The following is a 120,043-nucleotide window of genomic DNA, read 5'->3' on the forward strand; positions in this document are numbered from 1 at the left end:
TAACTTGCTTTTCCATACCAGTTTTCCCTAGTAAGGGACTTTACTTTGGAATAAACAATTCCAACAATTGTTATGCACTTGTCTGCTCATTAGACCTTCTCGACAGGGGGACCAGACAGCAAGTGTGAAAAATTGAGGCAGTGGTGGGGGTAATAGGCACTTATTTAAACTAAGACCCAAATATCAGGGCTGTCCTGTAAAATCTGGACATCACCCTACTTCTTATGTACTCCAGCAGCTCTTGCACCTAGGGGGTGTGAGAAGTAGCAACTCCACTGAATTCTCCCTTCTGACAATGTGGAAAGTACAACCAGCAAAATTATTCATGATTTAGTGAGCAGCACTATAGTACAGAGTCAATCAGAGCAATAGATATTCTGGTGTTACAAACCCCCCCCTCTCTCTCTCTCTTTGTTGTAACGTGTGTTTGTATTTACTGTGACATTCAGACATTTTAAAAACAGGGTTATTAGTCAAATGAAACATAATGCAGGAAGTCCATAGGTACACAAGGCGAAAATACCCCCAGGACCAGGAAACCTGTGACCCTGGGCAGTTTTAAGGTAAAGCCTGTTTACAGGCAAGGTGTTTATTAAATCTCTGTGGGGCCTCACTTTCTGCACTCAGAGTATAGAGTGGGGGAAGGGACCCCTGACAAACCTGTAGTGCATTCTGGGTTGCTGGGATCCTCATCAGAAGCTTCCTGCCCCTCCTCACTCAGACAGTGCTGTGATTCCACACGGTTCCCTGGTCCTGACATGGGGTGCACCCAGGATTACATTCAGCTACTCATAGTACCAGCATGTCTGGGGGGCAGCCACAGACCATTTGCTTCCTGAGCCTATAAGATGATTGACAAAGCTTCTTTACCTTAGCCCTACACTGGTCTGGATCTCATTTATAACTCTCACCTCACAGGAAATGTGAAATCAGTTCATACTTTCCCATGTTCCTCCGTTTCCCATGTAGCTTGGAAAAAAATTATTCTTCAGCCCATGTACCCAGGAGCTCTATGAGTTCCACATGACTCCAAGTTGGAGCCCTTTTAGAGTGATAGCCACCCTGGAAAGAGAGATCTGCAGAAGCCATGAGGGTTGAGAAAGCAAAGAAAGCCAGCAGACTCACGGCAAGTGGGGAAAAAAAGCAGAATTTGCTGCACGGATTATCTCAGCAGTTTGGCAGACCAGAGAAGAACAGGGCAGAGCTTGCAGTGATAGCTACCTTTTAAAATTCCAAGAATAGCATGCTTGGCTGTGTGAACACTTGTTCCCCCCCGACACACACACACACACCCAGAAAAAGTGTTTTTCAAAAAAAAAAAAATCCCCAGTATAGACAAGTCCTAAAAGGAGCTCTGTGGCCTTGGTGGCTCAAGCTAATTATTCTTCATAGGAACCTCACCTGATTCTGGGGGTCCAGCACCATTTTTAGACTTTTAGCTTGAGCAGAGTTATCACATCTCTCTATTTATGCTGGGAAAAGTGCTCCCAGAAGACATGCAGATATTATCTCGTGCTGAATCTGTTTTATTTTGTATAAATCAATTAATATTCCTTAGGCCACAGACTTGTTCTTGGGGGTGTCCCTCTTCCAACTGAGCCAACATACCAGGCTATGTAGTAATTCTCATTCTTCCTTTCTAGACCAATGACTATTCAACAGAGAAAGAATGTATCACATAGTTCCAAAGGTTTACATTTTTTCTTGCTTCACCTGAAACAATTCACTGAAATCAAATCCATTTGCAAAACATTTCAGTCAACTTGAATCTCATTTTTCAGTGAAAAAAAAAGTTTCAGCTCAAAACTTTCATTCTGAACTCTAGCCACAAGTGAGTGACTGAAGGTATGCATACCCACCCCGCAAAAAAGCAAGAAGCATGTTTCAAGGAGTTACTGGTATCAAATGGGCATGAAAGTCCAGTCTCTCTGAAACCAATAGAATTGGTCCAAGATAGAAAACGAAAAATCAGAACAAATGGCCAATTTTCAACATAGAAAAATCTTATCAGTGGGGTTAATATGCTAGTGCTGTTTAGTGTTAGTATTGTTGAATATATTTATGAATTATTTGAAAAAGAGCATGAGAGTGGGGCTCCAGTTTGCAGATGACTCAGAATTACTTAGGTTGTTCAAACGGGCTAGAAAATAAGACTGAAAATACTATAATGCTATTTCATAAACAAAAGTTACATGCTTGTGTGGAATATAGCTTTGCTTTCCCTACCTCAAAAAATGGCAGAAATAGACAAATGACAAAAATGATGAGAGGTGCAGAAAAACTTAAGTACAGTAAACCCTTGAAATGCACGATTTCAAATTGCGCTTAACTCATGTTAACGTGAGCCAAGTGCAACTCAAAACCCTGCTCCCCAGAGCCCTGGCTCAACTCCCTGGCCCTGCACAGCCCCGGTTCAACCACTCCACCCTGCTCACCACCTGCATGCAGCTCTGGCTCAATCCCCCACTCCCCAGTTCAAACCTCCCGTCTGCTCACCACTCGAGCACCGCTCCAGCTCACCACCCCCCTTGCAGCTCCAGCTCAGCCCCTCCCCACCACCACCCTGGTTCAAACCCCCTGCATGGCCCCAGTTCAAACCACCCCAGCCCCAGTTCAAAGCCCCCACAGCCTGGCTCACCACCCCCATGCATGGCTCTAGCTCAAACCCACCGCCCCAGTTCAACCACTTCCCACCCACACCTCTGGCTCACCTCCAAACTGCTCCCCCTCTCCGCAGCCCTAACCCACCCCAGGCTTAAACCCTCTGCCCCCTCCCACAGCCACAGCCCACTGCCAGGCATAACCCTCCCCAACCCAGGACTGACCTTTCATAAGGAGCTCCTGCTGCTTCCCCAGCTACAGAACTTGTGTTCCGCTGGGGCAAAAAGGTGCCCCCTGACTTACATGAAATATGAGTTACGCAAAGGTGCATGGGAATGTAATCCTCATGTAAATCAAGACACCACTGTACCTGGAGAGACTGAAAATGTGAGGTCTGTTTGGGAGTGCTCCTGGATCCCTCGTTGACACCAAGCTCTCATGTAGCAAGGGCTAACCAGAATGGACTACATTTTAACCTCCTTTTCTCTCTGGGCAGGTCTACAACACAGGGCAAAGTTGACCCATTTTACAGAACTCTATCTACAGCATGATTTCCCAAACTGAGGGGTGTGAAGAAATTCCAGGGGGGGCATGAGGCAACCCAGCCACCCTGTCATTCCCCCACCCAAAGAAAAGGCTGGCCTTTGCTTCTGGCCCTTAGCCCCTGCCATTTTACGTGGGCGACCCAGCGCAGCCACTATGAAAAGCAGGCAACTTGCAAAGACCCAAATGGAGCTAGCTGCCTCTTGCAAAGGGGTGAGTACGGGTTGGGGAGGGGAGGGAGAAGAGGAGAAGGATGAGGTTAGATGGGGGCTGGGGGTGCCTGGCTTTCGGGGGGGTATGGCAGGCAGGCTTGCAGGGCTCGGCTGGGTGGCTTGCAGGGCTCGTGGGGCTTGGGCGGTTGACCCTGGCATTGCAGGGCTTGGGCAGCTCAGGCTGGTGGGTGGGTGGCTGGCCCCGGCAGTGTGGGACTCAGTCAGCTTGGACAGGTGGCTCTAGCAGCACAAGGCTCAGGAGGGTGGGCAGCTGGCACGGGCAGCTCTAGCGGCTGGCATGGGGCTCAGGCAGCTGGCCAGCTGGGGCTGCACCAGGCACCTGCAAGGGGCCAAGAAAAACTATTTTTACTTATTTTTAATTTCAAATAACATTTTTATATCAAGTTTTGTGTTTATTTTAAATTACAAATTGAATTTTTATTAAAAGGGGATTGGATGATGGTAAAGAATAGGTGAGGGGGGCATGAGGGTTTCTCAAAGTCAAAAAAGGGGGTGTGATGCCAAAAAGTTTGGGAACCACTGATCTACAGAGTACTATACCTGGAGCTGACATTGCCAGCAGGCCACTGTGTGTGAGCAGAGATGAGGGTCAACAGGAGAAATTCTCCCTTTGACTTCTGTTACACTTCTGGTTTTGGTGGAGTACTGGAGTCAATGAGGAAGCAGTTGGCAGTTGGTTTAATAAGTCTTCACTAAATCCACTAAATTTACTCTTGGGGGACTGAGCGCCACACCAAGTAGTCAAGAACTCTTCAGCCCCCAAGATGAAAGAAACACAGAGCTAAGCCTGGAGTTGCAGGACAGCACTACACAGACTACACAGGATGTACACACTTCAGGTACATTCTCGTTTGTGCAAGCATTGCTGGGGTGGCCAGAGGGGGAAAGTGCCACTGAGAGAGGTGCTAAGGAAAAGGTTGGGGAGCCAAGTGGTATCCCAGAAGTGCATTAACACTTCCTCCTGTTTCCATTGATCATGCTATGAGATATTTCTAAAGCATCTTCCAAGATACTTTTGAATCTTGTCCCTAAGATTCCATGGGAGTGCAAGGGTTTCCCTGTCACTGTGTAAGTTACTATGCCAATCCACTGCTGGGGCTGCCATGATGGGACCAGGGCTGTAAAGAGTGAGGCAGCATAAGTGGCTAATGTGAAGTCGCTGCTCCCTAGAAAAAGCTGTCTTTTTTTATTGTCAACTTTCAGCACAGAAATATCCCCCATAGATATGGCAGCCCATGGATGAGGGGAGTGGGGATTGGAATGTTAGTGGCTGCTCCATGCATCTGCAGAATTGCCCAGTGTTAACACCAGTCAAATCCCCCTTGTCACCTTTTACCCCCAACCTTACCCAACCCAAACACCTATTTCTCCTCAACACTCACAAAAGCAGGGCTAAATGCTCATCATCTTCCAGACTCGGAGTCTCTCACAGTATCACAGCAGAGAATGAATTGGAAAAAGGATTGTTTCATCGGACAGGGCTGATTGGAACGCAGGCACAATAAAATGTTGCGATACCTCAAGGGCTCCCCTAAAAGATAGGCATTGTTATAAGATACAGCAGGTGAACTTTTTTTTTTTTCTGCTTCTAACAGCTGCCTCTGTGGACAACCCAGCTAGCCCTGTGATTAATCTAAAGTGACAGAGGGAGAAGTCCCGAGGAGAAGTCTTCAGGGACATTATGAAAACCTGTAACCAGGAAATGGCAGAAGAACAGGCTCAGGTAATGCACTCCATTGCATGTAACACTGAGCATCACTGCCAAAGGCCACCCCACCTGCACAGCCACATAATCCTGCTGCCATAACCCCTCTATGCACACCAATGCAAAGCCCACCCTGCCATGATGTTGCTTCCCTACCCCTACTTCCCTTCCTGAACCACTCTACTTATGTGTGCTGAAATACAACCTCCTATATGTTAAACGTAAAGATCTGAGCATGTTCTTGGTTTTGATCTTAGGGATTTTTGACTAGCCTCTTCTATTCTTTTTTCAGTTTTTCTCAAGATCCCACTTTCTAAAGTTTAGTGTCCAGTGCTAATTTTGGGTCAGGTCCCTCTCTGACAAATGTTGAACTTCATTATATTGGGTCACTGTTACTTTGTAGCACATTATACATAATTATTTCTTTAGCCAACTCTTGTGTGATACTTAGCAGTAAATCAAGAACAATATCCCTCTTTGAGTGCTGTTCCAAGAAGCCATCATTTAAATTGATGAGAAATTGCCTTTGTAAACTTTGTTCCAAATTGGTACTTAGCCAGTTTATGTGTGGGTGAATGAAGTTACATATTACTATTCTTTTTATTAGACAATATTTGCCTCTCTGATCTTCCCTGACATTGGGTACTCAGTGTACCTTTTCTGATCAGGAGGCTAATAGTAAAATTCTTCTAAAATTTTTGGGCTTGTAAAACTTCTGATATAAATCCATTCAGAGTCCATCTACAACCCTCTCCCCTTAGAGTTTTTCTCCCACTAGATTCCATGGAATCCCTTTAACAGAGCACTACTCTCGGATCTCAGTGATCTAGTCTGGATAGTAGTACAATGCATGTACCCGCCCAACTGATTTTTTCCAGTCCGACTTGTTTCAGAAAAGCCTCTTATGTCAAAGTTTTAGTCCTTGCAGACGTTATATTTTGCCTGGTTTTGCTTTCAGTCTTCTTGCACTGGTTATCAATATCTACAATTTTAGGGGGTTTTTTTTGTTTTTTTTTTTTTGCATTCTGATCCTCTGATCCCTTTGCGTTGCTGGAGGCATAAAAGTAGTGAAATCTGACAAGTGGAGAGCCTATGCCACTGGCATAACTCCCATGCCATCTTCCTTCCTTGTCTTGGCTGCATTTGAGAGAGCCTGCCAGACAAAGCACAAAGGGGCAATGGAAGAGCACTGCTGTGGTCTAGCTATTCTCAGTCACACAACCTGTTCTGAACTGTACTGTGGGATGGGACAAGGCCAAGTAGCAAATCCAGGAACTGTAAAGGGTCCCCAGCTCTCCATGCTATGCCAAGCAGTTAGCCAAGATTCTGGCCCTTTATTTTTTACTGCAGCCTATTTTTATTGAACTACTTTTCCCTAATTCTGGTACCCTGTTACTCTTCAGGAATGTTGGTATTTGATCTCAATCTATCCCTCCTCCCATCCTGTTCAGTACTAGGTACAGAATCGTGCTATTTCACTAACATTTCTAGCTGACGTATTTGCTTGACTGCAGTGACCCTTGGCCATTCTTGGCTTTTTGCCAACAAATAGTTTAGCGAATTCTCCAAAACCTTCCCAATTTTCTGTAGTAGTGGTCTATGTATTTCCATTGTGGCTAAAACGGAACTCATCATCCCTTTGATAAAAGCCTCTCACTTCTCCAAAATGTCCTGCAGTGCTTAAAATACATTCTTTTCTTTACTCCCTGGCTTTGAAACCCTGAAGCTTACCCTTGTTAATTGGTTCTGTACATGGAATACAATACATTTCAGAGAAAGCTATCACAGAGGACTGGGACCTAAAAATTTTTTTTTAGTAATCTAAATTTAGATTTCATGACCAATTAAAATTAAACAACTGGCAGCCTGTATTAGATTACCAGATTCAGATGTTCTCTTTGATGGTTCTGATTAAAAAAAAACTCTAAAGCTTTAAAAATAATCCATTTGTGTATAGAGTAACACACAATGTATATTGTCCTTATGGCTTTATCCTCTTTTTGATAGCCTCTCTCTTACCACTTATGAGGAAAAAAACCTCAAGATTTTGAATACCAATTAATGGAATTTTTCTTTTGACTCTTACCATGGGAAAGCCTGCAGTGATTTCAGTAATTATTCGTTTGAAATAAAAAATACCGGTTGACACTTTGAGAATTTTAATGGCAATGCTGCAGTTATGACAGCAATGCAAGTCATTATAGCAAGGGTGGGGAATCTTTTTTGGGCTGGGGGCCACTGACCCATGCACAAATCAGCTGGGAGCCACAGAAGTCAGAAGCAAAACAAACAACAACAACAAAAACCCAACTCCCCTCAAAAATGCCATTTCATTGATGTGGTCCCTGACGGTATGTGGGCCAGGCCTATGGGGTCTGGGCAGGAGGGAAGCTGCAGGAGTGGGCTGTGGGTGGGGGATCTGGGTAGGAGGGAGTGTAGAAGGTTGGGGGGGTCAGGGCGGAGGGGGTGCAGGAGAGAGTTGTGGGGTCAGGGTAGGGGTGCAGGTCTGGGAGGGAGGGGCCAGGGTGGGGGTGAGGGGTTTGAGAAAGAGGGATCAGGAGCACAGTGGGGGTGAGGGATCTTGAAGGGTAGGGGCAGGAAAGGAGTGGGCATCTGTATGGGAGGGGGGCCCACGAGCTGTCTTGCAGCTGGGCAATGTGGGGTGCACTTACATTTGCAGTACCCCTGGACACATATGGCTCTGCACCCCCTCACTCTGGCTCCCAGCCTCTGGGCAGGCTGCTGCTGCTCCTCCCTGCTGGGAGAATAGCAGTGACTGCCAGTAGAGTCCGGAGCCACTTCCTTCTTCCCACCTCCCTTTCGCACCCTCCACCCTGCCACAGACTGGACACCATGGAGGGTAGACTTAAGCCTTGGGCTCCAGTTCTGGACAAGCCGTGATCTGGATCCGGTCTGTGGGATCCCCACCTCTGCACTATGAGGACCAACTGGAAAGATTCAGACAATTCCTTGGGAAGTAAAAGGAGTAATAATTCAAAACCCTAAAGCTGATGGACTGACATTAAAGGTGTCCCTGCAAATGAATTCCCTTATGCACACCTATTTTCACAAGAGAAAAAGGAAATGCGTTGTTTTTCCTTTTACAAATCAGACTTGCACAAGGTTTTCATCTTGTATTTTTCTGCCCCCTAGTGACCATCCAAATATATTTTAAGGGGAAAAAAATCTATAAACACTTTAAAGATGTCACATTATTTTCTGAGGCCATCTCAAGCCACTAACAGTAATACGCTGCAGACTTTATTATTGTCTATTTTATAGTTTGTGATTAATTAATGGTGACAAAATATGACAATTATTTTCTTTATTTGAGCTGATATACAATATACTGGGGAAAATTATGAACTATACAGATGACATCACATGAAACATACTAATAAACTGGATGTATTCTGTTGTGGTGAGAAGTCCCTACGAGGATGACTGAGGGAGATATTAAGGGACTGCTTCACCTTCAACTCTCAAGTTTTGTCTACAATCACAGGAAGATTGACGCAAGAGAGCTGAGGATGCTCAGCACCTTGCAGGAATGCTTAGCAGTCTGCAGAATCAATCTTCTAGTACCAAAGAATATTAACCTTGTTTTCCCCACTTCAGTTTAGGCCCTGAAGTCCACAGAGCCCTGTGAACCATAGATCATTTCCATGGTCTAGCTGGCACAGAGCTGTCCTGGAACATGTAGCCAGTTTGAGTGGTTTTTGTTTAGTGTAATGATGTGGGCTTGTTGAAATTATTTTATTTTAGCTCATCACAGTCATACGTATTTTAAAGCCCATGTCAATTTTCTAATCTATTTATAGTTTTTCATTAAGCTTTCAGAAACCCTTCCATCAAGAAAAGAAAAACAATGTAGTGTAATCTGTATGCTCCTGAAAAATATAGTTGTGCTTTTAAATGTCATCTTATTGCTTTGTGGGGGAGATATTTATCCCATTGAAGTCTCTATCTCTAGACTTCAGTGGGAGCTGCGGGGCACTTGGGACATTTAAAAATCAGGCAACGTAGGTGCCTAAATTAGCAGGGGTTCTTGACTAATAAATTAGCCCTGTAATTCAGACTCCAGCAGACTACTATTTGAGTCACCTTTGCAAAATGCTGTGAAATCCACATGCCTACAAAGATTGCCATGGAAGCTGGTGGACCACATCAAGGGTAGGCATATAATATGTAATGTAAAAATCAAGGTCATTCGACAAAAATGTCCCCAAGATAAAGGTCTTCAAAAAACAGACCTGATTTTAAAAATTAATTTCTTGATTATTCTGTCCACAAGTTCCAAGAGAATGGGGGACTGCAGAATGTGCATGTGAAAATCTGGCCTGAAGCTCCTCTTTAAATTTTAACAAAGGTCAGAATTTATTTTTATACAGCTCATTCTTCAAGAAAGCAAAGGCTCATGCCTGAAGAAGAGAACATGAGCAACTAACTGACAGTTGTTTAGGAAGAGCTCATTGAATGACAGACTGATGGGCTTAACTTCTCATAGAAGGCTTTTCACTTGGCACTAATGGCTAGGCTAAACAGAGGCAAGGCCAACAAAACCCTTCAGCAGGAGGGAAAGGATCTGCAGTCTAAGCAGCTAAAGCCATGTGCTCTGATGCATGAGCTAAAAGCCAGCTGGCTGTCACACAGGCAGAGTAGAGACTTCCCTTTCACCCATCAGTGGTCTCAGTTCCTCTGGGGTTACATAATGAAGGAACTAGTTTTGCCATACTCTAAACTCTCCAAGGATACTCCCAAGCACAGGAACAGCAAGAACCTTAGCAAGCAGTAAAGACAAGTCTAGATCGCCTGGTGCCCTAGGCCTTGTATACACTTGCTGGAAGATCTGTGCTATGGGGGATCAATGGCAGGGGTGCAGGTGGGGGAGAGTTGACTTAGGGAGTCCAGTACAGACAAGCTAGATCAACTGCTGATTGTGTTCTCATTGTAGCTGAGTCAACACGAGCATCTTCCTTTCAGAAGGGGCATGTTAATGAGTGAGTTCAAAATATGCTAATGAGACAATACCATGAATATGCAGCACCTTATTAACATAACGGCGGCCACAGTGATTCGAAAGTGCTGCTTTCAAATTGTGCACCACCCGTGGAGACGGGGGCCTTTCAAAAGGACCCCCAGTCTTTGAAAGCCCCTTCTTCCTATCTGGTGTTAGGAAGAAGGTGCTTTTGAAGACTGGGGGGTCCTTTCAAAAGGCCCCTGTCTCCATGGGCAGCACACAATTTGAAAGTGGCACTTTTGAATAGCTGAGGTGGCCACTATGCTAATGAGGCGCTGCATGAATTAGCATCTTTCCACCTCGGTCATTAACATGCCCCTTCCAAAAGGAAGGGGCTTGCATAGACACAGCTTGTCTGTCGTATTCCACTAGAACAAGAAGCATAAGGGGAGTCAATGGCTGAGTTTCTCGTGCCCACTCTCTTGCATCAGAGGCACCACAATAACTTTTATAGTGACTCCAGCTATGCTATTCATTAGTTGGAATTACATACCTTAGTTTGGCATTGCCCAATTAATCTAATTCTTGACCTCCCCCCCCCCGACCCCTCCACTCTCCGATTCGCTCACCTTGATCATTTTTTTCTGATTTGTCCTCCTTGATTACTGTTTTTGGTTCTCTGTGCCTTAAATATTGAGTCTGTTCTGGCATGGCTATGGTCTGAAGAAGTAGGTCTGTCCCACGAAAGCTCATCTAATTAGTTATTTTGCTAGTCTTTAAAGAGCTACTTGACTGCTTTTTCTTTCATGTACAGCATTCTATTATCCAGAACTTGCCAAAAGCCAACACTTTAACCATAAGTAAATTTTAGTTACATTTTCCATGAGAACAGTCTAGTGAGAGTAAATACAAATAACTACAGTAAATACTGTATAAGTTTACAGTATACAATACTAATGGTGTTGGTAAAGTACTCTGCATACACTTTTGTTTGTTTCTTAATCTCTTTCTTTTTAATGTTCTGCGTTAGGAGGTATACCTCGCTATTATCTAGTATATTTGATTATCCGGCAGCCTCCTGGTCCCGTGGCTGCCGTATACGAAAGTTTCCTGTAGTGTAATTACTCTTATACATATGGGATCTACCACCATCCACCTAAAAGTTATAAGCCTGGGCTGCCCCGAACTCCTCTAGCGTCTGCTTTCGCGGTCCGCGTACAGTCTCACTAGGACCTCTGGCAGCAAAGAGGAGGTGGTGTTTAGCCAGTAAAACGTAACTAGACCTCTCAATGCCACTTAACTCATCTGAGGACTTGAGCCCAACCGCTCCTGTAGCTCAGGCAGGGTGCGAGTAAGTCCCTACCAGCTACGTTACAGCGACCTACGCGCCATTCGGCAGCGCCGCCTCCGCGGCGGAGCTGCTCCCCCCCGCACAACAGGCGCGCACACGGCTGCTTCCGGGAGCTCCTGGCTGCCTCAGCAGCGGCAGCCCCTTCACGGCCGCCCGGCATCGCCGTGTCCTGGGCCACGTCACCGGTGCGGGGTCGACACGACACTACGGACTCTCATCGCCGCTGCCCACAGACGCCGTTGCACTAGCGCACGGCGACGGCAGAAGGCCCCACCGCCCCTCCTTCTGCCTATCGCGGCAGAGTCGTCGCGCGGTGCGCATGCGCTGTTGTCTCGTAGCGGTGGCTGTCCTTATTGCGCATGCTTTGTATCCCCGCGCACTCAGCCCCTCCTCTTCAGACGCACGACGTATGCGTAGCGTGCGTGGCTGCTGAGGTTGTGGGGAGAGACTCTGGCTTGCGGCTCCGCTGAGCCCGCTTCCTCCTTTAGGGACGTGTCTAGAGAGCCGCGGCCATGGCGGGAGGCGGCCTGTAACCCCGAAGTGCTGCTGCTGGGGAGGGAGGCGCTATGGCGGGGCGTCGGGGCACGGGCGGGGCTGTCCCATTGGTGGAGGCGCCGGGTTGCGGACCCGCGGCGGAGCCGGCCCGGGAGTTGTTCGAGGCCTGCAGGAACGGGGACGTGGAGCGGGTTAAGCGGCTGGTGCGGCCCGAGAACGTGAACAGCAGGGACACGGCGGGCAGGAAGTCCAGCCCCCTGCACTTCGCTGCAGGTACTGGGCTAACGTCTGCAATGGCGGGGACGTCTGGTGCCTCGGGACCTGACTGTGCCACGCATCCGGCCCCAGCGCCGCGGGGCCTGGTGGCTGCCCAGACCGCGAGCCCAAAACCCTGGCCCTCTCGGACGTCCGTGTGGCGGGGCTCCGCTCGCTGCCAGTGCCCGGGCTTGCGGCCTGTTGGTTCCGCCGAGCGTGTTTTTAGTGGAGAGACTGTGCTTGTGCTTCATTCGGGGCGCCGCCCCCCTCAGTTAGGCCCTCCCCAGCCTGGCAATCTGCCTTGCTGTGTGTCAACAAACAAAAAGCCATACCCCTTTGCTGGTGGTGAGAGTCTCAAGCGCTATATGAAGCTGGGGATGCCCAGTGGAAGTGAGGGCACTGCTTCTGACTAAGTGCTATGGTCCTGGATCAGGACTTTGGGCATCTGGGTTCGTGTCTTTGCTGTGTAGTCCAGCTTCCTCTGTGAAGTTTGACAAGTCCTTTCGGGAGTTGTGTTTGTTCCCGTTATATTTAAAGCTGGAGGACTAGCACCGTTTACTGAACAGAAATGTCAGGTATCAAAGGGGTAGCTGTGTTGGTCTGTAGCCACAAAAACGAGAAGTCCTGTGGCACCTTATAGACTAACAGATTCTTTGGAGTATAAGCTTTCATGCACAAAGACTTGCTTCATCAGATGCATGGCTGACAAAGAGGGTCTTTGCCAATGAAAGCTTAAGCTCAAAAAATCTGTTAGTCTATAAGGTGCCACAGGACTTCTCGTTGTTTTTGGAGAAATGTCAGGGGAGACTTTTGAGGAGAAACACCAAGGAGTCCTGTGGCACATTAAAGACTAACAGATTTGGGTATAATCATTTGTCATGCATCTGAAAAAGTGGAGTATGCCTAAATAAGTCTGTTAGCCTTTAAGGTGCTGTAGGACTCCTTGTTTTGCAGATACAGACTAACATAGCTACTCCTTAGACTTATCACTTTGAGTTAGGTATTTATCCATTCTAGACTGAGAGTTAAGGGAAGGATTAGCTTATGTTGAGTTTTAAAACTGCCCAGTTAATACTATAATGTCTGATAAAAGGGACCCCTCAGACAATGTAAGTTCCATGATTGATGAACTTTTTAGTTTGTGGTAACTTTTAAATAAGTGTATTTTTGGATTCAGTGGTTTTGGATGCCAAAATAACTATGACATCATGCAGTAGTGATTGCAGCTGGCCAGAAGATTGTGTTGTAGCTGTATGGTCACAGATGTAGCCAGAGCTGTCCACACGCATCTGACAAAGCAGGTCTTTGCCCACAAAAGCTTATACTCCAAAATATCTGTTAGTCTATATGGTGCCACGGGACTACTTCTTGTTTTTTGAATGTACAGACTAACTCAGCTACTTCTCTGATACTTGTCATATACTTCTGTAAATTCTTTTGGCTTGCATATTACAACTCATTTTTAGGGATAAATACTCACTTTGGAAATGGTACAAAATGTGGCAGTTCGTTTTTTGCCAAACATAGGTCATAATGGATACATAGTGCTGTTCCACTCTGTGTTTAGGTTCCACATTGAGTAGAGTCCTGCTGAGGACATCTCTTTTCATATTTAGAGGATTAGTCCTAATTACCTGAAAGCCTCTTGCAGGATATGTGTGCGCTACTGCGCCTGTGAAACAATTAAGAGTAAACCTTCGAAATGCCCGATTTTGAGTTGCACTCAAAATCCCTCCCCCCCATCCTCAAGCAAAAACTCATGAGAGACACTAAATTGCCATTAAAATACATGTAAAAGTCTGATTGGTTCCTATTGCTCCTAATTGGGGGAAGGAGTGGCAGCATGCAGCTTGAAAGGTTAGCAAACCTTGCGGGGGGGGGGGGGGGGCAGTGTTGTTGGAAAAGGTACAGTACCTGTGTGGGGAGTTGGCGGGGGGGTGGGGGGGGAGTTGCAGGCCAGGAATGTTGGGAGTGGGGATGGGCGAGGCTGCAGGTCTCTCCATGCCCCAGCCAGGGACCCCACGGCTGGCTGCGCTCCAGCCGCTAGGCTGGAGGTCTCCCTGCACCCTGGTCAGGGACCCTGTGGCTGACTTGTTTAAGCAGGGGAAGTTCACTCTTTTAGTGAACAGAGGTGTAGACTTATGTCTCTCATTTTAGCGAGTGCTTGTAAGTCAAGTACTCGTTAAATGAAGGATGATATGCGAGAATTATTTTTGTCTTAAATTGCACATCCAGTTTACAAAATACCAAAGACATACTGGAAGCCTTTTGAATGCCAAAGAAAGCAACATGAAAAGGTGTTGCTTATACAAGTTCCTCACGTGTTTCTGGTGAATGGAGTAATAGTTGCAGTGAGGGTGTCATCAGCTTCATCGTGATAATTCACCAACTAGTGTTTTGCTCATTTCAATGCACAATCGAGCATTGTACACCAACCAATAAGTTGCTGGCCAGCTTTAAAAATATAAGCAATGCATTGAGTCCACAAAGTATTATTTTGTCTGTGACCAATAACATGTATAATATGAAAACTGCTTGGGATTTGTTGATTTAATATTCACATCTTCTGTATCATATGTGCTGCACATCTGATGCAACTTTTCACTGTCAAAGTCGAAAATCAGTCAACTTTTTCCATTATAGATTATTATGGTTTGAAGAGACCTCAGGAGGTCATGTAATCCAGCCTCCTCAAATCAATACCATTCCCCGACTAAATCTTTCCAGCCAGGGCTTTGTCAACATGGCTTTAAAAACCCACATCCCTATGCAACCCATTCCACAGCTTCACCACCCTCATAATCAAATATTTTTTCCTAAAAGCAGCCTACATCTCCCCCACTGCAGCTTGCGATCATTGTTTCTTGTTCCGTCATCTGCCATCACTTGAGAATAGCCTAATAATAATCCTCTTTGGACTCCCCCCCCCCCCCCCCCACTCCCACTTTCAGGTAGCTGAAGGCTGCTATCAAATCCCTCCTCATTCTTCTCTCCTGCAGACAAAGTAACAGAAAGCCATGCTAGTCTATGTACTGTCAAAACAAAAAAGCAGTAAAGTAGCACTTTAAAGACTGACAAAATAATTTATTAGGTAAGCTTTTGTGGGACAGGCCCACTTCTTCAGACGAAAGCTCACTTAATAGATTGTTTTGTTAGTCTTAAAGTGCTACTTTACTGGGTTTTTTTGTCTTGCAGACACAATGAGTCCAGTTCTCTCAGCCTCTTCCCTCCTAATCATTTTCATTGCCCTCCTCTGGGCTTGCTCCAGTTTATCTACATTGTTTCTGTAGTGAAGGTTCCAAAACTAGATGCAGTCCTCCAGATGTGAGCTCATTAGGGCTGAGTAGAGGAAAATAATCACTTCTGTTGATATGCTGGCAATGCTTATACTCATGCAGCCCAGTATGCTGTTAGCATTATTGACAACAAGGGCATATACTGTTGACTCGTATCCAGTGTCCAATCCTCCGTAATCTGCAAGTCCTTTTCTGCAACTGTCTTTTGGCTAGTCAGTCCCCAGCTGGGGCAGTGCATGGGATTCTTTCATCCTAAGTGCTCAACTCTGCACTTGTGCTTGTTGAACCTCATTAGATTTCCTTAGGACCAATATTCCAGTTTGTCTTGGTCACTCTGGACCCTGTCCCTACGATCCATTATATCTACCTCTCCCTTCCATCTCAATGTCATCTGCAAACTTGCTGAGTATGTAATCCAGGTGTGAGCAAAATTTAGGCTCTACTTTTCATCTCTGAGGTCTCTCTTGCAGACATCTTTGTAGCGCAACCGGGGGCGTCCGGGAGGTCTTTTGCCAGAGGCTAGCTCACCCTACAGGATGTCTTTTGGAATCCTTCCATCATTCATCCTGTGGACGTGGCCACGCCAGCGGAGCCGACGCTGCCTGAGGAGGGTGTGCGTGGTTGGGATTCCAGCTTGCTTGAGGACGGCGGTGTTGGTCACTCTGTCCTTCCATGGTATTCCAAGGATGCGCCTGAGGCAGCACAAGTGGAAGACGTTCAGCCTCTTTTCCTGGCGGGCATACAGGGTCCAAGTCTCACTGCCATAAAGGAGGGTTCTGAGGATGCAGGCTCTGTAGACTTGCATTTTGGTGTGAGTGTACAGCTTGTTGTTGTTCCAAACTCTCTTGCTGAGTCTGGACAGAGTTGTGGCCGCTTTTCCGATCCTTCTGTTTAGCTCCAGTGTCCAACGACAGGGTGTCAGTGACGGTGGACCCGAGGTAAACGAACTTGTGGATGACCTCTAACATATAGTTGTCAATGCTGATTGATGGGGATTCAGCAACATCCTGACCGAAGTCTCTATATTAAAAAAAAAAAAAGTCCAAATTGTTTATGTATTCTTTCAAATTTGAAAATAGTCACTGAGCTGGTGAGATTAAATTCATTATAAGGGCTTGACACCGGAAGTGTGACTCAAGAAGGTAGGCAGAATTATGGTTGGGAATAATCACTTGATTTTTTTTCTGTGATATTTTGTATATTTTTTTTTTTCTTTTGAGCATTTGTAAGTGGACTGTAGTCAGCATTCTCACAAACAAGTTTCTTAATGTTCAGATACTCATTCTTGATATCAGACAATACAGAACTGTCATTTTTTATGTTTTGAATGGACTGAACTATATCTTACAGCAATAAAATAGATTGTTTTTCATGCAAAAAGAGTGTCAAGAATGTCTTCCTGCCTGTAACTTGGCCAGTCTCACAGGGGAAGTCTTTAACAGACCAGGGAGTTGAACCTAGGTTTCCTAAGCACTCTGTCTTTGATCCCTATGTTTGTCAAAGTGCCATGCACTAATGTTACTTGATACTTTCAATTTATGTTGATTGTTCTAGTTTTTTCAACCAAGACACCTGTAGTTGCATGTCACATTTGGGTATAATATCACTTATATAATATTACATGTAGTGATGTTATATTTTGATTTCAATAAAAATATTTCTGTAGCAGAGCACTTAGCCATGCTTTTATCTAGCAGATTCCCTCTTTAAATGTCTTGCTTTTTGATTTGATGTTAGCCTTTCTTTTCCCTGATTCTTTTCATTCCTAATGGTTTATACAGACTTTTTTGGTTTTGTTTTAGGTTTTGGTCGGAAGGATGTGGTTGAATATTTGCTTCAGAGTGGTGCCAACGTCCATGCACGAGATGATGGTGGTCTCATTCCTCTTCATAATGCCTGCTCTTTTGGTCATGCCGAGGTTGTCAATCTTCTTTTGCATCATGGTGCAGATCCTAATGCTCGGGATAATTGGAACTACACTCCTCTACATGAAGCTGCCATTAAGGGCAAGGTTGATGTCTGCATAGGTAACATTTTATCAGATTTCCTCCTTCCGCTGAGTTCACAGATTAAATCCTGTGAAGCACAATTGATTTTTTTTTATCAAGCTGTCCCCATCATTAAATTCTAGTTTGTAAGATGCATACTCACAGAAACAAAAATGAGATATAAAAATATCTGTTGACACATACAGAAAGAGTCCTATCATAGAACTTTAAGAGACCTTAAGAGGTCACTGAATCCAGTCCCCTACCCTCACCTATTAGCATCCCTGACGGAAATTTTTTTTAATCTGGCTTGTCCCAGACCCTTGAAAGGGCCCCTTAAGGATTGAACTCAAAACCCTGGGTCTACAAGGCTAGTGCTTTAACTACTAAACTATACTATAAATTACAGAAATTCAAAAATCCTCCTGCTACCTTTGTTTTTTATCCCCTGTGTAGAGAGCTGCATGGTGGGAGGAGGGAAAAGTTGTCATATTTCACAATAGTATCTTGACCACTGAGTGGTCTTTCTGCCAACACTGTTTTATGCATCTTTTGTCCTCAGCTGCAGCTCCTCAGAACACGTGATTGCAACAAAAATAGTTTTTAATGTTATGAATTAATTTTGGTCTTTTGTGTTCCCACCCTGTACTAAATTAGTCAGAGGCATCAGTCTTCACCAACAGATTAAATTGAATGTGTGTTTTAACTAGGCAGTTATGGGAGCTGTGGAGAATTTTAAACAATAAAGTGATAGAGAATTGAAATATGTGTTTGAGTCCTTCTCTCCTAATTGTCTTGTCCTATTTGCCAAAGATGATTTGGGTAAATTTACCTTGGCGTAAGAGCATGTTTGATATTTCAGGAATATTAGTTTTAACTATTAACTACTACACAGCCAGATTAGGTAGCCTTTACATATGCAAGGTTTAGACCAGAGAATCAAGACTCCCCAACTGCCAGCCTTCCAGGATTGTTCTGGAGTCTCCAAGATGTAAAGATAATCTTTAATGAAAGACTGTCATGTGATGAAACCTCCAGGAGTACATTCAACCAAAATTCACAACACTAGTTGTTTTAAATAAAAGATTTTCTATTTTATAGTACTTCTGCAGCATGGTGCTGAACCAGCCATTCGTAATACAGATGGAAGGACAGCTTTGGATTTAGCAGACACATCAGCAAAAGCAGTACTAACTGGTAGGTGGTGGTGGTTTATTATGTAGCTTATATGTTATAACTACCATTGCTCCTATTTCAAAAGTAATGATTTTCCTTAAATATTAATTTTATGTCCAGACCTCAAGTATAAATGACAGAACATATCAGAATTTCAGGACCACAAATGCTTTTTGTTTTAAAGACGAGAAATAGCTAGAGACTTTGTGCTCTCTAAATTCTGAAAGAAGACGATAAACAGAAAACTTTAGATCATAACAGCTTTTATTCATACATTACTATTTTTGATGGTTAAGTAAATAATTCTCATTTCACTTTCAGGTGAATATAAAAAGGATGAACTCTTAGAAAGTGCCAGGTATGTATTAATGTGGAAAACAACTTGTATGTGGAAATAGTTTCAGAATAACCCACTTTTTAAAAACATACAAATTAACCATCTGAGTACATATTAGGTCTTGGACAAACATTCTGTGGTGAAATTAAGAAACTAATTATGGAAAAAATCCCTTATGTGGAATATATGAAATAGTTAATATTAGCAAAAACAGACAAATATAAATCCATGTGAGAATTGTATAGAGCTTTGCAGCAGCAGCTACAAAGTAAGGCTCTGGTAAATTCACTATGAGTCACTGCGCTATGAGTCAGTTGCCGTATTATGGCTTCAGTAATGCCTGTTCTTTGAGTGCTTGCTCATGTCAAATCCATTCAAGGTATGCACATGCCCATGTGCACAGTTGTTGGAAAATTTGCTTTAGCAGCATTTGGAGGGACAGGTTTGGAGTCCCTTTTGGTGCTGCACTCATGCTTGGGTTTATGAGGTGCCTCTGGATCTATGCCCTCTCCATTTTTATGACCTGCGGTGGTTAGGTGGATCTCCTTTCCTTGCATAGCAAGGGCCTAGCAGTTTCATCTTTTTTGATTTCAGGCCTTAAAGCCTTGTAAGGACTGCAAATGTGGCTGTCATTAGTCTGCACCCCCCCACAGGAATAACATAGACTGGGTAGTCAGGATGGCAGATCAATCCATCTGGTCTGGTTTGGTGATGGGACTATGGGTCAGTATTGGAGGGAGTTGCCCCATCCCCATTGCTGACTCTAGTCTCTGATGCTTTGGACCTAGACTAGGAAGTGCACCTGGGTGAGCTCAGTACCCAGGGTCATTGATTGCAGGATGATCTGCCCCACTGTATCAATATGAGAAAGCTCAGAGAAGTTTGCCTGACCTGCAAGATGTAGTGCAGGTCCTGATGGAAATATGGCTATGATGGAGTTCATCAAGAAGAAAAGTGAAGCCAAGTTGTCAGCCCTTTGCCAAGAACTTGTCTGCCTTTGGGACTTTTGTGTGCAACATGCCATTCATCTGGTTGTCACTCACGTGCACTGGACCAAGCACGTATTAGCAGATGACCTTTTCATCTTGCCACAAATGATTGCCCCTGGCTGGAGCAACCACTACAGTCTTCTGGAATGAAGTGGACTGTTTGAATCCAGACAGAGCAGGAAAAGCCATGTATCCTGTTTGATCTGGGAACGAACAGCGGTTCGCTGTCAGATGCATTTTTCCTGTGATTGGAAGGCTCTGTTGTACAATTTCCATGTGTGCCATTGATTCACAAAGTCCTCGTGAAGATCAAACAGATCAGTTTGAAGGTTATCCTCATAGTGCTGATGAGGTCATGCAAGAACTGGTTGGGCACAGTGCTGGACTTTTGGTAGCCCCCTGGCTTCAGCTACTACTCTGGCTAGAGCTGCTGTCCCAGAACCACAGCAGCCCTCTTCACCCAAACTTGGTGATACTGCACTTAATAGCATTGTTACTGCATGTCTAAATGTGGAAAGCAGGAAGCTTTGTGTAGCAGAAAGCCACTTACCTGTCCACGTGGAGAAGGTTTATGCACTGGGCCTTAGAATTGTGTACCCAGTCCTTTTAGCAGGAGTTTCTTGATTATCTGCTGCATCTCAGACTTCAAGGTTTGTTCCTGTCATCAGTGAGGGTCCACCTGGCCACCATTTCAGCTTTCTGCCCTCTGTTCCGAGGCAGGTCAGCCTTTACTCACAACATAATGAACTGTTTTTTTTAAAGGTCTGGTGCACCAAGGATCCTGTCCTTAGGATTTGAATCTCATGCTGTCAATGCTCACGGGACATCTCTTCAAGTCTTTGGCTTTCTGCTCTTTCCTGCTTTTCTCCTGGAAGGTGTAGTTCCTGGGTGTGATAATGTCAGCCCACAGAATTTCTGAGATCTGCTATGTGTGTCTTCAACAAGAATAAGGTCTGGTTGCAGCCAATGATTCTGCCTAAGAGAGTTTCCTGGTTTCATAGAGGATAGGACATATATTTTCCCTTCTTCTTTCCAAAGCTCATACATCAGATGAGACATGCAGACTGAACTCCCCGTATGTCAGAAGGTTGCTGGCCTGCTATATAGGTAGAACAAAGGCATTCTGTAAATCAGTGCAGTTGTTTGTCACAGGGACAGACAAAAAAAAGCTCAACCAGCATCTGGTCAAATGATTTCAATCTGGATCACAGCCGCCTTCTGCTTTGCCTATGAGCTGGCAATGGTGCTTCCATTACAATGCATTATCAGAGGCCTTCCTGATGCAGGTACCAGTCAGGAAGTCTGTTGGGCTGCTACCTAGTTATATGTCCGCATAGTCACATCTTGTGCACTTACCCAGAAAGCATGGGACACCATGTCTTCTTGGGAGAGCAGTGTTGCACTCTGCCATGACCATGAACTCCATGCCTACCTCCATGGACTCTCCTTGGGAGTCCCCTAGAATGGAATCAACATGAGTAAGCACTTGAAGAAGGAAGTGCTTACCTACTTTTTCTTAACTTTTAATCTTTGAGATGTGTTCTTTGAAAACTGAGAGGTTATAGGGCCAGCAGCACCTGGTATACCAGTACTTGAGCATGGCTCTCAAGCATGTACACAACCTACCCTATGGGTACTGTTAAGGTAAAAATCTCTGACAACTGCTTATGTGGGCACACCCACACCTAGAATGGGGTGGACATGAGCAACACATCTTGAATAACAACAGTTATACAAAGATGGTAATCCTTTTTTTTGTTTTTGTTTTTAGTAGCGCATTTGGCTCTGCTTACACTAAAGGACCCTGATGAAAATAGTCAGTGTTAGACAAGAGGTGATGCACGATAGCTATTAGTTTGCAGTATGTTAATGTTCATACGGTGTAATTTGAAATTCTTTAGAACGGGGTATCCAACTTTTTTCCATTGGGGGCCATGTGGCAACTTTTTGTGTGTTCCAGGGGCCAAACACAAAATAGCCCCAAACCATTTTCAGCCTTAGACTCAATCCCCACCCCCGGCACCCCTCTAGCCCAGCTTCTCCATACGTCTGTCTCGATGCCCCCAGTCTCTCCAGTTCAGCCTGTCCATCTGTCCTGAGAACTCCTTGCTCCCCTTCCAGCTCAGCCAGTCCATTTGTCTATCCCGGCAAGTCCACACTGCCCCTCCGTCCCCACCAGTCCCTCTGTCCATCTGCCCCTCAACCCCCGCAGAACCCAGCCCAGCCCTGTCCATTTGTCTGTCCCAACGCCTTCCCACTGCCCCTCCAGACCAGCCAGTCTGTCCATCATCATCTGTCTCCATCTGGGTCCTGCTATCTTGAGGATGCCGCTCATCTTGGTGAGCGGGGCGCAGAACTCCTGTGGCATTGTCTTGGGGTAGGGTAGAACTTGCCTGCAGCAGCTCTGCGGTGATGCTAGCCTGACCATAGTAGGCAGGCTGCGCGATGCGGTTCAGCAGTGCTCCCAGCAGCTTGTTGCCCTGAGCAGGGCTTCTTTGCCACTATGTCAGCCGGTGAGTCAGCGAATAAGCATGTGCCTGGGCTATTCATTATGGGGGCTGTGCAGGGACAAACCCCCATGAGAGAGGGAGCCTGCATTCTCCACAGCGACCCCTGCTGCACTGTGCGGGAGCTGGAGAAGGGAATGACAGTGGTGGGAGCTGCAAATGTGGCTTGGAGCTGCCCAGCCGCCTTTTAAAAATGGCACCACTGCCAGCTCAGCAGGCTGAATAAAAGAGCTCTGTGGGCTGGATTCTGGCCCTCAGGCCATATGCTGGACACCCCTGCTTTAGAAGTTGTTTATAGTAAGTTTGGAACATTCAAAATAGCTGTTTTGTTGGTTCTGCTATTTGTGTAGCTCTGTAAATATTGAAAGCCACTAAAGTTATATTTATTTACAGTATCGGTTGGCCACAATGTCCTAAGTGTGTTTAAACTAGCTTTTTTTCCCCCTTAGGAGTGGCAATGAAGAAAAGCTGATGGCACTTCTTACACCATTGAATGTCAACTGTCATGCAAGTGATGGCAGAAAGGTATTTTTGCTCAAAGCCTCATTTAAAGACTATTCTCTCTACTGATAGTACAAATAATTTGAGGACACAACGTTATTCGTTGTAATCCTTTCACATTTCAGAACGTATGATTAGATGACAAATTTTGATTTATTGTAAATTTTCATTGTCTTTCCAGTCAACTCCGTTACACTTAGCAGCTGGATATAACAGGGTTAAGATTGTGCAGCTGTTACTGCAGCATGGAGCTGATGTTCATGCCAAAGATAAGGGGTGAGTTTGTCTTTCACTTGTGTTCAGAATGTATCAATAATACACTTTTACATGTAATAAAGATTTCTAATACTTAAAAAAACATTATTTGGACAGAATGCCAGAAAGTCAGAGTTGAGGCTGATGAAGGAGCCACCTCTAACTTCATAACTGAATGTCTGATTTTTTTGATCACAACCTTATGAGTAACCTGCAAAGCAATGAAATTAATACCGAATCACTTGTAAAACATACTCATTGTAAGAGATGAACTGCCAATCTGTGTATATCTAAGACTTTGAAAGGCTGTGAAATTCAGTACACGTGTGGTTGGTTCAATTTTCATTTACCTTAAAAAACCCTTTTTCACTTAAAAAAATTTCTCATTGTTGAATTCCCATGTTTTCTCATTTTTAAAAGGTTGTAATCAAAAGAATAAACACCTTGTTTTTTCCAAACAGTGAATTTGAATAATATGTTTCTGGTCATTCGCTCTTGCTATTTGAAACTAGTGCATTTCTATAAATTTCTAGGAAATATTTAATCTCTGGAAACATTTTTTAAAAAAATCTGGCTGATTTAGACAGAAGTTACAGAAAATAGAATAATATTAAGCCTTTATCCTTGAGGTACCAATACTGGGTGCATAGAACAGCTGTCTGATGAAGAGTTGCAAACCCCCTGTATATTGGAAAATTTTGTCAGTCCTCCCTTGCTACCCTTGCAATGAGATTGCTCCCTCCTGACCCTGAGCTTTTCTGGTGGCTAGAGAGGCATCTTCTGTAACTTAGTGAAGGAGACAAAGTATTAAACCACCTTAGTGTTTCCTCCCTGTGCAGTCAGTCTGTGCTGTGTTCTTAAATGTGCAGTACAGAATCTTGCTCAGTGACATTAACACTAAATAATCAAATGTCTTTAGAATTTTAAAGCAAATGTGAAACAAAAAATTTAGGGATAAAGGAAAAAATATTATCATCCATAAAATCTGTTAATACCATGCTTTCATCTTCTGTTTAATTACTTTTTAATTTCATAAAACTTCTGGAACTGAATCACTTATAACAAAAATACAATTTCCATTTGATTGTAAAATTCATTGTGCAGTGTTATTGTGAGTGTGTCTAACAGACATTTCAATAACTTTGGAGGTTATTTTCCTCATACCTCTATTTTCTCCATCCATTTTCAGTGAGATACTTGGGGTTATTAATTTTTAGAATTGGCAGAATGCTATGTGGGTTTTATTTGTAATTTACTGAGTTTACAGACTTCTAATCAAAGCATATATAATTGTGTTCTTTCCCTCCACCCTGGCTGCTTAGAGATTTGGTGCCACTTCACAATGCCTGTTCCTATGGTCACTATGAAGTAACAGAACTTCTAGTAAAGGTTGGTATTTAATTTAATTGTTTCTGTGTCTTGAGTGTTACTTACCTTTTTGTATGTAAAATCCTTTTTAAAACGCAGTCAGGATTGATTGGCCAATTTGATACATTCACACTAAATACATTCTCCTACACAAAGTTAGAAGTGTGCTCTACAGTGACAGAGCCTCCTGCCCTGTCCCTCTTCCACAGGGTAGCACCCTGTAGTGGCTCTCCCTCATGAGTAGCCCTACGTAGTTTAGTCACCTTGTTAGTAAGGTCCAGCCACCTAGTCTTCTCAAGTTGGCCTCGGCAGCTCAGTCATTCAGGCCTCAGCAGCCTAGTTACTCCCCTTTGTTACCTTACTCCCTGGGCCACATCCCTTGTAACACCACACACCTTCTGAGTCTCTACCTCAGGGCTTGCAGTCTGGCAGGAGTCAGACTAGAACCTTGACCAAGTTCCCCTTATCTTGCCTAGCACTGGTGCTTGCTCTCTCCAGGAGCTTGTCCTGGAGAGACCAGCACCCAAATCACCCAGCTCTGCTGGAGCAGCTCCTTATATGCAAGGCTGTCCCAGAGTAGCTGCTCTCTGGTTGGTTCCTTCCATGAGCTTTTCCTGCTGTACCCCTTCCTTTCCTTGCAGTAGTGGGGCTCTCACCCCACTGCACCTATAAGGGGGTTATAGAAATGCACTGCCTCTTTAAAATTTGAACCGTTCATATCAAGGTACAGTTGACTAGATAGATACATTTCACCTTTATGTTATAGAGGTGTCAGGATGTCTTGTAAAATCAGTGTAGTTCTAGGATTGTTAAGGTTTTAAAATATTGTAGAAATACCAATAGCTGTAGTGTGCTAGATGTATCCAGAGATTTAGCAAAATTTTTTTTTTTTTAAAAAAATAGAGAAATTACATGTAAATCTAGTTCCAGCACTGCACAAAGTAAGGCACCAATCCTGCAACTGTTCACATGCAGGCACAGCAGTGCATACCTGTGGAGTCCCTTGTGAAGCCAGTGGGGCTCTGATTGACCCAGCACTTTGTGTACAAAAATTTGCAGAATTGTTTCTTGAAAAGTGAGGTTCATCTGTCTCAGGTGTAAGTATTCTTAGTAAATGACATGACATTGTCTGTTCACTTGCAAAAATGTTTGTTGTGAGGTATATATCTTTATTGTTTATAATAGTCTCTGAGTCTGGAATATATTCCCTCAAAGCATGAGATTAGGTTTGTTACAGTGACTGTTACTCAGAATGAGATAAAGGGAAGAAAAAGGAAAAATACATGGGGAAAAAAAGTTAGCCCTAACTACTTGTGTATACGTATTCTGTATGTAGTCCAGATGGAAAATTTAAACAATTAGCAGTTTTTACGAATTTTATTGGACCTAGAAAATTTAATGATTTAGGCTGTGGCCACACTTGGCCAAAACTTCGAAATAGCCATGCAAGTGGCCATTTTGAAGATTACTAATGAGGCGCTGAATTGAATATTCAGCACCTCATTAGTATTAGGACACTTCCTGCTGCAGCGCTTTGAAAGCGCTGCTTTCCAACGTTCATGGCTTGGTGTGGTAACACGGGTCCTTTTCAAAAGGCCCCCACACCTGTCAAAATCCCCTTATTCCCCTCCGCTGAGAGGAATAAGGGGATTTTGAAAAGTGCAGGGTCCTTTCGAAAAGGACCCCCGTGTAGCTGCACCGAGCCACAGACATTCGAAAGTGATGCTTTTGAAGCGCCATAGCTGGTAGTGTCCTAATGCTAATGAGTTGCTGAATATTCAAAATGGCCCTTAGCACTACCACCCCCAGCTGAGGACTTACTTTCTGCTGCTTCCCCAGCTGCAGAGCATGTGTTCTGCTGGGGGAAAAGCTGGACCCCGACTTGCACAAAATTGGGGTTTACACGAGGGTGCGTGGAACGGAACCCTTGCGTACTCTGAGACCTTACTGTATATGAAATGACAGTAATGCAGAGCTGTAGGCTTGAAGTACAAAGAAACCAGAAGCATGCAGAATTAGATTATCATTCCAGGGCCACTTGACCGTACTGCATTCTGTGACAGAAGAGAAACTTTACTGTAAAGGATAGATGGGGCCTGTTCCTCAATTTTGAATGATTGTAGCCACCATTTGAAACAATTTCTTCTGTTTGCGCTGAATCTTGCTGGACACTGACTGAATTGCTTTTCTTCAGTTTCCATTTTTAAATTGCTACAGATAGCATTTATTGATGTCTCATCCTAAACCTTTTTTCCTAGGAAATAGTCTAACTACCAGAATTTTGAAGTGGTTTAACTGGATTATCTTACTCTTCTTGTGCACTGATAAATAGTAAACTGAAACATTTAAACTGCTTTCTGTAGTTTAAAAATACACATAAAAAGTGTACGTTATACAGTGTGCTTACGTTATAGCAAATCTTTCTTATCTTTAAGAATATAACTAAACCGCACATTTCTCGAATACACCATTTATTACGTCAGATGTATTGTTATACAGTAAACTCTTTCATATCTTGCAGCCCTGACTGGGAAGTTGCTGGATATTCAAATATTCTGGATAATAGAGCATTATACCTAGCAATGCTTAACACTAAACAAAAACAAGATTAGATATTAAACAAATGGAGTACTTTATTTACCAATAGTAGTATTGTATACTGTAAACTTATACTGTATTTGCTGTATTTATTTATATTTACCTATACTATATTTATGGAAAATGTAACTGAAATTTACTTATGGTTAAAATGCCAGTTATTTAAGAGTTCAAGATGATAGAATACTGGATATGAGAAGTTGAGTGTTGAGACTTAACATGGGTGCTTATATCTGGGCATACGCGTGTTTTGAGGACGAAACCATCACTTGGGGTAATACCAAATAGAGGTAATAATGCGTAACTCTGAGGTTCTACTGTAATATGTAAGAACACTAGAATTATGAACTCACTGGTTAACCACACATCTTATTTGGAACTGGAAGTACACACAGGCCTCTCCCTGCGCCACCACCCTCCCCCCCCCCCCCTCCCAAAAAAAAAAAAAAAAAGGGCAGGGGCAAATATCTGACAGTACTGCATTAAATGTAGACTACTTAGGGGGAAACCATAATGATTAATTCAGAGTAATGAAGATTTCAGAGTTACAAGTAACCTCCATTCTCAAGGTATTTGTAACTCTGGGATTCTGCTGTATATGCATGTAAAAAACCAACAGTTTTAAGTGTCTTGACTTCATGGGCAAGCAATATATTTTTTGTAGTGTTATAAAAATACATTGAAATGTCTCTAATTTAGACACATGCTGCAGTTCTGTGTAATAGAAGGGACAGGCATGACATCAGACTTAGGTATCAATGAATGACTAAAACAACATTTGCATGTTTAAGATGTTTACGATTAACCCTAACTTGGCACTTATGTGATTTTTAAATACAATATCTTTAATGTTTTCTCCCTTAAGTCAGTGATAACTATTTAAAACCTTAATTTAGCTTAGATGTTTTACCTCCAGATTTTTTATTATAGTTTAAAATTGCAGGAAAATGTAAAAATAGATGCAGTATTTTATTATCAAATTTATAGGAGAAGAATATGTAACTCTATGGCTGTGGCCACACTTGGCCAAAACTTCAAAATGGCCATGTTAATGGCCGAATTGGAAAGTACTAATTAGGTGCTGAATTGAATATTCAACGTCTCACTAGCGTTTGCATGCTGACAGCTGCGGCTCTTCAAAAGTGCGGCTTTTGAACGCGCTTAGCACAGCAACACGGGGGTCATTTTTGAAAGGCCCCCGCACATTTCGAAATCCCCTTATTTCTCTCATCTGAGGGGAATAAGGGGATTCTGAAATGTGCAGGGTCCTTTCAAAAAGGACCCCCGTGTAGCTGCACCAAGCCGCGTGCATTCGAGCAGCTAGCAGCATGTGAATGCTAATGAGACACTGAATATTCAATTCAGCGCCTCAGTATTCTTCAATTTGGCCAAGTGTGGCCACAGCCTACTAGATACAAAATACAAGTTATTTTTGTCCTGAGCATGTTTAATCACTGCTGCATTTCTAATACCAAACAACTACATTTTGAAGATTTGTGGATGAAAGAATCTACAATTCATTTTGAGATACATGGCATTTTAAAACTAGCTAAAAGTTCAGATTATTAAATAAGAATGTTCTTGCCTCTTTAGCAGATTTAATTTATTTATTTTTCCAGACAATTTGTGGCAAAGTAACCACTTCTCAGCGTTTTAGGGCAAATTGAGGGGTAGTGTTGCAATAAAGTATTTTTTTTTTTATATTTTATGTAATATAAATGTTAATTTTTTTAAAATTATGACTCTTGGGGCTTGTCTACACTTGCCTCCCCAAATTCGAAAGGGGCATGTTAATCAATGTGATGGGAGACTACTAGTGAAGTGCTGCATTGAATATGCAGCTCTTCATTAAGCTAATGCTCCGCCATGGCAACTTCGAAGTGCTGGCAAAATTTTGAGGAGTAAAGGCACTTTGAAGTAGCATGGGCACTTTGAAGTGCCCATGGCTACAGGCGTGCCAGCACTTTTAAGTTGCTGTGGGGTAGCATTAGCCTAATGAAGTGATGCATATTCAACACAGCACTTCATTAGTAAACTCCCATCAGGCTGATTAACGTGCCCCCTTCAAAGTTTGGGTCTACACTTGCCCCTGCCTTAGAGTAAATAGAAGTTACCTTGAAACAAATGAGTTTCCAAATATTTTCTTGTTTGCAGGCTGATTTTGATTGTGTTATAAAGTGTCAACAAACTGGATTTCCCTTTGGAAAATAACTCTTACTATGGTTAAGGAACTATTCAGTTATGTAGAGATTAATGATTGAAGGATGATGATATAGTTGTGGTCATAGTGAGAGGAAGGAAGATACAGTAGCTAGAGCTAGCCTACACCTTGGGAAACCTAGGCTTTGTTCCTTGCTCCAATGCTGACTTTCTTTATGACCTTGTGCAAGTCACTAAGGTTTTGGCTACACTCAAAAATACTACAGCAGCACGACTGCATTGCTGCAGTACTTCAGTGTAGATGCTATTTGTGGCAACTGGAGGGATTCTGTTGGCATGGGTAAGGCATCACAATAGCTGGAATTCTGTTGACCTAACAGATCCTCTGGGATTTAGGTCGTCTTACTCTGCAATTCGGGTGTGGATTTTTCAAACTTCTGAGTGTTGTCTTTAGGCTGACGTAATTTTCTAGTATAGACTAGGCCATTAGTCGTTTTGTACTTTACTTTCCCATAATAAAATGCCCGACATCTCGGATATATTTTAGGGATAAATTCATTAACCCGAGGCATTCTGATACTGTGTTAACAGGAACCGTATAAATATTAGATATTTCTGGAAAATATCTTGGAAGCTGCGTGCTTATATATAGTTATGTGTTTATTTTGCTGTCTCCTTTTGTTGCAATTAATTGCAATTTTTCTTTAATAGTCTGCTTTGTTTTTTGTAACTTTCCTAGCATGGAGCATGTGTGAATGCTATGGATCTGTGGCAGTTCACTCCTCTGCATGAAGCAGCTTCTAAGAACAGGGTGGAAGTATGTTCTCTCTTGTTAAGTTATGGTGCTGATCCAACACTCTTGAACTGTCACAATAAAAGCACCATTGATTTAGCCCCAACACCTCAGTTAAAAGAACGATTGGCATGTGAGTATAAAGTAAATGTGAAACTCTAGGGATAGGTGGCATTTCATAGCTCATCTCCAATTGATCTGTTTTTTGTGAGCATTTTTTTGTTTTTCAGTAATGTGCCCCTTAAATTGCATAAATGGTATCACATGAATGTCAGGTTTAGCAAGAAGTGTTTATATTTTGCGAACAGTTGTCTAATGCCTGTCTGAAGATTGTATTATCCTAAAACATGAAAGTCTCAAATATATACAGCTGACAGTCCATTTTGAACCTACATTTCAAAATTTATTGTAGTTACCATTCTGTAGTCTTGTGGCTGTAACGTCTTATACGGGTTTTTCTTTCTTGAAATCCCATTTTCTTCCTGCTGCTTCCCTGCTTCTCACTATATTTCCAAAAGATTAATCTCAGCCACACCATGGCGGGATTTCTCCTCAGTAAGGCAACCATATCTCTTTATACCAAATACGGGACAGGAGATATGGGGAGGAGGGGCAGCTCCTCCAAACTGCCCATGCTTCCCCAAGGCTCAGGGAAGTGACTCTCGACAGCAGCTGTACTTGCAGCTGCTGGCGGAAAATGTTGATGCCGGGGGGGGCCCAAATACAGGACAATGAGTCCCTTTTGAAAAATAAGGCGTCACCCTACTCTTCAGCATAATTTGAACAAAAGAAAAACAGCATAATTACTTAAAATTTTGAAGGCTTTTGTTCTAAAGATGAAAAGCCTATTGCTTTCTCTCAACTTCTGAAGTGTAGAATTGAGACGTGAGCTCTGTTCAGGATAGTTAGAGTTCTCCTACTCAGCATGTGCATGGACAAAGTAGTGTGGTAAAAACCATATTATCCAGAACTTGGATAACCAGCACATTCGTATTCACCAGCACTTGGGGCAGCTGACCCAGGGCCGGTTGCACCAGGACTAGCTGCTGCAGAACCTCCACTCCCTCACCCCCAGCTCCGGGCCAGCTGAATGGGGTTGGCTTCCTGGCCAGCCCAGCTTAGTGGGACCTGCTGCGCTGCCATGGTTGGTGGCAGCAACCCTTGAGTCAGCCAAGGGGGGCCAGCTTAACTAACCAGCAAATTAGGTTATCTATCAATCCCTGATCCCCAGAGGTGCCAGATAATCAAGCTTTTACTGTAATTTTCTGAAGTACAAAGAGTGTTGGCCTACATCCATATAATGAGCCTGTGTACGGTAAATTAAATTCTCTCATTCACTGAAAAGCATTTCCTATGTCAGAAGCAAACAATTCCCTTAATACTTTCCAGACATATAAAGAGTGTTTTTTTTCCTAGATGAATTCAAAGGTCACTCCCTGCTACAAGCAGCACGAGAATCAGATGTAGCTCGCATAAAAAAACATCTGTCTTTGGAAACAGTGAATTTCAAGCATCCGCAGACTCATGAAACAGCATTGGTAATATTTCATATGTTTTAATTATTTGTGGCATGGTGGCTACATGAAATATGTTGGGCAATGCTTTTTAAGATAGTTCTCAGAAACCAGAATTTGTCTGATTTTAGTAAAGACTGGAAAGTCAACTCTAGCGTATAATAAGTTATCAAGATAAGACATTTAAAGTGTTATAGTTTACTGCTATCATATCAATGAAAGGTTGTACCCAATTTTCTTTTTTCTAGGTTGTCTCTAAGACTGTCATCTGTCTCAGTCCACTGAATACTTGAGTTTCTAAGTTTTCTTCTACATATATATTAGTTTGCATTTTTTCAGGTTGAAGCACACATTCTGTCTAATCCTATTTCTGAGCTGTTCATATAGCTTTTATAGTTCTGTACTTGTAGATGTTTGCTTGACTTTGCAATGAAATTTCATATGCTTATTTCATTAGCAAATAGAATGAATAAAGATATGCCAATTGTTGCGCAGCTTTCTCTCTATCTGTATTTGTGGCGCAGCCATTTATCCTAATTTTTTTTGCTTAGAATCCAGCCAACTTTCAATCAAAACAGCTTTCATGTATCCCTTTGTCTAGTAATTTTAGTAATTGTTAAAAATCAAATTTTTGTCATTTGATCATTATAAACTCATGTTTGATTCCCACTCACTTGCTCTCGATTACTTTATTCCGATAGTTACTATATGTGAGGGAAATAGGCAGGAAATACCAAAGTAAGAAGAAAATGGTATTGTATAATATCCTTTTCAAGAACTGTAACTAGGTTATACCAGTCTCTAAGGTGATGCAGGACTTCATGTTCTTACTCTAATGATTCTAAAGTCAAATTAGTAAAATGAGTAAAATCCTGGCTCGATTGAAGTCAATGGCAAAACTCTCATTGACATTACTGGGACCAGGATTGCATTCAGTATGTACAACTTATTGATCCATTTCTGTGATTAAGATAGACTTAAAGATTCTCCAAGTCCTAGGTACGGTTATACCAAACTTTTGTCCTCCTCAATGTAGTGAGCTGAGCTAAGAATCTTCACCTATACACTAATATAAAAGTTTCATGTTTGGTTTTGTTTCAGTATCAATGTTGGTATCCTTATAGGTTATCAAACAGACATACAAACATAGCTCTTTGCTAGTTATAGACCATACACCCCCAGCTCTAGTTGTTGATTTTAATTTTCTATTCTGGAATTGTTAAGATGAAAATTGAGCACCTTGTGATTAGGGCTGTTAACCTATCACTGCGTAATCAGTAAGCCTCATCCATTTACTGGTTACACTTGACCAGTGGAGGCTTTAGCAGCCCCACGTCTACCACGCTGAAGGGGCTGGTCCAGCCCTGCAGGGCCTGCTGCAATTGAGGGGCGTGCCGGTGCAGCTGGAGAAGCCCTTGTTCATGGTAGCCTTGGGCATGCCGCAGTCAGGGGCTCTTCAGCTAAATGGGCCCACATACTTAGACATTGCTTTGCACAGCATTGCAACCACCTAAATCTCATTTTCAAAGGACATTGTCATGTAGGAGCCAGAATTGCTTTGGCAGTCAATGGGATGTAGGTGTCTAAATTATTTAGGTGTTGAAACTCTGGGCACAGAAACACCTGAGTACCTTTAAAATTCTGGTAAGAATTCTTCATTTTAAAGCACTTTCGAGATCTGTTTCAACTAAGTGCTCATACACCTTTCGTGTTTTGTGTACCATTTCTAGGATTTTTGCCTCTAGCTATTAATATATTAATCACTAATCCCCCAGCAGTAGGTTTAAAAGTATTAAAATCTGCTCCTTGGTCAAAGTAATCAATAGGACTGGTCTCCAAGCTAATCAAAGTATAAAAAGGAAATGGTGTAATAATAACTGTTCTATCGTTACAGCAAAATTTGAAAGGTAATACAGTGTGCATCGGCGGTTTAGCAGAACAGAAATCATGGTATTGTAATAGGACATTGTTAGGATAATGTCTCCCACTTTAAAAGTGTTCCTCCCGAGCTCCTGTTATCAGCAGTAGATTTGTAGTATCATATGTTTTCCACTGGTGAGAGAGGACTCTACCATTAAGGTATTCTCTCTTTTCAAATGTATCTCGTTTTATTTGTGTGGAATCCTTGTGGGTGCTCCACCTTAGGTGGCAGCACATCCCAGCACTGTCAGAGTTTTGAGGTAGCAGTGTCTGTGCCAGTCACACACACAGTAGGACTCTCAGTATGCCAGTGGTGGCCTCTCTGCAGCCCTAGTACTCCTTAGCCCGTTTCTAGGTCTTAGCCTGGGATTACTCAGGCCAGGGCTCCCAGGCTTACCCTGTCTTTTCCGAGCATGGCTCTGTCCATGGTATCTCACTGTAGCAGTTGGCTAGGTCTCTCTACCTCCAGAGCTAGAGCAAGCATGTTTTCCTCTCACAGTTAGCTCCCAGGGCTGTTTTTAATCCTTTCTATACCAGTGTGGGGCAACCGCCTCTCACAGTACTTACCTCAGGGACTCGTATGAATGAGAAGTCCCCTCAACCATCAAAGGGCACTACTCTATAGCCATCTAAAGTGGAGTGGGACTTACTGGGACTCCACTAGAAGGGGAAGAAGAAAAAAAGAGCTTACTCACGTGCAATAACTGGAGCTCTTCAAAATGAGTCCCTGTGAATGCTCCACTACCTGCCCTCGTCCTATGTACTTTTGGGTTCACAATAGGGATTTTACAGTAGAGAATGAACTGGAGGGCTCAGGTCATGCTTTTGCTACTCACAACACCATTGGCGTACTGAGACTCCTACAGCGCATGTGTGAAGTCATGCATATGCTGCTGCCTTAAATTGCTGATCAGCACTGCTGAAACATGCTAAAGTCTAAACTCAAGCACCCCCAGAAGTTTGCATCTCCAAAGAACTTCAGTTATAGCACAAAGAGAATAACCTCTCTTTACCCACTGTATCTAACTACAGTTATATTAAGCTAACAAAAGAAATATAGGATGTTATCCATCTGTTTTTCAAGATTTTGGTTCTATGGGCATTCATTTCCCTAAAAGTGTGTTATACAGGAGGTCAGAGTAGATTGTCCCTTTTGGCATTAAAGTCTATGACTCAGTGTGAGAAATGTAGTTACGTGTTGTGTTGATGCAAATATCTGAACCTATAGGTTATGGCCCATTGAAATTAATAGTGCTCTGCATAGATCTTTCTAGCAGTTCCTGACACAGGATCTTTTCTTTAGTTTACAGTTGATTAGCAAGTAACAAAAATGCTGTGCATAACGAGCATTATTAATGTTGCAATCTTGAAATATTTAGCACTGTGCTGCTGCATCTCCATATCCCAAGAGAAAGCAAGTTTGTGAATTACTTTTGCGAAAAGGAGCCAACATCAATGAAAAGACAAAAGAGTGAGTGTTATTAATGAGCGCTGTTAATTGTTCAGGATGGTTTTGTAGCATATAAATTAATTTTTTTTTTTTTTTTTTTATAAAGCTGCTTAACACCTCTCCACGTGGCATCAGAAAAAGCTCATAACGATGTCATTGAAGTGGTTGTGAAGCATGAGGCTAAGGTATAATTTACAGGCTATATTTGTTGGCTAGAATTATCTGTAAAATGTAATGTTGTAGCACAAAACAGACTGCAATTGTAAATGCAGCATAGTGGACAGAATTTTAAGTATATATGTTTACAGCTATACAAGTATGTGTAATGTCTATTATATAATTTTACATATATTTCATAAATTTGTAATATTTTAAAATACAGTACCCTGTAGTTTTACTAATTACAGAAAAAAGATGTATTTGATACTTAATTGCAAGCAATAGAATTGTGAAGGTGTTTACAAAAACAACTAAGAGAGGAGACAGTAAATACACTGGTTAGAATAGTATGTAAGAGACCTACGATTAAAATTGGAAAAGATAGATAGAATGAAGAAAAATTAAAACAGTGTTACTGGCAATAAAATTAAGTCAGGATGTTGCACAGCTGCTATGGGCTATGTCTACACTAGCCAAAAACTTTGAAATGGCTGTGCAAATGGCCATTTCGAAGTTTACTAATGAAGCACTGAAATACATAGTCAGCGCCTCATTAGCATGCGGGCGGCCGCAGCACTTCGAAGTAGGTGGGGTCCTTTCAAAAAGGAGCCCCATCTGGATGAGCCGTGTCAATTTTGAAGTGCGGCAGCCGCCCGCATGCTAATGAGGCGCTGAATGTGTATTTCAGTGCTTCATTAGTAAACTAGTGTAGGCACGGCCATGGTGAAATAGTGAAATCTGTTGACAAAAATGTTCATTGTGACCTGGTCATTTGTGAGAGTAAGATCTTTGGTCTTCAGTCCAGTAAAATTATATTCTTAAGTTTGTCTTCTCTTTAGGTTAATGCATTGGACAATCTTGGTCAAACTTCTCTGCATAGAGCTGCACATTGTGGCCATCTGCAGACATGCAGGTTGTTGTTGAGCTCTGGATGTGATCCCTCAATTGTGTCACTGCAGGGATTCACAGCTTTACAAATGGGGAATGAAAGTGTGCAACAACTACTACAAGGTACTTTTTATTTAGGATATGAGTCAGTTTTTAAAATGGTGTCATGCTTTGTTTCATTTGCTCCATCAGCAGCCACTAAGGAGTAGCACTAAGCTCAAGCAAAAATATTCTATGTTTGTGTCATCTGCTAACTGCTACTCAATTTATTTAGCAGACCTGCCACTTCCATTCACTTCAGAGGAACACTGAAGGAAATCTCTATCTAAAAATGAGGATCAATATTATCTATTTTTGGTTTGCCTTTGTGACTAGAAGTAAGAGAATATAAACATAGTTTGGCAATTTTTTTTCAGTGGGGGGGAAAAAGCTAAATATAGAAGCTTTTCAGGCAAATTGACATTCAGAAACTGAATTGTCTGGGTTTTGCAGTATTTCAAAGTTGATGACATTGCAAGATGCGAACAAGCACAACTTTGGAAATCTGAATGGGAGACTATACCTATGAGTTCAATTTTGAGGATGATATGAAGAGACACGTACTAAGTAGAATTTCTTGATGTATTTAACAACAGCCCTTGAAGTACTCTATTTTAGTTTGATTTTCTAGGTAAATAAACTCTAAAAATATACACCATTACTTGTTTATAGTCATATTTTCTTTTATAGAAGGCATCCCACTAGGTAATTCAGATGCAGATCGACAGTTATTGGAAGCTGCAAAGGCAGGAGATGTGGATACTGTGAAAGTAAGAATATAAATGCAGTTTTAATATTTACTAAAGTGCATATTTTTCCAAATATATTATTATTGCTTAAAAAAGAGAACCTTTCTCAGCCTAAATGCTGTAGACACATGAATCTTATCCAGGGGAGACCATATTTCCCTAGGCCAAATACGGGATACCGTGGTGAGGGGGAGGGGTCAGCTTCCTAGCTGCAGCTGCCAAGCAACTGCAGCTCTCTAGCTGCCCCATGCCATGGGGCACCGGAACAGGTTGCTGCCCCACTGGGGGACCTCCCCAATTGCAGGGGCGGTTGCTCTGTGGAAGGTGGGGGATTTGCTGGATGACTCTCGCTGTGGGACACCAGGAATGGGGCTGCCAGCCTGCAGGGGACCTACCCAGCTTGTCCCGTGCCTCTGGATGCTGGGAATGGAGCTGCCACCCCATGGGGGACCTCCCCAGCTGTCCCACGACTCCAGATGTTGGGAACAGGGCTGCTGCCCTGCAGGGACATCCCCGGCTGCGCCATGCCTCCAGGTGCGGGGAACATGGTGGTTCCCACCACCCCCTTCCTTACCCTCCTCCCCCCGCCACCCAGCCACAGGATACAGGCCAATTATCCCTTTTGTTAAAATAAATCAGGATGCCTTCCTGGTGCCTGAAACACAGGACCGTCCCAGCCAAAACAGGACGGATGGTCACTTTAACCTTGTACTAATCGCACTCATAATATGCAACCATTACCTGCTCAGATTTAAATAGTAATATGGGCCATTTTTCTGAAGAAGTCCCATTCAGTTCTTAATTGGAAAAAAATAGTACAGACAATAGTTTAGAATTTAGAGAGAGGGAAACAAGTGATTCTCATTGCTCTGTCATGAATACAGGATCCCAGAGAAGTAAAGCCTTTACTCATTGGTAAACTGAATGTCATGTACAGGTTATAATGGGTATAGGTAAGTCATCTGTGTTTGATAAATAAGTAATTTTTCAGATCAATATGCAGCACAGTATAGCCACTGTCTAAATTTTTGGGTGTTGTATATTATAATCTGTTTTGTCTGCTTCACAGAAGTTATGTACAAGCCAGAGTGTGAATTGCAGAGATATTGAAGGGCGTCAGTCCACACCACTTCACTTTGCAGCAGGATACAACAGAGTGTCTGTGGTTGAGTATCTTCTTCAGCATGGAGCTGATGTCCATGCAAAAGATAAAGGGTGAGTATTCTTCCCAGTACTAATTATAGAAGGTAATGTCTGTTTTGTGGTTTATGCTGATCTGATTTGCGATCTGCCTTACTACAGAAACTTCATTTCTTTGGAAAAGTCCTTCCTTGGTAATGCTATAAGAAATTCTCTCTTTCTAGTGCTAAGGGACTTTAAAACATACTCACTATGTAGTCTACATGACCTGAAATCATGTAATTTAGGCCAGTCAAAGGATAAGTAAGAAACAGTGATTTATGCAGCCCTGGTCAGTTTTCCCGCTTCCCTGAGCTGGGGGCACCCGGAGCCCAGTACCAGCTCCCCACCACTCTGAGTTGCTTTAAACCGAGATACGCACACTCAAGTTGCGCATATCTCAGGGTTTTACTGTACATTAAACTCTTCTATATCCAGCAGCCCCAGGACTGGGAGGTTGCCAGATTTTCAAATATTCTGGGTAATAGAGAGGTATACCTAGTAATGCATAACACTAAAAAAAATACAAGATAAACTATTAAGAAACAAAAATGTATGCAGAGTACTATATCAATAACAACAGTGGTATCGTATACTGTAAACTTACACTGTTTGCTGTATTTACTTTCACTGTACTTACAGAAAACAAAGTAAATTTTAGTTACATCTTAAATTTTCCTTTGTCTCACCACTTTCTTTAACTACAATGCCAGCTATTTGAGAATTCCATATAATAGAATGCCAATTAAAACAGACTCTACTATAGTGCAGAATATGCATTTTAAACATCAGCATAAATACCACACTAATCTTGTAGCAAAGAATAGAATTATTGTATGCATAAATGAACACAGATATTTTTAAAGGGAAATCATGCCTCGCTTTGATACCAGAATTCTTTGAGTGGGCCAACAAGCATGTGGACAAGGGGGATCCAGTATACTTTGATTTTTAGAAAGTCTTTGATGGGCTCCCTCACTTCAAACTTCTAAGCTAAATAACTTGTTGGGATAAAAGGGAAGGTTCCCTCATGGATCACAAACTGGTTAAAAGGTGTAGGAAAGGGTAAGATTGCAAAATGGAGAGAGCTAATAGTAGTGCCCCACAAGATCTGTACTGGTACCAGTACTATTCAACTTACTCATGAATGATCTGGAAAAAGGGGTAAAGAACAAGATGGCAAAAGTTGCAGGTGATAAAACTACTCAAGATAGTTCAGTCTAAAACAGACTGCAAAGAGTTATAAAAGGTCTCGTAGTTTTGGGTGACTGAGCAACAAAATGACAAATGAAATTGTGTTGATAAATGCAAAGTAATGCACATTGGAAAACATAATCCCAGTGAGAGAGAGATCTATATTTATATATTGATAGATAGATAGATCTATATCTATATATATGGAGATATATATAAAGAAGTCTAATTTAGCTGTTGTCCCTCAAGAAATTTCAGAGAATTATCCACAATGTTCCCAAAAAATCCACTTAGTGTGCAATGGCAGTCCAAAAAAAAAATCAATCTTTTCCCCAACTTTCTGTTAAATGATAAGATAGAAGATACATTTTGCCTCCTACATAAATCTGTGGTATGCCCACATCTTGAATACTGATCTGGTCACCCAGTCTCAAAAAGAGATTTTTGGAATCAGAAAAGTTACAGAAAATGCCAACAATGATTTATGAAACAGATTCCATGTGAAGGCAGATTTTAATAAAATTGGGACTTTCCAGGTTTGAAAAGAGATGAGTAAGGGGGGGGAGATATAATAGAATCTATATGATCATGACAGGCGTGGAGAAAGTAAACAAGGAAATGCTTGTTTCTTCTTGTAACACAAGAACTGGGGATCAGCAAATGAAGTGAATAGGCAACATGACTAAAACAAAAGGAAATACTTTTTCAAAACACAATCAGTCTGTGGAATTCTTTACCAGAGGCTGTTATCAAGGCTAAGACTAATAGGATTCAGAAAAGAACTAGATAAGTTCACAGGGGATAGATCAATGAACGGCTATTAGTTGGATTAGGCTAGCATGCAAAACCATGCTCTGAAGCGTCTCTATCCTCTGTTAGAAGCTGGGAGTGGACAGCAGGATACACCTTTTTATGATTACCTGTTCTGTTTGTTTCCTCTGAAGCACCTGGCATTGGCCACTGTTGGAAGACAGGCTAATGAGCTAGATGGACCTTTGCCCTAACCCAGTATGGCCATTCATATAGTTATGCTCCACTGGTAAAATTTCCTCTTGTATCTGGGAAAAGAGATGAGCGTTTTAGCACTGATTTATTTAAAATGTAAAGCCATTGAAAGACAAACTTGCATTCACAATGAAAACCTTTACACAGTTGCAAACAAATATATACACTCATACCTCATTTAGTGATTACTTGACTTGCGAGTACTTGCTAAAACGAGGGATATACACAAATACCTTTGTTCACCAAAAGAGTGAACTTCCCCCACTTGTACAAGCCAGTCACAGGATCCCTGGCCGGGAGGCAGGGAGACCCATATCCCTGTGGCTGGAGCACAGGGAGACCTGAAATGCAGCTGGAGTGGAGCCAGCTGCGGTGTCCCTGGCCAGGAGCGGGGAGACCCGCAGCTGGTTCTGCTCCAGCCATGGGGTCCCTGGCCGGGAGCAAGGAGACCCACAGCCCCCCAGCCATGGGGTCCCTGGCCTGGGGTGCAGGGAGACCCGCAGCCCTGTCCGCCCTCTCCCAACACCCCCCACCTGCATCTCCCTGCTCACTCCCCAGGCCCCGTCCCGAAGCCCCCAGCCCACTGCATCCCCGACAGGTACCGCTGCTGCAGCCCTAGGAACCAGCCGCTACCACCAGGTTTTAACCCTCCCTCCTGCTTATGGCCCCAAACTGCCCCTCGCCTTTAACTTTCTCTCTCTCTCTCACTCACACACACACACACACCACCCCCCGCCCCCCATTCAAAAGCAGCTGCACGCTGCCGCTCCTTCCCCCAGTTAGGAGCACTAGGAACCAGTCAAAGACTTTAATGTGTATTTATTGGTAATGTAGTGTCCCTCTTATGAGTTTTCACCTACAAGCAGAAAGCTGGGAACCAGTTGCGTTCCCATAGTGAGGGATGAGTGTATATGTCTCGCTATATCTGAAAGCATATAGGTAAGTAACTATTTTTTTCATATTTTATTGATATGATTTCAAAACTGAAATGTGGTTGTTTCCAGAAAAGTTCTAGACTATATAAATGTTAGAGCTGCTATTAACAGAAGCATGTAAATCTGAAAGGTCGCCTGTATTAAGAGAAATTTTCTTAATCTTGTTTTCAGAGGTCTTGTCCCTTTGCACAATGCTTGTTCCTATGGTCATTATGAAGTAGCAGAACTGCTTGTTAAACATGGTGCAGTTGTAAATGTATCAGATTTGTGGAAGTTCACTCCCTTACATGAAGCTGCAGCAAAAGGAAAATATGAGATCTGCAAACTTCTACTACAGGTATTCTGCAAGTTGATAGAGAGGAGGTTAACTGATGAATATAAGTGCGTCATGTTTAATCTGCGGTGTGGAAGGCCTTCTATGAGAAATTAGACTTTATTCATGCTGGGCTTGCAAACAATGATTATTAAACATGAATTTTAAAATTAATATATTTTAAGGGTAAGCTGTCCATCCTCTTACAATGTGTGGACTTGTTATTCTTTTCTCTACATAAGCTTAATGTGAATGGAAATAAATTGCCAAGGGGGCATGTAAGCCATTTAAGAACAAGAAGTGCTTATTCTCATTATTTCCATATTTGGCAGTTGCTCAAGTAACATGAGTACTTGATTTCTTTTGGGCTTTTTGTATTTTATAGCATGGTGCGGACCCCACAAAGAAGAATAGAGATGGAAATACTCCTTTGGATCTTGTTAAAGATGGTGATACTGATATTCAGGACCTACTTAGAGGAGATGCAGCTTTGTTAGATGCTGCCAAAAAGGGTTGTTTGGCCCGAGTAAAGAAGCTTTGTTCACCTGACAATGTGAATTGTCGTGACACACAAGGAAGACATTCAACACCACTACATTTAGCAGGTTAGTGTTGTTAAGCACTAAACAGTTGACCCTAGTCCATGCTACAGAGTTAGGTCAACATAGGGCAGCTTGGGTCACCCTAATTATGTCAGTATACACAATACAACCTTGCTGTCACCAGCGTACATGCCTCATTACACCTGAGGTGGTAACTCCATATCCACAAGATGTGTAGAGCATGCATTGGTGTAATTAAAGTGATGCATTTGCTCTTCGAATGTTCATCTTATCATGGTGACTGGGCTTGTACGTTCCAGCGAACCTGAGAACAATGCCATAGAGAGTCTCATACACCCAGCAGGGTCACCTTTGGCAGCAAGATCAAGGGGGGAGGGTCCAGACAAAGAACGATACTAAAAGATGGAGGATAGCAAGGGTAATGCTACAGCAGCTGTGAAGGTGGATGAAGGCTGCAGCAGACAGAAGACTCCCAGTTGTTGTGAGTTCCATGCATTGGCCCTCAGCCTTCTATCCATCAAGAACCTTGTGGTGCCTGTAGTGCAACAGTCCCCCTGCATTACAAGATGTCATGCACAGGCGTCTTCGTGTGCATACTACTCTCCTAAAGTTAAGCCCTGTGGCAACTGGAGATGGGAGCAGGATTGTGAAATCTGTAAGCTTTTAGTCATGGACCAGCACATAGGCAGTAGATATATGAATCAGTTGTTCCATTTCGAGGACTGAGGTGGTAGAATGGTCCAGCTTCTACATCATTGATTGAGCAGCCCTATTTAGAATCAACTGTATTCACCCCACATGGGAAGGGGAGCTAGAAAATGTGCCCTAAACATAGTCCACCTCAACCCCCCTTCCCCCCCGACTGGGTAACCGAGTCCAGTGGGTTCACCTGTATGCAGTTGAAATCAACACTAAACTTTGGAACATGGAATATTCAAACTCTAATGGACAACCCAGACAGTGAGCATCCCAAAAGCCACATGGCAATTATCTGCAAGCTGCGACAGTTCAACATCAGTATATGTGCCCTGGTAGAAACGTATTGACAACAAGAAGGACAGCTAAGAGAAGAAGGCGGAGGGTACACATTTTTCTGGAAAGGAACCCCAAAGGAAGAAAAGCTAATTCATGGAGTAGGATTTGCCATCAAAAATGAGCTGACAAAGAAACCAGCAGACCACTGTCATCAGTGCTTATGCACCAACTCTAGGCACTGAGAATAACGTGAAGGAGAAGTTCAACATCCCGTTGGACACAGTCTTGAAAGACATCCCCAAAGAAGACAAGATTATTCTCTTGGGAGACTTCAATGCCAGGGTCCAAAGAGATGCAGACCTCTGGCAGACACTACTGGGGAAAGGAGTTGGCAAGAGCAACTCCAGTGGAGTGCTCAGCCTTACAAAATGTGTCGAATGCGAGCTCGTCATCACAAACCCTCTCTTCAGCCAGAAAAACGAATTTAAAACGTCATGGCGACATCCTCAGTTGAAGCACTGGCATCTCATAGACTGTCATTGTCCATGCTAGGGGTCGCATGTACGGTGACTAGTGCTGATGACTGCTGGACCATTCACCACCTTGTTTGATCCACAATGGCAAGCAGTTTGTCACTAGACAGAAAAGTTAGAGGAAACAGATCTGATGAAAGATCAAAATCTGAGGCTTGAAGGACCCCATCAGAAGAAGTGACTTCCAGATAGCGCTCCAAAAGATGTTTTCGATAGTACTCCCTGAAGATATGGAAGAACATTGGTGTCAATTGAAAAATGCCATCATTGGAGCTTGTGGAGAAACCACTGGCTACCAGTCCAGGAAGCCTTGGGACTGGTTTGAGAATGATGTGGAAATTGAACATATGATTGAGGCAAAAAGGAAAGCCTTTAGGACCTGGCAAAGTGACATCAACTGCACAGTGAAGAGAGAAGCGCATGCCAATGCAGAAGTCCAACGTAAAACAAGGACTCTGAAATAACCAGTGGTGGACTGAGCAGGTGCACAAACTCCAGCCTCTTGCAGAGATTTCTGCAGTGCTGCCAAAGCTGTTTATGGACTTGAGAAACCATAGAAGCAATCTTCTGAGATCAAAAGATGGTACTGAACTCTTAAAAGGCAATGAAGGCGTTGCTTCTTGCTGGAGTGAGCACTATAATGCACTCTTGAATTGCCTTTCCACTGTGGTCCTGGAATTCCTTGACCAAATCCCACAGCAACTGCTTAGGGATGATCTTGCAATGCTTCTTACCCTGAGTGAGGTCCAAAGTGCTATCAAAATGATGAATTGCAACAAGGCAACCAGCCTAGATGGAATCCCTGCCGAAGTCTTCAAAGAAGGTGGGCCGGAGCTCCACAAACAACTCCACCTCCTGATTCCCAAGATCTAGGATTGGGAGCAGATGCTACGATATATCAGAGACACACTAATCATCAGCCCCTTCAAGAAGGGCGACAAGTCGGACTGTGGAAGCTATTGTGGCATCTTCCTCTTGGCAATGACAGGGAAAGTCTTAGCTCGAATCCTCATAAACTGACTCCTGCCATACTCAGAAGAAAGTCTTACAGAATCCCAGTATGGCTTCTGACCATTCCAAGTAACAGTAGACATGATCTTCACCACCTGGGAACTGCAAGAAAAATGTTGTGAACAAAATCAAGCTTTGTACATGAGTTTCATCAAGCTGATCAAAGCATTCGACTCAGTCATTTTTAGCGCCCTGTGGCCCATCCTCTCAAAGATCAGCTGCCTCAGAAAATTCATTAGCATCTTGAAGCTGCTTCATGACAACATGACTGCCAACAGTACTGAGCAACAACAGATCCCAAAGCGACCTCTTTGAGGTCAAAACCAGAGTCAAGCAAGGCTGTGTCATTGCCCCATCGCTGTTCTGTATTTTATCACCGTGACCCTTCCCATCATTGATGGCAAGCTTCCAGGTGGCCTAAAGATTGTCTATAGAATGAACTGGAAGCTTTTCAGTCTCAGTCTGAAGGAACCGACCGGGGCCGTGCGCAACTTGACCTGCTGCTCATAAACAGGGAAGAACTAGTAGAAGAAATAGAAGTGGGAGGGAACCTGGGCTGCAGTGACCATGAGATTGTAGATTTCAGGACCCGGATGAAAGGAAGAAGGGTGAGCAGTAACATACAGACCCTTGATTTCAGAAGAGCAGACTTTGACTCCGTAAGAGACCGGATGAGCAGGATCCCTTGGGAAATGAAGATGAAGGGGAAAAGAGTTGAAGAGAACTGGAAGTATTTTAAAGAAGTCTCACTGAAGGCACAGGAACGAACAATCCCGCTGCGTAGTAAGAAATACAGACGTGGTAGGCAACCAGCTTGGCTTAACAGGGAAATCCTTAGTCAGCTTAAATTAAAAAAGGATGCATATAAGAAATGGAAACGTGGACAGTGGACTGAGGAGTATAAACATACGGCTGGAGGATGCCGGGCACTAATCAGGAAAGCGAAAGCACAATTGGAACTACAGCTGGCAAGGGATGTGAAGAGTAACAAGACGGGTTTGTACAGGCATGTGAACAAGAAACAGGTTATCAGGGAAGGTGTGGGACCATTACTAGATGAGGGAGGTAACCTAGTGACAGGTGATGCAGGAAAAGCTGAAGTACTCAGTGCTTTTTTTGCCTCAGTTTTCACAGACAAAGTCAGCTTCCCCATGACAGTTCTAGATGATGCAGTGTGGGAAGGTGGAGGGCAGCCATCTGTGGAGAAGGAACAAGTTCTGAGCTATCTAGAAAAACTAGATGTGCACAAGTCCATGGGTCTGGATTTAATGCACCCCAGGGTACTGAGGGAATTGGCAGAGGTCATTGCTGAACCTTTGGCCATTATCCTTGAAGACTCTTGGAGATCAGGGGAGATACCGGATGACTGGAAGAAGGCAAACATAGTGCCCATCTTTAAAAAAGGATAGGAGGACAATCCAGGGAACTATAGACCCGTCAGCCTTACCTCAATCCCTGGGAAAATAATGGAGGGAATCCTCAAGGAATCCATTTTGAAGCATTTGCAAGAGGGGAAAGTGATCAAAAGTAGCCAACATGGATTCACCAGGGGCAAGTCCTGCCTGACCAATCTGATTAGCTTCTATGACGAGGTAACAAGCTCTGTGGACATGGGGAAGTCAGTGGATGTGATATACCTTGACTTCAGCAAGGCTTTTGATGCGGTCTCCCACAACATTCTTGTCCATAAGTTAAGAAAATATGGATTGGATCCTTGGACTATAAGATGGATAGAATGCTGGCTTGATGGTCGGGCCCAACGGGTAGTGGTCAGTGGCTCAATATCTGGATGGCGGTCTGTTTCAAGCGGAGTGCCGCAAGGCTCAGTTCTGGGGCCGGTGTTATTCAACATCTTTATTAATGACCTGGATGAGGGACTGGGTTGCACCCTCTGCAAGTTTGCAGATGACACAAAACTAGGGGGAGAGGTTACGTTGGAGGGTAGAGAGAGAATCTAAAGGGACTTGGATAAATTGGAGGACTGGGCCAAAAGAAATCTGATGCGGTTCAATAAGGAGACATGTAGAGTCCCACATCTGGGGTGGAAGAATCCCAAACATTGTTACAGGCTAGGGACTGACTGGCTCAGCAGCAGTATGATGGAAAGGGACCTAAGCGTTATGGTAGATGAAAGGCTGGAGATGAGTAAACAGTGTGCCTTTGTAGCCAAGAAGGCTAATGGCATACTGGGGTGCATTAGGAAGAGCATTTTGAGCAGATCTAGAAAAGTAGTTATTCCTCTTTATTCGGCATTGGTGAGGCCACATCTGGAATATTGTGTCCAGTGTTGGGCCGCCCAGTGTAAAAAGGATGTGGATTTGCTGGAGCAGGTTCAGTGAAGGGCAACAAAAATGATTAAGGATCTGGAGCACAAGACCTATGAGGGTAGGCTGAGGGATTTGGGCTTGTTTAGCTTACAGAAGAGAAGACTTAAAGGTGATTTAATAGCAGCCTTCAACTTCCTGAAGGGGAGGTCTAAAAAGGAGGGTGAAAAACTGTTCTCAGTGGTGTCAGATGGCAGAACAAGGAGTAATGGTCAGAAGTTGAAGAGGGAAAGGTGTAGGTTAGACATTAGGAAAAACTACTTCACCAGGCGGGTGGTGAAGCATTGGAATGCGTTGCCTAGAGAGGTGGTGGATTCTCCATCCCTTGAGGTTTTTAAGTCCCGACTGGACAAGGTCCTGGCTGGGATGACTTAGTAGGGGTTGATCCTGCTTGAAGCAGGGGGCTGGACTAGATGACCTCCTGAGGTCCCTTCCAGCCCTGTGATTCTGTGTGATTCAAGAGATTGAAGACTAAAAGCAAGATCTTCAAACCTTGATCATGGAGCTCCAGTACATGGATCACAAAATGGTTACTGCTCTTTCTCCCGCAGCCCTTCAGACCATCTTAAATGTCTTCACTGAAGCATACGAGAATCTCGGTCTCACACTGAACATCAAAAAGAGCAAGGAGGTCCACCCCTCGCTAACAGGACAATGTCATGTTCCTTCTATTGACGTCAATGGAGAATTGCTGGAAAATGTGGAGCGCTTCCCATACTTTGAAAGTCATCTTTCCACTAAAGTAGAAGTTGATGTGGAAATCCAGCATCGTCTGAGCTGTGCAAGCTCTGCTTTTGCCTGCTTGAAGCAAACGGTCTTTGAGAACCGGGACATCAATCCCAAGACAAATCTCCTTGTGTACTGCTCAGTGATGGTTCCAATGCTACTGTGCACATGTGAAACCTGGAAAACATACAAGCATCATTTGAAGGCACTTTGAACAATATCATTAGTACTGCCTCAGGAGAATCCTAAATATCTCTTGTGAAGCTAGGTGCACAAATGCTAGCGTTCTGGAAGAGTTGAACGTGACCAGCATTGAAGCCATTTTCACTCAACAACCTCTTCTTGGACTGGTCACATGGTTTAGATGTCTGATCATCACTTCCCAAAACAGCTTCTGTTTTCTGAGTTGGAGGAAGGCGAGAGGAGCATTCGGGGCCAGTGGAAGAGAGATAAGGACATGCTGAAGACATACATGAAAAAGTGCACCATTGGTGTCAACATTTGAGAGAACCTTGCCCAAGACAGTCCCCTGTGGAGAGCAGTAATCCATGAGGGGTGACACAGTTTGAGAGGTCCAGCCACAGTGCAGACAAGGAGAGAGGCAGAGAAGGAAAAAAGTGTGTCAGAAACTGCCTCATGCCCCTCCAGCTACCAGCACCTGTTTCTTCTATGATAAGAGCTGCGGCTCCAGAATTGGGCCGATCAGCCATTAACGGATTCACAAAAGGGAGGGTGAAATGAAAACAGTCCTACTTGTTATCAAGTGATTGCCAAAGCAGAAGAGAGTGATGCATTGTCCATGTTGGCACTATTGAGTTATTCTGCATCATTTGGCAATTTCATTATTCTGTGCTAGAGCCATGAAACTGACAATAAAGCAGCTCACAGCTTGAGCTGAGACAGATGGGGCTCCAGCTACAGCCCAGGTGACCTTAAGGTCTTAATTTCCTGCTGGGAGCACAGTAGTTGCCAATCTCTGCAAAGAGCTCGCCCTCTGGGAGCCCAGGACAACTGCCATGCTCCCAGCAAGGAGCTAGCAGGTTGAGCTGGTCAGGTGCATTGGAAGGAGCCCAGAGCATGGGTGCAGGGTAGCTGGGCTCCCAGTAGGGATAAGGAGGCAGCCAGCAGGGAGCTGAAAGTCCAAACTCTCAGGCCCCATGCTACAGGGAGAAACAGTAATGGGAAACTTGGAAATGGCAGAGATGCTTAATGACTTCTTTGTTTCGGTCTTCACTGAGAAGTCTGAAGAAGGAATGACTAACATAGCGAATGCTAGTGGGAAAGGGTAAGTTTAGAAGATAAAATTAAAAAAAAAATGTTAAAAATCACTTAGGAAAGTTAGATGTCTGCAGGTCACCAGGGCCTGGTGAAATGCATCCTAGGATACTCAAGGAGCTTTGAGAGGAGGTATCTGAGCCATGAGCTATCATTTTTGGAAAGTCATGGGAGACAGGAGAGATTCCAGAAGACTGGAAAAAAGCAAATATAGTGCCCATCTATAAAAGAGGAATAAGAATAATGCAGGAAACTGCAGACCAGTCAGTTTAACTTCTGTGCCAGGAAAGATAATGGAAGAAGTAATTAAGGAAATCATCTGCAAATACTTGGAAGGTGGTAAGCTGATAGGGAACAGCCAGCATGAATTTGCAAAGGACAAATCATATCAAACTAATCTGATAGCTTTCTTTGATCAGATAACGAGCCTTGCGCATGAGGGAGAAGCAGTGGATGTGGTATACCTAGATTTTAGTAAGGCATTTGATACGGTCTCGCATGATATTCTTATCAATAAACTAGGCAAATACAACTTAGATGGGACTACTATAAGGTGGGTGCAAAACTGGCTGGATAACTGTACTCAGAGAGTAGTTATTAATGGTTCTCAATCCTGCTGGAAAGGATTCCTGGGGTTCCACAGGGGTCTGTATTGGGACCGGTTCTGTTCAATATCTTCATCAGTGATTTAGATGTTGGCATAGACAGTACACTTATTAAGTTTGCAGATGTTACCAAGCTAGGAGGGGTTGCAACTGCTTTGGAGGATAGGGTCAAAATTCAAAATGATCTGGACAAATTGGAGAAATGATCTGAAGTAAACAGGATGACGTTTAACAAAGACAAATGCAAAGTGCTCCACTTGGGAAGGAACAATCAGTTTCACACATACAGAATGCGAAGCGACTGTCTGTCTAGGAAGGAGTATGGCAGAAAGGGATCTAGGGGTTATAGTGGACCACAAGTTAAATGAGTCAACAGTGTGATGCTGTTGCAAAAAAAGCAAACATGATTCTGGAATGCATTAACAGGTGTTTTGTGAATAAAACACGAGAAGTCATTCTTCCACTCTACTCTGCGCTGGTTCGGCCTCAGTTAGAGTATTATGTCCAGTTCTGGGCGCCACATTTCAAGAAAGATGGGGAGAAATTGGAAAAGGTCCAGAAAAGATCAACAAGAATTATCAAAGGTCTAGAGAACATGACATATGAAGAAGGGCTGAAAGAAATGAGCTTGTTTAGCTTGGAAAAAAGAAGATTAAGGGGGGACATGATAGCAGTTTTCCAAGTATCTAAAAGGGTGTCATAAGGAGGAGAGAGAACTTGTTCTTCTTGGCCTCCGAGGATAGAACAAGAAGCAAGGGGCTTAAGCTGCAGCAAGGGAGGTTTAGGTTGGACATTAGGAAAAAGTTTCTAACTGTCAGGGTGGTCAAACACTGGAATAAATTGCCTAGGGAGGTTGTCGAATCTCCATCTCTGGAGATATTTAAGAACAGGTTAAATAAATGTCTATCAGGGTGGTCTAGAGAGTACTTGGTCCTGCCATGAGGACAGGGGGCTGGACTCAATGACCTCTCGCGGTCCCTTCCAGTCCTAGCATTCTACGATTCTATATCCATGTTAAGTCAGTTAAAAGCCCCGTTGGCAAGGTATAGTTTGGGCATCAGCCACCATAATCACTGCAGGGGCTACAGTGTAAGTTAACCCACCATTGGTTGATTTAAGTTTTTAGTGTAGACATGCCCTTAGCTGACTGGTTAAATTCATTAGAGAGGAAATGCGCTTCTGTGACAGGATAATCCTGAAAGCATAGGTAATTCTGAGAGGTGTTAAATGGTCTGTTCAGATTCATATGACTATCTCAGCTGAAATGAAGACACCTTATGGAGACAAATGAAGTGCAATAATAGCTCATATATTTAAGCCACTTATTAATTTTGAATGTTTGTTTGTATTTAACAGTATTATTTCTGTCACCATCCCTCTTATCCCCACACAGCAATCTCTTTGTTGTGTTCTGAATGTCCCAACCCCCACACTCTACAAGATGTGGGGTAGGTGGCTGGTAATCTATTGATGACCTGTGCTCCAGCTTTCCTTACTGAGCCAGCCTCTGCATCTGATAAACTTCTCAGCGTCATCTACACAGGCAGCCTCTGTTGACAAAACTGGGTTTTCATCAACAAAACTGGCAGAGTGTGTACACAGTTAAAGCACTCTGAGACTTTGCTGACAAAACTCAGATGTTCAGCTGGCAGTGTTATACCTCTCCCCCCTCAGGTATAATGCCTCTGTCAACAGTGTTTTGTCAAAAGGGTGCCCGTATGGATGCATCTGGTGACAGAGTGCCTCCGTTTCCCCAGGCAGCTCCTGTTTGCAGAGCTTCTGTGGAGAGAGGGCAGGGCAGTCTAGCTGCTCTCCATCAACAGAGCAGCTTTCTCTTTCAAGCTGCATTTATGTGTAGAGATGTCTGTCGACGAGGTCCTGCTGAGGTTTTCTCTGTTCACAGTGTCCTCTGTCGATAGAGGCTGTCTGTGTACATGTAGCCCTTGTGATTTACCTCAGTCAGGAGGATTTCCTGGGACAAATTCCTTGGCCCAAGACTATCACAGGCTGCCATTCCAAGAAGCATAAGGATAAAGGAAAAAACAGGGCTTGCATGGGCATATTACAGCTTATGCTTAAATGTACCTATTTTAAAAACACGAAGAGGTTAATGCACACATTTTGTTAAACAGCTGTTTGCTATCTGTAGCTCAAAAAATGGTGTAAAGAATTATGCTGCTTAACTTTGCTATCTGTTGGTAAAGAATAGAGGTTATATTCTGTTAGGTGGCTTAACTTTTCGTAATCTTTTTTGGTTTGGCATCCGATACGCTGTCTGTAATAACATTAACTGTTAACCTAGTCTTGTCAAATCTAGAGTTTTCAGTGAGTTTACAGGATTCTCATCTGTAATGAAGAATTTCTGCATTGTTAGTGACGTGTACCCATCCTGCTTGCTTTGTGTCTCCAATTTCTCCTTGAAAGCAGGCACCAGCAAGTCGGGAAGCATCATGTAACTTATACCCTGCTGCCAGTACAGTGAGCGTACTGATGTGGGGCCAGCAGAGCTTGCAGTTTGCCAGGAGTTGCAACTTGGTGGTATTCAGCACAAGTGGTGGAGGAAAATGGAAGGAAACTGGCTTAAGAGAAGAGATGAAGAATGGTGGGCATGAAAATGGGCTAGATTTTGTCAGAGGCATGGAAGCAGAATTGTCCATCAGAACGAAGATACTTAATCGCTTGTTCCATTATATCTGTTCGTAAATGAAGAGTTTCAATTTTCACGATAACTATGGCATCAAATCACCAATAATTTCTGTATTGTGGATTTGAAATCTGTTAATTTTTATTGTGGAAAGTCTTAATACTCAACTCCAGAAATATAGATGCATACAATTAATATGTTTATTTTCAGGTAAAGATGTTAACTTTCTGCAAGTGTTTGCTTAAATATTTGTTATACTGAAAAGAAAACTATGAAGAACTGAAGTACTCTGCAAATTGATAAAGTGGCATTTATTGTGCAATCAAATACATAGGATTTATTTGTTCCATAACTGTAGTAAATGGTTTCTCATAGCATAGCACAATGTGACTTATTTGTAGAGGTTTTTTTTTCTCTCTCAGACATGAATTAAGAATAAAAATGTTGTATTTCAGCATAATTATGTTGACAGTTTTTCTTTTTTCCTTCCTTCCTTAATTACCTTTTAGCGGGTTACAATAATTTGGAAGTTGCAGAGTACCTGTTACAGCATGGAGCTGATGTGAATGCACAGGATAAGGGAGGGTTGATTCCTCTGCATAATGCAGCATCTTATGGGGTAAGTACTTACTATCTTTTGGAACAACTTGAAACTTTTATAAAAAGCTGTGATGAGGCTTTTATTGACATTAATTGTGTAGCCTAGCAACTGCTAAAGCTTTTGTCACTGTTACAATACCATCTAATTTGGAATTACATAATTATAACTGCAGCTCAGATTCAACTGACTGTTGCAGAAGTTAAGATTTTAATTTTTTTAAAATCACTGGCAATCATGTTGTTTAGAAAGTTAATCAAAATTTATCATAAAAACAAGCAGCCTTAAAAGATGTTCTGTAAAATTGCTTTTCACGTGTGCATGTTTATAACATTTCACTACCAAAGATTTAATTTCCAGGTCTGGAGATGATCCAGTTCAGACATCTGTGAACTCTAAGCAGAAAATAGGGCTCTTTTGTGTTTGGATACAGGCTGCAATCAAAACAGTTAGGTTGCTTTCAGACTCCGGGATTTGAATTCAATACCCACCTCTGTCTTTCCATCAATTCAAAGGAGTTTGTATTTGGGCTTCTGGTTTGGTCCATTTCTATTTTAAATAAGAAAATAATTATACAATGGTACATCATAATTCAAAATAGTGTATTTCATTTTGTCAGTATTTATTTTTGATCTTTCTATAATTTAGATCAATTCTAGGAAAATCCAGAGTGAAGTTAAAAAAGGATTGTTTAATAATTGAGTGCTATAGTATATTAAATTACATCTCAGAATGTAACAGGATATTTTATTTTCCAGCATGTAGATGTAGCTGCTTTACTTATAAAGTATAATGCGTGTGTGAATGCTACGGACAAATGGGCTTTCACACCTCTGCATGAAGCAGCCCAGAAAGGAAGGACACAGCTTTGTGCTTTGTTGTTGGCACATGGAGCTGATCCTACTCTGAAAAACCAGGAAGGACAAACACCATTAGACCTGGTCACTGTAAGTGATGGGATCTTTTTAGAAATCTGTGCTGAGCTGCAATTAGTTGTTGCACGCCTGGTTTATATCAGATTGTTTTTAGACACTTTTTTTTTTAGTTCCAAAGTACAAATTTGGCATTTGTGCACAACATATAACTCTGGCTACTTGAATGTTTGACCATTTGGTTACACAAGCCAGTAAACCTTCATACATCTTTCTTTGTTCCCTTGTACGAGATGGCTCATTTTCTTCTCACTTTCTTACTGAGAAAGAAAACATGTCTTGATTTGTTCCAGAATCAACACTTAATCTATTTTTTATTTTACTTTGGATACTTGATCAACTTATTTGACTGGCTAATGTAACATTTGATCACAAAAACAGCTGTAGAGATGAAATTTAGTCTAACTTTATAATCTTGTCATCTTCTAAAATCTAATTGAGATTTTGCTATTATTATTATAATACAATCAAAAGCTTCACAGTTTTCAAAGTAACACTGAATTCATCATCTTACTGCAAATTGAGATTTCTTTTTTCTAAAGTAAACTAGTAATGAGTTTTGTTTGACTGCGTTTGGAAAACAGTTAAATATCAAAATGTTTATATTGCAATTTTTTTGTAGAACATCTCAAGTGAAAGATTGCTTTTAAATTTGTTGAATGTTTACATTATTATATGTATAGATTTGTTCAATATGGCTTTAGCCTTATTTTCTCGAGTATTTAATTTTTATTCCAGAAAATACCTTTTGCATGGAAGGGTTCCTCCATTTTAATAAACTCTCTTTTGATATTTAGGCAGATGATGTTAATGCACTGTTGACAGCTGCGATGCCTCCTTCTGCCTTGCCATCTTGTTATAAATCTCAGGTTATAAATGTATCTCAAACCTCAGGACCTACAGCTGACTCCCTGTCTTCCGTTCCATCAAGCCCATCCACTCTGTCTGCTGCCAGTAGCCTTGACAGCTTATCTGGCAGCTTTCCTGAACTCCCTTTACTTGTTAGTACAAATGGTACAGAGGGAGCGACTGTTTTAGAGAAAAAGGAAGGTGAGAGACTTTATTTTGCTCAAATTGTAGGTGTGAAATAATACCCCTTGAGCAGTTTACATAAATAAAGTTAAATCATGATTTTGTTGAAATATAATTTTCTTTAGGTATTTTTATCTACTATAGTAAAAGTTTTGTGAGTGCTCGTCTAAGTTTTCAAATTTGTGCATTAACCCCCTTTGCTTTCTGTTATCTCTGTTTTCAAATATGGCTTGGTAAGGACCTGATTGCTGAACAAACAAACATTTATAACTCCTCGATTTTTTTGACATCAGGGGTCTATGAGGCATTTTTTCCCAGATAGATTCTTACAGAATCTATTACTGAATTGTCTTAGGTGGTTGTAGAATCTCCATCACTGGAAATATTTAAGAACAGGTTAGATACATATCGAACAGGGATGATGGCATTTGGGCCTCCTGTGAGGGTAGGGAACTGGACTCAATGACCTCTTGAGGGCCCTTCCAGTTCTACTATTCTATGAAGTAAAGGGTTTTAAGTAGAAATCAAATAGATAAATACTTGTTACAATGATCTTATACAAAGTGAAATGGTATAAGTTCTGAAAGATTTTCAAGACCTCTGATTTGTGAACAAGGTTGTTTTCATAATTTCTGTTCATTGTGCAAGTACACAGTATTTGTAGTAAAACACTTTTAGAGACCAGAGACCATGTATTTTTATATTGCGCCAAGTGTGTTCTACGTGCCAGAAGAAACAGTAATACATAATTGTCTTATTAGAAATTTAAATATTTTTATTAAGGTTATAAAAGTTTTTTAAGACACATACTTCCTCTTATTGCAAAAATGTGTAAGTATGGAATATACTGTGTTGTAGGTAATGTGTGAAAAGAACTTATATTCTTTTTTTATATTCAGTTACAGGTGTAGATTTTAGCATAAATCAGTTTGTGAGGAATCTTGGACTTGAACATCTGATTGACGTATTTGAGAGAGAGCAGGTGAGTAGCTGTTTACAAATATTGGGTTAGAAAACTCTGCCAGGAGGTGGTTGTGTTTTTTTGGTTTGGTTTTGTTCTTGTGTTTTGACATGAGAAGGAGGGATAGCAGTAGCCCCTTAAGACCTACAGGTTAAGTTCCTATTTCTGTTTAGCGCAGATAGGGTCTGCAGGAAGTGAACATCATGAAATTAAGTGTAGTAATCACTAAAATGTTCTGTTTGCTTGGTAATATATCCTGAAAGTGAAATTCCCCAGTCACGGAACTGACTCTTGCAAATACCACTTGATTGCTTTTTAGGTAGCATCATGCGAAGTGATGAACAAAAGAGGAAAATCATAGCATTTCTACTATGACTTGTAGCATGTGTTAACTTACTCTCATAAGAGGAGGAGGGATAGTGCAGTGGCCTGCTAAACCCAGGGTTGTGAGTTCAGTCCCTGGGGGGCTGGGTCATTTAGGGACCTGGGGCAAAGTAGATTTTAAAAAAAAATGGTGCTCAGTCCTGCCAAGAAGTCTCTTCCAGTTCTATGAGATGTGGAGACAGTAAGGAAGACAGCACACACAAAGTCAAGGGTGAACTATTTATATTCAGAATGTGACTCTTGTTACTATGAATCTAACTTTAATTAATATATATCTAAAATATCTTGGGTTTTGTCTTACTTTAGAAGGTCTTTTGAAACCTCACTAACTTTATTTCTGCTGCACAAAACATAGGTCTCCAGGGGGTTGCATGACTGCTCACTATTGTTTTATAACCTAACTAGTTTTTCATACATTTTGTTTCTGAGGTTATAATCTTTTATAATGAAATATTTGTCATGACATTTTTATTAACGTGTACACCAATCTAAACCAATTGTATTGCTCTTTGCTATAGATAACACTGGATGTATTGGTTGAAATGGGCCACAGAGAGTTAAAAGAAATTGGTATCAATGCTTATGGCCATAGGCATAAAATCATTAAAGGAGTTGAGAGATTGATCTCTGGACAACAAGGTAAATTTATTGAATTACAGAAGTGGTTATATAGAGAGAGTTCATTTTTATCAGCTTATACCAGTTTTGTTCCAAATCATATCTTCTGAGAAAGAGCTGAAAATACAATTCTTTATACAACAGAATGTAAAATTATGCTTACTGACAATATATGCTACACTGTCTTGCAGCTTGAAGCTCACATGAGAAGCTTGCATTAGTGGTATGAATTATCATGAATACAGGTTGGACCTCCCTGGTCCGGCACCCTCAGGACCTGGGCAGCGTTGAACAAGAGAATTTGCTGGATGAGGGATGGTCCCCTACCTCTGGCCGCCCAGTTTCTTCTCTACTGCCAGGTCAGCTGGGCTGCCAGCCCCTGGTGCTTCTGGCCCCACCTCTGCCAGACTTGGTTCCTGCCCTGGCCAGGATGCTGGGTACTGACTCCATCCCCATGAATGCTGGCTCCAGCCTTGGCCCATACCCTGCAGATGGTGGCTCCAGATGGCTTGCCAGACACAGGCTCTGTACCTAGACACTTCCCCATTTCCAGAGGCCCCCAGTCCCAAAGTTGGAAGCACCAACCTCCAGCCCTGGAGTTGCCAGCATCACTGGGCTACCAGCATGTCAGAGCCAACGCCCTTCACTTGCCATTGGACTTCAGCCAGTAGGGCTCCTGGCCCTTCTGCCATAAGAACATAATGTAAGGACCCTGGGACGGTGCAGCTTCTGCAACTGTTGTGCCGCTTGTCCGGTTTTTTTGACCGGGTGCTGGCATCTCCAGGGGTGGAGGCTCGTGCTTCCAGCTTTGGGACTGGGGCCTCTGGAAATGGGGAAGGGTCCAGGTACAGAGCTGGTGTGTGGCAAGGCATCTGGAGCCAGCATTCCCAGGGTATGGGCTCAGTGTAAGAGATCTTCTTCGAGTGGTCCCCGTGGGTGCTCCACAATAGGTGTCGGGCTCGCCCGGTGCCGCAGATCGGAAATCTTCCAGCAGTTGCTCCTGGATCGCGCATGCACTGGCGCGCGCCGCCCTCCTGCACATCCCCAGCCACGTGCACGATCCGGTCCCCACCAGTTCCTTCTCAACCGCCATCGGCTGCAGACGGAATCCACTCAGGCTAAGGCCAGAGTCAGATTACTTAGTGGTTTTTTTCCATGTGTAATTTGTTGTTTTTCGGTTATTAAACTAAAAAAAAAAAAAAGGGAAAAAGAGAGGAGCGGAGAAGAACAGAGCGGACGTGAAAGGCCATTAGGCCTCCCGCTGCCGCAGGCCGGTGATCACTCTTTGAGGAGGAAAGGCACGGATTAAGTGCTAAGTACCCTCTTAACAATAAAGGACTCACCACAATGGCCTCTTCAGGTTTTACACAGTGTGAGTCATGCTGTGAAGCTATGCCGGCCTCCATGGGGCATAGCGAAGGCATCCGACGCCTGCGGGAATTGCAGGCTACCCAGCCGCGTTCGCACTGTGCTCTGACCCCCACCCCTCAGTGCAGAAACGGAGGGAACTCTCCCTGGCTCGATCCTTGCCGTGCATTTGCAGCGAGCAGGACGAGCGGAGCACACAGCTACCGGCTGCATACTCTGGTGGCCGCACCGCCACAGGTGGCACCGACCCCCGCGGCACCAGCGGTGCAGGGGTGCCAGGCACGGAGCCTGCAGGCACCGGAGGGGGATACCTGCGCAGCACCGCAGCTGATGGTGCCGAGCACAGTGCTAACAGCAGGGCCGAGATTCCCGGCAAGGGAGGGGGCGGTGCCGGCCCTGCAGCGGAGGGGCAAGGCAACATCAAAAACCCGGCACCGCAGTCCATCTCTGGACAGGGCTGCGCTGCTGTTAGCACCAAGCCCTCCCCCTGTGATACACACGCCGCACCAAAGGCCTGTGTCTCCACTTGCCCATAAGGGGAAAAAGAAACAAACCGCCTTCTCCGTTCCTCCAACCGATGTCACCACAGCTTGGGCCACCTTCACCATTTTCTGGGATTGGATCCCCCTGGAGTACTGTCACAAGCCAGTCTCACCTCTATCGGTGTCGCCGTGGAGGTCTCGCTCTCCCAGACATCGGGGGTACACACCCCGTGAGTGGTCCAGGTCTCCATCTCCGGACCCTTGCCATGCTGCCATGGTCGTCCCTATCAGGCTGGACACAGACAAACCACAGGCCTGCACCCAGGGGCAGGTCCCCATCCCCAGCCACTCAATACCCCCGTGGGCGCTCCCGATCGGGGACAGAAACACAGTTGTCTCAAGGGGAGTTAAATTTAGAACCCCGAGACTTTCCTTCACAATCCTCCAGCAAGCAAGTGTGTCATCGCCCGCGGGAACCCGAGGGTTCAAGGGAGGTTTACCTTAGGGGTTCCTCCTCATCCTCCCCAGACGAGGCCATGGCCCCCGGGGATGTCTCTCCCCGGGATGACCTTAAACAGTTTCAGGAGCTGTTTTAAAGGGTGGCTTTCACGCATGACATTTAAACGGCAAAGGTGCAGGAGAAACATCACAAACTCCTGAAAAATCTGAGACCCCCGGCTTCATCCAAAATTGCTATTCCGCTGGACGAAGCCATTCTGGAGTCAGCCATTACTATATGGCAGACTCCGGCCTCTGTTCCGCCTATGAATGGGAGAGCAGATAAGAAATACTTCGTCCCGGCAGAGGGCATGAAGTTCCTCTTCAGTCACCCACAACCAAATTCTTTGGTGGTCAGGTCGTCCCAGCAGAGGTCAAAGGCTTCTCAGTACAAATCGGGGGATCAGACAAAGATGCTAAGAAGCTAGAGCTGTTTGGCAGGAAGGTATATTCCTCTCCTGTCCTGCTATTGAGAGTGGCAAATTATGGGCACACCTAGCAAACCATAATTTTGATAATTACTCCGGGCTTACTCCCCTCAAGGATTCACTCCCGGAAGACAAAAAGCAGGTGTTAAAGGCCATTGTTGAAGAGGGCTACGCAGCATTGCAGACGGGAGTCCAGATTGCCCTGGACGTGGCGGACGCGGCGGCATGCTCAACGGCTACAGCAGTGGTCATGCATAGAGAATCCTGGCCCTAGACGTCAGGTATCTTGAGGGACCTACAGGTGAAGATCGTGGACCTTCCCTTTGATACACAAAAGCTGTTTTGGAGACTCAACCGACTCAGTCCCTCACTCCAGTAAGGACTCAAGAGCTACACTTAGAAGCTCGGGCATTTATACTCCCCCATACAGGAGGGAAAAATTTTATCCTCAGCAAAGATGCTGCGCTTACAACCACAGCATGCTCAATATCAACGGTGCTACGGCCACGGGCGCTATCAATAGCGGCAACAGTACAGAACCCCTACGTGACGTTCTCAACAAAGCCGTACGCCCTTGGGTCAGGCCTCAAAGGCAACAAGTTTGATGGGTATGTCAGGGGCTGCACTATCAATACCCTCGCTCAATGCCACTCTCCTCTCATGTTCCATCATCGCCTCAGACCGTTCCACTCCCAATGGCAAAAGATCACCACAGACATATGGGTGCTGGAGATCATAGCCACGGTTACGCGATCCCCTCCCAGTCGCTTCCACTGACAAAGCCTCCCACCAGGCCTCACCTCAGGGGCGCTGCCACGAGGCGAGGCTCAAGCAGAAGGTGACCCATCTTATGTTCGCAGGTGCAGTGGAAAGAGTGCCGGAATAATTCCAGGGGAAGGTTTTTATTCACGCTACTTCCTATCGGAGAAGAAAATGGGACACCGGAGGCCCATCTTAGATCTTCGGGGCCTCAACCATTACTTGCGCAAGCAACGGTTTCGGATGATCACAGTTGCCTTGATACTCATGGCACTGGACGATGGAGACTGGGTTGCAGCACTCGACTTACGAGATGCTTACTTTCATATAACAATCCACCCGGCACACAGACGCTTCCTCCGCTTCACGGTCGGCCAGGAGCGCTTCCAGAGCAGGGTTCTTCCATTTGGCCTCTCCTCAGCCCCCAGAGTCTTACCAAAACCCTGGCAGTGGTCTCAGCCTACCTGCACAGACAGGGGGTGTTTATTTTTCCCATATCTGGGCGACTGCCTGCTAAAAGGGACCTCGAAGGCAGAGGTCTCACTCATGATACGCGTCACAGCGGACACATTTCTTCTCTGGGCCTAGTCATCAACCTCGCAAAGTCAAAGTCCAAACCCACACAACATATAGAGTTCATAGGGGCACGCATAAACTCTATCACAGCAAGTGTGTACCTACCCGACGCCCACTTCCGCGCAATCAGTTCACTGGTGCAAGTCATTACATACAGCCCCACGGTGCCGATCTTACCGTGCCTACAGCTGCTGGGCCATATGGCGGCAGCGACGTTTGTGGTACAGAATGCCAGGTTGCACATGTCAAGCCCGTAGCATTGGCTGGCGAGCGTTTACAAACCAGCATCCCACACTGTCCACAGGGTGGTGTTGCCCACAACAGAGGTGCACAGATCCCTGGCGTGGTGGGAAAACCCTGAGAATCTGCTAGTGGGGGTGCCTTTTCACCAACCACAAATTTCTATTTTTCTTACTACCGATGCCTGCCACATGGGATGGGGAGCACACATGGGCGACAAGGTAACGCAAGGGCTATGGTCCCCTGCGGAACAGACACTGCACATATCCATACTGGAGCTCAGAGCAGTGTTCAACGCCTGCAAACATTTTCGAGATTACCTGCATGGCAAAGTAGTCGGGATTCAATACCGACAATACCTCCACTATGTTCTACATCAGTCGACAAGGAGGAGCACGATCCCGTGCCCTATGTGCGGAAGCATTCAATTGTGGAATCGGTGCATCGCCAACAACGTTGAAAGCCTTGTACTTGCCAGGCGCGCACAACGTGAATGCAGACCAGCTGAGCAGGCGCTTTGCAATCATGCACGAATGGCAGATCCGCTCCAATCTGCTACAGTGCATTTTTCGTACATGGGGGTTTCCCCAGATCGATCTGTTTGCCACTCAGTACAACAAAAAAAAAAGTGTCCCCAGCACTGCTCCAGAGCAGGAGTGGGGCGGGGGTCCCTGGGGGAACGCATTCATGTTTTTCATGAAGGGCTCCCTACTTTACGCGTTTCCCCCGCAGTGCTTATCCGCAAGGTCTTGCACAAAGCCAGAAGGGAGAGAGCTCGCACGATACTCATAGTCCCGCTTGGGATCGGCAACAATGGTTTCCCTTGCTTCTGCGCATGTCAGACCGCCCACCGCTCCCTCTACCGGTGACGCCGGACTTACTCCCGCGGGCTCAAGGGTCCATAGTGCACCCGCACCCTTAAGGTCTGCACCTACAAGCATGGCTCAGCTCTTTAAAGAGCACATGTACGGAGGGAGCACAACAAGTCCTGGAATGTAGCCGAAGGACCTCCACCAGGAGGACTTACAAGCACAAATGGACTCGTTTCACAGCCTGGTGTTCCGCCAAGCAGTTAGCTCCCCTTGACGTTCCTATACCTGTAATATTAGAATACTTATTGGACCTCAAGAGAGGTGGGCTTTCTCTATCCTCGCTAAAGGTCCACCTCGCCGCTATATCAGCCTTTTCGGCATACAGAGGAAGGGCCCATGGTATTCGCCCATCCTATCGTTACCAGGTTCTTGAAGGGGCTGGTAAACCTGTACCCCCTTGGAAACCGCTTCCACCATCGTGGAATTTGGGCTTGGTGCTCAGCACGCTATCGGGTCCACCTTTTGAACCATTAGCCACAGTTCCCATACGTCTCCTTACGATAAAAACAACCTTCTTCCTTGCAACTATGTCAGCCAGCAGGGTGAGTGAGCTCGCAGCCGTGATGGCAACGCCGCACTGCACAGTATTCTCAAAGGAGACGGTAACCTTAAGGCTGCACCCAACCTTTGTTCCAAAAAGTCTCTTCGGAGTCCAATCTTAACGAGCCAATAGTTTTACGCTCATTTTACCCGAAGCTTCACAGCTCCGGCAAGGAGGCACGCCTGCATCTCCTAAATGTGAGGAGGGTGTTGGCCTTCTACAGAGACAGAACTAAGTCCTTCTGAAAAACAGACAGGCTTCTAGTGTCTCTCGCTCCTGAGTCAAAAGGAGAAGGTCTCTCTTCCCGGAGAATCTCAAAGCACATTGTGCCCTGTATAACAATGTGCTTCGAACTTCAAAAGACTCCTTTGCTGGCCCCGCCCAGGGCTCACTCCACCAGGGCGGTGGCGGCGTCAACAGCCTTATTCAAGGGCATCGCATTAACAGACATTTGTAGAGCAGCGACCTGGTCATCCTATGACACCTTCGCCAAGCATTATGCCCTGCCTTGGGTATTCTGAGAGGATACCTGTCTGTCGACAGCAGTCCTCTCGGGGGCAAGCTGCACATAAACCGGTTACCCACCTCCTTACTTGGGTTACTGCTGGGTAGTCACCTATTGTGGAGCACCCACGGGGACCACTTGAAGAAGAAGGAGAAGTTACTCACCTGTAGTAACGATGGTTCTTCGAGATGTGTCCCCGTGGGTGCTCCACCACCCGCCCATCCTCCCCGCTTCGGATCTCTGTCTAGTGTTTTTCAGGAGCATCCGAGGCAGTTGGTCAAGGAACTGGCAGGGACCGGATCGTGCACGTGGCCAGGGACGCACAGGGGGGTGGCGCGCGCCGGCACATGCGTGATCCAGATGAAACTGCTGGAAGATTTCTGATCTGCGGCGCCGGGCGAGCCCGACATCTATTGTGGAGCACCCACGGGGACACATCTCGAAGAACCATCGTTACTACAGGTGAGTAACTTCTCTTTATTGGTAAATGAGAAAAGAAGTATTTCGTATGTAAGGTGTGCTTCCCCTTCCTCCCCGCCCCCCCCCCCCCCCCCCGCCTATCTTCTTAGAGTTTGGAGGATCTTCTGCTTAGGTCACAGGTGACTGTATTGAAAGCCTTTCTGCTTCTAAGGTATGATTTTTTTTCTATAAAATGGAAAGTGGCTAGTCTAATACTTGAGGTGTCCTTAGTACTTAGAAACTGACTGGAATATTTCAGAGTTGGCAAAGTTCTCATGGTGGTGCACAATCACTTGTGGGTGTTGGTTTATGTCCCAGGCCACCAGTACTACCTTTAAGGACATTTAGTTGTTTGTTGTTTTTTTTTTGTGTATTTAGCTAAGAATCTAAGGCCAAAAAATGAGCATCCTGCATGTTATCTTTAGAGGAGCACAATAACAGGTGCATCAGAATGTTTTAGAAAAAAAAGTAAGACTTGTTCTACTTCAGGTCCCAGAACTACACCAGAAATTAGGCTGAAATTGAAAATTAATATAACTTTCAAAACACAATTCTTTCCCTTTTCTTGATCTTTGTCTCTATATGGCATCTTTCACATTTTTATTACTGAGGAATTGAACTATGCCTGTGATTTTAATTTTTGTTCTGTATCTGAAACACATACATTCATTGTATTTATAGGTCTTAACCCATACTTAACTTTGAATACTTCTGGTAGTGGAACAATTCTCATAGATCTCTCTCCTGATGATAAAGAATTTCAGTCAGTGGAAGAGGAGGTATGTTTTTCTCCCTAATGTCTCAAATTCTTTTTGGTGTTACCACTTATGGGTAGGCACACGAGTTCCAGTAGACTATTAATATAAGACTGAAATATTGCTGAACACAATGGACTTAAACTCACATCAACACATTCCATTTTTTGCTGTCCCTTTGTTGTGACTCATACGCAGCCTATCCACAACCTATCACAGAGTAGAACTTCAGAGTTATGGACATCTCAGGAATGGAGGTTATCCGTAACTCTGAAATGTGCATCACCCTGAACAAAACACAGCTCTGACTCCGGCAGCTCACACTTTGAGCTAGGCTTCAGAGGCAGCTAGGAAACTTCCTTGTGGGCAGCTTCTTCCCTGCAAGCTTGTCCCACTGTTGATCAGAGTGTGAGCAGAGGGGAATAGTTGAGGAAGACGATGTTGTCCCACTCCAGGTGGGGCGTGTGTTTAGGAAAAGATGTGCATGCACACCCTGGCCAGGGGAGGAGAGGTAAAAAGAGCACCCACAGAAATGCCATTCTCAGTGGTGCTCCTGCTCCCAGCTGGTTTGGGCTGTCAGCAGGGGCTAACACGTTTACCTATGTATCTCACAGCTTCAAGTCCTAGCTACAAGTAAGTGCTCCACATGTAGGGGTGAAGATGGGGGTAGATGTGGGACCAGTAGCCCAGGTATGCCCATCTTTAAGATGTGATACAGTCATACCAGAGTACTCGCTTTTTTTTGAATCTCTACTGCTGCATGATTGGTTACTTTGTTTTACATGTTTGGTTGACCAGTCAGTCTATGAACTTTTGTAGAAAAATAGCAATACATGTTCTGTATGGCCCCTTTGCTACTTTTTAGCAAATAGCCTTTGTTTTTTTTTTTAAGAACAGAATCAACTGTTTTTATTATTGTGCAAAGTGTACGGCCTTAAAACTCTTATTCTTCAGATGCAGAGTACAGTCCGAGAGCACAGAGATGGTGGGCATGCTGGTGGAGTCTTCAACAGATACAGTATTCTGAAGGTACCATTCACATTTTGATAGTTATGTGTGATATCTATGCTCTGTCTGTTGGTTGGAAGCAACCGTTACAAATAGCTTTTTTGTGGTTTTATTGATGGAATACCGTAAATGTACATTATACATTACAAAACACGAGAAAAGAAAGGGGCCATGCTTCATGGACAAATCTAAAATAAATTACAGGAACACAGATTAGATGACTACAGGCATTCAAAGTTGGTCTTAGAAATACAAACAGGTTTTATAGAGAAAGTTTGAGACAAAAGGCGGAGTGTTTAATAGGCCTAAGCTGCACATTAGTGTGACAGGAGGAAAAAAAAGTATAACAAATTGAGAGGATGAGATTGAGGGATCATATGCAGGGCTTTTGGAAGGTGGTTTGGGGCAGCAAGAGGTTGAGCCTCAGGGTGGGAGAATGGGGCGGTTTGGGGCTGTGTGGGGGGTGTTAAACCTGAGGGTTTGGGTGGGGGGAGGGGTTTGGAGCTGTGGGTGGTTAAGCCTGGGAACAGTTTGGGGCGTTCTGGCACCCTTTTTCTAGGAAAAAAGCACTGATCATATGTGTAGACTTGGGCTGCGTCTACACTATAAGATGAATTTGAATTTAAGGCAGTTAGCTTGATATTACCACGTGACTGTCTTCACTGTAAATACCATTAGCTCGATTTAGGGGACGCTAACATCGAGATTACAAAATTGCAGTTACGTGATGGGTATAACGTCAAGGTCAAATTCAGAAGTTTGATTAAAGGCCAATGTGGAAGCGCCACATTTTTAACATCAAATTTATTAGCCTCCAGAGGTGTTCCATATGTAACCCACAATGCCCTTCACTGCTCTGCTCTGGCCGCTGCTCTCCAGTAACAGGAAGACTGTGAATTTCAAAGAGGGAGCAGCAAGCCTTTGGCTGTGGGCTCATGTTTGTATGAAAAACTGAGAAATGTCTGTCTTTGCTATTAGTGCTGTGAGCGCATCTACTCATTACAAATAGCCTCTGTAGGGAGTTTGTGGCTCTTTCTCTACACTTGTTTTTTTCTGCTCTGCGTGGTGCCAGCCGTTGTCCCACCGCACCATGTGGCAACAAGGCTGTGGTGGGGGGTCATGCTTGCATAAGATGCCAAGAAACTTCTTGTCAGAGGTTTACATTTGTGTGTGAAGATCCCTTCCCTCCCCCACAGGTGCCACACAGTCCAGGTCTGTCCCATGCTCTGCCGTATCACATGGGTAGCTACCAACCCAGTAAAAGGATGTGCCTGCCGTTTGGTGTTTACCGTGCTTCCAGGCTGCACCACATCATAGATTGCACACGTTTAGGTCTCCAAGGGTGGGAAGGATATTCGGGGTTTGCTACCACCATGGGGAAGTCTATCCTGGTGGCTAAGATATTCAGGAGGAATACTTCATCTGCTTCAGCAGCCACAGACTACAGCACCCCCTGCACACACACACACCCCACCAAAAATATTTTCGGGGACTTCCTGTCCATTGCAGACACCTTCTGGTTTTATATTTCAATTATAAAAATCCTTTTGCTAGTATCTGCTATCTGTCTTCATGCCTCGACCCCCTCAGAGACGAGGGGGGCGGGAGGGAGTCTCGTTGAGATTCCTGTTTGTTTTATAAGTTCAGTGTGTGTTGTTATTTTACAGGCATTAACTGTGTAGGCAATATTTGTGTGGTGTAAGGGAAAGTCAAAAATTCTTCTTCACTATGTTTTTCTATCCTCTCTCTTCTAACTTTAGAAGACAGTCCATGCCCCTTGTATTTTCAGGGATCACATGCAATGATGGGAGGTGGGACAGCAGTGAGAACACAGTTGTTGCATAGGTGCCTTATAGTTCACCAGAAAGCCAAAGACTCTCCCCATCAGCAACTCTCTTTTCCTAGACTTTTTCTGTCCTCTTTCTTCTAACCTTGAGGGTCCCGGTATTATTTCTAGGGATTGGCATATTTTCAGGGATCGGGAGGGGAATGAGGAAAATGCAATGTGAGGAGATGTCAAAGACCAGCGAGCTTACCCAGAATGCTACAGGGATGAGGGAATTTTGGGGTAGGTTCCCACAATGCACTACCTGATGTTTGCCAATGTGAGTGTGGCAGCAATGAGTTGACTTTGTGAGGCACACGTGGGAAGTGAGGATGGTCAAATTCAAAATTACAAAATGGATATTACAAAATAGAATTACAAAATGGATACTAATGAATTTGAATTTATCTCGTAGTGTAGACGCAGCTTTTGAGTGAGGGGGGGGATTCACGCAGGCTTATGATTTAAATCAAATTTTAATCTGCAAATAGGAAACATTGATTTAAATAATATTTGCATTTGTACATTTGGTTACTTTCCTAAAGAGAGGTTCATTTTCAGTGGTTGGTGTGACTATTAAAATATACTGATTTGCTGATAAATATAGACTTTACATGAACTTTGAAGCTTCATTTTGCTAACCAGAAGGATATTCTATGTCTATACACTATTTGTTTAAGTAGTGATATAGCTCAATGTACATTTGTTCAGATATTTTTTTCTCCCCCCACTAATCCAGCAGGGGCCTTTTCTCTTCCTGTTCCCCAACCCCAACTCCCCCCCCCCCCCCCCCCAAAAAAAAAAAAAATCTAGCAGGGGCCTTCTCCCCACACTGTCACATTAGCAGGGCTTTCTTCTCACTCCCCTCCACCACTGCTGTCAAGGGGCAGAGGTTACAATTGGCAGAGTTGCCAATTACCCAGTCCAGTGGCTGGCAAGATGGCAAGCCACAGATATAGCTGGCCCCTCTCCTGGGGGTGTGGCTGCCTCCAGTGGTCACTGCAGTATAACTCTCCCTTGCGCTCACTGTCTGCAGCAGACACCCTTCAGTATTGCTGTCCCTCCAGTCAATCCCCTCCCATTAATTGTTATGAAAAACAAACCCATTCCAGGCAGGTCCTGTTTTCCTGGCACAATTAGGTTTTGCATTAAGTTAGGACAGAAGTAGGGAACCTTTTCCAGGTTTGGGGCCACTGACCCATAGACAAATCTGTCGGGAGATTAAGTGAGAATCAAAAAAAACCTTCGCTAAGGTCCTCGACTGTATGAGGGCCAGGGCTATGGGGTCTGGACAGGTGGGAGGGTTCAGGAGCAGGCTGGGAATTGGGGGGTCTGGGTGAGTAGGGGAGGTACAGGAGTGGGTTGTGGGTGGGGGATCTGGGTGTGAGGGGGTTGTAGGGGTCTGGGCAGGAGGGAATGCAGGAGCAAGCTGGGAGTATGGGTCTAAGTGAGAGGAAGGGTTTCAGGATGGCTTGGGGTGTATGTTCTGGAAGGGAAGGGGTCAGGATGGGGAGAGGGGTCTGGGAGGGAAGGAGCAGAAGTAAGGTGTGGATAGAGAAGCTGGGTGGGAGGGGGTGAAGGGCTTGGGTTATGGGGTCTGGAAAGGAGGGGTCAGGGTTGGGGGTTGAAGGGTCTGGAAGGCAGGAGACGAGCAGGGTGTGGGTGGGGAATTGGGAGGGAGGGTGCAGGACTGGGGTGGGAGTGGGTGGGTCTGGATTGGAGGGGACACAGGAGCTGCATGGGGGTATTGGGTCTGTGTGACAAGGGTGCATTTACCTTTACATCATCCCCAGGTGTACATGTCGCTGTGCCCCTTCCCCCTGCTACCAGGTGTTGCCCTCCACTGCTCTGATTGGCCAGAATTCCAGCCAATCAGAGCAGCTGTAAGAAGCTGGGAGAACACCAGCAATCAGCAGCAGAGCCTGGAGTCTCTTCCTAGCCCTGCCCCTTCCTCCACCACTACCACTACAGTAGAGCCTGTGGTCTGCCTCCAGACTGAGAGGCATGGGGCTCTGCACCCCTACTATCTCTTCCTCCTCCCCCACCGCCCCGGTGGAACAAATTCAGTGGAGAGGAGCCTCATGATCCAGATCCGGACAAGCTGGACCATAGGCCATAGGTTCCCCACCCCTGAGTTAGGAGAAAAGTAAGCTGTATATGAACGGGGTCATCCTAACTCTTAATCACTTAGATGGAGTTCCTGAACAAACAGATTCATGGATGGACAGACGGATGCACATTTCTAAAATACATAGATTTTCTTGCCCATTTAAATATTTGTAATTGCTGTAGTAAGGTTAGGCCTGTAATATAGGTTGTAATTCAAAATTAAATGAATAATTAAAAGCTGTATTTTAAAAGGGAAAAATACATTTAACTTAAATTTTAAAAAATAAAATTTGTTTTGGAAAAAATCTTTGCTTTGTATCCACCGAGGCTGGAGGTTGTTAGAATGAGACTGAGAACAGAAATGCAGTGATGGTACAGGGCCTTGAAAGTGAATTAGTATGGAAAGTGAGGAAGCCAGTAAAGAGATCTGAAGTGGCTTAGTGGTTTTTTGAATCGAGGGTGACAGTTATTTCATTAAAATTTGCATTGGGGACTGCAATCTAAAAAAGTTTGACTTAGTTTGTTTAAACTGTCCAAAAAAATTTAAGTTGTGACTCAGCCTGAGAAACATCAGTCTAAAAACTTCAGAGAGGTCACTGAGCAGTGGTTTAGAACAAAAGGGCTATATCTACACTTGCCCTCCTCTTTTGAAGTGGGTGTGGTAATCAGCCTGATTGGAGAATACTAATGAAGTGCTGCAATGAATATGCAACACTTCATTAGGCTAATTCTCCCCACAGCAACTTCAAAGTATCAAACTTCGAAGTGCCAGCATGCCGTGTAGCCTGCTCTACTTCGAAGTGCCTTTATTCCCCAAAATTTTGGGGAGTAAAGGCACTTCGAAGTAGTGCAGGCACTTCAGCGTGACTAGGGCTACAAGGCATGCCAGCACTTCAAAGTTGCTGTGGGGAGAATTAGCCTAATAAAGTGCTGCATATTCACTGCAGCACTTCATTAGTATTCTCCAATCAGGCTGATGGGGGCAAGTGTAGACATAGCCAGTGGCTTTTAATTTAAGCATGTGGTGGTGGTGTTTGTACTCACTGTATTGTGCTCAAACAAGAATTGGATTCCTTAGAATATGAGAGGGGTGATCTTTTTCAGAATTTGACTAGTCAAAATGTCTGTCAATTATAAATAATTGGAATTACCTTCAAAATAGAATGTGAATTCTGATTTAATTATTTCAGATTCAAAAAGTGTGTAACAAAAAACTCTGGGAAAGATATACTCACAGGAGGAAAGAAGTTTCTGAAGAAAACCATAATCATGCTAATGAAAGGATGCTGTTTCATGGTAAGATCTTTGAAATGGAAAAACAAATTGAATTATCAGTGCTGTTAATCTTGGGGGAGGGGTTTACTTTTCATTGGTCCCAAAAAGTAGGATAAGTATGGTGTATACTTCAAAACTGAAAATAAAAATGTAAAATCAGAGTTAAGTTTTCCATAATTTTTCTGAAAGCCTGTTACCAGCACTGAATGTTGTTGCAGAGGTGACCCCTATAGCTATATCCAGTCCAATTCACATTCCAGTTGTCTTTATAATTTTGAATCTTTTCCTCCTTTGCTGAAATTTTCTAGCGTTGTCTTTGTTGAAAGAACATTTTAATTTTTTAAGTTTAATCAAAAATAAAATATCAAGTCAGCAGATTCGATTTGAAGGGGCAAGAGTGAGGAAAGTTTCTTGCTATTTGTTATAACAGCTCAGACCACTTTCTACAGAAAATGATGCTTTTTAAATTTGACTTGTTAGCCCTTTTTCAGAAGTATCTTCTTGAGTTCCCCTGAAGTTTGTTTTTTGATTTGAAACTTACAAACCTATTGAAAATTTTCTTCTTATGCACCATGACTCTCACAGTGGCAAAGGCATAGAAACTCAGCTGCACATTCACTGCAGTAAAAACCCCACAGCTCCCTCATGCAGACGTAATTTGGTGGGATAAGGTGATCCAGTGATGTCTGGTACAAGCATCTCCGGGTTTTTTTTAATTTGGGAAAAAATTAGTTCAGAATCAAAATTTAGAATGTGAATTAAGATTATATGTCCAACTTAATTCTGCCCTTGTGTATATGCATTAAGATAGAACATTTGCAATCATGCAACTCTAATAGAAGTTAACATTTTCTTCTTTAACCATGTATATACATATTTGTGTGGTGTCATTTTCTTTCTTGTAAACGTATGCTATTTTTATAAACATAATCGTCTTCCATATGTTAGACAGATTTTTAATGTAATTATCTTTTCTGAGGAATTTGTCAGCAACTATGTAGTTTGCCATTTTTTTTCCGAACTAGTAGCACGGTGTGCGTTAACTACAACTTGTGACCAGAAAGAAACTACAATACTATTTGGTGACACTTAGAATTTATATATGCCAACAAACTTTTGCTATCATTCTTGTTATGTCAAAGAATAGTCCTTGTATTCATCATATAAAATCATTTAATGAATTCTGGCATGCACATGTATGTGTGTCTAAAGCTGTAGAAAAATCTCAAATAGCTAACAAATTGTGAACTTGTAACTGAAGATCATGGTCTTGCTTACATGCAAAAGGTCAGCTGCTGCTGCTGATGTAACTTGGTCATTTTCTGTCTGAGAAATTAATTGTACAGTTTGGTACTTTTCAAAACCACACAGGCTTTTGATGGACATAATATAAATTATCATACCTGATCAGACCTGTGCTTTGGTATCCTGTCTGTGATAGCTGCAAGTATCAGCAGGAGGAAGATAGAAGCGATCCTTTAACTCTATAACCCATCTGTAGGGAAAGTTCTTCCTAATCTGGTCAGATAATAGTTGGTTTATGTCCTGAAGCATGAACGCTTAGATACACGATTTGTAAAGAATTATCTGAAGTGATGGCAGATGGTCACATATATGTTCCCCTTTTATAATCCTGATAACTTCTTAGCCTCAGTGATACCTTGTGATGCTTCCATAAGCTAATAGGTTTGTATATTTTTTTAAAAAAAGCTTTTGCTTTTCATTTTATATTTCTATTTCATGTCTTCTGGCTCTTGTATTACACAGTAAGAGTAAATAAGATGTTCCAGTATAACACCTCTTATTTTATGTCTCAGTTTTGCTGTACTCTCTTGTTCACCTCCTCTCCAAATGAAACAGTCTTAAGAATCCTATAACTATCTTTATCATTTACATGTAATTTTAGAAACCTATTTTTAGTATAAAAGAGCATATGTCAGCTGTGTCAAGAGTACCTTTAAATTTGAATGGGAAACTTAGAGATGTAATTTTATAATTAGTACTCAGCTCATATAACTGAGCATTGCTGAGCTTTCCAGGGGCAGAAGTGGTTAAAAATATTTACATAAATTAGATCATAGGTGCTGGAACAAGGGATGCTTTTGCGTTCCTTGGTTTAAAGTGATTTCCATCTTATACAGGGTTTACACTTCAGTGGCTGTCAGCACTCCTGATATGTAAATTGTTCTTGAACCACTGAATTAGATCAAAACAAAAAGCAGTCAAGTAGCACTTTAAAGACTAGCAAAATAAAAAATAGTCTGTAAAGTGCTACTTGACTGCTTTTTGTTTTGATAGTATGTAGACTAGCACGGCTCTATTACCACTGAATTAGATGTATTCAAGTCAGCACAGTCTGATGAAATTCATCTCAGGGCACTTCAGGAGCTAGTGGAAGCAGTCTCTGTGATTAGCAGGTCTTTTCAAGTCTTCATGGTGGATTCCAGAGGATTGTCAAAGGCAGGTCTATCAAATTCAAAGCCTTCTGAGAGCTGCACAAACAGCTTTCAGGACCTCCAAAGAAAATGTATTTGTCAGAAAGTCTTAATTTATTATTACAGAATTTTTTAGATATATCTTTCAGGAGCTCTTGAGTATTACAGTAATTTTAATGGAAAATTTAAAACAGTATTAATTTGGTTTATAATTGTATTAATAGTTAATAAAATTTTGTGCAAAATTATTTGCTCATCTATAATGTTATTTAAATTAAAATTTAAGGTATTCCATGCCTTGCCCGGCTCCCAGCCTCTGGGGCTGCCAGTCTTTCCCCTGGCCTGGGTAGTCCCCACGCTGGAGCTGTGGATGAGGCTCTCAGCCCCAGGACTACTGGGTTCCTCATGCAGGCCAGATACCCAGGGCTGGGGCTGCCACCGGAGCTTTGCAACCCTGCTGACTCCCATCCCGGGGGCTGCTGAGGTGTCCTGGACAGTCCCCAGGGCTGGAGCTGTCAGCAGAGCTCTGCACCTCGGCTAGCTCTCAGCCCCGGGGCTTCTGTAATTCCTGAGCCAGGTTGCTATGGATAGAGCTGCTGGCAGGGTTCCACACCGCATCTGCCTTGCATCCCCAGGGCTTCCAGGGTTCTCTGGAGTTGGAACTGCTGGTGCATGGGCCCCAAAACAATTCTGTCGGGCCGCATGCAGCCCACAGACAGCGTGTTTGACTTGGTCAAAGGGCATTTGTACTAGCACCTGTTTTTAAAAAGTACAAAGAGGACTTGGGGAATCAGACAAGTCAGCCTGTCTTCGTGGTTGAGAAAGTATTTGAGAAGATTATTAAGCAATCAATTTATAATCACTAGAGGATAACAGGGTGATAGAAATAGCCAGCATGAACTTGTCAAGAAAAGATCGTGCCAAGCCAGTCTAGTTTCTTAACAGAGTTACTGGCTTGGTGGATATGAAAGACGTAGTAGACATGATACGTCTTGATTTGTTAGTAAGCAATTTGACAGAGTGCTGCATGACAAGACAACTTTTATGCACCCTCTGTCTGAGCATTGGCATATGATTGACTACTTCATCACAAAACAAAAAGATCTTTCTGATGTCTAGCTGATTTGTGGCATTGGCTCTTGGTCTGACCATTGCATAGAATGCAGTGTTGTCTCCGTGAACCTTTTTCCACCAAAACGTTGTCATTCTGCTGTATGCTGGAAAAAGCTGGATGTAAGTAAACTTGAAATACTTGAGACACAAGGACTGTTTCAATGCAATCTTTTCACTTTCTTAGTCATCAACAATGAAGTCCAGAATGGTCACCCAGCATTGAGGATGATTGGTTTAACATCAAAGAAACAACCTACAGAGCTGCTATCAAGAGTTTCGGTTTCCAAAAACATGGCCCCAAGGACTGGTTTGATGACAAGCACAGAGATGCCCAAGCTCTTCTTGATAAGATGCAAGTGATGCACCTGGCCAGGAAATCAACACATATTTGGGCCATGCAGGAGGCACAAGTCAAATTATGGCAAACGAAAGAGGACTGGTAGAAGTATCAAGCAGTTAAACTCCAAGATGCAGCTGATAGCCATGATCTTAAAGCATTCTATGACAGACTGAAGGCAGTCTGTAGGCCATACATTGCTGGCTGCGCACGAGTGCACTCTACTGATAGCCTCACTTTGATCACAGATAGTGCTAAAATCCTTGACTGCTGGGCTGAACATTTTCACAAAGTATTGAACCAGACCTCAACTTTTGACAGTAGTGCTCTTGAAGAGTTTCCTCAGTGGTCTAATGATTTACAGCTGGTCGTACCACCAACTCTTGATAGGTACAAAAAGCTATTAACCAGGTGAAGTGTGGAAAGGTACCTGGCAATGATGCAATTCCATCAGAAATTTATAAATCTGTAGGGAGCCAGTTGATGTACCATCTCGCCCATTTATTTAGTGCCATTTGGGAGAAGCAGTTAGTCCCTCAGGACTTCCAAGATGCCTTGGTTGAACACACATGCAAGCATAAAGGTGACCATGCATGTTGTGATGACCAATGGGGCATGTCTCTGCTCTCAAAAGCTGGTAAGATCCTAGCCTGCATCCTTTAAAACTGGTTTTCACTATACATGTTCAAAATTGGCATCATTCCTGAAAGCCAGTGCGGATTTTGTGCTCGTCAAGGCACTGCCAGTATGATATTTGCAGCTAGACAGACAGAAGAGAAATGTAGAGAGCTTCATTAGGACCTCTGTGGTCTTCATTGACTTGACCAAGGTGTTCGAAACAGTCAACAGAAAAGGGCTCTGGAAAATACTTGGGTGAATTGGCTGTCCTGAAAAATTTATCAGCCTTGTTCAGTCTTTTCATAATGGCATGCTTGATGGCATCCTTAAACAATGGAGAGATATTGGTACCTTTTGAAATATCAAATGATATAAAGCAAGGATGTGTCCTTGCTCCTCTCCTGTTCAATATCTGCTTTTCAATGATGCTGTTAGTTGCTTTTAAGGACTGCCCGTTAGGCGTACCTATTCAGTTGTGAACAGATGGCAGTAGTTTCAATCTCCAGAAACTTCAGGCTTGCACCAAAGTGGTTACTACAACCTATCCATGACGTTCTCGTTGCTGATAACTCTGCATTGTTGGCTCATTCCATGAAGGATACACAGGAGCTTTTTGATCGCTTTGTTACTTCTTCTCACTGCTTTGGACTCCTAGTGAGCGTCAAAAAGACAGAAGTTACTTCTCGGCCTGTTTGGAACAGCATTCCATTGATCTCTGCTGCTGGTACAGTCCTTATGGCTGTTGACAAGTTCTCCTACCTTGTAAGTGTACTGTCCTCTAGTATAAATGTCTTATCATGATGCATCTGCTTGATTAGGCAGAGCTAGTGCTGCTTTTATAAAATGGATCAAACGCCTATGGAATGATCGTGGTAGTAACTTCCATTACCAAGGTAGCAGTTTGTCAGGCAGTTGTCCTGAATATCTTGCTGTATGGCTCGGAGTCTTGGATGATATATCACCATCATATTTTGAAACTGTCAGGTCCATTTGCACTGTCTGAGGAAGATCGCCCATGTGAACTGGTGGGACAAAATTCCGAACATGGAGGATCTTAAGCTGTGTGGTGTCATGGTCACGGAAGCAATGCTTATGAATGGGTAGCTTCACTGGACTGGTCATGTTATGAGGATGGTGATACATGGCTACCAAAGATGATTTCCTGTGGCCATCTTACTCATGCAAAGCAGCCTATCAGTGTTAAGTATAAGTTCTATAAAGACACCTTAAAGGCCAATGTGAAGTCGTGCTGCATATCTCCCAATGACCTGGAATTCTAGTTCAGGACAGAATGTCCTGGCGGCAAACTACTGTACAGACTCTTAATTCCTTTGAGAGTCAGCGTATCCAGGCACTACAGGAAAAGCAGAAGATCCAAAAAGAATGTACAACACTTGCAGTTGGCGGCTTTTTATGCGATATCTGTAATCGGCTCTGCTGATCAAGGATTGGTTTAGTCGCTCACCAGCAGCATTCTAGAAGATGAGATCCATTGCTTGATAGTTTAGTCAAGGAAGGAGGAGGCTGAAGAAAAAGAATATAGTCTAGATCAGGGATTCCCAACCTATGGGTCAGGACCCAAACATGGGTAGCCATTAGGTTTTCGAAGGGTCGCTGGTTGGGTGGCCTTAAGGAACCATTTGCAGACCCCACCTCTGCAGCCACTCACTTCTCCAGCTCCCTGCCACGCTGAAATGTAACTCAATTTAATTGGCTTAACAGCCAGCAGGAGGGAGCCAGCTATTTAACCAATTAAAGTGAGTCCTGTTTTAGTGTGGCAGGGCAGGGAACTGTCTGCACTTCAGGTGGAGGAAGAGAGTAGGAGGGCTGGGGGAGCCACACAGAGGAGACAGTGGCAGTGGCCCAGCAAAGGAGGAGCAGCGGTGCTCGTCAGAGTTATGTGGGGATTGTTTTGGGTCTGTGAGGAGTTTTAGCCTGGGAGTCGGGGGGAGTGAATCAAGATTTATAATTTTTTTTTCCCGGGGGGACCCTCCCCTCCCATTTTTGAATTGCCTTGAGTCAAAAAGTCTTACTGAATTGTCAAAATGGGTCACTTTCTCAAAAAGTTTGGGAACGGCAGGTCTAGATGAAATTACAAGTAAGTGGGTACATAACTGGCTGAAAGATGATATTCAGAGTAGTTATTGATGGTTCTTTGTCAAGCTGAAAAGGCGTATCTAGTTATGCCCCACAAGAGTCAGTCCCCTATCCAGTACTGCTAATACAAGTTGAACCTCTGTAGTCCAGCAAACTTTAGTCTGGCAACATCTGTAATCCAGCATGATTTTAGTTAGCTGGAGGACCAGTTATTATGGATGTGGCCAAGTGTTCCGTGGTCCCATAAAGTTTTACAGTTACTAGTCTGCACTCTGGTATTCTGTGCTGTTGTTTAGCTGTAATTTACCCCAAATGACAGCCAATAAGCAGTGGAAGTGTTAGTAATGTTGCTGGACAATATTGACTTTCCCTGATCTGGCAAATTCTCATATTCAGCACCCATGAGGTCCTGAGGGTGCCAAACTAGAGAGGTTCAACCTGTATTTTCAGTAATACCTTGGATAATGGTGTGAATGATATACTTGTAAAATATGCAAATTTTACTGGGTTAGGAGGGGTTACAAGCATTTTGGAGGACAAGATTAGAATTCAGAGTTATCTTTACAAATTAGCAATTGGTCTGAAGTCACCAAGATGGACTTCAGTAAAGACCAATGTGAAGTATACACAAGGCACAAATACAATATGGGAATAACTGGTTAGTTGATTGTGTTGCTGAAAAGCATCAGGTGGTCATAATGTATCACAAATTGGATAAGATTCAACAATGTGATACAGTTGCAGAAAGGGCTATCAGTCTAGGACAGGAGTCAGCAACCTGTGGCTCCCGAGCGGCATGCAGCATTTTAAGGAGTCAGTTGCAGCTCTGGGCACTGCTCTGCTAGCTCCTCTTTTGACTCCCTGCCCTGCCACCACTGAAGTAATGGAGCTAAATTTAATTGGTTTAACAGCCAGCAACATGGTGGCAGGGAGCTGGACATTAAACCAATTAAATTTAGTTCCATTGTTTCATTGCGGCAGGGAAGGGAGCTGTCTGAGCTGCAGGTGAGAGAAGTGAACAGGAAATCTGGGCTGGAGAGGCCGAGAAGGATGAAAAGATGGGGGGAGGCCTTGTGGGAGTTGAACTCTGCTACCCTCCCAATGGGGCTGGTGCCGCCTCCTGGGCAGCATGGCACCGTCCAGCCTTTCCCCCCGTTTTCACTGGCAGCTGCCAGAGCCTGGAGCTGCGTCCCACACTGCAATCTCAGCTTCCCACCCAGCCCTGGGAGCTGCTGGGTGGGGAGCGGCTGGGGAAGTTGCAGGTACTTTCTGGCCTGAGAAGTTGGGGGCAAGGAGACCCAGGGTGGGCAAGGACAGGGGAGAGCAGTGGGTGGGCAAGTAAGATCCAGGTAGGTTGGAGCAGGGTCCACAGCTGGAGGAGCTTGTTGGCTGAGAGGAGTTAATCCTGGGAATGGGGTGGCAGGGTGTGGATTTGTGGCTGAGGCAGGTTAATCCTGAGGGGTGGGGGGAGGCGGGTTTGGGGCTTAGTGGGGTTAAGCTGGTGGGGGGGGGCAGGTTAAGGACTGAGGTGAGTAAAGTCTCGAGATGGGGGTGGTTTGGGGGCTAAGGGGTGTAGAGACTGGAAATGGGAGTGAGTGAAGGGTATGATGGTTGATGTGAACATTGCTCCCTCCTGCTTGTCTATTCGATATTCCTTGTCTTCATTTGCTGTCCATTCCAGGGGTGAAAGTAACTTAAACTTTGTAACTGGTACAAATTATAGTGTGTGCTCTGTTCTGAAACGGGGGGTTACAAAGATCAAGGTTTGACTTTCTTTATTAAGGACTGTCTTGTAGTCACATGCTTTGTGGCTCTTGAAATACTGAATTTGTAACTGAATTTGAAAAAATGGCTTTTCTCACTATTTTGGTTGCAGACCCCTGGCCTTGAATGTATTAAAAGATGTGCTCTGTGAAATGTAATTGACCCACTCTACTTGGCACTAGTGAAGCCTGAAATGGAGTTTTAACCAATGGAGTTTAGGAAAGTCATTGCTAAGTCCAGAGAAGAGTAACAGAAATGATAAAAGGTTTAGAAAAGTGGATCTGTGAGGAAAAGTTACTAAATTTGGTATGTTTCATCTTGCGAAAAGCCTGAAGAGGGAACTGAGATGTTCTCAAATATGTTAAGGGCTGTTACAAAGAGGATGGTGATCATTTGTCCGCTAAAAGTAGGACAAGAAGTGATAGGCTTAATCTGCAGGATGGGAGATTTACGTTAGCTATTATGGGAAACCTTCGAACTATACGCGAAGTTAAGTTCTGGTACAGGCTTCCAAAGAGGTTAAGAAATCCTTTTATTGGTGTTTTTGAGAAGAAGTTGAACAAACACCTCACAGATGTGGGCTAGATTTACTTTGTCCTGCCTCAGCATAGGGGGCTAGATTGGATGACTTCTGAAGTGCCTTTCCAGCCATACATTTCTGTGATTTCAAGAATCTTTCTCCTTGCTCTCAGCTCTGCAAGCAAAGCTGCTGTGCAGCAACTGTAGCCTTGTGAACGACACTCTTTAGCTGTTGTTCACCCTCAGCGCTGGAAAGAAACAATTTGTTGTGTTCTCTTCATTGCACCTCAGTCTGGGCTGTAGAGGTGTGAATAGCAGTGCGTGTCAAAATACTGCACTGTAAATCCTGCAAGTAGTGTACACTAGTGGGAACTTAAGAATCTTTTAGGTTATTCTCACAGCATCCATACGGTGGAATTGTGGTGCAGCACTTCGGTACACACGACTGTCCACATGTGCATTATCCTGGAGTCTACAGGAATTAGATTTATCTTTACTTAAAGGTTGCCATGTGACGAAATTCCTGGAATATGTCCAACCAAAGTCCCTACAGATAGACCAAACTGTCCAGGGAGATTCATAAATCTGAGCTCTGCAGAAAGGGTGTCCAGGACGAGTGTAGCTTTCCCTGTAAAGAACCGTTACATTCACAAAATATTAAATGGTGTACAGTGCTGTAATATAGTAGATATTAAGTATTTGCTGTGTCACTGATACTGTCGTATAATAGCTCTGATTTGCTGAAAGCTTCTGTTTCAACAAAACGTGACGTTAAGGTTTACCAATAGAGCATTTTGGCAAGGAGGGTATGAAAATGGACTCTTGAAATGATTTAATAATGATTACATAAAAGTGTAGGTGATTAATTTAAATGTTTATCCTTATTAATTTATTTCTAGGGTCCCCATTTGTGAATGCAATTATTCATAAAGGTTTTGATGAGAGACATGCCTACATAGGTGGTATGTTTGGAGCTGGCATATATTTTGCTGAAAATTCTTCTAAAAGCAATCAATATGTGTATGGAATTGGAGGTGGCACTGGATGCCCAGTTCACAAAGATAGATCTTGTTATGTTTGTCACAGGTGAGTTACATGAATCATTCCTACCAAGAAGTCTGATTTTTCTCAAATACAGTCTTTGTTAAAGGCAGTCAGTCTCTGAAGAAAAACTAAAGTTTTGTCGAAATATCTGCTCTAGGTACTAACACTTAAAGCAAATAGAACTGCAATACAAATTTTGATTGCCAGCCTTTAAAATCAGGCAGGGGGAAATGCATATAGTTGAAGACATTGCAAGACTTACCTTTTTTCAGAGTCGAAATACCAGAATTATATAACCTGGAAATGGTGAGAAATTTTAAGTGAAATTTTAAAAAGTATGAAAAATATAATAAAAATTGACCAATTTTTTTTCTGCTGGACAGTGCACAATGGAAGAGTGCTACTTACCTATTGTGTATTTCATTGTCAGGGAAATGTCAGCTAGATGAGTCAAGATTATGATCATCAGGTACTTATTTCAAAATTAGCTCAGTAATGCTTGACTTCACCTTGTAGAATCAGACCTGGATCCTTAGAGCTCTGAGGTTCAAAGATCTCTGGAATTTCCCTTCCCAACTGTTTCTGGGTTCCGTAAGGCATTTTTATTGTGTGTCTCCAGTTTCCCTACGAGTCTAAATCTCATGCTACAGGAACTTAGCATCTCCTTTTGAAATCTCTCAGTTCAGCAGACTTAAGCTGTCTCACTGTACAGTGTTCTCATTGACTGTAACTTAAGCCAGGAAGGGTGATGAAATTGCAGCCTTGTCCTACCATTGTCTCACTGGCTTTCAAAGAGAGAAGGTGGTAGTTGGCAGTTTCCTTTCTAAGACTTTTCATTTGAAGCAAGATAAGACCTTTCAAGCTACTTTGATAGCTACAACCAAAGAAGAGAAAAGGTGGTTTTGCACTCTTTAGAGTTGAGGAGAACTCAGGATTTCCTTCAACAGATAAAATAAGAGGGACTTTCTGCTTGTTTTTTTGTGAATGGTTTGAAAGGGGGCAAGAAAAACCCACAGATTGGCTCCAGTATATAATTGACTTACAGATCTTCTGAGACTCCTTGTCTTAACTTACTCCACTTGAGCTATTGCTGCTTCCTGGACAGAGGAAGGAGAAATGTAATTCAAGCTACATGAGCTACCACCTTAACCAGCCAGTTTGTCATCTGGTCAATAAATGCGTTTTTGTGCATTGAACTTTGCTGTCCTAGGAGCCCACTTTCCTTTTGGGGAGAAAACAGGACATTGTCATCGTGTTCTTTGGTCCTCTGTGTTGCCCACCCCATCTCTCCAAGTTAGCTGTAGGTCTTAGTCATTCCTTCTAGGTGTAGGTGGGACACAGTTTCTTCTTCTTTTATAGTCTGTACTGTTGCTGGTTGTGCTGCAGAAAGCAAATGTCCAAGAAAGTAGAAATGAAGCATACAAACTTCAGTGGTGTGTAAAGCATACTTACATTTATTTTCCAAGTATTCAGATAAAACTGGGCATGCATAAAGATGTGTTCTTATATCCCTTTTTAGAAAGGGGGGGAAAAAAACAACCACATCTAACATACTGACAAATTCTGATACCAGTGGGTTTAATTTAAGCCAGAGTTTGTAGTAAGCCCATTTGTTGTTTGCTCTGGTGGTAGTTTGGAAATGGCTTCCTTCTCTGAGACAAATACGTGAACTTTAGTATTAATTACAACATACTTTTTATCTTACTTTATTTGTCTGAGTGATGTAAACTTTGCCAAAAAATAAAGAACTGACAACAGTTTAAGTTCACTATTAAACGTAGTATTTCCACAAACTATTAATATAGCATGCATTGTGTGGTCAGAAAAATCTCTGGATGCTGGGGAAAAGAATCATAATTGAAAAAGGAACGCAATACTAAAAATAAAATTTCAGAATTTCTTGAATATGATAAATGACTAAACTGACAAAGTTTTGGTTTTCCCTCTGAGGAAAGCTATTGAATGACCAGGAAATGTTTTTCTTACTTTCCGAATGTTTTTAGTTGTGAAAGTTTTTCTTTACTATAGGCAGTTGCTGTTTTGCCGTGTAACATTGGGAAAGTCTTTCCTGCAGTTCAGTGCAATGAAAATGGCTCATTCTCCTCCAGGACATCATTCAGTTACTGGTCGACCTAGTGTAAATGGACTAGCTTTAGCAGAGTACGTCATTTACAGAGGAGAACAGGTAGTGTTTTTGTTGTTGTTGTCAAAAAATATTTAATTTTAAGAAGCCCAAGTGCTATTTTTCACTGTTTGCATTTGCATTGAGCTTCTTTTCTCGATTTATCAAGGTTTGCCTTTCAGTGCATAAAATAGAACCTGAGCTTTTAAAATTTTGAGACTCCAAGGTCCTTTTTTACTGAGTATTTCTGGCAAATAATATTTTGTTTTCCATCCCTGCTACATACATGTGCCTTTTCCTCAGATGGCAAGACATCTTTTAAGATAGATGTTGTGAATTCACTGAGAAAATTAACTTTACTGAATCATTTTCCTTTCAGGCTTATCCAGAATATTTGATCACTTACCAGATTATGAAACCTGAAGCCACCGTAGAAGCTTGAGGCAAATTTGTTTTTGGAAATCAAGAGGTCTCTGCATGAAGATACCAATGCCTAATGTCTCCTAAATTACATTTTTTTTAACACACAGGCATTGTGGAAGAAAATGTGACAAAATCTAACATTCTGACTTGATAAAGCTTTAATAGTGTACAGTATGTTTTCTAAAATTTCAAAAACTTCCTCTTTCAGCACTTTAACAGATACCATTCCAGGTAAACTGGTTTGTCTGTACTAAATTATAAACAAAAAATTAACTTGAACTGTACTTTTATACAATACTACATTGAAATCCTAGGTATAATGTTCTACACAGAAATTCATTTTGCTTATACTGTGTTCTTTAAAACACTGCATTTACACTGAATACAATTTCATTTGTAAAACTGTAAATAAGAGCTTTTGTACTAGCCTGGTATTTATTTACATTGCTTTGTAATATAAGTGTTTTAGAACTGCAACCTTGTACAAAGTATTTTTCCAAACATTGCATTGTTCATCTGTTTTTCATCATAAATGGTAAATAGGAGAAACTTTGATTGCAGGGTTTGTTTAGGGGTAAGAATAAATTTTATTTTTAATTTACCAGTTTAGAATTAAAGTGTTTGAGCAGTTATTCAAAAGATACTCCTTTTGGTTTTATGCATGACATACGCATTCCTGAGACACCTGGCTTATGAAAGAAAGACATTCCGTTTTTATTACTGAAGTATTTCCCCATCAGTTTACCTGAATTTCACACTTCATGAGCATTATTGTCTTCCAGAATTTGTATTGAACTAGATCTATAATTAACCAGTTGTCTTATTTCAAGTCTATTAGATCCTCTGAGTTATGGCTAATAGATTATTTTCCTTGACTATTGGTAGAAATTTAATATCAAGAAGGTCTTTCTAAATAAATCCCTGACACTTTATGTTGAATACATAACGTGTATGATGATGGTGGATAAATTGATAAATGTGCCAGAAAATAAAAGAATTTATTGTGGTTAGCCCATATAACTTATGGGTGCACACAAAGTATAAGCATAGGGGGAAATCTTAAGATCACCTTTTGTCTCTGTTTGTTCTTTGCGTATGTCCAGGCTGGTAGCTTCAGCAGTAATGGAATTTTGTGCCGAGTGAAATTGATAGGATTGTGGGATCTTAGTCTATTGCATTCAGCTTGATGGGTAAAATACTTATTCATGAGCAGAGAGCACTACTCCCTTTTACACGCTTATTGGCTGCCGTGATCCCATGAATATGTCTTGGAAGAGAAGGAAGCAAAATAGAGAACTCGCCTGTCTGAGGCATATTATAGAAAAGGTGAACGAGAGCAGTGCATTCATTTATCTTACATTTTTATTCCATCTGCAATTTTTACCTACGTATTTTAAAAATATGTAAATAAAATGCAGATAAATTGTAGTTGATACCATGGTTTAATTTTAAACTGGGTAATAGCATATTTTAATTGGTTACATTTCTACATATAGGCCACGTAAGAGAATTTGTCTGCAGGACATATGACCTTAGCATGGTTTTAAATGTAGTAATTAGCCAAGATTACTAAATTGCTGTGCTGATATGGTAATTGTCATTATTCTGTACACAAATGTACTGAAACTTACAAAAATGTGAGGAACCTGAGTAATAAATTATGAAATCTAACTAGCAGAAAGCAATAGTGACAGTGAATTTAAGGGGCTTTAATTTAAGGTATTTCTTTCCCAGCATGTTTCCCCTCCCTTGGTTTAGTGTAATGCTCGAATTGATGATCATGAAAAATCTGTTTAATATGATTAAAACATTGATATTTTAGTTTCACTGCTAAAATATTTCATTCTCTAGGAATGATTACTTGGTGTCTTGTAAAATACTGTGGTAAGAATGCATTTAAGTGGCATCACAATGTTGCTTTTGTCTGTTTTATTTTTTTGCATGATATACCGTGCATTCTGAAGGTGAATATTGTAATGGTTTGATAGTTTTGTCTTTTGAGGTAAAACTTCTTGAAGTGTCTTACATGTACTGTACCACATTCCATGCCCATTTTACACTAAATAAATTTAAATTCACTGGTTGTCTGGTAGCATGATAGTAATTACAGGCCTAACGTAAAGATATCAATTGAATTTATATTTCAGCAGAACATAATGTAGCTGTGAATATGGAAAAATTCTTAACCAATTAAAAAAGTGGAGTATTGGATTAATTTGCAGCTTCGCACTGAAAAAAATTTCTAATCAGCATCTTTTGGGACACAAGAGAAGAATGAAGATTTTACTTTGATTTCTGCACTTCAGGAACTATCTGTGGCTCCAAAAATGGTCAAGGTTGAAAAGGAATAATCTGCTTGATTGTTTGAAGCAGTTTTGTAAAATCTGTAATCATCTTCAAATCAAGGAATTTAGAAGAACTGCCTATCCTTTTAATTATTGTAAACCTGTCTGAAAGCACGTTTTATCTGAATGCGTAAAGGTGAGAAAATTGCTTAGATTGCTTAGTGTAACAATGAACGTGTATTTTTATTCCAGTAGCAGACACTAATGTGGTTACATGCTTTCCAAACACAGACTTATTCGTATCAGGTAGCATAGAAAAATTATGGCCACTAGAGGGCAGGAAAGTAAATTTTTACCTAGATGCTAATGTGGAATTTTCAGAACTGTTTTAAGAGTGAGAGTCCCATTTACTTTTGTTGGGACTTGTGAATCTGAAAACTTGGTGGAGGATTTTCAAAAGAGCCTAACATGTAGGTTTTCAATAAATTATATAAAACAATTTTGTCCTATGGCACTCGGTTTACACACAAGGTTAATTTTTAAATAAGTAGAAGTTTTTCTGAAAGCTTTACAGATAATTTCAAATTTGATTAATAGTTGAAGTTACAACAGTTCAGGAAAATGTTTTCTGCCTTATATCTAAGATTAACCATATGTACCATCATTAATATTAGCGCATTGTAGGTAGTCCGTCGTGTCCAACAATGACGTCAACAGAAGTGATGAGAATGTGCAAAGAACCTGTGCGGGAGAATGTTTAAAGTGGAAAAGCTGTTGCACAGGGGCACTTCCACTCTCTCGACCTCAGAAGCCTGGTTCCAGTGGTACGAAAAGTCATCACGGCTGGGACTTCCTAGGCTGCAGTGGATGGCCATGCTGTCTTTGGTGCCTTGTCATGCCCTTTGCTTTCCATAGAGCTTTGCAGAACTGCCTTCCTGTCGTTGGATCTTGCTGTTGATCTCATCCGTCCAATCCACCGGGGCTGACTTTGCATGCTGGGATAGGCTGTTCCTTATCTCACCGCAGGTTTCAGACCTGCCAGCTACCCTCACCTGGTTTAGTCCATCTGTCGAAGCGTGTTATCAGGGTGTGGCTGCTGCATGCTATAGTTTCTTGGAGCCACAGGTGAGAGCTGGGTGCCAGGTGGGGGCTACAGGTGCGCAAACTGCCCCCGAAGAGACACAACAGGTCCCCACACCAGAGGTGTTACCCCTCCCTGGACACCCCATACACCCCATTTGAGCAATTAGAGCATTAATATTAGGTATATTACAGCTACTTTCAGATGTTAGTATTGCCTGCCCAGAAAAATGAATCCTTGTTTCAGTAGACCATGAAGATTGAGAAAATTGCAAGGGAATGATGCCTGTAAGAAAAGGAGAGCTCCCATACAGTTAGTTTCCTGGTTCGGGAACTCCACATTGTCATGTTTAAAAATCCCATGGTGCATCTACACATACAATGCGTTCTTTTAATATTAAATTGAAAAAAACATGGCACTTTTTCTGGCAGCCCTCTTCTGCTCTCAGATGAAGAAGAGCACTTTTTTCCAAAAGTCTTTCAGGGGAAAAAAGCATGTGTAGAGGCCCTTTTTTTGAAAGAGCAGTCCTCCCTGATGCTGGCCAGCTTGAGCTGGGCGGTGCCCTGGCCAGCACAATTGTATCTGTATGCTCTCTGCCTCCAGCTGCTTTTAAAGGCACAGGGAGTCCTGGAGACCCCATGGCAGGAAGCAGAGTGCATGGCAGCAGCAAGATGAACTGCTGAGACGCACTCCCTCACACCAAGCCTCTGGACCATACGTTCGCGTAATGGCCCAGGGAGTTGGCTGAGGGGGTCGCAGGAGCTTGCCCAGGCCACCAAATGTGTAAGGCCCCATCCTGGATGAAGGGATCTCCTGGGCCTGTGGCAAGATTAGGCTGTGCTTTAGGAGACCACTGACAAGAGGCAGAATGCTCCTGCCTATACCCAGCTTGCTACCAGCTTGGCAGCCCATCGACACCCCACCTGGACACTGGAGCAGGTGTGTTCTAAAGTGATGAAGTTGTGCCAGGGGTATGCTAGGGCTGGGGACATGGCATGATGTCAGGGGCAGGATGTTCCACTTGATGCTTTTACGAGAAGCTGCATAGCTTCCTTGGCAGTAAAGACCACCTCCCACTTCACCCTCCTTGACACAGCAGTGGAGAAGCCCCCTGCAGAGCCAGATCTCAAGGTGGAGGAGGAACAGCCAGATGTCTAGCCAGACCACCTAGCTGGAGCTGCAGTCAGACCTGGAGCTGAGCAACGGGACCCTTGTGATTGCCATGGCCTCGGCATCCTCCAGCCAGGCCATGTCGAGCAGGGCATCCCCAGGCCTCTTTAAGGGATTCCCCAGTAAGTACCGCAAGTGTTACACATTCTGGGACATGAGGTGGGGGGGGCATCCACCCCACCATGGCTGGAAGTGGGCTAGTCATAGGACCTCTGGCCCCAGCCCAGACACACCCTGGAAGGCTGCAGCTTGTGGATGTGGCCACAGATAACAAGAAGCACCTGCTTCTGTGGATAGCTCTGTGAGCTGCCTGTGCAGAAGAGGGTTGTGGGGTGGGGACAGGAGAGGCCCGGACTGTGCCTGGTGTGTGCCCCACCCATGCAGGGGGACCCCCTCAGTGTCCAGGCTCCCCCACAGCCACTGGGCCATCAGACGAAGGCAGAGGGGCTGCTGCCTAAGGTGGTTGTGGGGCATGGCACTTGGATCTGTATTACGGGACTAACTTTCTCTCTCTCTCTGTCTCCATCCTTATAGCTGTGCCATCCAAGGGCCAGGTGAGCCCCACCACACCACCAAGGTCAGCCAGCCCCACCCAGGTTGTGGTGCTGGGAAGTCTGGGAGCAGTGGAAAAGAGGGCCAGGACACCGACACCAACAGTTCCTAAGCAGGCCAACCCCCAGAGGGCACATCAACGTGGCAAGGACAAAGCCTTGGCTTTCATGGCCGCTCTCCGGCACCAGAATGAGCCGGTCAAGCTGTGGCTCTGGCTGGAGGAGGAAGACCTGGAATGGAGCAGGAGGCTTGGGGTAAACTCATGGATCACATGGGGACAATCACCACTAGGGCAGCCTCCTTCTGCACCACACTGAGCTCACTGCACCCCTCCCGTGACTGTACCTCCCTGTTCCTGTCCACATCCCATCCCCTACAGGGACCTGGGACAGGAGGGGATCCTGTGGATGCTGTGCATTGTGGCCCCCCACCCCTGGTCCCAAGCCTCCCCATCCATCCCCCCCGGGTCAGATGCCCCCGCTCCACATATATAGTTTTCCCTCGTTCCACAATGTACATCGTTCTTACCACACTATTTTCCACAAGTTTTCGTATGTTAAAATAGTTTTTTTTCATCATCCTTGTGTCCCTCATTATTGGAGAGGTAAGAATGGTGAGGGGTGTATGGGTGAGAGGGGTCATAGTAGGGATGGGATGGGGCTGTGGGCTGGAGGACCCTGTAGGAGGCCTCCTGGAGAGGGTCACTGGGGCCAACAGGTGAAGCTCTCCCAGAGGGCCTTTCAGGATCCACTCCCCGTCCTGCTGGGCTTGGTGTTCAGGGGCCATGCCCAGCTGTTTGTACCCAGGGCTGGCCTTGGCCACCCACCCCAGGAGGTAGGCCGCCTCCTTGTTCTCAATGATGTTGTGGAGGGCACAGCACAACCCCTACAACCTGGGATACTTTGTGCACCTTGACATTCAGGCAGGTGAGGAGACACCTGAACCAAACCTTCAGGCAGCTGAAGGCACAGTCCATGTGGTAGTGCCCAGTTGAAGGTGGCCTTTGAACATGTTTTGGATGGGGTCTGGGTGGCCTGTGTATAGCCACATAGGCCAAGGCTGCAGGTGGTAGGCTGTGTTCTCCACCATGCACAGACAGGCTTCTTGGCCTCCTCCCCCCAGAGCCTTGTGCCCGCCCCTCCAACAGGGGCCTGTGTAGGGGTGAGGTGGCACAGTTTCCCTAGGGATCAGCCTTCGCACCCCTGTGCCCAAAGTTCCCTGTTGCCTGGAAGCCCTCTCCCTGTTCCAGATCTGTGAGCTGAGCATGCCATACCTCCACGAGGAGAGCCCCAACGGTTGATTTGCCCATCCCAAATTGCTGTTCCACAGAGCAGTAGCTGTCCAGGGTGGCCAGCTTCCACACAGCAATGGTGACCTGCTTCTCAAGGGGAAAGGTGAGCTGCATGTGGTTGTCCTGGCATTCGAGGGTTGGGGCGAGCCATGTGCAGGGCTCCAGAAACATTTCCTTCCTCATGTGGAAGTTCTGGAGCCACTGCGTGCCCATCACCAGACAGTTCCACCATTCTGAACTGGTAGAGTAGCTCCAAATGCCTGTTGTATGGGAGCATGGATGGGGCCTTGGGCTCCTCTGCCCCAGTGGGATGTCTTTGCCACTAGAGGAGATCAGCCAGAATCACCGTGGTCAGCAGCCTGACCAGAGCATAGAGGTGGTGGTGTCCCAGGGGCTGCTGTGGGTCTATATCATGGGTGTCCAACCTTTTGGCTTGCCTGGGCCACATTGAGTGAGGAGGAATTGTCTTGGTCTGCATATAAAATATATAATGTTAAAAGTTTATGATCTTGTGGGGCCGCATTACTAGCTGTCTAGGACTGCATGCGGGCCGCGGGTTGGACACGCCTGGTCTATAGCTACCAGATTCTGGTCCCTGCACCAGCTCTGCTGTGCTTTGTGTAACAAGGCAGGTCTCAGCATGTGCAAGGAGAGGGTGTTTGGGTAGGACCCTTTCAGGGAGTTCCTGGCCAGAGCTCCCAGAAGGGCTTGCCAGCCATGCGACCCTGTCTGCAGCATTTCCCGAAGCATTCTTTCAAAAGAGTGGCTGGGGCTTTGTGGGTGCTCTCTATCAAAAGAGTGCATCACTTTGCAATCTGCTTTGTGTATGTGGCTGTGATCTTTCAAAAGAGATCTGAAATAACTTCTTTTGAAGGATTGCTGTAGTATAACCCTAGCCGAACTGAGGGATTTCAGGCAGACTTAAGAGTAAGCAACTCCTTTGCCTTTTCACCTTTTCTACGTCAAATTGATATTGAAGAGAAGGTAGCTCTTCGAAGAACAAAAGGTTTGATGGAACCAAGAATACAAGACCAAAGAATGATTCCAATATGATCCATAGCCAGTGTCTCCTCAAGGAGCGCAGAAAGTTTTTTTTTTTCCTTCCTTTGGTAGACAGTCTGTCTATCCGAAAGGTGATGACAAAATTCCAGTCTATAGTATCAAATTCTACAGAGCCGCTCATTCTACACAATTTTTTCCAATTCTTAAGTAATTTCCTACTTACTAGCAATTAGACATAGAATGTCTACCTAAAGTGGAGCAGTGAAGTCTGTTTTATATTCTTAGTCTCCAACTGCTGAGCTGGAAATTCTGAATCCAAAACATTGGAATGAACCTGGCAAGAGGCTAAAATTCACAGTGGACACTGGGACATCCATGTTAGCAGTAATTTCCAAGATGATCTTATCTATAGGTGTCAGGGAAGCCTCTATGAAGCTGTGTCCCTGGAAATTCCTGTGATTTCTCCTAGGTCCAGGTCTATTTCAGTATCAAGCACTGCCTTTTGATTTGATTTCTTCCTCTGGACTACCACCAAAAGTGGTGGTAGTTCTGTGGAGGTTTTGTGATGTGAACAAAAGTCCGATGGAAACTGAAACACACCTTTCACTATAGATCAAACTCAGATTTGAACCCTGTTATGCAAAGGTGAAAGCCTGGTGTAATAACCTTTCTTACTTCCCCCTCTTTAACTGGGTTCTTTAAAAGCCACTTCATAAAATCATGTTTTAAAGGGACAAGTCTCAAGCCTGGGTGTTTTTGATTCAAACTCAAAGTCCTAGACTGCTGGACACAGAATTTAAAATTCCTCTGACAGGTAGAAGTGATGCCTGTTTCAGAGGAAATTTAAATTACTCTACTTTAAAACAGGTTAATTTCCAGTCTTAAAACTGAATGAAATGAAATAATTAAACACCACAGTAATAGAGTATGGTGTGTGTTTGAGTTTTAAATATAAAAGGATTGTTTGTTTAACATAAAAGGAATTATGCTAAATTTGTATTTATAGTTGAAGATTAAATTAACTAATCCTCCAGCATCTTATATTGTTAATTGTTAGGAAATAAGATAATTCATCTGCATACTAACAATTTGAAATGAATGTGAAATCTGTAGCTCAGTATGGCAAAGGCAACACAAGAGAGACCACCAGTTCTGACAATCATTCATTCACATTTGCCACTGTTTTGCTCTATTGTAGCAAAATGTGAGAAGCTGCTCTCAAGTCTACACATACAAAGCTCTTTATTAGTCTTTACTGAGGCATGATCCAGGCATCGATGCTGAAGCTGCTAGCCTGAAAGAAGTGCCACTTGATGGCATCTGGCAGCCTGGCTTTGCAGTGGATAGATTTATGAGCTGTGAAAAATGGTCAAATTAACATCCTAGGCATTCTTGATGGGATTAGAGTTTCTGGGACATGCTGCCATTTGCATATTGCCCTGACTTACCACATTAGTATTGTGTCTTGGTGGATCATTTTAATACATGATTTGTGTATGCAGTGCCCCTCCTGTTCATACATCATACTGTTTTCTGTTACTTCTTGCATTCTTAGAGATTCCAAGCAGAAGTAGTGATTTTTAGCCTGCCATTTTCTAATTAAAATATTAACATAAATAGAGAGCACTAGCTATAGTTAGTAAACGGTATAATCATGTAGGGGTGGGTGCCTTCAATAGCTGCATGCTTCTAACAGGCTTAATGTAAAACTGCATACAGCTGCTGGCGGTTTGAAATAACTCCTCCCACCCCACCCAAGAGTGGAAGGGTGGCGCAGGTTAAATGGAAAGTGTCTCTACATTACATAAACATTATATTTCAAGTAATTACCAAAGATTTCAAAAAGTATAGTTTCACCACTAAAATAAGTCTATGAAAAATCCCCCTGCCCTCCAAAAGTACAGACGTTCATAGATTCTACGGTCACATTACTTCCTCAAAATAACTCCTCAAGCATGTTTTCAGAAACACATCCAATCCTCATTTTAAAATGATCAGTTAGGGAAAGCCTACAACATTTGGAAAATTATTCCAGTGATTAATAAGTCTGTTAAAAATGTACATGTCATTTCCAGTCTGAATTCATCTAGCTTCAACTTCCAGTTATTGGATCATGTTATATCTTTTTCTATTAGATTCATGTTCCTATTATTAAATATTGTGCTCTCCATGTAGCTGCTTATTGGCTGTAATCAAGTAACCCCTTAACCTTCTCATTGTTAAACTAAATATATTGAACTTTCATAGCTGATCACTAGACAGCATTTTTTCAATGCCTTTATTCATTCTCATAGCTCTTCTCTGAACCCTCTCCAGTTTATCAACATGCTTTTTGAATTGTCATCACCAGAAACCAGAACTGGTTTCATGATATTGCAGCAGCAGATGCACTAGTGCTAAATACAGAAGTGGCATAACCTCTCTACTCCTACTTAGGATTCCAAGATGAAATCCTGATATCCCCTGTCTCGTCTCCCCTCCCCCCCCCCCCCCCCCCGCGGAAGAAGGGTACTTTCAAAAGTGGGGTTTCCTTTTGAAGGAACCCTGTCCACACAGATGCTTTGGCTTCTGGAAATGGCTCTTCCCAGGATGGAGTCCACCATACATTTAGTCATATATTAAAAGTATATTGTTTTGTGTCCAGTTTGCTAAATGATCCAGATTGCTCTGTACCAATGACCTGCTTTTTTTCATTATTTACCTCTCTCCCAGTTTTTCTGTAATCTGAAATCTTTAATGATCTTGTTTTTCCGGGTCATTTATACAGCTGTTAAAGCATGGGTGCGGGCCAACCCCCAGCCCCTGAAGGATCTCATAGGAAACAGAGTCATTCAATGACAATTTCCTATTTATAGTTACATTTTCAGATCTATTGGACAGTTTTCAACCTATTTAACGTGTGCCTTGTTAATTTTAGATTCTAGTTTTAAAAATGCTCAATGCATGAAAAATGCAAAAGTAGCCATCTGGTTCTGTTAAAAACAATATAGACTGTAAGCACGTTGGTTGGATAACATCTCAGAATTCAGTCTGTCCATTGTTATGTTATGCTATGGCATTGGCTTTCTGCTCGATATATCCTACTTGTCCCTCTTGACCCAAATAGAATCCCAGAAACCAGAGTGCTCTACCCTCTCAGCTTAATTTCACAGTACTAATTAAATAAAAGAGTGGGGTGGAGTAAGACTCTCTTTAGACTCAACTGTGGATGGGGTGAGAAGAGGAAGACTGTCTAACTCAATACTAAGTGTTTGTGATTTGCAGCTTGTGTGGATGTACGTGTACTAGCTTTAATCCAGCTAGCTCAGAGTACTGGAGCCAGAAAAGCTGTGGCACCAAGGGCTCTACAAGGCCGTATGAAACCCTGGGTGGTTATGTGGCTAGCACATGTTGCCCTGGCTTCACTGCTCTGACACTACCTTCTACCTAGATTAAAGCTAGCTTGTGTATGTCTGCATGAGCTATGCTTAAAGTGTGGCCATATCTTGTGATCTGTGTTCCCTGTAAATCTCCCTCAGGAGAGATTCACAGGTGGTCCAGCTGATTAGCAGAGCACCCACAGAGAGACATTTGTTTTTCCTACTGGTGGTAGACATTCAAACATGCCTTTGTGTGTGTAAAAAAAATTTGTTCTGTACAGGGCTGGAAAAAATTAAAGGAAATATTGCCTCTGACATACTTCAACTCTTATAGTCTAATGATTTTGCAATGCCTGCATATGGAACAGAACAGTCCAATGATAGTCATCACTCTACCACTGAACACTAGAATTGGAAGGGACCTCAGGAGGTCATCAAGTCTAGTCCCCAGCCCTCTCAGCAGCACCAAGCACCACCTACAGTCTGTAGACCATCCCTCATAGGTGTCTATTTAACCTGCTCTTAAATATTTCCATGACTAAGTGCATCTGGTGAAGTGGGTCTTTGCCCACAAAAGCATATGCTCCAAAAAATCTGTTAGTCTATCAGGTGCCACAGGACTTCTCATTGTTTTGCGGATACAGACAAACACAGCTACCCTTCTGATACTTAAATATCTCAAGTGATGGAGATTCCACAGTCTCCCTAGGTAAGTTATTCCAGTGTTTAGGAAAAACTTCCCAACTTTCAGGATGTTTAATGTCCATCCTAAACCTCCCTTGCAGTTTAAGCCCATTGCTTTTTGTCCTATCCCCAGAAGCCAAGAAGAACATTTTTTCTCCCTCTTGCTTGTAACACTATTTTAAATACTTGTAATCCACTATCATGTGCCCTCAGTCTTCTCTCTTCTAAACTAAAGAAGGCCAATTGTTTCAGTCTTCCCTCATAGCTCATGTTGTGTAGACTTTTAATCATACTTGTTGCTCTTCTCTGGACCTTCTCCAGTTTCTTGAAATGCGGTGCCCAGAACTGGAGACACTACTCCAACTAAGGTCTAATCAGTGCAGAGTAGAGCCAAAGGATGACTTCTCATGTCTTGCTCATCACACTCCTCTAATGCAAGAGCATGCTTGGAGATGGTGGAAATTGAACCTAGGGCCTCAGACATGCAAAGTGTATCTTCTGCCACTGAGCTACAGCCCCTTGTAATAGTGATGTTCCAGCATGAATAAAAAGGAAAGTGTTAAAAACCTGATGGAGCTATATACTTTTTTTTTCTTTTTTCTTTGAAGTTAAGTACCTTAGAACTGTAAAACATCGTTTAGATGTTTTCGTTCAGTCAGTAAGGGGCGGGTTTGCCAATTTTTGTAGACTCACCTCAACTAGAATGGAACTTAAGTGGAACCTTCCCTCTTTTCTCTCCAATTCCAATATAAGGGCAAAGGAGACCTCATCAGAGGTCCTATGTCTGTGGCTGCAGCAACAACGTTCTCTCACTGTTCCCCAGCGAAGGCTTGATAGCTTAACTTGGAGAAACTTTGCTATTGGTAAGGGAGTCTGAATAAGTTGATGAGGCCTGGTTACTTCTCAAAGGCAGTTTGCTACAATCGAGAGTTAAAAAATATGTAAATTGTATCCAGCCTTTGAGGTAGAAGCAGTTTCCAAAAGAATTCAAAATCCAAGTTCCTTATAAAATGAGTTAATCTTTGCAGGACTAGTCTCCCCAAAGGCCAACCTGTGCATAGCCTCACTGTAACTAAGAGCCTCCATTCCAAATAAGTAGGTGATCCTGGTACCGCAAAGTGAATGTTGATCCCAGAACTCTTATTCTGACACATCCAACTTCTCATAAATCACTTGGGCTAAACCTACACTATAGTTGCTATTTTGGGATACAAATTTATCCCAAAACAGCAACTCTGCAGCTAAACACCACACTCAAAATAGCAGCACTATTTCGAGCACAGTATTCTGGTACTCTGGAATTGCGTCAGTTATTTCAGGTTACAGCTACAGTGTAGCCGTAGCCTTAGTAAATAATTACAAGCTGATGGGGAGAGAGAGGTGCATCTTGATATGTGTGTGGCTGCACTTGGGAAAGGGGTTGCCTAGATTTCAAGCTTCAAATTTATGGAGTTATTTGGAAAAAAGCAAGGGTGAATATTGGTAAGAGTGTGTGTTAGTCCACTAGAAATAGCAATCTGTACACAAATTACTATTTGTGTCTGCTTTTAAAATAATTGTTAGTGCTTGGGGCTTTGCATTATGCTGAGAAGAGTTAGGATTTTTATTTTACTAAGATTCCTGATTTGAAAAATTAATGTCTGGGTTTGGGCCACAATTTCAGAAATAAGGTGATGTGTGGTGAGGGACATTGTAGCAAAGTCTGACATGGAAGAGATTCTGAATATCTTCAGAGCTGTTAGGATTTTTAATAATTGGCTTGTTAGGGAGAGGCGCTAGTCTCAGAAGTGATGGGTTTGTACAGATGTAACTGACTAGCCATAAAGTAAACAAGTCTGTTGATGCACAAGAAAGAATAGAAGTCCTCTCTCTCCCTCTTAGCTCTATTGGCTGTCCAAGACAAGGATCAAAAGAGGCATAGATAGACTTTATTTCACTTGAACAGGACTGGAGAGGACAATCTGTAATACGAGGCTTTGAAGAAAAGGATAAAAGATTTAAAAAAAAAAACAAAAAAAACCAGAAATCCCAGAGGAGACCCCCTGAAAAAAGTGTTTGATTTCTTGTATGTATCTTCTGAGGGATGGGCACCAGCTATATGCTGTTCAGCTGCCTGCCCTTCCACCAGAGCTGGCTGCATTTCAGTGCAGCTCTGTGTGCTTATGACTCAATGCTTATGTTTTTACTGAAGCAGTGCATTCAAGTTGTCAGTCCCAAGCTTTAGAGTATCATGAATCAAGGGCCCTCATTCCCGTCATGAAATTAGCTTGATCACCAGGTGATTTTTTAAAAAATACCAATTTGATTTTTGGTTGCCTTTGGATTTTTAGCCCTCAGAGTTCACATTTTCAAACTTTGCTCCACATCTATAAAAGTCAGAAACTTATCTTAAATGAAAATTGAGAGGCTCTCAATCTTTGACTCCCATAGCTAAAACTTGTAAGAAAATATTATGAGGCATGAGAACACTGATTCCACTCAAGTAAAATTTTGAGTGAGGACTTCAGATCTTGACCCGTAGTTTGGGATCATTATGGATGAAGGCCACATGCAATAAATGTAAATTGCCAGTTCTGGAACCCTTGTATAACATGTTACCTGAGCCAGCCAAAACACACAGCTGTCGCTATTACTAATTCCCTATTGTGGCATTATGTGATATTCTCATCACAAACGTAGTGACACATTGTAGTTGAGAGCTTGAACTTGCAAACAAATTCCAAATCAATATTTAAGAGGTGGAGGAAGAGGACCACGCTGACTGCTTTTATGTAGTGGACATGTTTTATAGCCATAACTTCCATCTCTTAGCATTTTAGCTATTATGCCAATATCTACTTCAACAAACTGGAATATTCTATGTCCCTGAGTCTCCCCTGCGTTGGAGCTGCCTTGCATAGAACCAATGACTCAGTCACACTTTAGAGATGCCCTGTTGGTGTAGAGATGATGTAACTGCTCTTACAAAGACACACGGGTTCCCTAAGCTCAGCTCAGGACTCACATAATGGCATGAGCATCACTGTATCCTGGTGAATTTGGAACTGTTTTTGTGCTAAATCAGTGGTCCCCAAACTTTTTGCTGTCCATGCCCCTCACTCAAGGTGGAGTGAACAGTGGGGACACAGGAGTAATGGGACCACAGCTTGGTGTGGGCATGGGGCTGGTAGGCAAGGCCAGTAGCTGGGACTGAGACTAGGAGTGGAGCTGTGAGGTGTACCCTCCCTGCCCCTCATGGGAGCTGGTCTGGGTCCCAGTCATGTCACCTCCCCACTGGGATACACCCCACAGTTTGGGGACCTGTGCCCTAAAATTATGTATTTGCTGCAGTTAAACACCTGCAACTGGTCTGTGTCACCTGACTTAAGCTTATAGGCTGGAGCTGTAAAATTGCAGGGTAGATGTTCTACTTCAGGCTGTAGCCTGCGTTTTGGTGCTCTCGCCCATTGTGGCATCCCAGAGCTCAGGCTCCATCTCAAGCCCAAGCACCTACCTTGACAACTTACAGACTTGCAACCCCAAATCAGCCACAGGTTTTAACTGCGCTTAAAGTCTTGGCAGCCAGTCTGGGAGTGCTCACACACGCAGTATGTCTGCGCAACAAGGTTGTTCTGGTGTAGCTTATTCTTGGAGTTATTTCCAAAATAATGCATCTACACTACACTACACTAAGCGAAACTTTTTCCGAAATAGTGTTCCTACACGCAGTAGAGCCTGTTTTGGATTAGAGCCCCACAGCAGAATTGTTGCAGAATAAACTATTGTGGAATATCTTATTTCAAAATAGCCCCTATTCCCTGTCTAAACATCCCCTAATCCAAAATATCTATTTTGGAATAGGTACTATTCCTCGTACGATGAGGTTTACCAAATTCAAAATGAGCTGTCCACTATTTCAAAATTATTTCTAAATAGCAATTGTGTTGTGTAAACAATTGCATAGTTATTTTAAAATAACAGATATTATTTTGAAATAACTATGTTGTGTAGTCATACCCTCACAGGCCAATGTAGCACATAGCAAACCTGGGCCTTAGAGTTTGTATTTGCAAGACCTTTCTGAGTTGCATTGTTCGCTCCAAAGACGGATGCAAGGATTGGGGCTTTCAGTTTGTATTGATAGGATCCAAATAAAGATTTTGAAGCACAAAGAGGGTTGTTTGCTGATATTTAATATTACTATGTGATTCTTAAATGAAGACTTAGCAAATATAAATGTATGACCCCGCCCAAAAAAACAAACAAACAGAATAAAGCTCTTAAGATTTCCTTCTAGTTACAGTGAACTTTCAGAGGTTTACAATGTTCCTAAAAGCTTCTAAAATACAGTTAATATGTACATTTATCCTTGTGATGGTCCAAAGGAGTGTCCTCATTGGTCCCTCTATGGGTGGCATGACATTGTGCCCTATATTCAATAGGTTCTTCAGATTGCCTGTCTGCTGAGAGCTGCTGGAGAATAGAACCGAAAAGTGGTGAGGGGGGGAAGTTCACACTATGTGGTCTCAAATCCAATGAAAATGCAGATTGCTTCAGCTAGAGATAAAAGAACTTACAAAAAAAAAAAAAGTGCTTGTAGTCTTGGAGCTACTATTAAAAAGGGAGATGAATCACAAGAGACCATTTCATGCCAAGGTACATTAGAGAGTAGAATCTCAAAGAGCTATTGCCCCTCAGTAAGAGTTGTGTGGAAGTCCTTTGCAGTCAGGACAGAAGCATGCATGTAAATTTAATATTGTTTGTCCTTAGGCAGAGACAAAAATTACTTTTAAATCCTTAACATCTCATCTCTACTAATATGAAATGATATCCCACTGTGATGCCTTCTTCTCAATTATTTCCTATCATAGGATAGTAATGATAAATGTATAACTTTGAAATTTGAAATTTTGCATTTTAAAAGAAAAAAATAAAACATGCACACCGGTGGCAGACTATTTCTTTTAGATCTTGTCATCTTCATTGCAAATAGTTGTGCTGCTCAAGGTGAATCTTTTTGGAAATGTATTATAGTTGTATAATTTAAAAAAAAAAATTTAAAAAAAGTCTTGCATTGGAGCTCCCTTTCTAAAGCTTCTCTAGATTAGGTGAGACTTGATTTTGGTTTTAATGTATTTAATATAATTGGACTTTCAAAGTCCATAACTGCAAAATTCTGTAATCTCTTTAAATCAGACACTTTGGCCCAATTGTTACTCATGTAAATAAGTCCTTTAAGATCACTGTGACTACTCTTAGGAATATTTATCTATGATTTGCAGAATGAAGCCTTTTAAGAATTTTCTAGTAAACTAACAGCTGTGTTTGTTTATATAGATCCATATTAAAGTCATGTAATTCTATGTTCATAAAATTTTCTTAAATGTCTTCTGATTTGTGAAATCTTACATAGAAAATATAGTCAAGATAGAAATCTGAAATTAAGTATGGGTTTAATCCTGAAGAGTGCTATTTTAAAAGGTTCTTTTTCATCTGAGATTTAATTATAGTACATATCTTTATGATCTAACAAAATTCTAATAAAGTAACATTTAAATAGTCATTATGACTTTTATGTAATAAAATATGTACATTATGTACATAAAAGGTACGTTTTATTAATTCGATAACATTACAGTGTAATGTATGTTTTTGACTACAGCCAATTGAAATATACTTTGGCTAAAGTGAAGCCAATACTGTCTTTCAAACTGCAAGATAGAGCAAACCAGCATCAGACAAAGTCCCCTTCATATGGTACACATTAAAACAATCATAGCCATATATACAATTTCAGATTATAAGGGTTAATAACAAACATTTCTAGACTACAGGATATAACTTTATCCTTGTTATAAAACTGAAGGTATTTTTGTTGAATTTGTGCATTTTCTAGGGATGAGAATTTTCAGTGTTTCTCTTTGTAATCATTCAAGGCTGTGTCTGAGTCAAGTGGAATGTAGTGTGACTGTGAGGCACGTGGTGCTCTGGGAGAAGGAGGAGGGACCTATTCTCTGGGATGGCTGCGTTTTGTTGAGTAAAATCACACCATAATGATCAGGCCATTTCCTCTATTCAGAAAGCTGGAATGTGGGCTGAGTTAAGGATGGTGCAGCCTCCCCTCTCACGCCCTTTTCCCCCTTTCAAGGGACATGCGTCATTAACCTTCTGAATGCTTGAAATAAATAGAACAAAATATTTTCTTTGCACTGAGGGGAACAGACACTGTACAAATCTAAGAAAGCAAAGCACATTCCTAACCTCGTTAAGCCCTAAGCGCCTGAATTATTTCTAAAGCTGTATAATATTTTATACATGATTATACTTGATTGATCCCTTCCCTTAATGAAACACTGTGGGAACTGGTAAAATTAATCCAAAAGCTGTAATATCTTTTGTTTAAAAGCTTCCCAAATATAATTGTTTATGGATTGAACATAAAGTCTTTCAAACCAAATTGTTAGTGGAGGTACTTGTTTAAGGTGATAGTGAAGAATTGTGAAGTCTGGTGCTTAAATGCCTGTTGTATTGTATTGTGTGGGGTTTTTTTTAATTGTGAGCTTCAGTAAAATGCTGGCAGTGGAAAATAGGACAATACTGTACCTGGGTGATTTAATGAGAAGTCACTAAAGAATTGAGATTCAGTTTTCTGACTTGATTTCATTTAAATTGTTGCTGTCCTGTGCCTGTCTTTTTCTGTTCTGTTTGTTAAGGGTTTGATTGTCATTTTGTTTCATAATGAAGATATCTTTAAAAAAAGCTAAAATTTTTGAGGCTAACGACTCAAACAGTTGGATCTGAAACTCCTGCAAATAACATTAATTACAACTAATCAGATGTGGAATAATTTACATGTATGGTACTGTGTTGGGATGTAATCAGTAAGGATCTATCTGAGTAGAGATGCTTTGACAAGAGCCTGACTTCTCACTTGTCCCAACCAGTAAGTGTATGAATGGGTTTGTGAAGATAACGATGAGACTGAAATTCATAACAAGCTCTCATTTTTGCCAGTGCGTCTCCACGCTGCCGGAAAATAATTAAAACCACAGCTTATCTGTTTTCAAAATCCGGACAACTAACCACTTTTCTCCCCAGCTTATCTTAGTCTCTCTGTATCCCTCATCCAGTCACATTTCCCGAGGTGTAGAATGATGTACAGGTTGGAGATGCATGGCGAAAATACCCTAACCGCCATTTGAGCCATATAACTGTCACATGTTCCCCCTAGGTAAGTAGTGATAACATGCTTGTGCACTGAGCTGTGTTAGATCTGGGGAGGAAATTATTACAGATTTCATTAGGATAAGGAGTCATATTGCAAGAGAAAAAATTCATTCAAACCAAACATAGATCATGTTAATGAGAAATGCGAATCTGACCTCTCCTTTCTCAGACCAGTTTCTCTCACATACACGTCTACGAAAAATTAAAAAGAACACCTCTGTTGCAATTTAAGCCCCCAATTCAATGAAGTAGTTAAATACGTACTTAATTTTAACTCAAGCCAATAGGATTTAAACACATGCACAAGCATTTTGCTGAACTGGGGGGGGGGGGCTGCTAATATTTTAAGTTTATACATAAGGTTTTTCACAGTGGGGGACCTGAAACCTAAAGCTTGAGGTGAGAAACTGAACACATCTTCAGATGTTAAGTATAGGTCAACCCTCAGCACAAACAGATTTCAGTTTCAAAATTAGAGAGACTGTGAACAGTTGAAATGTTTCAGTGAGAGTTGCAGAAAAAGGTCCTGGAAAGAGCTCGTTTCTATATACACATCAATATTTTCTATTTTACACAAAAGTCATGAATAATTCACACATAGCATAGGACTCGTAATGTATTGAAGCAATCTATGCATAACAATGGGCACATATATAAGACTCGTTGATTGAAATTGCTGCAATTTCATATGGAGGAGATTTGGCTGGACTATCACTTTTTGCTCTTTCATTAGAATGCAGAACTCTAGTATTCTGTTAGTTGCAACTGACAATTAAGGATTCAGTGGCATTGTTTTCATATGAATTTTTCACTCACACTCTTCAAAGTAAGCTGGAGCGGGTGTTCTGGCTTAATGCTGACCCTTGTAAGCAGTGCACTTCCAAGGAGACTAGGGATTGCTCACTAGACTTCACTGCAGTAGTTCTTTGCAATAAGAATGGATCCACAATTTTTTAATGCCAGTGAATATGAACAATGTGGTAGATTAATTCAGAGGTTGGTCCCTTCTGGCAACCTTAACCAAGCTCGCAGGCGGACAGTGACAGAGTGAAGAAGACACACAGCATCATTGCAATTACAGTAAACAGTTTCTGAGACACTTAATAGGAACTACATTTCGCATTGTTCAAGAAATAAATATTGGCGTCTTGCCTGGGCATTCCGCCCCACCACTTCCCTCACCCTTTTTTCTGATGCCAGGCAATGTAAATGCCTATGTGGGATCTAGAAAAGAATATTTCCCATTGTGATGGTTGTGCACAAAAACAAAAGAACCTACTGATCAAAGATTTGGTGTCTGCAGCGCAAACTTTGTCATGTGACCAGCCACCTCTGTTTCCAGCTGTCAAAACTACAAGCTGGTCTTGAACTGCTTCACCATTTGTGTGGAGCACTAGTTGCCTAGCAACACCTTCTGGCAGTCATTTACATTGATTTACATTTCATGGCCACTGAAGTTTCTTGCAGAAACTTTCTCTAGCTTAACCATTTCAGGATTTTTATTTTCCTGTTAGCTTCTGCAGAATGTGTTTTCTAGCAATATAATCTTGCACTACACAGAAGTTATAATTTCTTAAAGTATCATCACAGTCCTTGCCTATTAAAGCATCAAAACGTCACATACCCTTTCAATGCTTTGTTTCAATCCAGATACATAGCTTGAAATGTATTGGAATGAAGTGAGTCTAGTTAAGCAAAGGCAATGTTAGATACAAATCTTTTGGGGCAAGTTGCTCAGACTATGAAGGTGGAAGATATAATAGGGATGGGAGATGAGAAAAGTCCAATTAAACAAATTTTGCTGAGTTATTTTTAATGAAACAGTGGCCTTAGGCATGTGTCAGTTTCTTGTATACTTTACACTGCAATAAACTTTGCAGTCCCCAAGAACATCAAGTGTGCAGTGAATTACATAGTTAAATGTGCATGCAACAAGAATGTAACAAAATTCTATATTTGATAAAATGATGATAACTGTGGCTTCTTAAAATGTATAGCAGAAATAACCCACTCCATACCCAAACTTAAATAAATCTCATTTCTGTGATTCATTTTGGTAGGGTTAGAGGCACGGATTAAAAAAAAGCTAGGAGCATGGAAGTTCTTTTTGACAGATTGTTTACATTATTAATGTATTGCAAGAAGAAGGGGTATGAGATGAGTTGCTTTCCTATCATTTGTTTACCAGTTAAGCCATCAGTGGTGCTTCACTTTGTGCTGAGATAGATTTGGGTTTGTCCTCACCCCTATTTCCAAGGCATCCATCAATAGCCCACATTTCACATGGAACAATTGCTGGCAGAAAAGTTTACTGAAAAGAGCTGGAAACTTGTGGGGAAATGTCCCAATAGTTCAGGTGCCTGACATGGCACACCTTCAGATTCAGTCATATGTTAGTTTATCAATTTGTTCCAAAACCTCCCCTAATAACACCTCAGTCTGGGACAGGTCCTCAGATTTGTCATCTAAAAAGAAAGACTCAGGTGTGGGAATCTCCCCCACAACCTCAGCCATGACTGATGTAAAGAAGTTTCTGTGCAATGGCTTTATCATTCTCAAGTGCTCTTTTAGTGTCTTGATTGTCCAGTGGCCCCCCCCAGTTGTTTAGCAAGCTTCCTGCTTCTGATGTACTTTTAAAAAATTGCTATCACTTTTTGAGTTTTTTGGCTAGCTGTTTTCAAACTGTGTTTGGCCTTCCTAATTGTATTTTTATACTTAATTAGCAAGAGTTTATTCTCAATTCTATTTTCCTTACTCGAACTGAACTTCCACTTTTTAAACAATAATGTTTTGTCTCTCACTGCTTCTTTTACTTTGTTGTTTAGGTACACTGGTTTTCTGTTTGTTCTTTTTATACTTGAAGGAGTGGTTGCTCACCTTCAAGCCTGCCAAAGGGGGGCTCAGGGGGCAAAGAGAGCAGTTGCCCCAGGGCCCAGCATTTCAAAGGGGCCCAGAGCTCTGGCCACCACCAGACAAAGTATGCCGTGGCAGTGCTGTGCCACCAGTCCGTGTCCGTGCATGGCTTGGAGGGATCGTGGAGTGGGGAGAGGGCTCACTGTCCTTCTGCTCTTGGCCCCACCGTTTTTGGGAATGTGAAGTCAGGCCCCCATCCCACCCTGCCCAGAGCCCAGGGTGTCTGTCAGCCCCACGGCTCACCTTGTCAGGTAAGTGAGTAATCCACAACCTGAGAAGGAATTGGAGTGGTAGTGGTGATGGATCCACCCTTCTCTGTCTCCCCATGTACCAGAGCTTGAGGATGCATAGGGCACAGTTGCAGGCCCACGGTCACTGCTAATGAAAATCTTTTGATCTGGACTGCACAAGTTTACATATGCTGACATAGAACAGCTATCAGGGACACATCTCAAACAACACCAGTTGCTGTTCCAGGTAAGTAACTTCTCCTTTTCAGAAGCATTTGACACTTTCGTATTCTGTTCTATTTCTATTTCAAGTCTTTTTTTAATTCTGTGATAAAAGGAATGTTAAGGAAACTTGGTAAACCCTTTACTCCTATTCACAGTTGATAGTAATAATTAACAATATTATTGTTATTGTTAAGTATTAGGTATAGTATTGTTAGTAGAAGCTTATTGTTTAGTGTCTGTTAAAGACCTTTTATTACTGTTAACTTAGTGCAATTATATATACTTACATATTCATTATAAATCACTATTGATGTTAGGGATTAGCAACCCCTGGGCCGAACACTTATAAATAAGGGGTGTTAGGAAGCAGCAGCTCCGCCCCCGCTTTAGGTAAACGCAGGGGGTAGCAGGGCCCCCAAGCGTATCATACCTGAACACAGTATTATATCTTATTTTTGGGTCCCTGGGGAGTAGCATCCCCAGTGGACTTAATTGACAGCAGGGATTGTTGTCTGGTTTAACAACACCCGGTCTTCAATACCTTTGTGAATAAGACATGGGAATGGCAATCGGATTCATCTTTTGTGTAAGTAAATGTAAATAACTGGATTAACTGTGATCAAAAGGTTTCTTTGGTGAACACTTAAAATAAACTTCCACTTTGTTTTTGTAACAGTTTAATTACTCTCAGCCTCCATTTTCTCTGGGCCATACAGGGAACTGCAGGGACCTAACACCAGGGGATGCCCTCTAAGGAACTTTACTAGCTACTGCTGACACCAGTGTTTCTTTTAATCTGACCACTGTGCTAAATTGCCTTTGAGTCTTTCTAATTCAATTAGGCATTACTTTGTTTTCTATTTTTAAAGCAAATTGTTTTTCCTTAAAAGAGGGAAACCCATGAGGGGTGGTTACACCACAGACCTAGAGCCATTGTTAGAGCCTAGGTCTGATAGAGCTTGGCATTTATGGTCAACTCTTGCTGCTCACACAGCACCCTCGTCTCACGGTTGCTTGCCATATTCAGCGTCTTGGCAGCGGCTGTGACAATCCCATCTTGGAAACCCTTCTATTTCTGCTGTGTCTCTTTTGAGATTACATGCTCCATGCTGAATGCAGTATTCCAGATGAGAGCATAGTACTTATTTATATAATGACATTAATAATATTTTCAGTAATTTCTCTCCCATTCTTTATTACTGACAGCTGCTTCCTGCACAGAGGCGTTCATTAAGATATCCACAAAGACACTCCAGTCTCTTTCCCTAGGCTTTTTTTCAATACTGCATCATAAACTTGACCACAGACTCAGGCTTGAGTGCCTGTCATCCACGCACAAACCTTTCTGATCTGGTCAGCAAACCCTCAAGGCCTGAGTTGTAGGACTCACTTCCGGGAGGTGGCATCTGATCCTTTGTCTTGGTGAAATTAGGGTCCAAATCCTGGAATTTTGCAGTTTGGGCACAGCTTAAGCCTGAGTACCCAGACTGAGGTCTGGAGATGTTACCACTGTGATTGCAATTGTCTGGCCTTGTATTTCAGTCCATTCATCCCAACCTTCTCACTCAATTGGTTCAAATATAGTTCAAATGAAGCTGCTTGATGTTTATCTGTTCCTTCCATGCTGACTGCACACCTGGAAATATATCTACCAGTCTCCAAAGTAAGCTACAGCCTATAGTAGGCAGAAGCCCTACACCAACTATGCTGTCATCAGGACAGAGGAACACAGCTGAATTCTGGTAAATGATGTGAAGGGAGCAAGTCAGAAAAAGAACCAGAAATGACCATGTGTATAAATAAGTCTTGAAGAAGCTTGCAGCATTGGGCATGTTGTAGACTGCTTATCAGTTTAGAGATTGAGTCAAAGCAGAGTGTAGGGCTGTGATCCTAAAACTGCTTCATGCTGTGTGGATCCCTCTATGGAGCCATGAGGACGTCAGTGAGGCACACATGAATTTGCCCACATCAGTGTGATTGGAGGACTACGACCTAAATGACTAATTTTACAGATCTCTAAAATATGGCCAATAAAATAAACTGCTTAAATAATTCCAATTGTAAAGACTAACTAATGCATTATCAATGTCAGAAAAACACTTCCCTCTCCATTAAATGTTCCTTTCTGCAAACAAACAACAAAACTCCCATTAATTTAAGAACTCAAGTGAATTCATTTTTAAGACACTTCTTTCTCACCTATTAGAAACAACAGAGTCCTACCCTACTGCTGTTTGAAGTCAATCAGAAGTGTGCCCCTGACTTCATCAAAACAAGATTGGGCCCATATATACCCTCCCTCCCCTCAAAACAGGACCCCACTCACCTTTATTCCTACTGACATCACAAGGAGTTTTAGACAACCAAGGAGCAAATCTTATACAGGCTTTTTGTTTAATTTTTTAATAATATACAATTTTTTAAAATGAGGGTGTATTTTTAAGGTGGCCATTGCCAATATGGTTTTCATCTTTAGAGATTTTAGAAACTAGTTATATAGGGAAGACATCAGCTATCTTTCAGTTTTTTTTATGTGCACTGAAAACATCCTCAGTTTGAAGAGATGAGAGCTTCAGCCAACTATTTATCAATTTACATAATACACTACATGAAAAAGGCTGGATTATTTTTTCAGCAGCATAATAGTTTCATAGCTTTTAAAAACCAAGAGCTGTGTTCTTCCAGCAGGTGTATGTGAAATTCCCATTGACTTTCTTGGAATTTCTCCATTCAGTATGTAGCAATTCTGGTTTTCCTTTGATGGTTTTTATACAAAGATTAACATTTTCTTTATATTGCTCCTCTCTTTGAAGCCACAACATTACATTTTGCCATTATAGATACAGGTCTTTGAGTGGAAAAATAAAATTGCCATGCCTTTTTAAATTATAAGAAAAACAATGTTAGTTAAAACCACTTCTCTAACCACTTTATATACATGAGTATCTTCACACATGCAAGTTGTTCTGAGTTCAGTTCAGTGGGACCATGCATGTACATAAGCAGCTGTAGGCTTGGTCCTTAGATTTACATTTACAAAATTTAACTAAGCAGAGCATGGACTTGATTTGACAACTCTGCTTTTTTTCTTGCAATAAGTCCCAGTGAGGAAAGGCTACTTACATGTTTGAGGGTTTCCATGACTGAACCCCATGGCAGCCACACAAATCAATGTGCAATAAATTAATCAAACAGGAAATATGCATTCAGGAGGAAATAAAACATGAATGTGAGACTAAGGCTATGTCTACACTACAAAATAAATTTAAATTTATCAAAATTGACTATATAATGTTGTTTTCTTAAATTCACTTTTGAGTCTCCTCACTTCCCACAGGCCCAACAAATTTGACACATTGCTTCCACATTGAACTCACCAACATTGACTGTTGCAACAGTGCGTTGTGGGAACTCTTCTGAGCCAGGAGCAGCAGCGCTGTCACTTTCACGGGTCCCACAGCCTGGGGGGCCTGGGAAACTGACTGCACAGTAGCCCTGGTCAGTTACCCTGCTCCTGCTAATACAGTGAATTCTCCATTTAATGGACTACTGGGGGGAAAGGCCATCAGCTCTTCCCATAGTCTATTAAATGTGAGGATTTACTCCCCCTCCCTGCAGACTCCCCCTAAAAAAAACCAAACCCCTGCCACTCACTGGCTCTAGTGGAAGAGCCAATGGAGCCTGCTGGCTAGGAGTGCCTGGTCACAGGTCACTAAGGGTGCCTGCAGGGTGGGCATCTGCCCAAGGGTGTCTGGCCCCTTGTGGCTGGAGCCACCTAGCCATGGGATGTCTGGTAGCAGGGCACCTGGCCACATGCCAGGAGCTGCCTGCACCTCACGAGCTGGAGCTACCTGGCCCCATGCAGCTGGAGCTGCTGGGCTGCAGGTACCTGGCCCTGAGCAGCTGGAGCTGCCTGGCTGCCAGTGGCTGCAGGGGCTGCCATGCACATGGTGGCTCTGGCAATAGCCGTGTCAGAGGCTTCTCAGCTGCAGCAGCTAAGTCCCTTAATTTTGGGGTAGGATGGGGCTGGGAGGGACTTTTAAGATTTTACTGACCCCTATTTAGCAGACCTCAAGAACAACAGGGGACATCCATTGTTTCTTAAGTCCACTAAATCGAATTCTGTAAAATTGAGGTTTGTAGTGTAGCGGGGAGCTGGGAGCTAGGTGCAGGAGCTCTGTCAGTTTCCTGGATCCCTGCTGCTTAGGGGACCTGGGAAACTGACAGTACAGCAGCCCTGGTTAATTTCCCAGATCCCGTTAGTAGTGGGAACTGAGAGCCAGGTGCAGGGTATAGCTTTGTGGGATACATAGCGGACACTTGTGGAGGCTAATAAATTCAAATGGAGCTTCTACACAAGCCTTGATTCAACATTTTAAACTTAAAATTGATGCTATAGCCATCTGTTAAAGTCATTTTGTTATCAATATTAGGGCAGACTCAATTGAGCTAATGACATTTACAGTAAAGACAGTGACATTTTAATTGTTGAGCTAAGTCCTTTAAATTCAATTTTATCTCAGGGTAGGTGCCGCCTTAATGTAAGTGAGGCTGTAAGTAAGTAAAGTGTTATAGCTAACATTTTCCTGAGGAAAAGCAGGTGCCAGCTGGCCCATTGCAAACACAACTGTTTCAATTTCTTTTCAGAAAATTGATGTAAATAGTACTGCAAAAGTGCTATGTAAAGGTGAAGGATGAGATGGGGAGGCTTGAAAATGCCAGTAAGGCAAAGTTAGATATAAGGTAAGCAAAAAGTTCCTACATTTAATTTCTACCGTGTGACTCAGAATAAGTGTGTTTTAATGCACATTAAATTGAAAATTTGCATGGGTGGAGAAAAAGAGAGTATATTCCCAGGGCACCTAGGGAAAACAGGTCCGCTTCATTAAGTGTTTCTCAGCAGCTCCACAATGCAAGACAAGGAACAAAGAAAGCAATAACTTATGGTGACAACCTCTATGGTGGCTGTTTCTCTGGAAATTTTCACAATAGACTAGAAAATAAACTAAGTCTTGTATGAATGGCAGGCCTCATGAGAACAAAAGATTTGCACAATATATTCAAAGGAGCTATAGCTATAACTTCACTGATGCCCCAGTGCTGCATCGGTCTCCTCCCACCTGAGGAAGTCTTTCAGCATCTGGTGGCCCTCGTCCACCCTCGGGGACTCCCTATTAACTGCCCGTTAAGGGGGGGCGTTCATTCCTGAGCTCCTCAGTTGTTACGCCAGGGCTCTGTCACGTGGCTGTGGCAAGTCAGGTCACACACAGACTGCGGCAAAAGAGCTGCATCTTTATTACCCTTGCACGTTGGCCTTCTGCAGTACAACGCCCTGGCACGCGCGGGCTCCTGGCGAAGCAGGGGAAGCCCCTTCCCGGCGGGTAAACGTGACACTACAGAAAACCTCCTAGGGGTGTACGGGCCGGGTCCCCGGCTGAGGGGCGCCTCCCCCCCCGTATCTCGGACACAGCAGCGCAGACTATAGGCGCTCTGGTGCATGTTTAGTGCGGCGGGAGGGACTGGTCAGTCGAGTTAGCCGCTAACCCCCGCGCCAAGGCAGGGCCACCGCTCCCGCCCGAGCAGCGCCCGCAGAGTTAGTACGCATGAGTAAGCTACGCCCCTCCCGCCCCCGGCCCCGCCCGCCTCAGCCGTTCCAGAAGTTGACGAAGAAGCTGCAGAGCGAGTGCCACTGGTCTGCGCAGTACGTCACGGCCGGGTCCTCGCTCGGCTCCACAGGCGGCTCCGGGCTAGCCCCAGCCGTGGGCGGCCGCGCTTCGGGGGGCGCCGGGGAGCCCCCTTTCCTCTTGCCCGCCTTGCCCCGCTTCCCCGGAGACCCGGCGTGTGCCCCGCCGCTCAGCGCCTTGGCGCCGGGGGCCCCGGGCTGCTGCTGCTGCGGTGTGGGCGCCTCCTGGGTCCGGCTCTTGGCTCGGCCTCTGGCGGGACTCGCGGCGGGGCTGGGGGGTGCCGGGCGGAGCTGCGCCTCGGGCGGCCCCTTGGCGCAGAGGCGGGCCTTGAGCGGGCCGCTCTCCAGGCAGGGGTGGCGCTTCCGGCGCAGCTTGCCCACGATCTGCTTCCAGTACTGGCGGCTCTGGGCGGCGTAGGCGGCGCAGCGCTCGGGCTGGCCGCGGTAGGCGCAGCGGAGGCCCTCGCTGCCGCCACCTCCTGGCGCCTGGCAGCTCAGCTGCAGCTCGGCGGCTTCCTCCCCTCGCGCCAGCTGCCAGCGGCACACATGCTGCTCGCGGGTGGAGAACTGCCCGGACTGCGGCCCGGCCGCGGGGCGCTCCGCCTTCCCCCCGGCGGCGCCCGCCAGGCAGCCCAGGAGCAGGAGGCTCAGTGGAAGCGCTCGGGGGACCCTCATCTCATGGGAGCTGCTGCGGCTGCCTCTTGTCATGCAGGTGCATCAGGGATGGCGCTTCCCGTTGAAGGAGCGAGGGGCCTTTGACATCCCCCGAGCCCTAGAGAGACGGAGAGGGTACACACTTAGCTGGGGCCAGCGGCACAGCCACAGGCATGAGTATTTATTAATATGCAGCTCTCATCAAAGTGCCCCTGCTGTGGGCATGGCCTGCTAGATCAAGCATTCCTAACTGGTGTTTGGTCATTGTTATGATTTATGGAGCATTTCATTAAGCACATCTGACAGTTTGCTGAGACAGTGCCTTCAGTAATAATATATATACATTGATACTTGTCATGCATGTACCTGTTTGCTCCAGATTTCTCCACACAGATTAATTCATTAGCACTCTGTTAATCAAGCATAATACCAAGGAATGTGCTGTTCTTAGGTTTTGTCAGAAAGAGTCATTCACAAATTGGCACTGGTTATTTACAAAAAGCACTGAAACTGCACTCTCCACAGATGGGTGGTTTTACTGTAAACAGTTTTTGTACTTGAGGTACTCACTTGTGATTTAATTACACATTCTTGAAATCGATATACTGTAGATAGACATTGTCATCATTTGCAACAACAAAACTCTGCTTTGTTTTTGCTTTGATGGATTATGCTATGCAGATTGGTTCTTAGAACACCAACAGTGATAGACAAAAGGTTTTTCTCTACAACATTGTTTTTCCAGTTTCATGATCCTTCTTTTTTTACAGGACTAAAGCAAGTTAACAAACTTTTCATTGCATTCTAAGCTTTTCTTTGTTATATTCTCCAGTGCAAAATAAACTCTAAATTAGTAGTGTTAAAGTTTTAACAAGCAGAAAATAAATATTTGTAAATATAGACAACAAGGCCGTTGGAAACATGATGGGAGGACAAATTTCTTTCTAGTTACAGCATCAAAGATACTGTGTTGCCAGAATTCACTAACAAACTCTTCTCAAAACAAAACTATTCCTCGCAAAATCAGACCATGTTTTTTTCCTTTGGTTAAACTTACCGTGCACTGTGTAAGGTGGAGTAGTCTACTAGAAAAGAGTGCGAGTCTGCATGTAGAATTAGTCTCAGAAGGCTGTATAGAGTGTGAATCTATTATCAGTAGCACAGGAGTGGCTACCCCAGGCTATGCCCCTCCCCAGCCTGTTGCATACAAACATACACGTACACCCACCCACAGTATGTGTGAGAGAGAGTGCTAAAAGCAGAACTTTCTTTGACATAATGCCTATACTATTCCACTCAAAGATAAATCTATATGCTGCCTAGTTTACGAAGCAATGTTTTAAATTCATAATTGATCAAATGTTATTAGTTTGTTTGGTGTTATTGGCTTGTTTTATTTGCTTTGATGAAACTGCAAAACAGGGTTAAAGAAACCATTTGTAAGGCTTGTCTACATTTTGAAATTTATTGACATTGCTATTCCAAAATATTTACTGTGGAATAGTTTCTTGTGCACACTCTTATTTTAGAATAAGTATTTGGTGACTGACAGTGGACTTTGATAATGGGTGAAGCCTAATCAGAGGAAAGCACTTTTGTTCCAGAATAAGAGGGTCCATATAGAGATTTATTGAGGTACAAGTATTATTGTCTTGTACATCAGAGTGAATCTTGCCTATTTTAATTAATTAAACTAATATATTTTATGAACACTCATTTATTTAATATGTCTGTCCCTCAAGATTTAGGCACTGGGACAAAATGTAGAATAGTTAACCTGTGAAAACTATTATAATGATAAGGTTGATCTAAGTCAGCCTGGGCCTGTAAAACAAATCAATACCCTGACAATCACATTTGAAACAAAAAAATGCTGCACCCTTTCCACAAGCAGCAGCAACCTTATTTGTTTTGTATCATCTTTGTATAACTGAGAGCAGGAGGATTACTAGAATTTATGTGAGCAAGAACGTCTCGATTCTTTAGATTGGTGAAATGTAATTTTCTCAAAATAAAATAATATATAACAAGATATCTCAACATGTTTTTTCCTATATGTGCTTGTGCTGTGTCTTCTTTAATTTACTTTGTAACTGTGCTGTGAGTAGTCATAAACAGAGATGTTTGGGGAAGCCAGAACCCTGATCACTTAGAATACACATGGTGTAGTTAGAGTATAGAGGCATTAAGTATAAAATCTGAGACTTATAGAAGACTTGTACTGGAGGGGACCTTGAGAGGTCACTGAGTGCAGTCCCCTGCCCTTATGACAGGACCAAGCACTGTCTAGACCATCCCAGATAGATGCCTGTCTAACTTGCTTTTAAATATCTCCAGTGATGGAGATTCCACAACCTCCCTAGGTCATTTATTCCAGTGTTTAACAACACTGAGAGTTAGGAAGTTTTTCTTAATGTCCAACCTAAATCTCCCTTGCTGCAGTTTGTTCATTGCTTCTTGTCTTATCCCCAGAGGCCAAGGAGAACAATTTTTCTCCCTCCTCCTTGTAACACTCTTTTAGGTACTTGTAAACTGCTACTATGTCCTTTCTCAGTTTTCTCTTTTGTAAACTAAACAAGCCCAATTCTTTAAGTCTTCTGTCATGGCTCATGTTCTGTAGACCTTTAATCTTCTTTTTGCTTTTCTCTGGACCTTTTCCAGTTTCTCTACATCCTTCTTGAAATATGGTGCCTTGAACTGCACACAGTATTCCAATTAAGGCCAAATAAGCACAGAGTGGAGTGGAAGAATGACTTCTCATGTCTTGCTCACAACACTACTGTTAATGCATGCCAGAATCACGTTTGCTCTTTTTGCAACAGCGTCACACTGTTGACTCACACTTAGCTTATGGTCCACTGACACCTAGATCCCTTCTGTAGTACTCCTTCCTGGACAGTCACTTTCCATTCTGTATATGAGAAACTACTTATTTCTTCCTAAGTTGAGAACTTTGATTTTGTCCTTATTAAAATTCATCTCATTTATCTCAGACTGTTTCTCCAGGTTCTCCAGATTGTTTTGAGTTATGATCCTGTCCTCCAAATCAGTTGCAAAGAAAGAAAGCAGGTGTGATTTTATTTGCAAGGTCAGAGTACATTTACATAAGGATAGAAAAATTGTGATTAGCTCAGGTCAGCTGACTTAAACTCACAGATCTCTAACTCTAGGGTTGCAAAACTGCTGAGTAAACATTTGGATTCAAGTGGGATCCAGAGTTCTGAGACCCTGTAAGATGGTGAGTTCCGGAGCTAGATGTCCCAACCTAAACCCCAACATTTACTCTGAAATTTTTAGCTATTCAGACTAAGACTGAGTCAACTGGCCCAGTCCAGCTGGAGCTGCAGGTCTGGGATACCTGCTGGCAGCCCCACAGCAGGGATCCCTGCCAGGAGAGGAGCTCCCCAGGGAGACTGGGGGTCAGGGAGTTGGCAGTGACCAGGAGGGGAGGCCCTACAGGTGAGCCCAGAGTCCTGACCGCTCTTGGTCCAGCAAATTCCCTTGTTCAAGACTATGCAGGTCCTGAGGGTGCTGGACCAGGGAGATCCAACCTGTAGTACTTCTAGAAAAGTTATCAATAGTTGTCATGGCTAAAAATGTACTGTGTGGTCCTGTTCCTGTATTTTCTTGCATTCAAAACTCTTATTAACTTCAGCTGAAATTCCAGTGACATGCCCTGGGAATTCCAGAAATACATGCAATGTAGGGTCTGGGCCAGTGTTTTTGCCTGATTAACAAATAGCTATGGGCAGATTCAAAGGAGTTTCATGTTCCTGTCTATATTGTAAATTCTGTACAACATTGTAAGATGTATAAGCATTTGCAAAAAACTTGTCATTACATCAAGGTGCTGTGTATAAGCTATAGAAAATCAGTATGATTAGGTTAGAAGAGAGGCAATTTTGCATCCTGCTTTTTTGGTGAAACATTGGGTTCTGTCTTGGAGTGTGTTGCCACATTTTCTTCTTCAGTTGGTTAGTGAAAGTTTTGAAGAGTTGGGACTTTAGCTTTGTGTTTTTCTGTGAAATGCATTTTCTGAAGATGTCGGTGGTATAAAATTCTTCTTGACATCTTTTGGGAGAGTTCCTTGCCTTTAGGACAGCTGTTGAGAATGCTCATCTGTCAACTTTCTTGAGTTCAAACCTGATTTCTATTCATCAGAATCCACCAAAGTATCTTCAGTAGTTAGTGTGCCACATAGAGAGGCAATCTTTGCAATATCTGGGTCTGATTCCATTAAGGGTTTAAATGAGTACCTGATACTTGACATAGATCTAGTACTAAGCAGAGACGGTATCATATACCAACAACCATCCATTCTTCATGGAATTTTTGTTAAGATCCGTGTAGAGTGAAGATTATTGTTCGGCTTCTTTTTGCTTTTTTATGCTATTCTCAAGCAATGAAAATCTGAATTTCATTTAATATATGCTATTGAGCCCTTATGATAATACATTACTAAATAAAATAAAATATACAGGAAAATCTTTCACTGCAGGGCTGGAATGTCTTAGAATTTATCCCTAACAAGAGAATTTAGCAATTTATGTATCATACCACAAAAATGCCAGTGAGTGTAAAAATAGAAAATGAGTTTAGTGATGTGAGTTATATGGAGAGTAATTGTAGAGCCACTGCATGTAGTCAGATTCTGGTTTTAAGAGGAACACTTCTTTTTGGGGTCATAAATTATCCAGGAAGAGACTGTGTCTTTTATGTGTTTGTCCTCTATTTGTAACTCTTCATTTAATCTTTTTTTTTTTTTTGAGGGGGAGACCATTGGGGTGGGTTGGTAATAAAACAGTTTATTTCCAAATATACATGATTGCTTTTTTGGTGTCGATACTTGTATTAAATTTGTACGAGCATTCATGGTGCTTTTGTTTCCATGGACATAATTGGGAATGGTCCCTGCTTGAGAACATTCACCCAAATGTTTGCAAACAAATAGGGTTAAACAACCCTCTGATTCAGATAATATTTGTTGTTATCCCAGTTCTAACTCAGTGGGAAAAATATAGACTGCACTAGGACTCTGTGATATAGCACCTGAAGGTCCCCAGTCTCAGCCTGTTCTAGTGCTTCTTACGTTGAGATCATCCTAACAACAGACGTTTTGCTAAAATAACAGACAGCTAACCACCAAGTATTTGTAGTTCCATATAAGTTCTCAAATAGTTGCAAAACTACATACCTCTTTGTTCTTAGAAGCCCTGGTCCTGGAACTGAAGGGGAACCCTCCCCTCTGGCTTCATGGCCACTATAGCATATGCAGCTCCTCTCCTTTCTCCAGTCCTGTGAGCTCACGTAACAAAGAAGTTGATGAGAAGGGCCTCCCAGAAACTAAGATGGCAGGAGCAGAGACTCACAGTTAAGCGGAGTGGGGCTGCTTTGGATGCTGATAATGTCATCAGTATCTGAGGGCTGTGTTTGACTTTTATTTTGGACATTCATTCCTCTCTGCTGTTTCTGCTCACTCCCTGCCATCCCCTTCCTGGTAGTCTCTTTTTTTCCTTATTACCAACCTTTACCTGCCCTCCATGGACCCTGTGTTCCATCCTTGTCTACTTTTCCTTTTGACCCCTTCTTTCATGATCCCATCCCTTCCTTTGTCCCTCTTTTTAGCTAATCTCCTCCTATAAAACCCCACATCAGAAATGACAAACCAACAAAAAATGTTTGGTTGTAACATATTTTCAGCCTTAAAGACCTTCAGAACAGACACTTTCTCTTAGCTATATTTGTACAGTGCCTAGCACACAGAGCCTCTTGTATTCAATGGAGTCTTGAGCCACTACCATAATTTAAAGAAGTAATAACAGAAGTACCTCATTTAAAAATACAGAAGTACTGTACAAAACACTGTAGTAACAGTAGTCTAAAATGTAGTGGTTTTGACCATTATAGTGCATGGTATTGGTCCAAAACCCTAAATTTCAGACAATGGTGCAGTACAAGGCCAATTTTCTATCTTTGGAAATGCCGTTTACTCTCCAGTTGCGTCTATAAAGCACCATTTCTCAGCATTAGAGAGACATCTAGTGTTGATCACTAAAAACACCAGAAACAAGTTTAGTACCCAAAAGCAATCCATAGGATTGATGAATCTCAGTTGAAATATGCGCTGCTTGTGCCTACAACAAAACAATTCTATATCCCATAACTAAAAAGAACATTCAAGTCCTGGTGATTGTGTTGTTTTAATCCAAGGGTGGGCAATAATTTTTGAGGAGGGGGCACACCAAGAATTGGGAACTTTAAAGACTAACAAAATAATTTTATTAGTCTTTAAAGTGCTACATGACTGCTTTTTTGTTTTGATAGAATACAGACAGACATAGCTACTTCTCTGTCAAGAATTTGGAAAGCAGTCATGGGCCATACTCTTCAGTGATATTACTGGAGGAAGTGCAGGTCTGGGTTGGAGGATGGGTGCAGAAGGGAGCTGGGAGAGTGCAGGTCTGTCAGAGAGTTTGGGTAAAGGAGGCAGTTGTGATATGGGGCAGCAGTCTGGGTCTGAGTTTTGACCTAGGGCAGCAGGGGTTTGGGACCTGAGACAGGGGATTGGGGTGCAGGGTCAGGTAGGGGGTATGGGTGCAGGAGGAGGGGCAGAGGGTTAAGGTTATGTGGGGGAGGCAGAGGTTTGGAGGAGGGAGGGAATGGGGTGCAAAAGGCAGGCTGTTGCCAGGAGACATACCTGGATGGCTCCTGACCAGCAGCCCTGTGAAAGGCTCTCTTCCTGCTACAACCCCAGACTGCTCAAAACTGTTGCCTGTTCCCTGTAGCTCTCTCCTGCAGACAATAGAGGTGAGGTGGAGGTGCTGCATGCTGCTTGTGCCTCCCCATCGCAAAATCTCTGCTCTCTTATTAGCCAGAAACTGTAAAGGGGTCAATGGGAGCTGAGATATTTTGCATGGGGGTGGGAGCAGCACTCGAAGACTCTCCCACGCTCCCTGCGTCTGGAACAGAGGACTACAGGGAGCAGGAAGCTTCTCAAAGAAGTGACTGGCTGCTCTGTGCCCTGAGGCAGCCCATGGGACGAATCTGGCCCACCTGTGCCATAGGTAGTCATTTAAAGGGAAATTTGATTCTGACTTTGGGAGCTGGGGTTGTATGCATATGTCTGTTGTGCCTGTGTCCTAATCATAATGTCTAAGGGTATATCTGAAGCCTGCTGAAGGGACTTGCCTGTAGAGCACATTGATTTTTTTTTGTTTTTGTACAACCTAATGTGAGTAGCATCTCAGATGTTGACTTGTGAATTTCACTTAAACTTTTTGAACAACCCAAAAGAAAACTGTTTCTTTCTATGTTTTTTCATTATGTATCTTTACCTTTTTGTTACAGGCTCTAAAAATATTTCAGGAAAATGCATCTAGTGTACATGAGCTCTCAGTTATGGCATATTTACACAGAGCAAAAATTTGCTTCTTTGAGATAAACATCCGTACATTTATTTCATACTGTGAAACCTGCACAAATAGCTGCCACTGGCCGTGTCTGCAGGAGCCAAGAACTTCGAACTGGCCATGCAAATGGCCATTTCGAAGTTTACTAATAAAGTGCTGAAATACATATTCAGCACCTCATTAGCATGCGGGCAGCCACGGCACTTTGAAATTGATGCGGCTTGCCGCCGCGCGGCTCGTCCAGATGGGGCTCCTTTTTGAAAGGAACCCGCCTACTTCGAAGTCCCCTTATTCCTATTTGCTCATGGGAATAAGGGGGTTTTGAAGTAGGTGGGTTCCTTTCGAAAAGGAGCCCTGTCTGGACAAGCCGTGCGGCAGCGATCCGTGTCAATTTCAAAGTGCTGCAGCCACCCACATGCTAATGAGGCGCTGAATATGTATTTCAGCGCTTCATTAGTAAACTTCGAAATGGCCATTTGCATGGCCATTTCGAAGTTTTTGGCTAGTGTAGACACGGCCACTGAGAGGCAACCCTTTATCTTGACAGCACTTTGAAGTACCTGTGATTGCCTGTAGTTAAGGCCCACTTTGGATGGACCATTTTTGCTGATTGCTTTATAGACTATGTAAGACAGGTTTAATTACAGGTATGTTAATAACACTGCTTATAACGACTACAGATAGCCTTTTGTCCAAATGTATATATATAAGTATTGTTTCTTTCTTACAGATGGAAAAATAGGAATGTTAATCAAGTCTCCCAATTCTCAGCTCTAACCACCACATAAAAGTTGCTTTCCCTTTTTGTGCAACATGTCCACTTTAGGAGAAACTCATATTGTAGCTCTGAAGCAATCTTTACTTATACTAACACAGTAATGGCTTTATATTTTAAATTAATGTTATTCTAGCTAGTTCTTAACTCTATGGACCAGGAAACTATCTTCAGTTTGTAGCAGTGGTTCTCAAAGTGTGATCTGTGGCCCACTAGCCATCTGCAACAATCTTGCAAGTGGGCTGCAAGCTTGGCACTCCCTCCTCCACAGCATTGAGCCCATGCTGACTCTCCAGACCTGCACTCCTGCTTTGTATTAGGGCTGAGTATCTACGTTTTTATGCTCCAGTAGACTAATATGACTAATTCAGTATTTAAAGTACTTAGAGATAAGCATATGCATTTTGTTATCTTTGGTGGTTGACTGGTGGTCTACAGAAAGGTTGGCTTTGAGTAGGGTGGGCCACAGGCCAAAAAGTTTGAGAAACTCTGGTTTACATGAGATTTCACTTGTGGTGGTTATTGTGTAATCATAAAACATGACAAAATTAGGTTTTGTTTTTGAAGGTAGAACCATGTAAATGTACTGATTTTGGAAACTTAGTTGGACAAATAATCTTATTTTTATGAATGTTTCCTCGGAAATCACTGGGAATATCATCTAGTTCCCATTACTTTAATCCCCACTAATGCAGCAATTACTGTTAATGACTGT

The 120,043-nt window shown here is 42.9% G+C and overlaps 2 protein-coding genes across 3 annotated transcripts; one reads left to right on the plus strand and one right to left on the minus strand.

Annotated features, from left to right (window-relative positions):
- Positions 1-11,666: 11,666 nt before the first annotated feature.
- TNKS2 (tankyrase 2) lies at positions 11,667-84,892 on the plus strand. 2 transcript variants are annotated; one of them, XM_075000372.1, is made up of 27 exons: positions 11,674-12,161; positions 17,242-17,466; positions 18,529-18,624; positions 18,925-18,961; positions 22,886-22,961; positions 23,119-23,213; positions 24,515-24,581; positions 30,058-30,244; positions 31,528-31,649; positions 34,925-35,016; positions 35,102-35,180; positions 35,994-36,165; positions 36,772-36,851; positions 37,900-38,045; positions 41,315-41,480; positions 41,842-42,061; positions 52,622-52,731; positions 53,469-53,657; positions 54,440-54,692; positions 55,574-55,656; positions 56,538-56,658; positions 64,047-64,144; positions 65,075-65,149; positions 70,253-70,358; positions 80,120-80,306; positions 82,293-82,449; positions 82,766-84,892. In XM_075000372.1, exons 1-27 carry the CDS (start codon positions 11,960-11,962, stop codon positions 82,826-82,828), a joined length of 3,504 nt encoding a protein of 1,167 aa, XP_074856473.1. In that variant the 5' UTR covers positions 11,674-11,959; the 3' UTR covers positions 82,829-84,892. The 2 variants fall into 2 exon arrangements, with proteins under 2 accessions (XP_074856475.1, XP_074856473.1); XM_075000374.1 differs by lacking the exons at positions 80,120-80,306; positions 82,293-82,449 and having other exon boundaries at positions 11,667-12,161.
- Positions 84,893-110,078: 25,186 nt separating this feature from the next.
- FGFBP3 (fibroblast growth factor binding protein 3) lies at positions 110,079-113,107 on the minus strand. Its single transcript, XM_074999543.1, has 2 exons — positions 112,202-113,107; positions 110,079-111,262 (listed from the first exon to the last, which is right to left on the minus strand). The coding sequence occupies exon 2, from the start codon at positions 111,196-111,198 to the stop codon at positions 110,452-110,454; it is 747 nt and encodes a 248-aa protein (XP_074855644.1). The 5' UTR covers positions 111,199-111,262; positions 112,202-113,107; the 3' UTR covers positions 110,079-110,451.
- Between the last annotated feature and the right edge of the window lie 6,936 nt (positions 113,108-120,043).

Source organism: Carettochelys insculpta, chromosome 7 (genome assembly GCF_033958435.1).
Source record: "Carettochelys insculpta isolate YL-2023 chromosome 7, ASM3395843v1, whole genome shotgun sequence".
NCBI classification, from domain to species: Eukaryota; Metazoa; Chordata; order Testudines; family Carettochelyidae; genus Carettochelys; species Carettochelys insculpta.

Bases quoted from the DNA above. Each gene is read 5' to 3' on its own strand.
- TNKS2 (XM_075000372.1), top strand. From the start codon at position 11,960: ATGGCGGGGCGTCGGGGCACGGGCGGGGCTGTCCCATTGGTGGAGGCG. The intron at 35,017-35,101 runs GTGAGTGTTATT...TTTTTTATAAAG, and splicing joins ATCAATGAAAAGACAAAAGA to CTGCTTAACACCTCTCCACG. The intron at 36,852-37,899 runs GTAAGAATATAA...TCTGCTTCACAG, and splicing joins GAGATGTGGATACTGTGAAA to AAGTTATGTACAAGCCAGAG.
- FGFBP3 (XM_074999543.1), bottom strand. From the start codon at position 111,198: ATGACAAGAGGCAGCCGCAGCAGCTCCCATGAGATGAGGGTCCCCCGA.